The sequence below is a fragment of the Quercus robur genome, chromosome 2 (genome assembly GCF_932294415.1).
Source record: "Quercus robur chromosome 2, dhQueRobu3.1, whole genome shotgun sequence".
In the NCBI taxonomy this organism is placed as follows: domain Eukaryota; kingdom Viridiplantae; phylum Streptophyta; class Magnoliopsida; order Fagales; family Fagaceae; genus Quercus; species Quercus robur.
This window is the reverse complement of record NC_065535.1, coordinates 40343400-40487578: the sequence shown is the minus strand read 5'-3', so window position 1 is coordinate 40487578 and position 144179 is coordinate 40343400. Positions and strand designations below refer to the sequence as shown.

At 38.1% G+C, this 144179-nt stretch overlaps 7 protein-coding genes across 12 annotated transcripts; 2 read left to right on the top strand and 5 right to left on the bottom strand.

The window, feature by feature from the left end:
- Positions 1-35859: 35859 nt before the first annotated feature.
- LOC126698923 (uncharacterized) lies at positions 35860-36612 on the bottom strand. The gene has a single exon (XM_050396442.1). The coding sequence runs from the start codon at positions 36610-36612 to the stop codon at positions 35860-35862; it is 753 nt and encodes a 250-aa protein (XP_050252399.1).
- A 12340-nt stretch (positions 36613-48952) lies between these two features.
- On the bottom strand, positions 48953-52653 carry LOC126713699 (probable pectinesterase 53). Its single transcript, XM_050413537.1, has 5 exons — positions 52109-52653; positions 51515-51704; positions 51239-51445; positions 50655-50890; positions 48953-49240 (listed from the first exon to the last, which is right to left on the bottom strand). The coding sequence occupies exons 1-5, from the start codon at positions 52507-52509 to the stop codon at positions 49093-49095; spliced, it is 1182 nt and encodes a 393-aa protein (XP_050269494.1). The 5' UTR covers positions 52510-52653; the 3' UTR covers positions 48953-49092.
- Positions 52654-71546: 18893 nt separating this feature from the next.
- Positions 71547-73760, bottom strand: LOC126698917 (uncharacterized). The gene is made up of 3 exons (XM_050396433.1): positions 73475-73760; positions 72582-73255; positions 71547-72506 (listed from the first exon to the last, which is right to left on the bottom strand). The coding sequence occupies exons 1-3, from the start codon at positions 73758-73760 to the stop codon at positions 71547-71549; spliced, it is 1920 nt and encodes a 639-aa protein (XP_050252390.1).
- Positions 73761-73864: 104 nt separating this feature from the next.
- Positions 73865-74956, bottom strand: LOC126698911 (uncharacterized). Its single transcript, XM_050396420.1, has one exon. It carries the CDS (start codon positions 74954-74956, stop codon positions 73865-73867), a length of 1092 nt encoding a protein of 363 aa, XP_050252377.1.
- Positions 74957-93733: 18777 nt separating this feature from the next.
- Positions 93734-99444, top strand: LOC126713697 (probable glutamate carboxypeptidase LAMP1). Of its 5 annotated transcripts, none has more exons than XR_007651403.1 (12): positions 93734-94794; positions 94918-94985; positions 95439-95520; positions 95603-95695; positions 95776-95928; positions 96140-96280; positions 96544-96631; positions 97846-97929; positions 98299-98387; positions 98505-98621; positions 98711-98844; positions 99069-99276. XR_007651403.1 is itself a non-coding variant. In XM_050413534.1 (12 exons), exons 1-12 carry the CDS (start codon positions 93844-93846, stop codon positions 99249-99251), a joined length of 2121 nt encoding a protein of 706 aa, XP_050269491.1. In that variant the 5' UTR covers positions 93735-93843; the 3' UTR covers positions 99252-99444. The 5 variants fall into 5 exon arrangements, 4 of the variants coding, with proteins under 4 accessions (XP_050269492.1, XP_050269491.1, XP_050269490.1 ...); XM_050413534.1 differs by having other exon boundaries at positions 93735-94794; positions 96212-96280; positions 98701-98844; positions 99069-99444; XM_050413533.1 differs by having other exon boundaries at positions 93735-94794; positions 98701-98844; positions 99069-99444.
- A 3570-nt stretch (positions 99445-103014) lies between these two features.
- On the bottom strand, positions 103015-113533 carry LOC126713696 (serine/threonine-protein kinase VPS15). The gene is made up of 11 exons (XM_050413532.1): positions 113039-113533; positions 112705-112827; positions 112188-112233; positions 111927-112087; positions 109950-110029; positions 108750-108855; positions 108316-108492; positions 105050-108205; positions 104028-104275; positions 103846-103945; positions 103015-103490 (listed from the first exon to the last, which is right to left on the bottom strand). Exons 1-11 carry the CDS (start codon positions 113309-113311, stop codon positions 103314-103316), a joined length of 4647 nt encoding a protein of 1548 aa, XP_050269489.1. The 5' UTR covers positions 113312-113533; the 3' UTR covers positions 103015-103313.
- A 13240-nt stretch (positions 113534-126773) lies between these two features.
- Positions 126774-138962, top strand: LOC126713695 (arginine--tRNA ligase, chloroplastic/mitochondrial-like). 2 transcript variants are annotated; one of them, XM_050413530.1, is made up of 18 exons: positions 126774-126960; positions 127325-127395; positions 127543-127670; positions 127847-127922; positions 128069-128170; positions 128877-129092; positions 129715-129795; positions 130282-130365; positions 130515-130619; positions 130867-131045; positions 132253-132337; positions 132550-132736; positions 132950-133019; positions 133648-133717; positions 137261-137350; positions 137872-137940; positions 138055-138153; positions 138414-138962. In XM_050413530.1, exons 1-18 carry the CDS (start codon positions 126831-126833, stop codon positions 138522-138524), a joined length of 1953 nt encoding a protein of 650 aa, XP_050269487.1. In that variant the 5' UTR covers positions 126774-126830; the 3' UTR covers positions 138525-138962. The 2 variants fall into 2 exon arrangements, with proteins under 2 accessions (XP_050269487.1, XP_050269488.1); XM_050413531.1 differs by having other exon boundaries at positions 126809-126960; positions 127321-127395.
- The last annotated feature ends 5217 nt before the right edge of the window (positions 138963-144179 follow it).

Genomic DNA, 144179 nt, shown 5'->3' with positions numbered 1-144179 from the left:
CCTCTCTTTTCAAAGCCAGGCTTCTCAATCTCAAAGCCATCCAAGGTCAATGGCTCTTTCTCAAAATCAATACGATTAATGGGTTTAGGCACAGTCAAAGTATCTTTATAGATTCTTACAATAGCCCCTTCATATGGAAACCGAACCTTTTGATATAGGGAAGAAGATACGACTTCTGTGTCATGGATCCATGGTCACCTAAAGAGCATATTGAAGCATGAGGCTATATTAAGGACATGAAAATTCACCTTCTTGACCATCGGTCCTATGGTAAGCTCCAATGTTATGGTTCCTAAGACTTCTCTTCTACTATTGTTGTATGCCCTCACATGTTGATCAGTAGGCACAAAGTCTTCAATGCTCAGTCCAAGGCAGCTTGCAGTCTTCAAAGGACAGACATTCAAGGCACCTCCATCATCCACCAAAACCATCGATATTCTCTTCCCCATGGAATCTACAGTGATATGCAATGATCGTTGTGGTGCTTCCCCTTCTTGGTCAAATCCTTTTAGGAATAGGAAATAGTGAGTTCCCTATTTATGGACCCAATCATAGCATTTAGATCTTGGGAGGTTATGGTTGTTGGGACTTGGATTTGGTTGAGCAAGTCTACTAGGTTTTGTCGGTGTTTGTACGAGGCCATGAGTAAACCCCATAAGGATATGTTGGCTTGTGTCTTCTGTAGTTGCTTAAGGACTTCATCTTCTTCGGCGGGTGTTTGTTGAGTGGATCTGTTCAGAGCTTCCACCAAGTTGTCGGTCTCTAAATGTGGGGGTTTGAAGTGTCTCCCCCCCTTGTGATGTGGGCAATTTTGGTTGAATCATGGGGATCAGTGTCTCGGGGTTTAACGTTTCTCCCCTCATTTACAAGTGTTTGGTTATTCTCTTGGGGTTTGAAGTGTCTCCCACATTTGTGGATGTTTGGCTATTCTCTTGGGGTTTGAAATGTCTCCCCTTATTTATGGATGTTTGGTCGTTTTCCTGTCCTGGTACTTCATTCCATAAGTCAGATCCTGTGGTGGTAGTAGAGGTTCTATCCATTAATTCTTCCCATGTCATCATGAAACACTCGGGTAGGTCATAGATCAAATCGGACGAGTCTTCCTTATTCTCTTCTTCGGTCATCAAGCAACTAACCCTCGATCCTTTCCCAAAATTGTGATTGGGCAAGGGATTATTAGTGATGCTAGGCCTTGTAGGTGGCACAGTCACTTTATTGTCTATTAGGTCTTGAATTGCATGACAAAGGGTGAAACAATAGTCAGTGTCATGACCAGGGATTTGATGGTAAGCACATCTTTTATTCACATCAAACTTTGAGGGCAAGGGGTTTGGAATTGGTCTTGGGTCTTAGGGCTTCAGTAACCCTTTTGCTTTTAGCTTGTCAAAAACTTGACTAATGGGCATGTACAACTCATGAAATTCTCTCTTGGGTCTAGGCCCTTAGGGTACTTGCACAGGTGCAATGGGTGCTATCAATTGATAAGGATCATTTTTATGAATATTGGAAATTTCTGCAGCCTTAGAATTAGACCCTACATTCTTTCTAAATCTTGGAAGGTCATCAGTCTTTATAGTGAGATGTTTATAGCATCCTCAATTTGAGTTCTGGTAGCAATTAAAGCTTTAAAATTGGGAAAATACTGTGCAAACAAATATTTATGGTATACAGGCAATAAGTTCTTTTCAACCATGGCTAACTGTTCTTCATTCAGCCTACTCATCATTTGTGTAGCCTTGGCTCTCCACTTGGTAATGAAAGCAGAAAAGGATTCTTTTGGCGCTTGCTTGTTAGTCTCAAGGTCTCTTCTTGTGATATCCACTTCCATATTGTACTTGTATTGCTTGTGAAACTCTCGGCAGATGTCCTCCCAACTTCTCTCTCTTGCATCATCCAGGTTGAGGAACCACCTTAGAGCGGCTCCAGTCAGTGTGTTTTGGAACATCTGGGCAAGTACCTCTTCAGTCGTGCCTAAGGGCTACATAGCCCTTATATACATCTTCAAATAGGGCTTTGGGCAGTCGGTCCCATCAAACTTGTCTAGATTTGGCATCTTGAACTTGGGTGGCAACCTTGAATTGGGGAATAGGGAAAGAGAATCGTAATCCATAAGTTCCTCTATCTTGCAGGCTCTTCTAATCATCTCCTCCATTTTATTCATCCTCTCATTGATCTTCTTCTCATTTCTAAGGCTGGTGGATCATGATCAATCTTGTCCCCCTCTTGATTACCTTTTGAATTATGAAATTGTTGCATCATACAGTTTATGTCTTCCCTCAACTGAATTTGACTAGCTACCATAGTGTTGAGTAGCTCTTGGGTGTTCATGGGTTACTCTATGTTTGGGTGTTCTCCCTCTTCTGCCATGTTACTAAGAGCTTCAGACTTCTTATGACTTGAACTGTCTTAGAGGTCAAAGATAAGGTTGTGATGTTGCAGCAGTGAAGTCTCTTCTAAGCTTGAAGGCTTCAGTATTGTGATGGGAGTGACAGGCTTGGAGCTGGAGCTACTGGCTTGAGTATCGGGCTTTGGTTCTCTTTGTAGCCTTCCTTTAGATCTTGATTAGATTCTTCCCTAATGACAGGCTTGGTCGGGTTAATCAAAGCCAAGACCCCATCTACATCCATCAGTCAATCAAAACAAACACACACAACATGCAATGCAATTTTAACCGGGACCAACCTAAGGGTAGGTTCTAAGTCATTATGTTGTAGGGTAGGTTTGTTATTTCATTGTTTCCCATAGCTAGGATGTTACACCTCCCAATTGGTAATGTAATGAAATTGTGTTGGTCCAAACAGCATGGTTTGTCCTTTACAGTCAACAGGAAATGATCCAGTGATTTTGGGCTATAAGTTGGTGAGTTCGCCACTGGGTACCCAAATCTAATGAAGATTGGTGATCCATGGGTACAACTACCACAAATTGTTGAAAATGGTGCATACATTGTTGTTTGGATGGCACACACTATGACAATTAAGGAAAGATTTTAACAACCAAAACAAACAACAAAATATCATACACCACAATATTATGCAACATCCCATCAAACATAAATAAACAAACAACAACTATATCATGCAAGGCCATGCAAAAAAAAGGTACATATGTGGTCACTTAAGTCTAATACAAAGCTTAGCCCTCGATATCCCCAGTGGAGTCACCACTCTGAGAGACCTCATCGAAAAGCGTCCCTCAAAAATGAGATTTGGGTACCTTTTAAGGCACCTCTCTTTTTGGGTAAGTGGTATGGAGTCGCCACTTATTTTTCTTTATACAAAAAAAATAAGAAAAAATATATCATTACAAAATACATGATTGAATATTTCCATTCATTGATTGAATAAAAATTACATATCTTGAAAAACTTGAAATTTACATAGCTTTGGGTCCTAGTTACAATCTACCAAATAATTACATGGCCTATTGTCCTAGTTACATTCTACCCAAAATAAATGAAGACAAGGCTAGATCTACTAAACCAAAAACCTAAATTCGGATGCTAGGTTACAGAATGGGAAAGTGTTAGGCACCCATTCCGCCCAGACAGAGTCTGGTCTTCTAGACTCTTGTGACCAATGTACTTTCTTATGCATGTCATGAATGATATGTTGAACATGTGAGACAACACTTAAATCACACAAATTTATTTATGAATGAAGTCTCTTCTTTTGTTTAAAAAAAAAAAATCAGATCTGTTTTTATTGTTAAAAAAAATTGATTTTAGTTTGTCAAAATATAGATATGTTTTGTGGGATATAAAAAAAAAAAAAAAGGTTTTTGATGATAAAAATTCAGATCTGTTTTGTTATATTTAAAAGAATGATTTTTTGTTGACAAAAATTTAGATATGTTTTTCTATATGTTTAAAAAAATATTTTCTAAGAAGAGAATTCCACTCATAATCTAAATTTACGCAATCATGAATTAAAATAATCACAAATATAGTAATACATAATCTCCTTTTTTATTTCAACAATTTGCATGTATTAAGAAAATCATATTTGCATCTTAAGAAAGATGCAAATCAGTTTTGATTTGAGAAAAATTTAGATCTGCATCTCATAAAGATGTAGATCTCTTTCTATTTGAGAAAACTCAGATCTACATCTTATAAAGATGTAGATCTTTTTTTATATTGAGAAAAATTCAGATCTACACCTTATAAAGATACAAATATGCTTTTATATTGAGAAAAATTCAAATCTACATCTTATAAAGATGCAGATCTATTTCAGTATTGAGAAAAATTCAGATCTACATCTTATAAAGATGCAGATTTGTTTTGTTTTAAGAAAAACAATTGTTCACATGCAAATTTATTGACATTCAAGAAAAAGATTATAACAATCACATAAAAAACAATCATGCTTTAACAAAACAACAATTTACAATTCATGTTATGGATATTTGAAAAAGAAAGAGATATAACATGCATCTCACATCACAAGAAAAAGGGTGAAGGAAAAAACCTCTTGCATGAGCACACTTTGTTCTTAAGAGGATGTTTTAGGGTTCAAAGAAATTTGTTCAATTTTCTTTGAAATCTAAAAACCCTAATTTAAGCAGCAACACCCAGAGAGGGCATCAAAAAATATGGGTGGTTTGAGAGTCAAAAAATGTATGCCTCTCAGAGCGTAAAAAAAAAAAAAAAAGGTGTTGAATTATGAGGTTCAATCTCTATTTATAGAGGCCAGAAGATTGAAAAAATAGGTACAAATGATTAGGGTCTGAATTCGGATGCATCCTTTTGTGAAAAGATCGAAAAAGGTATGCATAATCGTCACCCGAAGATCGTTGAGCCAAAGCCCACATCAGGGAAATTCGGCCCTTTTAGAGTGCCATTCGGCACTCCAAAAGTGCCGAATTGGCCCTAAGGCTCCGAATGCACTTTCGTGTTCAAGTGCCATTTGGACTCCTCTTCTAGGGTTTTTTGGCTGGTCCTTTTACCTAGATGTGTTTTCATCCTCCGCCTATGATTTTTCATCTCTTTTTTGGATAATTCAGGATATTTAAGAACAATTATCTTGTAGATAAATACCTTAAAATAAATCTTGATAAAGTTCAGATTATCCATAATTTTATTGTTATCCAATCATTCATTTTATTCCCATGCATGCATCCCTATTTTAACACTAGTTATCAACCAATCACAAAATTATTTAATTAATTTTAATCGTTTAACCAATCAAAATTAATTTAAATTGATCATGTGTGGTCGACTACTTGGACACAATGCATGTTGACCGTGTAAACTTGATCATGCGATATCTTCGATCCAATAGTCGATTTGATAACCAAAAACACCGCTGCAACCGTTAGAATCTCAAGATCATTTTTATGATATACAATGAATGAATTAATGCATGTAATGTAAAGACAAAATTATGCATGTAATGCAAGAACAACTTAATGCATGTAATGCAAGAACAAATTGATGCATGTAATGCAATTATGATTTTTGGGGTACATGGATTGGTCATTCAAGTCAGTCTCCTTAATTAAATCATGGGTGCAAAATTGAGTGTTTACAACCACCAAAAATTACACAACTTTATGCCACAACTTGCTACATGGTGAGTTGTGACTGGTGAAGGAGTGTCTGTGGGCCATGTGAGGACACTCCTTCACCAGTCACAACTTGCCACGTGGCGAGTTGTGGCACAAGATTGTGCCATTTTTGGTGGTCCCAGCATTTTCCAAATTCAATACCAATGCTAATTGAATATATATATATATATATATATATATATATATATATATATATATATTAATAATAATAATAATTTTAGAGCAGAATTCAGATATTAAAATTCTAATGATTTTTTTTTTTTTTGGGAGAAACTAGACAAAGAAACTGTATTGAACTGAATTAAGATGCATCATACCTAAATCCGCAGGGACCTGTTAGGTTGAATTCAATGAGTTGTGCTAGGACTATCAAAAATGGCACAACTCTGTACCACAACTCGCCACGTGGCGAGTTGTGACCGGCGAAGGAGTGTCTGTAGGCCATGTGTGGACACTCTTTCACCGATCACAACTTGCCACATGGGGAGTTGTGGTACAAAATTGTACCAGTTTCTATGGTCCCAACATTTTCCGAATTCAATACCAATGCTAATTATATGCGTCTTATACATGACGTGATGCTAAGGTGACTTGAATTTAAATCACTGATTTCAACCATGGGGGCCCCAGCAATTCGGAAGCCGGAAAAAACAAAATGTAAGACAATGGATGTGGGGGAAAATGTAAATAATTGAGCCGTTCATTCCAAAAAAAATAATTGTAAGAGCAGCCATAGCAGTGGAGCTAAAAATTTAGCTTTTTAGCTCCACCAAAAGTTACTTTATCTATTTTACCTATACATATGCTACAGCAGTGGATCTATTTTAGCTTTCAACACAATAAAATAATATAAACAACACAATAAAATAATATATCCTCTACAATAAAATAATATATCTCACTACCCAAAAAACACCCACAACACCCACCACAACCATCAGCCACAGCCACAACCACAGCCACAACCACCACCACCACCACCACCATCGGCCATAACCACCACTCTATTTTGGCAACCACAACACAACATAGAAAAAAAAAAAAAACAAAACCACAACCACAATCACAACCCCACCACCACCAGTCACCACAAACCACCAGCCATAACAACCATAACCACAACCCACTGCCACTGCCACTGCCACAACCACCACCACCACTACCATAGCCAAAATCAACCACCACCACCACAGCCACCAAACCCATATGAAAATACATAAAAAATAAAATAAAATAAAAAAACTCAATCGCAGCAAAGAGAATAGAGAGATGGGCGGCAGTGGTGGATCGGAGGCTTGGGAGGCGTGGGCCGGTGGATCGGAGATGTGGATCGTGTGTCGGCGGAGGCTTAGGTTGGCTTGGGCTGGTGACGTTGAGGCCGACGGAGGCGTGGGTCGGAGGCTTGGGGCTTGGGTCGGCTTGGGCCGGTGACGAAGTGACTGAGGCCGGTGACGTTGGGCCTGTGACGGAGTGACTGAGGCCGGTGACATTGGGCCGTTGACGAAGTGACTGAGAGAGAGAGAGAGGCGAGAGTGACTGAGAAAAAAGAGAGAGGATTTTTATTATTTTAAGTCCTGGCCGAATAAAATAATAGTTTTTTTTTTAGCTCTCATGAATAGTGCACATCTATCCATAGATGTGCACTGTAGCAGTGGAGCTAAAAAAAATAGATTTAGCTCCACTGCTGGAGCATCATTTAAGGTTTGTGGAGCTAAAATTTAGCATTATAGCTTTATACCTCCTTTGCTGCAAATGCTCTAAATAATTGAAACAAGGCACCATTCATGTTTCCCCATCATCCAATGTATTCTTTTATCTTTATTGGGACTATTTATGTTGGGGTGTGTGCGCGCCAGAATGTCGTGTTGGTGAGTTTCAGTTGTCCTAATAAGGAGGGCTCACCGACGAATGAAGATGTGCAGAATTATAAGAATTTCAACCAATTTTAAATTTGTACAAACGGTTATTTATAACATTTTAAAAAAAAAAAATTATGAAAAACTAGCCTTTGAACACGCGCATACTCAGAGGCTTTTCTATTTTTGTGGATAATTTTTAATAATTTGCATCCATTATAATTTGAGATTACTACATTTTCTAATCACCAAAAAATATAGGGGTGTGATGAGTATTATACGTTAGTAGGTGAAATAATTTTTCATCACACCCTTAGGTTTTTAAGCGATTGGAAAATATAGTAATCTCAAATTATAATGGATGCAAATTATTAAAATTTACCCATAAAATAGAAGAGCCTCTGAGCACACACGTGAATGCGTGCTCAGAGACTAGTCTCTTTTAATTTAGAAAGTAGTTCTAACTTTTTAACAAAATTAATGAAATCAAAACTTAAGATATAGTTCTAAATTTTTAAAAAAAATCTTTAACAAAATTAATGAAATCAAAACTTAGGATATAAGCACCATTCTACGCCAATAGTGAATTTTTTGTTTAATATTATAAGAGTATTTTAAAAAAAAAAAAAAAATACCTTCACCAGTTCGGTATTTCACTTTTACTTTCCACATCCCATGTTTCCTTATTTTTAAAAAGTTCAATTAAATCACATTTGGATATTCTTTAAAAAAAAAGAAAAAAAATCACATTAGGATATAGTTATATTTGAATCCAAATTAATTTAGTCACATACACAGACTCATTTGAATTCAAATTCAATCTTCTCATAATCATTCTGTCTTAAAGATACAATAAATTTGAAGCACATTGAAATATTGAAAATACAATATTAGATCCAAATTTATTTTTAAGAAATATTGCACATTTTTTAAATGGTAGTTATGTAATTATATTTAATCCTAAACGATAAGCACTTAGTACACATCCATTACTAAATTTTAACATGCTTAAAAAAGCTTTAAAAAAAAAAAGTACACATCCATTACTAAATTTTAACATGCTTAAAAAAGCTTTAAAAAAAAAGGGCTATCAACGTTACACAAATTAGTAAATATAGGCATATATAGGTAAGATATTTACAAAAAAAAATTCTTTAACAACTACTTAACCCGAATTTATCCAATATGCCTACTATGCAATCTAACAAAATTGTTGAAATGCCACACTAAAAAAAATACAAAAAAAAAAAAACTAAAATAAAGATTAAGACTTAAATGTAAGAGAGAGCACCACTTAGAACACATACACTAAAATAATGAGTCAAACCTGATAACCACAAAAAACAAATAGACAAATCAATATATCATTCCCACTCTTTAAAAAATACTTATTAATTAGAGAAAATATTAAACACTCATCAAACTAACAGTTAGGACATATGTGTTTCATATGTTAGGAACATATGTTATGATTTTATGTAATTGGTTTATCCTTTGACAAAACACACTTTACTTGTATTTGGGTAGATTTATGATGTCTTTAAATACTTCAAGAAACCTTGTTTCAAGATCAAGTATTGAAGCCTTCAAGTCTATTCAAGAAAACAAGTTCAGAGTGCAAAATCATTAAAGCTCGACAGCTGCATCTATCGAGCTTAAGGAAGCTGTTCTACATTCGGTGTGCTCGACACCTGCTCGACACTTGCTATCTATCGAGATTTAAGATTTTCAGAATTCCAATCTGATTTTCTTGGGATCCGTGAACGTGTCTTTGGGCTTCCTTTTCTCCTAACCCTAGACATATAAAAGGATCAGTTTAAGGGCCATCAAAGTGTTCACAAGTTGCACAAGCTTTGAGAAAACTCTGTTCAAGCAAATTGTGACCAGAGACGAAGTTCTTGCCCTAGTTCATCTCTTTCTCTTGAAGAAGTTGTTGTGTATATGCACCGTAGGGTTTTGTGACCAAGCATCTTCTTGATCTTCATCGTGTGGATGAACTGAAGAACTTTGCAACCAACAACCTTCTTAGTTGGTGATTGAAGTCGCGTACTGGGATCCGTGCAATTGGTTAGTCACGTATTGGGAGTCGTGCATCAAAAGGAGGAACTATCACTATAGAACAAGTTCAGTTGGGTGTTGGGGTAAGGGTTCAACTGTAGGTTGGTAAGGTACTTGGGTTCCTTTACTTGTAACCACTTGTTGCGATAATAGTGGAGATTCGGGAGTGGTGACCTGAAAATCACCCGGTGGGGTTTTTGCCGTTAGGTTTTCCCCATTTGTAAACAAATCACCGTGTTATTTATTTTCCGCTGCTTTATTAGTTTATTGGTGATTTGTTTGTGCTACCACGCGTTTGCATGATAAATTGATTAATTAATAACTTGGCTAATAAATTAATTAATTTCTATCATAAGGAGTCATTCAGTTTGTGGCCTATCAAGTGGTATCAGAGCAGGCACACTCTAATTAGGGTTTAATCTTTGCTGTGTTGATCCATTGACCCCTGTTTGTCATGGATAAAGGACAGTCATTAATCATACCTCCTTTATTTGATAGCACTAACTATGCATACTAGAAAGTACGCATGAGAGCTTTCTTGTAGTCTTTAGATGAGAAAGTGTGGCAAGCTGTGGAGATAGGCTGGACTAAGCCTACAGAAGCGCCAGCCGATTGGGATGATGCCAAGATTAAGGCGGCAAACTTCAACAGCAGAGCATTGAATGCATTGTTTAGTGCAGTCACCAATAAGGAGTTCAAGAAGATATCCTCAATTGAAACTGCCAAGGAGGCTTGGACCATTCTCCAGACAACCTATGAGGGTACTAAGGCTGTTAATGACTCAAAACTTCAGAGGCTCACTACAAGCTTTGAAGAGATAAAGATGGAGGAGGATGAGTCTTTCGATGAGTTCTATGCAAAGTACTCAGATCTCTGCCCGAGAGATTTCATGCCAAGATTACGGCAATAGAGGAATCAAAGGATATTGACAAGATTCCTCTGACTGAGTTGGTTGGAAACTTGCAGACCTACGAGCTAGGGTTGACAAGAATAGGCAAGTCGGGTAAAAGTAAGAGCATGGCACTGAAGGCCAAGAGCAGTGAAACAGATGAATCTTCTGATGATGAAGATTCCAAGATGAAGTCCTACAATACCAGGCAGTTCAAGAAGTTTATGAAGAACGCCAATGGAAAGGGTTTTGACAAGGACCGCAGGCAATCCAGTTCTTCTCAGTTTAAAGGCCAAGACAAAGGGAAGAAGGATGCTAAGGAAGGTGGTCAGTACACTGTTCCTTCAGGACCTAAGTGCTTTGGGTGTCAAGGCTTTGGTCACATGAAGCATGAGTGTCCTACATACCTCAAGAGCATTGGGAAGAGCAAGGCACTTGCTATTACCTTGAGTGACACTGAGCCTAAGGATGATTCCGACAATGAGGATGACAGAATCTTAAATGCCTTCACGGCCACTGTCAATCCTACTGATGGGATTGTTGAAGATGTGGTTGAAGAAGAGGAATTGGTGGAATCCAAATTTGAGAAGATGGATGATCAAAATGACATCCATAGAACCTATGAGAAACTGTACAAGCTTTTTGAGAAGCATGAGAAACTGTATAGGCTAACCACCAAGAAGCTCAGTGATGTGGAACTTGACCGTGAGGAGCTTTCCACAAAGTTTGATGTGGCTAATCCGACTATTGGGGCGCTGAGGTTTGAAAACAATTTCTTGGCTAAGAAGACCAAGAAGCTTGAAACAGAGCTATGTCAAGTCAGAGGTCAACTGGAAAGGACTTTAAGCGCAAAGCTGGATGAGATGCTAAGCATTCAGAAATCTACTTCAGATCGAACAGGCTTAAGGTATGGTCTTTCTTCCTCCAATACCGCTTCTTCTAGTACTACTGTTTTTGTTTCTCCTGCTAATAATGTTAAAACTGAGAACAATGAGATTAAAACTGAATTAGCTAGTGAGAACTTAGACAAGGGTAAATCTATCTTAGGAGCACCCCTAAGCTTGAGAAGAAAGATGTTAAAAACCCTAGGGCTAAGAAGGCTAACTCTTAAAAGCCTAAACAAAAGAAACAGCATCTCTGTCATCATTGTGGAGCTGCTGGTCATACTCAACCAAATTGCTACAAATGGCTTGCCACTCAACAGAGCAATGGCATGATAGCATCTGGGAACCAGAATCACCTTCAATCCTCTCTTGCTCCTCTTGGAGATCTTCTCAAAGCCCTCATGTTCCTTTCGAACTTGAACGGTTTTAATTCTTCCCTTTCACCGCCAGTTCAAGGGTTTGCTAGACGGAAAGGTTCTTCCAAGGTGTGGAAGGAAAAAGGGGTCCAAGTGATTCTGTCACTTTTCTCTCTCTCTTCTTGTTTTTGTGTGTGCATTACTTAGGTGTTTTGATTTCATGTTTTGAGTCAGTCTAGTTTTTATGCTTTGGTTGTTTAACATGTTTTTGTTTGGTTATTTTTCAGTTTTTGCTTGTTTTGTTTTTTTTATAAAAATAAAAAAAAATTGAAAAATCAGAAAAATACAAAAACAGTAAGTGTTTTGTGTACATTGGTACTTATATACCTTGGATGGCCATTGAAACAAAGTCTTCTAAACTTTGTATCATTTGTAGCTTAGATGAGCATCTCTATGCATAACTAAGCAAGTGAGCTTTGTGGCTCGTGTTTGTGATGAGTACGATTAAGTTGTCTCTTAAACTTAACACGCATATCACTCTTTTTGACAGGAAGGACTAAAAAATCCTGAAAGAAAGACATAAATAACCATCTCACCATTATTGCCCGCCAATCATAATAAGACACCTGTATGCTTTGGCATAGCAAAAGTGCAGTGTCAATGACATTTATGTGCTTAGATATAGCAAAATTTGAATGTCAAATATCATTGGGTATTTCTTTTCTCTCTCTAATAAGCCCATGCATGATATGCTTAAAAGAATAATATGCAAAGAAAAATCAAAAGCAAAAAGATAAAAAAAAAATGCTTTAAAAATGATTGCAAGCGTGTATTCTAGGAGATGTGGGAGTTATAGGATGTACCTCAAAGGTAATAGTCCCCATCAAGCAGTTATGATTGTGTGTGAGTTAAAGTGATTTTCTCATATCTCAAATCGTCATAACATGTGTACACTTATGCAATCTTGCGATGTTTTTCACACACAACAAGCAATATTCTTTGCTATTCTTGATACATGTGCAGGTACAATGTGATTTGGCCATCACGAGGTTTTACATGTATTAATGTATGCTCACTAAACTGTCTTGACTTGTTTTTGAAATATAAAATTGGTTAGACCTGTTTAGTGTGTGTGTGTTTTTGAAGATCCATGTGGTTAATTTTTAATTGAGAAATGATTTTGAGAGCTTAATATGTTGATTGGATCGTTGGTTGAGTTGCATGTTGGATTGCATTCATGTCTGTGTTTTTCACATCTAGAAAAACTGCTTTTAAAAGCTGGCTTGACCCCTCCTCGATAGCTAGCTATCTGTCGAGCTTCCTAAAGCTTTTTCTTATCGCAATCTCGCTTGCACCTCGATACCTGGTGGATCGATCGAGATTGGGTTCGTATCCTCGATAGCTTCTCGACACCTGGTGGATCGATCGAGCTTCTGTTATTGATTCTGATGTGTTGTTCCTCGACACCTCCTTGACACCTCAGTTGTCGACGAGCAATTTCTCGACACCTCCTCAACAGATCCCTCGATACCTCTCGATACCTGCATCTATCGAGATTTACTGCTTGTCCTATATAAGCATCCTACGCGATCTGGTTCTCATTTCCTTCGATATCTCTCTCGATACTTCTCTGTTTCTCTCCCAAAAACACTCTCATCTCACTCCAACTTGGTTCTTCAAGGATTCCTCAAGCTTTTTCAAGTTTTTCTTTACTTGGTAAGCTTCTAATCCTTTCTCATTCATGCATTTCATGTTTTGAAACCTAGGTTTTGGGGTTTTTGAAAAATTTTGGGGTTTTTCAAAATTGATGAGCTTTTATTGAAATTTTGGGTTGGGTTTTCACTTAAATGTGTTTAAAACCTCATACATTGCATCACATTAGCATTATAATGGTATTGCCATGCATTTAGATGTGTGCTATATGTTTATGTGCTGATAGGTTTGGATTAGGCTGAGCCTATGATGCAATTTCTTTTGCATGTCACATGTTCATCCATTTCCCAGGCATACGGACTTCTTTTCAATACTTGATATATTTGAAACTGCTTGGGACTTTTCTAATTGTCATTCTTTCTCTCCCTCTCTGTTCGTTTACGTTAGTCGTGTCTATGGCACCTAAGCGTAAATCCACTCCAGCCCGGAATCCTCTTCATTCCGGTGCTTCTTCATCATCTGATCCTACTCTATCTCATATCCGGTTCCATGATGATGATGCCTTTAAGGCATTTTCGGAGAACTTTTCTAGACGAGGCATTCATTCGGAACGCCAAGTCATTTTGACGGACTTTGCCGACACCGACCTTCCCTCTGTCATTCATAATAAGGGATGGGAGTCACTGTGTGACGTCCCGGTCACCTGTCCTCTCGTGCTTATCCAGGAGTTCTACTCCAACATGCATGGGATTGATCGGTCAGTACCTCTTTTCTTCACTCGCATTCGAGGTACGCGCATTCCTATCACACCGCAACTTGTTGCGGATGTGCTTCAGGTCCCTAGGATAGAGTTTCTTGACTATCCTAGCTGTGAGCGTCTGAGGACTGTGTCCAGGGATGAGCTCATGTCTACTTTTTGTGAGCGCTTTACTGCTTGGGGTGAGCGTCTTTTTACACCATATCGACCTTTTGCTAAAGGTCCTAGATTCATGGACATGGTGATGACTTTTGTTTTGCATCCCCTCTCTCACTATAACTCCATCACAAAGCCTCGTGCTCGATTTTTGTTGTCTCTTCTTAAGCATCTTACCATAGACTTTCCTTCTCATTTCATTTTGTCTATTATAGATGTTTATCTAGATTCGGCGTCCCGTGATAAGCTCATCTTTCCTTCCACTATCACGAGGATCTTACGCCATTTTTCCGTTCCTTTTCCCTCTTCCAACCATTTTACCATCATGTGTGCCACAGATTACGCTACCGTTAAACGTAGCGAGGCCCAGCTTCGGTCGCGGCAGTCGGATTCAGAAGCTCCTTCCTCCCGTTCAGCTCCATCCCGTTCTGCTCCATCCACATCGGCTTCTCCTTCTTCTTCAGGCGATGTGTCTTTAGGAGACATTATGGCGCAGCTGCAACGCATGGATGCTCACCTAGATACACTCTTTACGGAGTTGTATCAGGTGAACGTTTGTGTCGGTCGTATTGCACGACGACAAGCGTCCATGGGTGGTTTTGCTCCTGAGGCTACTCCTTCACCACCTTCTCTCGTGGGTTCTGCTTCTGAGGATGAGGATGATGATGATGGTGATGACGATGATGCTTTGGATGATGCTGATGGAGATAGTAGCTCTACCGATGAGATGTCTACTTGACACTCTTACCCTTTGTCATTCGTGACAAAAAGGGGGAGTACTTTTGGTATGAGAGTAGTCTATCTTAGGGGGAGAGTTAGTATAGGACCATTTTGTTAGGGGGAGTGTTGATACTTTTTAAGGGATGTAGTGAGGATAGTATGTATCTTTTCTTTTCTTTCTTTTTAGATACATTACTCTTGTACATAAGGTCTTGTGACCATTTATAGACATACATTGTACTTATCTCTCTCTTTATATTGATGTATGTTTTTCTTTCACCTACCCCTTCATGTGTTGTTTCTTTTCTCCCTTTATACACATGTTTCTTATACTTGTATGCAATCTATTATTTCTGTTTCACACAAAGATACCTTGATGAGTTTTGTTTAAAGTGTTTCAGAAATACAGGTTGTCAAAGTCTACTTGCCATAAACTCTCTTCTTGCAAAGCTTTTCAAGAGTATGTGTTATGATAGATTTTATTGTATTCAACAAGTGAATATGAGTTGAGTGATTTATGACTTCTCTTATGCTCATTTGTTTGTTGTGGTTTTGTCACGGATTGCCAAAAGGGGAGATTATTAGGACATATGTGTTTCATGTGTTAAGAACATATGTCATGATTTTATGTAATTGGCTTATCCTTTGACAAAACGCACTTTACTTGTATTTGGGTAGATTTAGGATGTTTTTAAATACTTCAAGAAACCATGTTTCAAGATCAAGTATTGAAGCCTTCAAGTCTGTTCAAGAAAACAAGTTTAGAGTGCAATATCATTAAAGCTCAACAGCTGCATCTATCGAGCTTAAAGAAGTTGTTCTACATTCGATGTGCTCAACACCTGCTCGACACCTGCTATCTGTCGAGATTTAAGATTTTCAGAATTCCAATCTGATTTTCTTAGGATCCATGAATGTGTCTTTGGGTTTTCTTTGCTCCTAACCCTAGACATATAAAAGGTTCAGTTTAAGGGCCGTCAAAGTATTCACAAGTTGCACAAGCTTTGAGCAAACTCTATTCAAGCAAATTGTGACCGGAGACGAAGTTCTTGCCCTAGTTCATCTCTTTCTCCTGAAAAAGTTGTTGTGTATGTGCACCGTAGGGTTTTGTGACCAAGCAACTTCTTAATCTTCATCGTGTGGATGAACTGAAGAACTTTGCAACCAACAACCTTCTTAGTTGGTGATTGAAGTCGCGTACTGGGATCCGCATAATTGGTTAGTCACGTAATGGGAGTCATGCATCAAAAGGGAGAACTGTCACTACAGAACAAGTCCAATTGGGTATTGGGGTAAGGGTTTGTTAGTTTTTAGACCCCTTAAAACACAATTGGATTAACCTAGGTAATTAGCCAAGTTGTTACTTAGTCCAAATTCCAAATCTAGGTTATCACAATCAAACAATCATATCATGCAAAACAGCGGAAAAATAAATAACACAACAAAATGATAACCCAGGAAAACCAAACCGGTAAAAAACCTGGGGAGGATTTGACCTAACTATCCTCAAGGTAAACTTGAATCCACTATCTTGAAAGAATCGAAGTTCATACAATAAGACTTACAAGCCCCCACGATCGACTTCTTATTGCTACCAATCAGTAGAACTTACTGACACGACCATGTGCAAGCTCCGAATCCATGGACTCCTTCTTTCTTGGATTCACCACCAGCTACAAGCACACCCGCTTGTGTTTTCTTTAAGCTTCAATGGCAGCAACTGAATTGATCATCAAGGTGTAGATAAATCTTCTCCTTGAAAACCCTAAGTTTGTGTAAAGGAAAGCTCCTCTAGATCTCACAAGAGATTTACACAAACCGCAAATATGAGCAACACTAAAACGTGGCTAGGGTTTGCCTTTTATACTTAAGACAAATAAAAAACCCTAAAAACGTTTTAAAACACTTAGGGCTGAGTTGGACGAATCTGCAAAAAAACATTCTGCCCGAGCTTCGATTGATCGAGCCTGTCTTTCGATCGATCGAGCCAGGCCGAAAGGCACAATCCTTTCCTGCTTTAACTCGATTCCAACTTTACAAAGACGCACAACTTTGAGCTAGACTTAAACACTTCTAAACACATTGTTTTGATCATGGTTTGCCAACAATACAAATTATAGTTCTAAATACATAAAATCCTTAACTTTAGAACCTAACAGGGTTCAACTGTAGGTTGGTAAGGTACTTGAATTCCTTTACTTGTAATCGCTTGTTGTGATAATAGTGGAGTTTCGAGAGTGGTGACCTGAAAATCACCCGGTGGGGTTTTTGCCGTTAGGTTTTCCCCATTCGTAAACAAATCACCGTGTTATTTATTTTCCGCTGCTTTATTAGTTTATTGGTGATTTGTTTGTGCTACCACGCGTTTGCATGATAAATTGATTAATTAATAACTTGGCTAATTAATTAATTAATTTCTATCACAAGGGGTCATTCAGTTTGTGGTGTATCACTAACCAAATAAAAGAAAAGAAAAGAAAAGATAATGATATAGAAAGGATAATGATAACAAAGTATGGTCCTATTTTGTAGATAGTATTTTACATGGGAGTTAAAAGATTTTTTTTTTTTCCTTCTAAACTCTAAGTCAGCATTCAACTAATTTTTTAAAAATATATATATATCATTTTGAGTTTTAAAAAATTAATTTGAGTTCAAATAGAACTCATATATGAAAATATGACTATAAGAAAACCACATGCATTAATGATTCACAAAATAGAACTCAAAATTTTAAAGCATTAATGATTCACAGTAAGCAAAATAAGTTCCAAATCCACAAACAATGCTACAAATATCAATTTTAGTTTTAAAAAACTAATTTGAGTTCAAATACAACTCATATATGAAAATGTGAATATAAAAAAACCACATGCATGTGATGAGATCTCATATTTGAAAACGTGGAATATAAATTCACAAAATAGAACTCAAACTTTTAAAGCATTAATGATTCACAACAAGAAAAATAAGTTCCAGATAAGTTCTAGATCCACAAACAATGCTACAAATAAACTTTCAGGTACCAAAGATGGGAAAGTTTTGGTAAAATCCCAAGCGGCATGACTTTTAGTCCACTCGCATTCAGTATGAGGTATCTGAAGTTGACCATCACTTTTATTTTTTGATAAGTAACAAAGCCATCACTTTTAGAGATAAAACAATCCCTTTTTTTATACAAATTAAGCAACAATTATCCTAGAATTTTAGATTGAGAACCTTATTAAAATGATTTTATTCCCGAAATCTAACTCATTAATTTAATTTTCTCATTGGTAAACCAACACATGGAGAAGAAAATTAACACATTATCTAAGAAACGTGAGAATATAATAAACGTAGTTATTAAAAAAAAAAAAGAATATAAGAGAACGGGAAAGAGTTTTTTTTTTTTTTTTTTTTAAGATAAGATAATGATATAAAAAGAACAATGATAACAAAGTAAGGAAACCATATATAAACAAAATACAAAAAAAAAAAAACAAATAATGAATGACAATTTATAAAAGCTAATGTAATGCATAAAACCCAACTCGCATGAGGCATTCTAAATAGAGGTCATGAAAGATACTTACATTTTTGTCATTGACTACACTTCAAGTCCAAAGTCCAAATAGTCCGTTGGAGTTGGAGGACAGAGCATACGAAAATCTTGAAGATCAACGCCCCAGTGCACATTCCTTGAAGTTTAGATATGAAAATCTCGAAGATAGATACCCTAGTGCACGTTGCTTGAAGAAATATGTAAAAGAAATGAAAAGTGAGGTTGAAATATAAGGGCTATTTTACACAAATATTTGATTATTTTTGTAGAATATAAGAAGTTGTTCATGAATTAGAAAATCAAAATAGAAAATATCAAAGTACATTGACATACACATACCATTGAGTAGGAACAAATTTGAGCAAAGTAAATAGAAAAAATGATGATTATGGTGAAAAGAAGATTAACACAGAATTGAGAGAATTGGAGAACTAAAGAAGAAGCAAATTGAGTTTGAAAACCAACGTGAGTGTACTGGGAGTGTGGTCCTATTTTAAATTTTAATACTCAATTTGAAAACCAAAAAAAGAGTGATCCTATTTTACAGGCAATGTTTTAGGGGAAAAAAAAAAAAAAAGTGGATGGCAAGGGAATGAAATGTGGGGTTTTAAATTTTTAAAATGATTTCTTAAAAAAAAAATTAACATGGGTTTAAAAAAAAATGAAATAGATAAAGGAAAAAAAATATTTTTGGCCAATTTAAAAAAGAAAGAAAGAGAAAAGTTAAAAAGTGAAGTTATGGTAGGATTCAAATCTCTTCATACTTTCTTTTTCTTTTTTTTTTAAATTGTTTAACTTGTTTTTCTATTTAAAAAAAAAAAAAAACAATAAACGTATTATGGCATCTAAATAAGTGGGTTAGTGGAAGAGTAATTCTATTTTGTAGGAAATGTTTTAGGTGAGAGTACTGGGAGTGTGATCCTATTTTATAGATAGTATTATACGTGAGAGTTAAAAAATAATTTTTACCAAGTTTTACCCCAACCTAAACGTAGGCTATAGGGGTATTTTAGAACAAATAAAAAATTTAGTCTAAACAAGAAAATCCCCTTACATGGTAGTATAGAAAAGAAAAAACTAACTATTTTTTTTACAACTCTTTGTATTTCTCATGAAAACTTAATCAAAACTTTTTTAAAATAGTCCATTAAAAAATACCATGAAAGTATCCATTAACCAAATCCTATAAATAATACCAGCCTTTGAGCACATGCATGATGCTCTTTTATTTTATTTTTTTTCCTAAAGATTAATAATTTTCAACCTATAAAGTAATCACAAATATACAAAGTAAATGCACAAATAAGCAAATTGCAAAAGTGTGCTTTAAAAAAGATTGAAAAATTCCCAATGAAAGATGAATTTTTATCACATTAATATTGTAAAACAGAAAGAAGAAGAAAACCCAACCAAATAATAAAAAAAAATTTAAAAAGTTATCAACCAAAAAAAAAAAAAAATCAGAAGCCTTGAGAACCACACAGTAAAATAATCATAAAATTTGAGGTTGCCACCTACAAAAATTCTTGGATCCTATTGCTTTTTTTTTTTCTTTTTTTTTGTTTGACATAATCTACTACTTTTTCTAAGTTTGTGGTGGTTAACATTAAAAATTATCATAATTTTTGTTATTAAAGTTTTTATAGCAAATGACTGTGGGAAGGATTTTTTTTTTTTTTTTAATTTACAAACGAGAGTATCCAAACCTCTCTTTAAGTATATGTCTATATAATAATCCCATTTGGGTGGCCCCAAGATGAGGGAAGAGATTTCAAACCCAGGATCTCATGGATATCACTAAGCCAATCTTTTGGGGTTGTGGGAAGTTTTGAGAATAACATATACATGATAACTGATAAGTAATTTTTCTTTTTTAACATTGAAAAGGTAAGTGGGTAAGAAATGTGAGTTAGTGGGATTCTAAAATGGAACACAATTTTACATATCTATTGTAGTAAGTGAATAGTATATAGATAGATAGATAGATAGACAGATAAATAAGCAATTAAAAAAAAATTGTTTTAATTTTTTATATAATATTTTTTTAGAATCTAATTTATATGTGGATAAAGTAATTTGAAAACCAACAAGATATATAGAGTGGTCATGTTTTGTAGACAGTGTTTTAGTGAGAGTTAAAGATGTATTTTTACCAAATTATCATTCAATTTTATCTATACTTAAACGTAGAGTGTGAGGGTATTTTTGAACCACAAAAAAATTCATCTAAAATAAGAGAAGCTTCTTAAATAGTACTATAGACTAGAATTAACAAAAAAGATTCATAAATAAATCAAAACTTTTATTTCAAAGCTTATGAAGTTCTACAAAAGACAAGTCTAGATAGAGTTCTTCCTAAAAATTAAAAAAAAAAAAAAAAAAGATTAAAAAATAAAATGAAAATTTTAGACAGAGTTACAAAGAAACTAAATTTCTAGAAATTGAAAGAATATAAAATGTTTGAAATATATTTAAATATATCTAGAAATAAACTATAGGTTCCAATAAATTCAATTGGAGCTTTGAACTTGATTTCCCATCCATTCAAAATTCTTATTTGTATTTATGGTAAATATTTCAAAAAATTATCAGTTTTCTTTATTACTACTAATATTCCATGTGATAAAAATTAAAAAAGCACATGTAAATAAAAAAAATTAATTATATGGGAATGAAAGAAAATATTTTATAAATATCATCGAAACTATATTATTAATTTGTAAGGCATTCAATGTGTAATTCATATATATATATATTCACTTGGCGCGCGTATAGTGTGTAAATTTTACTATATTAAAATAAAATTATGTATTTTATTGATATATGATCAAATTAATTAAAATAAATATTAAATTTTATTTTATATTATATTATATGTAGCTTTGTTAATAGAATTTTAATTGAATTATACTTTTAAATTTCTTGAAACTTAGATAATAGAGTTTTATCTAGAGTAACTTAAATAAGTTAATTGATATTTTGGTAATAGATTTTCATTTATAGAAACCACTTTAATAATTAACGAGAGTATAGCACTTGTAGTCAAGAGAGGATTGCTACTTGGAGCAAATAAATATAAATATTTTCACAATTTTTTTCATAATGTGCTAAGAAGGCAAGTTATGACTGAAGCAAAATTACTTTTATTATTTTATATGAATACATCACTAAAACTTTTATATACACCAGTCATAACTATGCATGCAAGTAGTTATAATAATAATCTTGTATGATTGTGTCTCTAGATTTATCAATTCTTTATTATATTTAAACCTTAATTTTAAGGGTATATAACATATTAGACACTAGAGTTTCAAAAAATAACGAACTAAACTCTCATCTTATATTAAACTCCAAATACATTGTCACTCCACTTAAAGGGGGGTGAGGTTTAATTCGTTAATTGACTAAATTATATATTAAACCCTTAACGTTTGGGGCGGTTTTTTGCCCCCTTTGATAATTTTTATTTGTTCCTCTAACATTACATAGTGTTTGGGTATACTTCCTTACATCCAAACACCATGCATAGTTATCCATTAAATGTCACCCCAATTGACGAGTAGTGAAAAATGGTTGTCTGTAAAGTGACCATCCGTATAGGATTGTCATTAACAAGGATGATCGTAAGCACACATTAATGCCCAAATATAAATTCCTCACTTAAATGGCACAAGTGTAACGGACGTACAGCCTTTCCAGCCTCTAGCTCACAACTGTTACAGCCACCTTAAGCTCACCATTACACAGCCGTTACAAGACATCAAATGGAGGGGTGGGGGGGGGGGGTTAAATGGCTATTAAATGAGTCATTTAACCCTCTAGCTCAACCATGACGCTTGAGAAGATAAATGCACAAAGCATTTACTCACAGAGAAGCTATATATAAAGCCAGAAGCAACAAGTAAGTAAAACAAGATCAATTACATACAGATTATTCTAATTCTATGAGAAATAAGCTAACTTAAGCATCAAAGGCTCCCCGGTGGATCCCACACCGGTGTCTTTACTACATTGTTTGTTTCTTGTGAATAGGGTCTCCATATCGTCCATCATATTGATGAGGAACATATTGACGAGGCGCTGTCTATGGGGAACAACGGGGTATCAATCAATAAGCCGTTGAATTCTATACTGACTAAGTTCCATAGAATCGATGGACTCAACCACAACCGCGCTGCTAGACCCAGTGGTGATGGCTCAACAAATCCAAGCACTAACAGCCAATGTGTAAGAATTGATGAAACAAAATGAAGACTTGAAGTGGCAAGTGCGTCCAAAAGGCACTAATACATCACAATCACGGCGTAATTGCAATGACAATGACAACGAAGCCCATAGCCTAGGAAAAAGCAGAAGAAAGACTTCTAATCACACTGCATAGTCAACTCATGGAAACGATCAGATGATGAAAAACATGAGGAAGGAGTTAGATGAAGTCAAGAACGCCATGAAGGGAAAGAGGACGATAAATCTTGATGGCATGATCAAGAGGACAAATTCACCCTTCATTACCAGCATTCTGGAGTGCCCTTTCCTCCCAAATTTCGTCTCCTACAGTTGGAGGTTTACGATGGCACTAAGGATCCCCTAAACCAAATAGGGGCATTCGAGACAATATTAAACCTCCAACAGACTCCAGACAAGGTGATATGCAGATCTTTTACAGCAACCTTCAGGGGAGCAACAAGGGTGTGGTTTAGCAAGTTGCCCATGTCGTCTATCACCAACTTTGAGTAGTTGAGCGACCTTTTTGTCTGACATTTCATCAAAGGCCAACACCATAAAAGGCCCACCTCATATCTGCTAACTATAAAGCAATAAGAAGGGGAAACCTTGAGGGAATATGTGAAACGCTTCAACAAAGCAGTGTTGGAAATCGACAAGGTAGACAATTAGGTAATAATGACGACCTTCCAAGCAAGGTTCAACAATCCTGACCTCGTCTTCTCCCTAGGGAAGACCCCATCGACCTTACTAACGAATCTGTTGTTCAAAGTGCAGAAGTATATGAATGGAGAAGACGTACTAACTACAAAGGGATTGATTGGCAAATGGAAGAAAAAAGAGAATGCTGAGTCACAGAGCAAGAAAAGGGATTGCAAAGACAATTCCTCAGACACTAAGGCTAGCAAAAGCAGTCCAGAAGCACCATCAAAGAAAAAGTTGAATTTCACTCCTTTACTGATGCCTGTGGACAAAATCCTCATGCAGATAAAGGATGACCCTACTTTGAAGTGACCCAAACCGTTGAGTTCATCCTCAAAACGGAAAGATCCAAAGAAGTACTATCGCTTTCACAAGGATCATGGCCATTACACTGACAAATGTCAAGATTTGAAAGAGAAAATAGAGGAGTTAATCCAGAGAAGGAAACTCTAGAAATTTGTGAAGAAAGACTACCAGACCTGCCACTGAATAGAAGAGAAGTCTACTAACGACCACAAAGAAGATGAGCGGGACCATCCTAAAAAGGTCATAGGAGAAATAAGGACGATCACTGGAGGACCAGTAGCAAGGGGGGTCATACAAGTCTTTGAAAAAGGTAGTTCAAAGATAAGTCAACAGTCTTCATATAAAGCACACAATAGCCAAGCATCATCACTCAGAAGACAAAGACATTGTCTTTTCTGAACAAGATGCAAGGGGAGTCAGGCAGCCACATGATGACCCCCTCGTTATCATGCTAACCATCGAAGGGTACAATACCAGGAGAGTTTTGGTAGATAACGGAAGCTCAACGAACGTAATGTACATGATGGTGTTCCAATAGATGAAGTTGGACCCAAAACGCCTCAGACCTTTTGGGTCTCCTCTTGTCAATTTCAGTGGGGACCGTGTATTTCCAAAGGGTATCATTTCCCTATCGATTACAATAGGGACTTACCCAGCCAAAGTAACAGGGGAGGTAGACTTTCGAATTGTCAATTGTCCTTCATCTTATAATGTGATTCTAGGACGACCAACCCTTAATCTCCTTAAGGTCGCAACTTCTACATACTGCCTAAAGGTGAAATTTCCAATCCCCCAAAGGATTGGAGAAATCTGTGGAGACCAACTTTTAACCAAGGAATGTTACCAGGAGGTCCTAACGTCTAAGGAAAATCACACCTGGATGGTGGAGGAAGAGCTGCCTAAGCCCATGGAAAAGGTGAAGAATATTGAGTTGGTGGAAGGAGATCCTTCCAAAACTACCAAGGTAGGGAAGGACCTCCAACCATCCTTAAAAGGCGAATTGGTGAAGTTCTTGAAAAAGAATCTAGATGTCTTTGTATAGAGCCACAAAGAAATGCCAGGGATTGATGGAGATGTGATAGAGCGTCGTATCAATGTTGACCCAATGAAGAAACCCATCCAATAGAAGAGACGAGTATTTGCCCCAAAACAAAACAAAACAAAACAATTATGGAAGAAGTAGAAAAGCTTTTGACCCTGGGATTCATTCAAGAGGTCTACTACCCTGAATGGCTCACCAATGTTGTCATGGTAAAAAAAATACAACGGAAAGTGGAGAATGTGTATGGACTTCACAGACTTAAATAATGGTAGATTCAACAGCTGGCCATGAACTGCTAACCTTCATGGATGCTTTTTCAGGTAATAACCAAATCCTCATGAAGAAGGAAGACCAGGAGAAAACTCCATTTGTGACTAGCCAGGGCCTATATTGTTACAAAGTCATGCTGTTTGGATTGAAGAACGCGGTTGCCACATACCAGAGACTAGTAAACCAAATGTTCAACAAGCAGATAGGTAGAAATATGGAGGTCTATGTGGACGACATGCTTGTAAAAAGCAACGAAGCAAAAACTCACCTTGACGACCTCCAAGAGACGTTCGATACTTTGAGATGGTATAGAATAAAGCACAACCTTGCCAGAAGTGTGTTTTTGATGTCTTGTTAGGAAAATTCCTTGGTTTCATGGTATCTCAGCGAGGAATTAAGGCAAATCTAGAGAAGGTCAAAGCCATACTTGACATGACTTCTACCAGGACAATCAAGGAGGTGCAAAGGCTGATAGGACGAATCGCAGTATTGAATAGGTTCATCTCTAAGGCCACTGATAAGTGCCACCCTTTCTTTAAAACTCTTAAGTAGGCCTTCTAGTGGACAGACAAGTGTGAAGCAACTTTCCAGAGCCTCAAGCAGTATCTGGCTAAGCCCCCACTTTTGAGCCTGTTTGTAGAAGGGGAAGATCTGTTCTTATATCTAGTTGTATCACAAATAGCTATTAGCTCAACATTAAGTCGTGAAGAGTCCAGGGTATAGAAACCCGTTTACTACAGAAGCCAAGCTTTTCAAGGTGCCAAAGCGAAGTACCCACGGATAGAGAAGATGGCCTTTTCCTTAATCGTCACTTCGAGAAAGCTTCGTCCGTATTTCCAAGCTCACACCATCATTGTAATGATGGACTAGCCAATCCTGAAAGTCATGAGCAAACCAGATGTAGCAGGGTGCATGGTCTAGTGGGCGGTTGAACTAAGCTAGTTTGATATTGAATATAGGCCAAGAATAGCGATCAAAGCCCAGACATTATCAGATTTTATCGTTGAATTCACACTTCCAGACCCAAATTTAGAAGAAGAGTACAGGATGATGTGTGCAGACTACTCATTCCTGGAGAACTAATGACGAGCATTTCCTCACCATGGCCATTCTCCACCTGGGGGATTGACATTATTAGTCCACTCCCACAAAGGAAGAAACAGGTTAAGTTCTTGCTTGTTGCTATTGATTATTTCACTAAATGGGTTGAAGCAGAGCCATTAGAAATAATCATGGAAAGCAAGATACAGAACTTCGTCTGGAAGAACATTGTTTACAGGTTTGGAATCCTAAGGACGATCATCGTTGACAATAGACGGCAATTTGAAAGCTGAAATTTTAGAGAATTTTGTGTAGAGTTGGGAATAAAAAAAACCACTACTCGTCACTCGGCAATCCACAGGCGAACGAACAAACAAAGGTAACAAATCATACTTTGCTCAAACTCATCAAAGCACGACTTAAGGGGGCAAAAGGTGCAGGGCTAGAAGAGTTACCAGGGGTATTATAGGCTTATCAAACAACTGCGAGAACACCAATAAGAGAAACACCATTCAAGTTGGCCATCGGTATGGAGGCAATTATTCTTGTCGAAGTGGGGTTATCCAGCCTTAGGTGAGCCCATTATGACGAGAGTTCAAACAATGACGAGCTGAGTCTAAGTTTGGATTGCTTGTTCGAAGTCAGAGATGAGACAGCCCAAAGAATGACCCGATATCAATAGAGGATGACAAAGTACCACAATCAGAGGGTGAAGCTCAAGAGGTTCAACCCTGATAATATGGTACTGCGAAAAGTCTCACAAGCCACTAAAGACCCAACCCAAGGAAAGTTAGGCCCTACTTGGGAAGGTCCATATAAGGTCATCCGTTACTCAAGAAGAGGAAGCTACTACCTGCAGGACCTCGACGACAATCCATTACCTCGTCCCTAGAATGTGGAGCACCTCAAGAAGTACTATCAATAGGAAGCACCTAAATCAATAAGCTCCATTCATAGGAGTACCTCGCCTGACGATGCATCAGATAAGCGAGATTTCTTTTGCTTTTACTTCAGCGTTTTTCTTTTCAGCATTAAAGTTTGGTCAAGTTATTTCTAGTTATTTCCCTTACAATCCCCTCACAAATAAGGGTGAATGAAATAATAAGGCTCCATAAGTCATCACTTTTTCAAAAGACTTGATCTTTGATTCAGTCGTCCATAACAACATAATCTCAAAGGTAAAGTTGCAAATGAGGTTAGATCCTGAAAAAAGAGATACCAATATACCCATGGTAAAATCTCCAAACGACAAGTTTAAATCATGAAGGAACTATTAACGGTAAAAACTCCATTGACAAGTTTAAATTGTAAAGGAAAATTCTAAATGGTAAAAACTCCATTGACGAGTTTAAATCATAAAGGAAAATTCTAAACGGTAAAAACTCCATTGACGAGTTTAAATTGTAGAAGAAAATTACAAATGGTAAAAACTTTAATGACGAGTTTAAATCATAAATATCATCAATGGAAAATGATGATGCATAGAAAATCAGTAGGCTGAATGATCCGGGCTTCAATGATCTAACAATTATTTGAATGGCTTGAAAAGAAAAACAAGGATCAAAGGAGACCGGGGCTAACCGGCTAAGAACCCTCTGATGCTTAAGTTAGTTTCTCTCTTAAATTCTGGAGTTCCAAATTTATGGAGTTGTCTCAAAAAACTTACCTTCATTTGATGTGAATGGGTGTTTATATAGTGCATTCTTGAAGCGGTTATTTGTCTTGTAACTCCTCCTATGTTTGAGGAGATTAGAGGATTCAATGTTAACTTCCTCAACTGCTACAACAATTATAATTCTCCTATAACCGTCATTGGAAGTTGAGCACTGAGGGGGAGGTTATAGCGATGAATTAGGATTTTATTCATGCCGTGAAATAATAACATGTGGTTCGTAAAGATAAATCTTTATGGGGTTTTCCCGTATTGAGAATCGTCCTGGTTCAATCCTCATGGACGACCCATAAGCCTATAGACGACTTATAAACCTATGGACGACTGTTTTGTTAAGCATAGCTACTCTTGTCTTCCTGGCCTAGACAACTCTTTTGGACAAGTCTGGAGTTCACCAATTCTTAGTTTACCATCAATTTCCCCCTTGTCCAAGGGTCGTCCATAGTACTGCATAGCCTAACACTTATTCTTTGGACGTGTGTCCTTATGTTAGCGTTAGGTGTGCCACATATCATGATTCTATTAGCAACTAGTTACGTTGATTCATTTTTTTTAGTATGCCGCGTGTCATTTTTTGGTTGGTCACGTCGTTTTAGATGCCAAATTTTACTGCCTATAAATAGTAGAATTCCTCTCCTACCCTTCACATTTCTGAAATTTTCCTACTTGGCATTTGTCGTCTAGCGCCTCATCTAGTAGTGTTTCCTCATCCTAGGTCTCCTCTATCTAGAGCCAAGTACTCTCTTCATCCTCTTTAGGTTTTCCTTAGAATTTCAAAATGTCTGAGATTGTTCTTTCCTTGTCTAGCAATAATGTAGATAAGGCTATAGACAAGTATCATGACTCCTCTAGCTACACTGATTCTAGTAGCCATAGTAGTAACAGTAGTAGTAGTGGGAATACCACCAAGGAATACACGTCTGATGTTCCTGGGGTTCCCTCAGAGGTCTTCTAAGAACACCTTAGGACGAGGGCAGCCTCAAGGTCTCAGGCTGGTACCTCAATGAGTGTTCCTCCGTCCACTCCTGTAGATGAGGTAGAGACTGTATATAGCTGCGCTGTAGGTATTCCTTCCAAGACGGGTGAGAAGAGACTAGCTTCCCTTAGGAGTTGGTATCAAATCCCAAACGACCTTAACCCTAGGTTAGCCATCCTTAAGGAGTGGTGCTGCCAACCCCATTTTGGGATAGGTATCTATGAGGCTTACCTTCTAGGGGGGCTTAGGTTACCCCTAAATGCTTTTGCTAGAGAATTACTTACTAGGTTAGGCTTAGGAGTTTATCAATTTAACCCCAACGCATGGAGACTCGTCGTCTCTATGCAAGTTTTATGAAGGGAAATATTTGAAAGGGACCGTCCTCTCACTGTGGACGAGTTCCTCTACTGTTATAAACCCTCAAAGATTAATCAGTCCCTTGGCTTTTATCAATTTACAGCCAGGGGTAGTGACTGTAGATTGATTAAGTCATTGGTTACATCTAACAGAAATTGGAAGACAGAGTTTTTCTTCGTCTCTGGTTTTTGGTCTGGGCACCCTGTTAAGGTTGGCAAGGATACATTTGCCCCATATACTGGAGAGTTAGGCAACCTTCATCCTGAAGGTATGTTTCTCCCTTTTTCTTTTTTTACATTTATTTAATTATAATCATCTAACCTTTTTCTCCCTTCTTTGTTTCAGCTATTAAATGACCATCTCTAAGTAAATTCCATCGTGATCGCGTCCATAGAGATCGTCTATACGCTGATAGGAGCTTTCACTCTTTGGTGACCCTTCAGTGTCTTGCCACGTGGAGTCTTGGTCCTAAACCCTCTGCTAAAGCTATTGCCCACGAGCTCACTGTTCGCATACGTGAGTTTCTTTTTTACTTAAAAGTTATTTGATTGTTATACATTCCTTAGCTGACACATCAATATCTTTCTTTTAGGGATGGCGACCATGAAGGAAAACAAAGGAGAGGAAGTTGTGGACGAGGCAGCCAAGCCTGAAGCTCAATCTCAGCCTCGTCCTGCTATTAGGAACAAAAGAAAGAATTTTTCAAAAGTTATTGACTTGGAAAATTTTTCAAAAGCTATTGACTTGGAAAACCTTCCAAGTCGTCGTAAAGGGAAGAGGGTGAAACACAAATCGTCTAAGCCTAGGGTGGTCAAGTCTAGGCTTCCTGTTTTTCCTACCTCTCAGCAGCTATTCTTCCAAATCCATGACATGGATACTGAACCTGCAAGAGATCCTTCGTCCAAAACTATACCTGCCTTGTCCCAGCCCTTTCGACGAGCTCCCATGAACCTCTTGGAGAATGAAGACTTAGCTTGGGAGAGGTTTGAGCAGGCAGTAACTGGTGAGGACGTGACAGCATGCTATGACATGTCCCTGAAAGAATTTGAGCACTCTGGTGTTCATGATCTTTTCAAGGTAATCACTTTTACCTCATCTTGTCATAGTAATATGTATATATGTATATATTTTTAACAAAAATTTTTAATCACTTGTGTAGGCCATGTCAAAGTTCATAGCTGCGTCTAGGCAGGCCACTAAGATGGACAAGACAAGGATCCTACTTAAGACGAGGATCCAGGAGGTTAAGGATGATTGCAAGCGTTGGGCTAAGGTGGCAGCTAAGGCCAAAGACGAGGCCAAGGAGTTGCAAAACTTGGTTGAGGAGCTAAAAGCTGATGCTATTGAGAAGGATACTCGTCTTGACCACTTCCAAAAGAGGAATGACGAGTTGAGTACCCTTCTCAGCAAGGCGATAGAAGACACGGTGGTGGAGTTCAAAGCCTCTAAACAGTACACTGATTTGCTGGACACCAACTACGCAGCGGGCTTCGAAGACTTTCGTATGGACGCTATGAAAAACTTCCCTGAAGTGGACTTTAGCTCCATTAAACTCAACCTTGGTGTTGCTACAAGTTCTCTCCTCCAGACGAGCTATAAGGATATTAATATTGAGGATGATGCCACTACCCAACCTACCCAGGACGTTGAAGATGATCCCCCTTAGTGAAAGAATTTTAATCTTAGTTTATCTTATTTCTCTTCTTCTTTTTTTATAAGGTCCACTGCTTAGGACCATTTGTAATTGTTCAAGTACATTCACTCGTCTATATCACTTAAGACGAGCTTTTTATAAGGGTTTTTGGACGATGGTCGTCTACCCTTTTGTAAATGTTATGAATGAATGTTTTACCTTTGTTACTTTTCATTTATTAAACATATTTTTGTATGGATGACCATTTTTTACATCATCCACTTGTTTAAAAAATTCTCATCCATGACGGGAATTTCCTCATGTTTTAACATCCTTTACCATTCTTTAAGTTTTACAAGTATTACTCGTCTTGTGAATGGCGCTGGTTTTTCCAACTTTACTCATCCTCAGACTTGGCTGCTTGTTCTATTTTTTTCCCATAGGGATCATTTTTATGTAAGGCATTCAGCTTTTTACTCGTCCAAAGGTTGGATTGTCTTAGCTGGCTACCTATCCATGGACTAAATATTCTTGTGCACGTATTTCCTCGTGCATGGGATGGAATAATATGCTTCAAGCTTTACTTTGTCTATTAACAAATATGCCTTTGAGATTTTTTTTTTTTGTGCTTTATCCTTATTCCAAGGAAAGCTTATAGATGTTACATCCCTGCGTCTAGAGATTTTTACTCGTCTTAGGCCTTAGCCTTCTTGTGGGTGAAATTATGGAGATTAGATTTATACATCACATATATTGAAAATCCAAACTACGTATTCACAATATAAATATTGTCCACAATTATGGCACATGCTTAGAAGCTAGTGCCTTTTAGGGAATTATAAATACAAACAAATATGACCCAAGTGCATGACTTCGTCCATAGTTCATAGCACAAAGTTTAAAAACTAATACACCCTTAAGGAGTTTAAACATAACATATAATACTAACACACATGCAAATAACAGAAAGCAACACAAATTTTGCTCGTCCAAAGTGACAACATCTTGGGTGATCTCATCCAGGACGATGCTCGTCTAGGCTGATATCTTAAGGGTAATACCTTCTTAGGTGCTCAACATTCCAAAGGTGTTCCAACTTTCTCCCGTCCGAGGCTTCCAAGTAATATGACCCTTGTCTTTTGCAATTGATAACCCTATAAGGTCCTTCCCAATTAGGTCCCAATTTCCCATGAGCTAGGTTTCTGGTTGCCAAAGAGACCCTTTTTAGGACGAGGTCCCTTATGTTGAAACGCCTAGGTTTTACCATTGCATCATATTGTCTGGCCATAAGGTTTTTATACCTTGCTGTCCTTTGCTCCGCGTCCATCCTTACCTCGTCTATTAGATCAAGGTTAAGGCGGAGTTGCTCTTTGTTATCCTCCTTATCATACTTTATCACTCTGTGATTGGCCATGTGCACTTCTGCAGGTATCACTACTTCACTCCCATAGGCTAGCTTGAAAGGAGTTTCCCCTGTAGGGGTTTTCACTATCATCCTATAGGCCCATAAAACTCATGGTAACTCATCTAGCCACACTCCCTTTGCCCCGTCAAGCCAAGTCTTGATGATTTTCAACAATGATCGGTTTGCTACTTTTGCTTGACCATTTGCTTGTGGGTGGACAAGTGAGGAATAATGATTCTGAATTCCAAAGTGTTCACAGAAGTCCTTGAAAAGTGCATTATCAAATTGTCGTCCATTGTTTGATATCAATACTCGAGGCACCCTAAACCTGCATACAATGTTCTTCCAAACTAAGTTCTTGACATTCTGCTGTGTGATCTTTGCTAGGGGTTCTACTTCCACCCATTTAGTGAAGTAGTTAATCCTTACTACTAAAAATTTCATCTGTCCGATTCCAAGCAGAAAGGGACCCAAGATATCTAATCCCCGTTGTGCAAAAGGCCACAGGGCCATCTTTGGGGTAAGATACTTTGGTGGCTGTCTATGGATATTGCTAAAGTATTGACATTGGTCACACACCTTGACGTAAGCTTTTGCATCTGCCTAAATAGTTGGCCAGTAATATACTGCACAGACTACTTTATGGACCAATGCCCTTGCTCCTGAGTGATTTCCATATGCTCCTTCATGAACTTCCCTCAGCACATAGTTTGCCTCATATGGAGCTAAACACCTTAGATAAGGCTAAGAAAAGCCTCTTTTGTATAGCACCTCGTCCATGAGGACGTACTTGGCTGATCTGATTCTTAGCTTTCTGGCCTCGTCTTTTCCTTCCGAAAGCCTTCCATCCTTGAGGTAAGCTACTATTAGGGTCATCCAATTTTCTTCACCTTCTATCTATTGAACCTCTGGAAGATCTATGCTTGGCATATATTGAATTTCATCAAACTCGTCCATTGATTCACTCGCTGAGGCTTCCTTCGCTAAGGCGTCTGCTTCCATGTTTTCTTCTTTTAGGATTTGAATGAAACTAGCTTCCTTAAATCTTTTCACAAGGCGTCTTACCTTATTAAGATATTTCTTCATCTAGTCTTCCTTAGCTTCATACATTCCGTTCACTTGACCCATAATCAGCTGAGAGTCTCCTAGGATGAGTAATAATTCTGCCCCCAAGGATTTTGCCAATTCTAGCCCTTTCAGAAGGGCTTTATACTCCACTTCATTGTTGGTTGCTAGATACTGCAGATGAACCTTGTACTTCAACTTATCTTCTTCTGGGGATTGCAAAACATCCTATCCCTCCTATTTGTAGTGTAGATGATCCATCCACATGGACGACCCATTTCTGAGCTTTGTCCACCTCGTCTAGCTCTCCTTGTCTCGGAGTGAACTCGATAATAAAATATGCCAATACTTGTGCTTTTATCGCGCTTCTTGGTTGGTACTTGACATCGAACTCACTAAGTTCTATGGCCCATTGGATTAGTTGTCCTGCGGCTTCCAACTTATTCATTGCCTTCTTTAATGGATGATCTGTCAAGACATTGATGACATGAGCCTGAAAATAATGCCTTAATTTCCTAGAGGCTATAACCAAAGCAAAGGCTAGCTTTCCATCATGGGGTATCGTCCTTCAGCCCCTCTCAATGCTCGGCTTGTATAATAGACTAGCTTCTATATCTTTCCTTCTTCTCTAATCAACATTAAGCTTACTGCATATGGGGACACTGCTAGATACAAATATAATTCTTCACCAAGTACGGACGGGCTTAGTAGAGGAGCTGCTGTGAGGTAGGCCTTGAGGTCTTAAAAGGCCTTTTGACACTCGTCCGTCCATTCAAATGTCTTCTTAAGAACTTTAAAAAATGGCAAGCACTTGTCAGTAGCTTTAGAGACAAACCTGTTAAAAGCAGCAACTCATCCGGTGAGGGACTAGACTTCCTTGATGTTCCTTCGTGGCTCCATATTCAGTATTGCCTGGATTTTATCGGGGTTCACCTCAATTCCCCTATGAGAAACCATGAACCCAAGAAACTTACCAGATGAGACTCAGAAAGCACACTTGCTCGGATTTAGCTTCATGTTGTACTGTCTAAGCATGTCAAAGGTTTCTTGGAGGTCGTCTAGATGCTTATCCTCATCCAAGCTCTTTACCAACATGTCATCTACGTAAACTTCCACATTGCGCCCAATCTGTGGACGAAACATATGGTTCACCAACCTTTGATAAGTTGCCCCCGCGTTCTTCAACCTGAAAGGCATCACCTTGTAACAAAACAGGCCTTAACCGGTGATGAAGGATGTCTTCTCTTGATCTGCCTCGTCCATCCTTATTTGGTTATAACCTAAGAAGGCATCCATGAAACTTAGCAGCTTATGACTCGCTGTCAAGTCCATTAACTTATCAATATGCAGCAATGGGTATCTATCTTTGGGGCAAGCCTTGTTCAGATCGGTGAAGTCCACTCACATCCTCCATTTGCCATTAGCCTTCTTAACCATCACCACATTAGCCAACCAGTCCGGGTAATAAACTTCCCAGATAAATTTTGCAGTTGTTAGCTTTTGAACTTCTTTAATAGCATTGTCTGTTTTAGGGGCAAACACTCTTTTCTTTTGACGTACAGGCTTCAAGAAAGATGTACGTTTAGACAATGGGTAATGACACTAGGGTCAATACCTGGCATGTCTTTGTGACTCCATGCAAATACATCAATGCTCTTCTTTAAGAACTGGACAAGGTCTTGCTTCATCTTGCCTTCCATACTTGCTCCAACCCTTGTATACTTCTCAAGGTTATTCTCGTCCAAAGGAATGTCTTCCAGCACTTCGGTGGGCTCTGCAACAACTCTCCTCTCCTCAATGCTCATTGTCTGAACTTGTTTGTCCATAGCCAACATGGCTAAATAACATTCTCTCGCTGCTAACTGGTCTTCTTGCGGTTGCCCTACCCCATATTCTGTAGAGAACTTACTGACAGGTGGTAGGTAGACGTTACTGCCTTCCAACTGTTCAAAGTTGGTCTTCCAATGATGGCATTTTATGATGATGAACAATCCACCACAAGAAAGTTTACTTCTTTGGTTATTTGTTGCGGATATGCTCCTACCACCACAGGCAACGTAACAGTACCCACGGGCTGTACTTTCATCCCTCCAAATCCTACCAAGGGTGAGTTCACTGGACGAATTTGGTCTCGTCCAAGTCTCATTTGCTGGAAAGCAGGGTAGTACAAGATGTTTGCCAAACTACCATTTTCCACTAACACCCTTTTGGTCGTATAATTAGCAATAAGAAAAGTAATGACAATCGCGTCGTCATGTGGGTGGTGAACCCTTTCAGCATCCTCGTCAGTGAATGTAATGGCATGTTCTTCAGTTTCCCTCATCTTTGGGGATCGTCCTGAGAGTTGGACGTTTTGGACTACCATTAGGTATGTGTTCCTTGACTTGGAAGATTGCCCTGCTGAGATCCCTCCTATGATAACTTTTATTTCTCCAAGTGGGGGTTGTGACGGCTCTTCTAACTTTGCCTTCAACTTCTCGTCTTTATGATCTCGTCCAAGGAAATTTCTCAACTTCCATTACCTGATGAGATTTTCTATCTGCTGCTTCAAATCAAAACACTTGTCCGTATCATGCCCATGGTCTCTATGGAAGCGGCAATACTTGTTCCTATTGCGCTTATTGGGATCTCCCTTCATTTTTTCTGGCCACTTTAAGGAAGGATCATCCTTGATTTGCATAAGTACATGTTCAAGCGGCATATTCAAGGGTGTGTATTGCTAACTCCGTGTTGAAGAGCCTGCCTTCTTGTTGTCTCGATCTTTCTTCTCTCCCGTCCGTGCCTTCTTCGGACGAGGACCATGCTTAGGATGGCATGGGAGATCTGCTTCCATACACTCAGCTCTCTTCCTTTTCTTAGCTATAATTGCGTCTTCTGCATTCATGAAGTTTTGGGCAGAATGGACGAGTTCAACCATGGTTTGAGGCTCTTGCTCATAGAGCTTATGGATGAATAAATCAAAGTTAACTCCATTATGGAAGGCTGCCAATAACAACTTGTCGTCCATTTCGTCCACTGTTAGGGATTCCTTATTGAAACGAGTAATAAAGGACCATAAGCTTTCATTTTCCTCTTGCTCTCTGGTTAGTAGGCTAGATGAGGAATGTTTATGCCTTTGTCCTCTGATGAAATTGTTGACAAACAGCTTACTCAATTCTTTGAAAGAACTAACGGTATTCGGAGCTATCTTGCTGAACCATACTCGTGCTGGTCCTTTGAGGGTAGTAGGGAAGGCCCTGCACATAATCTCATCCGGAACCCCTTGAAGATGCATCTTAGTCTTGAAAGTAGCAATATAATCGAAAAGGTCACGTGTTCCATCATACGAGTCCAAGGAAGGTATCTTGAACTTCAAAGGCAAGGGGTGACCGTTGGTGGAAGCTATGAAAGGAGAGTCTGTTCCATGAACTAAATCCTCTACGGGATTCACCCTTCTCATGTTCTCCCTCATCTCATCCATGACCTTCCTCATCTAGTCCATCTCCCTTTCCAAGTGTGGCACCCTTCGTGAAGCAGTACCCCTTGTTTAGCTTTCGGGCTCAGCATTTCCTCTATCTTCTTGACTCTGGGCTTGTCCTTCCTCATACCTTTCATGGTCCTACCTCCGTAGATTAATCTCCCTGGTCAACTCTTGATTCTAACTGCTTAATTCCGCCATAGCGACTACCATGAACTATACATGTTGGATGGAAGTCGGTTGCATGATAGGTACTAACTGTCGATCACAATGGGGATTGCTAGAGGCATCCCTACTCTCCTGGTGGCCTAGACTCGCAACCCTTGATCTTTTCTGAACCATGCAGCCTTTTGTCAAAGAAAGACAAACTACAAAACACGAAATTAATCTTCCCCACAGACAGCGCCAATTGATGATGCACAAAAAATCGGTAGGCTAAATGCTCCGGGCTTCAATGATCTAACAATTGTTTGAATGGCTTGAAAAGAAAAACAAGGGTCAAAGGAGACTGGGGCCAACCAAGCAAGAACCCTCTGAGGCTTAAGTTAGTTTCTCTCTTAAATTATGGAGTTCCAACTTTATGGGAGTTGTCTCAAAAAACTTACCTTCATTTGGTGTGAATGGGTGTTTATATAATGCGTTCTTGAAGTGGTTATTTGTCTTGTAACTCCTCCTATGTTTAAGGAGGTTGGAGGATTCAATGTTAACTTCCTCAACCACTACAACAGTTATAATTCTCCTATAACCATCATTGGAAGTTGAGCACTGAAGAGGAGGTTATAGCGATGAATCAGGATTTTATTCATGCCATGAAATAATAACACGTGGTCCATAAAGATAAATCTTTATGGGGTTTTCCCATATTGAGAATCATCCCGGTTCAATCCTCATGGACAACGCATAAGCCCATGGACGACTTATAAGCCCATGGACGACTTATAAACCTATGGACGACTGTTTTGTTAAGCATAGCTATTCTTGTCTTCCTGGGCTGGACAACTCTTTTGGACGAGTTTGGAGTTCACCAATTCTTAGTTTACCATCAATAAAAACTCTAATGACGAGTTTAAATCATAAGTTCCTAAGGGGACGCTATCAATGGTAAAAACTCCAATGGCGAGTTTAAATCATCATCAATTGTAAAAACTCCTAGGACGAGTTTAAATCATGAAAGAATATCATTAATGGAAAAAGCTCTAATGATGAGTTTAAACCATAAAACCACAAGAGTATGTCACTAATGACAAAAACTCCAACGATGAGTTTAGATCATACATTCCTAAAGGAAATACTATGTGTGACAAGAAGAACCCCAAACAATGAAGTTTAAAGTTATGATAAAAAACTTCAAGTTTAAATCATAGCAACATTTCTCAAGGGAACTGCACTGACAAACTTTCTATAAGAAAAGGTTATGCAATCAAGACTAAAGGCATGAATAAAGCTTAAAGTCTAAAAAAGTCATTGTTTCCAAGACAAAAGCCTCAAAATAGGAGGAATTCCAAAATATCTATTGTTCTTAAAGACGAGATATAAAAGCCTCAAAATAGGAGACGCCCAAGATGTCCATTGTTTTTAAGCTAAAGCCTCAAAACAAGAGGCAACCAAAGTTTTCAAGATAATAAGATACTAACTCTATTTCAAGGTGCGGCGACAACCTCGTCCATGTGACCCTCGTCCACATGAGCCTCGTCCGCTAGTCCACCTTCAGTAGCACCATCTCCTTCAACAACCGCTACAGTAATAGCTTCTCTTTCCTTTCCTTTGGTCTCATCAGCGAAGACCTCAGTATCAATGGTCTCAAAGTCAAAGTTCAAAAAATCCACTACCTGGTTATGATGCTTCATCGTCCACCTACGAAGTAGCTTAAAACCCTTAAAGTATTGGATGAACTAGACATTAGAAAAGCGATCAGACTCCAAAAACTTGGTGATCACTTTCTCACGCTCCTTGTCGGTCTTCAGAAGGGCAGCCTGAATTTGCTCATCCTTTTAAATGACGAGCATCTTCTCCACCTTCAATGCATCCTTGAGCTCCTTCACTTTCTCCTTGGCCTTTGTAGCTTGATCCATAGCCTTGATCAAGTCCTTCCTCAATTTCGAACTCTCAGCTTTAATAGAGTCAACCTTAGAGTTGGCAACCACCAACTTCTCCTCACTACTCAAGTAATTTGTTGTCAAACGCAAGGATTCTCTAAGAACCTTAAGACGAAAACAAAATCAAACTTTTTAACAGGTGTGAAAATCTTAGTGGCAATAAAAGTAATTGAGCAAAATACCTACACCAGCTTGTGAACGTGATGGCTAAGTAGTTCATGAGATAGGATAAAAGAAAGGCCCCTAAGCTCGTCATCAGTAATGACGTTGTGGGCTCGTCCAAGTGCTATAGTAGGGTCTTCCCAAATGCTTTTCCCAGCTTTACACTTTCCCTTGGAATGAGTAGTTGGAAGAGAGAAGGTTATCATCTCGAGGGAACATGTTGGAGAAGACAGAGTACCGAAAATGGATGAGGGGGCAGTTGTTTCACCTTTCCCTTCACTTAACTTGCATTTCTTCGAATCAGAGGTAAGTTGGGATAAGGGCTCATTTTTCAGTCCCTTCACAAGGGCATACTTATCCTTGCTGTACCTGGTAGCCATTTTTGCAAACAGAAGATCAGGGAGAAGGATGAGCTTCTTAAAAATAAAAAATAAAAAATAAAAAGAAGGGAAGACAAGCCATGCATATTTTTCTCTTTCCAAAGGATCTTCTTTAACACGTGTGCAGAGGGTTCAGGGCCAAGGCAGCAGTCGTATAAGTGACGAGGATCCACAAGGTCATCAAAATCCTCAATCATGAAAGAAAATTCTGGAGCAGCCTGAACCCAACCTTGATAACGGTCCTTCAACTCAAGACGCTCGGAGACTACAAAACAAACAGAGGAAGGAGAATCAAAAAAAGAGAAACAGAAACAATTAGCCTAACAAAAAGGTAAAAGAACTCACCAAGAGATGGAATTTCCCGTTTCCATAGAAACCACAAGACCTCAACCCACAGGTCATTAGTCATGATTTCCTATCCATATCTAGAAACAAAAAAGTATAGTGATTTCCAATCACAAAAGGATGTAGGAAAACCACGGAAGATCCTAGATCCCTACTCCAATGCAAAAGCTCAAAATACCCATAGTGGGTAGAAGGTTTCAAATGATACAAATGCAAAAACTCATTCAAAGTTATCATGTCCCTATCATGGATGGAAACCCAAATTGACATGCAACTTATGATCTTCCTCCAAGCATTAGGGACGAGCTGCCCAGGGGCGACATTAAAAGCAGAAATAAGGTTCATGATAAAAGGATGGACAAATGTTAGGACATACGTGATTCATGTTAGGAACATATGTCAACATTTTATGTAATTGGCTAATCCTTTGACAAAAGGCACTTTACTTGGGTAGATCTAGGATGTGTTTAATGCTTCAAGAAACAAGGTTTCAAGTTCAAGTGTTAAAGCCATGCAAGTATATCCAAGAATCAAGTGAAGAAGTGTTGTTCATTAAATCTCGATAGCTAGTATCTATCGAGGTTTAAAAGAGCTATTTTAGCCCAAAACTCAACAGCTACTTGACAGATAGGGTATTTGTCAAGATTTATGAAGTTCAGTTTTTCAGAGCTAATTTTCATCCAATCTATGAATGTATGTTTGAGCTTTCTTTTCTCACAACCCTAAACATATATAAGGATTATTTTAAGGGCCGTAAAAGATAATGCAAGTTGAACAAGAGCACAATTCCACAAGTGTGAAGAAAAGTGTGACCGGAAACCTAGTTTGCCCTGGTTCTTCTTTCTCTTGAAGAAGCTGCTGTGTTTGTACACCATAGGGTTTTGTGACCAAGAAACTTCATGATCTTCATCGTGTGGTGAACAGAAGAACTTTGCAGCCAACATCCTTCTTAAGTTGGTGATCAAGTCGCATACTGAGATCCGCACATCTATTGGTTAGTCACGTACTAGGAGCAGTGCATTGAAAATGAGAGATTGTCACTACAGAACAAGTCCAATTGGGTATTGGGGTAAGAGTTCAACTATAGGTTGGTATAAGGTACTGCGATTCCTTTACTTGTAATTGCTTGTTTTGATAATAGTGGATTCTCGGGAATGGTGACCCTAAAATCACCCGGTGGGGTTTTTGCCATGTAGGTTTTCCCCATTCGTAAACAAATCACCGTGTCAATTTATTTTCAGCTGCATACTTTAGTTAATTGGTGATTTGTTTGTGCTATCACGTGCTTTGCATGTTAATTTGATTAATTAATAAACTTGGCTAATTAATCAATTAATATATCACAAGTGGTCAATACATTCTTGGCCTATCAACAGAGAAGCGAATACCACACTAAAAAGCGGCCTTATAGAAACTAACCTCGTCGTGGGCAAAGGTGCAAGCTTTCTCGTTGGAACGGGGTAATCTAATGAAAATCCCACACAAGGAACTGAAATCTCTTCCTTATAGATTTCAGATGTTTCTCTTCCAAGGAGCAAGACTTGAAGAGAGCCTGAAAAGGAATAGAAGACAAGGACGAGGGGGCATCTCGAGGGAACATGTTGGAGAAGACAGAGTACCGAAAATGGATGAGGGGGCAGTTGTTTCACCTTTCCCTTCACTTAACTTGCATTTCTTCGAATCAGAGGTAAGTTGGGATAAGGGCTCATTTTTCAGTCCCTTCACAAGGGCATACTTATCCTTGCTGTACCTGGTAGCCATTTTTGCAAACAGAAGATCAGGGAGAAGGATGAGCTTCTTAAAAATAAAAAATAAAAAATAAAAAGAAGGGAAGACAAGCCATGCATATTTTTCTCTTTCCAAAGGATCTTCTTTAACACGTGTGCAGAGGGTTCAGGGCCAAGGCAGCAGTCGTATAAGTGACGAGGATCCACAAGGTCATCAAAATCCTCAATCATGAAAGAAAATTCTGGAGCAGCCTGAACCCAACCTTGATAACGGTCCTTCAACTCAAGACGCTCGGAGACTACAAAACAAACAGAGGAAGGAGAATCAAAAAAAGAGAAACAGAAACAATTAGCCTAACAAAAAGGTAAAAGAACTCACCAAGAGATGGAATTTCCCGTTTCCATAGAAACCACAAGACCTCAACCCACAGGTCATTAGTCATGATTTCCTATCCATATCTAGAAACAAAAAAGTATAGTGATTTCCAATCACAAAAGGATGTAGGAAAACCACGGAAGATCCTAGATCCCTACTCCAATGCAAAAGCTCAAAATACCCATAGTGGGTAGAAGGTTTCAAATGATACAAATGCAAAAACTCATTCAAAGTTATCATGTCCCTATCATGGATGGAAACCCAAATTGACATGCAACTTATGATCTTCCTCCAAGCATTAGGGACGAGCTGCCCAGGGGCGACATTAAAAGCAGAAATAAGGTTCATGATAAAAGGATGGACAAATGTTAGGACATACGTGATTCATGTTAGGAACATATGTCAACATTTTATGTAATTGGCTAATCCTTTGACAAAAGGCACTTTACTTGGGTAGATCTAGGATGTGTTTAATGCTTCAAGAAACAAGGTTTCAAGTTCAAGTGTTAAAGCCATGCAAGTATATCCAAGAATCAAGTGAAGAAGTGTTGTTCATTAAATCTCGATAGCTAGTATCTATCGAGGTTTAAAAGAGCTATTTTAGCCCAAAACTCAACAGCTACTTGACAGATAGGGTATTTGTCAAGATTTATGAAGTTCAGTTTTTCAGAGCTAATTTTCATCCAATCTATGAATGTATGTTTGAGCTTTCTTTTCTCACAACCCTAAACATATATAAGGATTATTTTAAGGGCCGTAAAAGATAATGCAAGTTGAACAAGAGCACAATTCCACAAGTGTGAAGAAAAGTGTGACCGGAAACCTAGTTTGCCCTGGTTCTTCTTTCTCTTGAAGAAGCTGCTGTGTTTGTACACCATAGGGTTTTGTGACCAAGAAACTTCATGATCTTCATCGTGTGGTGAACAGAAGAACTTTGCAGCCAACATCCTTCTTAAGTTGGTGATCAAGTCGCATACTGAGATCCGCACATCTATTGGTTAGTCACGTACTAGGAGCAGTGCATTGAAAATGAGAGATTGTCACTACAGAACAAGTCCAATTGGGTATTGGGGTAAGAGTTCAACTATAGGTTGGTATAAGGTACTGCGATTCCTTTACTTGTAATTGCTTGTTTTGATAATAGTGGATTCTCGGGAATGGTGACCCTAAAATCACCCGGTGGGGTTTTTGCCATGTAGGTTTTCCCCATTCGTAAACAAATCACCGTGTCAATTTATTTTCAGCTGCATACTTTAGTTAATTGGTGATTTGTTTGTGCTATCACGTGCTTTGCATGTTAATTTGATTAATTAATAAACTTGGCTAATTAATCAATTAATATATCACAAGTGGTCAATACATTCTTGGCCTATCAACAGAGAAGCGAATACCACACTAAAAAGCGGCCTTATAGAAACTAACCTCGTCGTGGGCAAAGGTGCAAGCTTTCTCGTTGGAACGGGGTAATCTAATGAAAATCCCACACAAGGAACTGAAATCTCTTCCTTATAGATTTCAGATGTTTCTCTTCCAAGGAGCAAGACTTGAAGAGAGCCTGAAAAGGAATAGAAGACAAGGACGAGGAGGGTTTTGAAGATGGTAAAGGCCTTGACACTACAATCTCAAAATCTTTATCTACAGACTCATTACTTGAAGACAGACCTATTCCAAGGTCACTAGACCTAACTTTGATGTCCCTATCTTCTATCATGGTCATCTCCAAGTGGTATGAAATCAAAGAATGGTGAATTAAAGGGTAAAGGGTGAGCAAAACAGGCCTAAATTCCATGATTAGCACGTGTCAATCACCTGACAAGAAAGTCGCCTCGCATTAAATGTGATGGGACAAGAATCTCGGGACATGAAGCGGAGATTGAACCGCCAAAAACCTTTCATATTCCTATGCTTGTCCAAACAAAGGACGACGAAGGAATAAAGGGGGCAACTAAGGAGTAGTGTAAAATGGTTGTCCGTAAAGTGACCGTCAATATAGGATCGTCATTAACAAGAACGATCGTAAGCACACATTAATGCCCAATATAAATTCCTCACTTAAATGGCACAAGTGTAACGGACGTACAGCCTTTCCAGCCACCAACTCACAACTGTTACAGCCACCTCAAACTGACCGTTACACAACCGTTATAGGACATTGAATGGGGGGGTGGTTAAATGGCTATTAAATGAGTCATTTAACCCTCCAGCTCAACCATGATGCCTGAGAAGATAAATGCACAGAGCATTTACTCACAAAGAGGCTATAACTAAACTAGGCTAAACCTAAGAGTCTTTGAAATTCTTAAGGGTGTGTTGTGTACTTGTGTATGTATGTATGTATGTGGAGCTATCACTTATTCTATTAAGGAAAAAAAAAACATTCATGAATATACACCTTTATTGATAATTGAATGAATTACATTGGTAAATCAAAAAATAAAATTACATTACTTTGATCCTGGTTACATTCTATGGAAGGAAAAAAAAAGTATAAGGCTTTTTTATTTTTTAATCCTAGTTACATTATATAAAACACAAATTTACATCGCTTTGTTTCCTAATTATAATCTAGAAAATGAAAACAAAAAATGATAAGGGCTTGGTCTTCAAACTAGAGATTCAAAACCAAAGGTTGGGTTACAAAGTTGGGAATGTGTTAGTGATGCAGGGAAATATGATGGGGTATAATATGAACTAGAACTAGATGGAATGCGAGTTTCTTAGAAGAAATTGATAGGTGGTTAGGCAACTCTACAAAAATACTAAAAAGTTCTCAAGTAAACACTCTCAAGTCTTATTTTCATTCACATATACAAACTAATTTACAAAGAGCTTACATTCTACTACTTATACTAGTTGTTTGGCATTGGCAGCTTTTAGATGGTTGACAAGAGTCTAAATCGTATTGGCTAATGCTTAAGAAATCATCTAACTAACTAACTAATTAGTTACAAGAGAATTAGGATATAGCTACTTGAAATGCAAGAGAATTAGGATATAGCTACTTGAAATGCCCTACATCAAGACTCTCCCACTTAAGAAGCACTTGACCTCAAGTTGTCTTGGTTGCCACAAGATTTATATGATGTTCTAGGATGATACAGCTACCTGCTGTCATGACTTTGTTGTTATTGCAGCTTTTGCTACTACACAATCAGTTTAACACAAATGAAACACCAATGAAGATGCATTTGCATTGTGAGGACTCCCTTTCTTAAAAAAAAAAAAAAAAAAAAAAAAAACCTTGTCCTCATGTTTGGTTGACCTTCCAATTTTAAAGCCTACTTCATCTTGACCATTGGTTTGGGACTTACTTCCCCCTTCTTTGGTTAAAATGAGTAGTGAAGCACTATCTTGTACAAACTATATGTAGTGCCCTTGAATCTATCCAACAATTATGCAAGTTGCTATAGTGGGTTTGGATGTGGTTGTAAGGAAAAAATTGCTTCCTAGGTTTCTATTTCAGCTTCTCCCAAGTTTGAATCTTGGTTTTTCCTTCCCTCAATCTTTGAATCTTCAACTGCTCCCACCAAGATCTTGCCTTACTTCTCAAACTAGTTGCTGCCAATTTAACTTTCATGGATTTTGGCATATCATAGCAAACAAAGATCTCCTCAACTTGGTTAAGCCAATCCACAAACTCCTCATGATCCAAGCTACCATCTGTAGATACCTCATTTTGTACCCCTTATGACCCTAGCCCACGTTCCCCAATGACAACATCACTCAAAGGCCCAGGATTAATTTAAGGTCCAATCTTGTAAACTTTAACTTGAAGGATGATTTTGGTAAAGAAAATGTGTAGGGAAAACCCTATGCATGCGCACGCATTCCTTTAAGTATGCATACACATACACGGAGCATGCGCACTTATGCCCCGAGTATGCACACGCATGTAGTGTTTCAGAATACCTGTAAGGAAAGTTTCTGGACATAAAATCGTGTAGAGTAAATCCCACATTGTCTAGGTACACCCCTTTATGGTCACTATAAAAAGGCCCCAAAGGCTCTTTTACCAAAAACACGCCAAATTTACTAAAAAAATAGTGCATCCCACATCCTCAAGTTAAAGTTTACTTGGTTAGGACTTATTTTGGTCTTGGCTTTTGAGTTTTAAGCTTACTAACCTTCGTAGTTTTTTTCTTGATTAGGTTGATTGAGGGGAACAGTCAAATCAATGCTCCAAAGAATTCTAGTGTTTAAGGTAAAGGTTCAAACTTTGTCTCTCTCAATTTTGTTTGTTTATTTGTTTTCTTTTGTGTTTTAGTGCTTTAATGTATTTGTCTTTAGTTTAGGTTGTTTAGTCTTTGTATTATAAGCATGATAGGTTGTTAGATTTCCATTTTGTTTGTCTGCACTTGTAGTTTCCGGGTTTGTGTTTCTAGGCATGTGTGCGAGCGCATACTTCATGCATGTGTAGGCATGCACATAGGATGCGCACGCATACCCCGTGCATGTGCACATGCCCAGAATCCCAGATTTAGGCTCCTTCAAGTTTTATTTGTTTTATATAGCTTTCTTTCACATATTTTGTTTCTATGTGGTTTAGTTTTGCATGCTTAGGTCTTTAAATCAATAGGATAACTTGTTTTACCATGTTTTTTAGATTAAAGATTAGGGTTTCACATGCTTGGATAATAACATGAACATGCATAGAACATTATCACGCATTGTTGTATAGGTGCTATGATGCAGTGAGGTAAGTCATCCATAATCATATCAACACGAATTTGATTTGGATAATGAACATGCTTGCTTGATGGACATGATGAGTATGCTTGCTTGATGAACATGATGAGTGTTCTTGATACTATTGCCTCCTTGATATACTGCCTTGTGATATACTTGTTGCCAGTGGATATACATGTGCTAGATGAATGGTAGGATTCTATGCTATGTAATGCAATGGGATGATATGCCATGTTGATTGATTTAGATGCATGTTAGAGTGTGTGAGAGTCTAGAATAACATGTTAGAGGACCCTTTTAATGGGACTAAGATTTGGAACACAATGAGTGGAGGCCGACCTACGAGTCGGGTAGGGTTGGGTGACAAACACCTTTCATCCTTATACCTAAACTCTGGATACGTGCTCTGATAAAGATTAGTCATTCTACAAGGATGCTATATATATGGTTCCTATACCTAATCTAGGTGGCGACTTCATTTACACCCTCCACCCAGTCCACCATAGGCTGAGGTGTACTTCCCACAAGAAAACCATTTGTTAGGGCGCTTGCACCCATACCATCAAATTCAAGGAATTCAATCTTAAATCTTGATTCCCAATTCTGGTTTGGCATCTTTGGTTGAACTATCATAGGATTCTAGTTATGCCACTCTTGTTTTTGCTTAGGAAAATGAACAAAGAATTGCACATAATCCTCCCCATTTGAAGTTGCACTTCCAATAACATCATGCTAATTGTGTTGTTGTTTCCTATCTCTTCTCAATTGTTCAGTCAATGCTTGTAATTGTCTCCTCAATAATTCCATTTCAAATTCTAAGCCATTTTGAACCCTTCAACCCCTTGGTCAATTAGCTGCAATATATTCTTATTCTGTTGCTGAAACAATATGCTTGTAGCCCTTATCCTTCCTTATCTTCTCAAACACCGTGGCTTCTTACTACTACAAACTAATTGCTAGCACAAAAGAAGGTTGTGGTTTTGGTAAGAAAGGTTTTCTAGGACCAAAATTAACAATGAAGATTGAATCTTGATAGGTTCTTGGTACTGGAATGAAGGAAAAATTACAAAGGAACTTGAATACTGAGGATCTCAAGCTCTAATACCAAACTAATGCAAGGATATATGATGGGTTGTAATATGAATAAGAACTAGATGGAATGAGAGTTGCTTAGAAGAAATTGATAGGTGGTTAGGCACCTCTACAAGAACACTAAGTTCTCAACTAAAAGCTCTCAAGTCTTATTTTCATTCACATGTACAAATTGATTTACAAAGGGCTTATATTAAACTACTTATTCTAGTTGTTTGACATTGGCAATCTCTAGATGATTGACAAGTGTCTAAATCCTATTAGCTAATGCTTAAAAAATCATATAACTAACTGATTAGTTACAAGAGGATTAGGGTATTGCTACTTGAAATGCCCTATTTCAGTTAGGCACCTATTCCACCCAATTCGCAGATCAATCTTTGAAAAATTAATGGCATTACGCACTTGATTCACCCAACATATGATAATGCATTATATACTTAAATGCTAATCATGGAATTTAAAGAAATTAAAATTATCCTAATCTAATATACACACACATACATATATATATATGTATGTATATGTATGTATGTATGTATGTATCACACATACATATATATATATATATATATATATATATATGTATATGTATGTATGTATGTATATCACCCCATATCATTATCAATCAACATGCTTTAGTATATATATTACTACTATATATATTTAATAATTGTGAATAATTTGCATGATTTGAGATTCAACGAAGAAATCGATGCATTTGAGTGCATATAGTTGAATGTGTTTAAGCAGGATCTTCCCCTCCCCTTTTAGTATCTCCCAAGTCCCAACAATCTCCTACTCACTCAATGACGCTTTTCAGAGTGGAAGTTGGACGGCAATTGGAGGGGAAAAGATCTTGAAGGCTTAGGCCCAAAAAGGCCATCAAAGGCTACAAGGTCTTGCTAGTCCAGCCCGACACCACATTCATGTGTTGACCCCGACGCTTGGGAGACTGGAAGTTTGGGGAGGCAATTGGAAGGAGAAAGAAAAGATCCTAAAAGCTAAGGAACTTAAGGTAAAGACCATGTTTATGTGGTGACCCCATTTCATCCTACCCATTGATGATGATGATGGTACTCTCACGAGTCTCACCCCTACAATTTTTTTTTTTTTTTTTTTTGGTACAATTCTAATTTCTAAGTCAAGTGTTCGATTAATTAATGACCCACTGATAGATACTCTCACAAGTCTCACCCCTACAATTTTTTTTTCTTTTTTTTGGGTACAATTCTAGCTTCTAAGTCAAGTGTTCAATTAATTAATGAATTTCTTTATCTTTTTTTATACAAAATAGAAATTCTATTCTAGTCTAATCTAAATATATATGTATATGAAGCTCATTTCTAGAGACTTGAACCTCATTCCTTTACTCCCACACCCCACAATCACTTATACTTGTGGAGTGACCATTGCATCAAAGGTATACGGTGGTTGAAGTTCTTAAATTTGCATATTTAGCTAAAAGCAAATTGAAGCTTAAAACATAAATATCATAATTTCTTTTTTTTTAATTTTTTTTGCTGAATACATAAATATCATAATTTGTTAGATTCTCTTGCGACCTCATAAATAAAAGAAGGCCAAGATGAGTTTTACAAAAATGATAAATATAAATATATAGAATTTTATTATAATGTGATCCATTCGGAACCATCAATGAAGGTAAGTGAAAGAAAAGGCTTGGCTTCCTCATCAGTAAGTTCCCTTGACCATGATACCCTCCCTGCAAACCTTGCTCCTGGTCCTGTACACTTGTATTGCCCATAAAACACAGTCCTGCATTCACATATAAATTCAAAGCCTCCTCAATCAGAGTCAGTCAGGCGCATGCTATTAATATTATGGCCAAATTGAAAACTACCAACAAAAATCAACCAAGCTAGAATTAAGGTGGCTTTTGTAGAAACCATGCCTATGCTAGCGTGGCATGAATTAAAAATATGATGGCTAAAGTAAAACGGCGAGACTCAATTTTTTTAGTGGTTTATAATATGCTCTTTTTTTCTTTTCTTTTTTTAATGCACAGTGGTACACGTAGATTTTGCAGTAGAAAAAGGGCAAAAGGACACACAGTTAATGACGGATATGCCCTCCTTGTGTAATAAAATAAATGGCTCATTCGAGTAGTTTTGGATTGGGCTTTTACGCCATTTTATTACATAGCTGTTTAAAGAAGAAAATATGTTGGCATGTTGCTTTAAGTTAAGGCTTCTCTGGAAGAGAACAGACAAATACCTAAACCTATATAAATAAGGATATGGAGAGGAGACCACAGGATATCAATGCAATGTCCCTACTCCCTACGGCAACAAATTGGGGCCGAAGAAATTATGGTATTTGTCTTTTTCTTTTTCTTTATTTTTTTCTTTTTTCTTTTTTAAATCCACTAGAGAAAAATGGGTAGGTAAATGACATAAAATTCCATATTATTTTTATAGGGATTTACTAATGTATACTCTTAAAGCATATATTAGTGTAATCCATTTGAAGAAACTTTTTATTGAAAAATGAAAAAATAATTAACTGTTTTGACAGATTTTTCAATTCATCTTAAAAAAAATTTTCAAAATAAATAGTTAATGTATACCCTAAGGATACACATTAACCGGACCCATTTTCACAAATCACGTGCTTTCAAGGTTACTAATGTGCATCAAAAACTTCAAAAAGTGGGAAAATTTTAAGAAATTTAATTGGGAAAAAAGTGTAAGTTAACAATTGCAACGTACAACATCAACATGAAAGGGACTTTGCAACCTCTGTTTTTTAAGTAAAATGGGAAAGGCATCATTATTGAGTGCATGTCTATGCTAAAATTAAGTCATCTTCCTTTGATATATTTTATGATTAAAATTATATATAATAAACTTTAAAAATATTTATATTACAATTATTTTAAATTTTGAATGATATGATACTATAAAATATATAAGAAATAAAATATTAACAGGGGAAATAGATTTTCTCCTTGTACCCTAGTGCACTGCCAATTAATGCACTGTACTTCAATCAGACCTTAGTTATTCATTGGTATTTTCAAAGAGTTACTACTCCTTTGTGATATGGCTAAAAAGGAAGGGGGGAAAAAAAGAGAGGAAATGTGATAAAAACAATACTATTTTTTGCAAGTGATAAAAGTGAGGTGCAATTAGCTAGTGAAGTTATGAGAGAGAGAGAGAGAGAGATGTACATTTCACGATTAGGGTCACCCCAATTATACCAGCCTTTGGGAATGATAATGTTGTCCATATATGTGTAAGCAAAGACGACCCGAGAGAAAGGACCCCATGCCCTCCCAAGGTAGAGTGCTCCCGAGCCCGTGACCTTACAGTTCACAAAAGAGAACCCCGTGTCATCTAAAAGACTGCTCCTCCCTTGTGCTGTTAGGGCCCCCATATTCTGTGCTACTGCATGCACGTGACATCCCTGCAATTATCATAAATTAACCATCATATTTATTTAGTTTTAAATCAATAATTAAACACACCCCCCACCAATCAATTTTTTTCCCTTCATTTAACATAGGAATTTAATATATAGTAACTTTTACTTAGTGAAAACCACAAAAAGCAAAATACATTTGTGTCTACTTTCTAAAAGATAATCTTTGAATCCACAAGTAGTGTTCCTAGAATCCACTAAAATATAGATAAACAAAAGTCTGACATTTTATTAATCTGAAATAACAATTTAATATTAACTTTTATTTAGGTGACCATCTATACATGAATATGATCTTTCATCAAAAAAATAAATACATGAATGTGATCTAACCTCAAAAAGAGAGAGAGCATTGCCAAAGATGAAGTCCACAGAACCTTCAATGTAACAATTCTTGTAATAGTGCCTACCCAAGTGGTCATAAAGTGTGTCCTGTGCTCCCAAAAATCTACACCCCAAGAATGTTGCTGTATCCGCTGATATTCTAAATGCCACTGCCTGTTTTCCAATTGCCCCTGGTTTTGGTACTGGGGTAGTGTTCTGCATCAAATTCTCTAGCAGTCAGACAGGCAGAGAGAGAGAAGGAGAGAGATGGCTTTACTTTAGTACCTTAAATGTGATGTTCTTGGCAATGAAATAAGGGGAATTCACAGCAAAAGTTGCAGAAGCGTAGGTCCCCATGGGCTTCCCTCTTGGCCCAGGTGTTTGGGCTGTGTCTCCCCATTGAACTATTGTTTTATCCGCCCCTGCTCCTTCAATGGTTATGAATGATTTCAAAGGAGGAATATTAACTTTCTCCCTGAAAATTCAAGATTTTCCAATGTGACCCATTTCACCCTTTCACATTTATCACAATCCTAAAAGAAACTTTGCTCCAACAATAATAGTGATGAAACAAAAGACAATTCATAAACTGCAAGGCCTAGCTTGGTTAGAACACCTACTCCTAAAGCATTTGGGTAACAAGAAAAAGACAACAAAAAAACAAAAATGAGAATCACTTCTATATATACCAAATTGAAGACAAACTAACTTAAAACTGAGTATAGAAAATCTTTATATATATAATTCATGGTTCAGAAGAGTCAAAGCAATTTGGCAGAGCCCAAAGCAAAAATAATGACAAATGGCTAATTAAATAAAGGATAGATGATAAAAAGAGAATCCAACTAGAATCACAGAACATAAAGCCCAAGTACTCACGTGTAAACTCCTGCATGGACTTTAATGATCACTCTCACAAGGTTGATGAATGGTAAAGAATCAATGGCATCCTGAATTGAAGTGAAATCTCCGGCACCCGGCTTTTTAGTCACAGTAAGAGTGTAAGAAGGGAATAGCTTATTCTTTGCAGTCTTGAAAACCGAGTGCTTGAGGCGGCCAACAAACTTCACCCACTTCATAAATTGCTGTTCTGAGAATTGGGTTTGTGTCACATTCTTCGATAATCGCTTCCCTGCAGAATTCCTTGGTCGAATTCCTTTGGTGTGACATAATGTTTGGCTTAAATTTAACAAAAGAAGAAGAAGTATAAAATAAAAAATGTGTCTTATTTTTGACATATTGAAAGAGAATGAAAATAGGAGTGACGAGGGAATTAGCATATATAGAGGGAATGTAATTTGTAACTTAAAAAGTTCTATAGAAAGCGGCTTGTGGCATTTGTTGTTTATATATGTGTAAGTTTAGTGCTGAACTAAGGGAATCAATCACAGAAAGTGCAATAGAGGTCACGGGTGCTTCTACTGACATCCATGTAGAAAGAGAAAGAAGCAAACAATCCAAGCCACAAGACAGGCTGCACTTTATCGATTACAAAAATATTGTTTCTAAAAATTTTGCACCTTTTTTTGTTGTTTTTATTTGGTGGTGCCCGTGAGTGTTTCTCCCACTGTTTCTGTGTGTAGGTTAATATATTCGTGAGGGGATAGTGTCATGTTGCTGCCGTGCTACCGTTGATATGAATAATATTTTGTCACCAACTTTCTGCCTTGTGGACTGCTTACCTACCCTTAAATCACGACCGTCAAAGCACCCAAAAAATAATCATGGCCGTCAAATCATTGGACCTGAAATTAGGTTCGATTACATTATTTTCCAAATTCACTGTAGAGTGGCTTAGAATAGCTGGGTTAGTCTTGACTCACTTGCAGGCCTATTCAAATGCAAAATACTGTCAGAAACTCAGAATGGGTTTACAAACATTTTACTTGTGTGGCAAATTTAGTGACGGAAGATCATTCAGAGCTAAAAATTTTAGTTTTTAACCACTCAAAAATTTACTTTATCTATTTTAACACATTAGTTTACAATAAACCTTACATCAAACATCAAAAGGTTCCATTTTTTTTACCAATTCATTTAAATATTCTTTCTATATTCTTTTTTGATAAATTGCAAATTACACCATTAAAATTTAGGAGTGTTTAAATTTTACACCTTAAAGTTTCAAAATTTAGATTTTACCATCTAAAGTTTGGAAATATTTAGATTTTACACCCTAACATTTCAGAATTTGGATTTTACCCCCTAAATTTTAGGGGTTTTTGGATTTTACTCTCTAAAATTTGGAAGTATTTAGATTTTACAATTTATACCCTAAAGTTTTAGGATTTGCAGGGGTAAAATCTAATAATTCCAAACTTTAGGAAGTAAATTTCAAATAAATCCAACAATTCCAAGCTTTAAGGAATAAAATCCAAATTCTAAAACGTTAGGGTGTAAAATCCAAACACCCCAAATTTCAAGAGATAAAATCCAAATTCTAAAATTTTAGGGTGTAAAATCCAAACAACCCCAACCTTTAAGGGTGTAATTTGCAATTTACCTTCTTTTCTTTTCTTTTCTTTTCTTTTTTCTTAGTCTCTCCTCTTTCTCTATCTTTTATTCTTCTTCTCCATCTCTTTCTCTTCTCTGCTGCCCATACCCACCAACACCACCCCCGGACAAAAAAAAAAAAAAAAAAAAAAAAACCCCACAAAACTTCAACCACCATGAACCCACCATAACCCATTCCAAAATCAACCCAACCACAAACCCATGAACCCACAGTCGCCCACAACTACGATTGAACCACCAATACCCACAACCAAGTTTGAACCACCGAGACCCACGGCCACAACCAGAACCACCATAACCCACAACACAACTATGAGAGTGAGAGAAGAGAGAAAAAGAGAGATGAGAGGAAATCTAGAGATGTTGGGGTCTAAGAAGGAGGAGAATAAAGAGAGAAATGGGGTCTGAGAGGAAGGAGAATATAGAGAAAAAAACATTAGGGAGAGTGAGAAAGAAATGATTTTTTAATTATTGGGTAGAATAAAAAATTGAGTTTTATGTTTAACTTGATGCTATAATGAGCTGTTATGGATAAAAGCTTACTGTAGCTGAAAGCTAAAAATTTTAGATGTAACAACTTTGATGTAAATGATTTTTATGACTTGAGTTGTTATAATAGCTTTTTAGCTATTTTCACATCTTTGCTATGAATCCTCTAAGAGGAAGAAGACTATTTGCAAAGTTTTTCAATTGTTTTTGGAATCATCCAACTTCTCACTCTCTTTTCTATGTTACCCTGTGGAGGTACAAATTTTTTTTTTTTTACCTCACTACACTTGATAAAATTGGGCTTAGACCCGTTAATTTCGAGGGTAAGGACAAATATAACTAAGAATTTTTGGACCTAAAGAATGGATCAACCCAAACTCGACTAGTTGAATGATGGGTGAGTCAAGTCGACTTGTGGGTGAAGCAAGTTACCTTTTTTGTGGAAAAAAAAAATCTTATCTCTGGGACAAGTATTGTCCATATATCGCAATTTTAGACTCAAATCTTTCCTTCGTTGATTTTTACTTTCTCAGTTTTTTCTCCTCACTCTTCTCAATCTTTCTTTCTCTAAGACCAATGAAGGTCAATCTCCCTTTATGACCACCAACACCACAACTCTTCTTCACCAAGCCAATCTCTCACTCTCATTTAGCATATAATATGTCGATCTTTGATCACCCTCTACCATTATCGCCACTGCACCACATTCTAGTCTCAATCTATCATTATATTTAATCATCGGCCCTGACAGTGAATTTTTCATTCAAAACACACCTAATTTGTTTGTTTTTGCTCAATCTAATGTTTTAAGTATATATACACACACAAAATGAAAGAAAATTTATGTATATAAGTAAAAGAGATAGTAGTAGGAAGTTTCAATTACTAATTTATCTTATTTATTTTACTCTAGATGATTTGTTTATATAAAATTTTTGTAATTATTTCCTATGAGATATTTGAAAGATTTATGAGAGTTTATGGTTTAAAGCCAAAAAGATAGAATAGAAATGTAGGGGACGTGTTTCCTACAATGGTCAAAATGCTAGAACGAGCCCAAAATTCCCCTTGGACTTATTAAATTCTGATTAAATGGAGAGATTCAAGCCCAAAATTCCAATATTCATTTAATAGAGGTTAGTTGTGCATCACAAGAACGAAATCAAAGTGCAAAATAACAAAGAGATGGAAAATATGCATATTTTATTAAATTTGGAACTGTTTGTGTAAACCAGGCTTCCAGAAAATGTGTCACAAAAATGGATATCAGCAAAAATTAAGAGAATTAATAGAGAAAAGAGAGACTTGAATCTTATTAAACTTGAATAAAATGATACAATCTATAATTATGGTTTTAGACTTCGGTTGTTGGATTACTTAGTGAATTAGACAAGTTGTTAATGTAGTCCACTTATGCAATTTACCAATCCACAAGTAAATATGTTAGGTATTGTGGGCGCAAGCGCTCACAATGATTTCTCATCAGAAGTACACCTCGGCCAAGTGGACCAGGCGAAGAGGTGGATAATGGATTTGTCGTCGCCTGGCCTCAATAGGAGTGGAAAACCGTCTTCATGGACCTTCGTTCGACCACCCGCCATGGCGACGCTCCCCTACGCACAAGGCTCGTTGGAGGCCCCTCTCTTGATTGATTGGTGTGTGGTGTTCACGCAGAGTTTCGGGTGCTCTCTCTCTCTCTCTCGATGGAGGAAGGTAGGTCTACCTTTGGAGGTGTGGCAAGAATCTTGGCCAAATTTTAAGGGAATTACCAAAGATAAGTGAAGTCGCCACCAATTATTGGGTTTTTCTAAGGTGTGATTGATCACCTATTTCTAGCTAATTTTATTACCAATCCTAAGCTAAGAAAAAATGCATTTTTCCTAATCTAATGTAGATGGCAAAAAAATATTGATTCTTGAGTCTGGAAGTTTGGTTACGTGTGGGGAAGGTGTTAGGCACCCCATAACGCCTATCCAAGGACAGTCCTTTGTTTTGATAAAACCTTAATTTTCGAAGATTGGCAGTAAAAAACATGATTTTGGTGTTGGCTTTCAGGGCTTTGCATGCATGGGGCTATGAGATTAGGCTTTTGAACGGGTGTGGTCCCAATCTATATTGTCCTAAGGCATTCAGGCAAAGTACCAAATTTCCCCGGTGAAAATCCGACGACATGTCACCTTACTTTCGCAGCGAAAATTAGGCATCGCTTTGTCTTAGGTGACATAGACTATGACAATCACACCAAAATGGACGAGCAAGTATATATATACATACATCATGCACAATACAAGCACACAAAACAGGAAAGTAAACGCCTACATCCCTAGAGCATGGCCCAAAATATAGATGCAGGAAAGTAAACAAAAGTCGCCATACTGTAGAGATGAGGACAAATGGTACATGGCATGATATACCTAATACAAACCATCTAAGAGAGAAGGGAAGGAGGAAGGAAGGGGTTTTAAAAGTGTACATAACCAAATGAGAGAGGCTAAACCCCTAAAACTACTGAACATTGCTGCTTGGCTTATATCTACATGCTTGCGTCTTCGTCCTTTTTGCTTGCGCCTAGGAGACCGTGCCCTATGTCCATGCGTTCTCGCTCCATGTGTGTACATGCAAAGGCAAAGACAAGAAACCAGTAGACAAGCAATGGAAGGAAAATATGCAAAGAGCATATGAAAGAGGCATAAAGTAGATAAGCATGATAGACATAGCAAGCAAAGAAACAAGAAAGCAGGCAAACAAGCAAGAAAGCAACAAAAGATGGTGTCCGCAAGGGACAAATCTAGGTTTGGATCGAATGTCCATAACTTCATTGTGTTAAAGCATGGATGACAGACTAGCAAGCACAACTCATGCATGAACATGTAAGTAAGCATGTAAAGATGCGTAGAAAGTCAATGGGTGGCACAAACAAGCATGGCAAGCATAACATCGCGCGGATCAGAAAAGGGAAGGGTACGCACAGAGCAACCTAGCATCCAGAGATGCCTCCCAAACGGTTACACCCGAACAAGGCCTCATGAGCGTCGAATGTAACCACACAAGGTCGAGCCTGCGGAAGGCGCCAAACATGGCAAAGCCTAGAATTAGAGAGGCTAGCACAAGCATAAAGCATCGAAGCAAGCAAGCATAGATATGTAAATAGGGTGATCCAAACCCTTTGATATGGGCCTTGGTGTATGGACAATGACAAAGACCATAGGGTCTAGATCAGGTCCTAACCATTAGGCCAAAACACAACAAAATACGACAAAAGGAACAAAAGGGTTGTAATAGCACATGGCATGACAAACAAGGCGTGAAGCATGCAAGCACCTAGATGATGGCATAAAGCATGTAAAGAACACAGATCCAAGCACTTAAGAAAAATTCAGATCTACATCTAAAAAAGATGCAGATCTGTCTTTGTTTTAAGAAAAATTCAAATCTGCATCTAAGAAAGATGTAGATCTATTTTTGTCTTAAGAAAAATTCAGATTTGCATCTAAGAAAGATGCAGATCTGTTTTTGTCTTAAGAAAAATTCAGATCTACATCTAAGAAAGATGTAAATCTGTTTTTAATTTCAAGAAAAAGCATTGATCATATGCAAATTATTGGAATTAAGAAAGAGATCATAACAATTACATAAACAAAATCAAGATCATACTTTAACCAAACAATGATTAACAATTCATGTTATGGATAAAGGAAAACATGCATCATCATAAACAAAAATCATAAAAGAGGAAAAAAAAAATAGGGTAATTGAAAACAACCTCTTGCATGGGGCATTTCTTATTATTGAGATAATGTTTTAGGGTTCAAAGAAACTTATTCAATTATCTTTGAAACCTAAAAACCCTAATTTTAGTAGCAAATATCATAGAGGATCAGCAAATATCAGCAATTTAAGAGCCTCAAAATGTATGCCTCTCAGAGCGTAAAAAAAATGTGTTGAATTATGGGATTCAATCTCTATTTATAGAGGCCAGAAGACTCTAAAAAATAGCTCCAATGTGTAGAACGCAAATTGGGACTCGTCCTTCTGTGAAAAGATCGAAAAGGGTGTGCCTTACCGTCACCCAAAAAGAGTTGGGCCAAAGCCCAAAAGGAGCCAATTCGGCACTCCAAAAGTGCCGAATGGTGCTCTTGGATGCCGAATGTTCTTTCTTGTTCAGGTGCCTTTTGGACTCTCTTTCTAGGGTTTTTTTATCCAGTCCTTCCACCTAAACGTGTTTTCATCCTTAGTCTATGATTTTTTTCTCTTTTCCGAATAATTCATACTTTTTAGGAACAATTACCTTGTGGATAAATTCCTTAAAATAAATCTTGATAAAGTTTAGATTATCCACAATTTTATTGTTATCCAATCATTCCATTTATTCCTATACATGCATCCCTATTTTAAACACTAATTATCAACCAATCACAAAATTATTTAATTAATTTTTATTGTTTAACCAATCAGAATTAATTTAAATTAATTGTGTGTGGTCGACTCTACCTAGACACAATGCATGTTAACTGTGCAAACTTGATCGTGCAATATCTTTCAATCCGATCGTCCGATTTAGAAACCGGGCACACCGTTGTGACCATTAGAACTTCAAGATCATTTTTATGATATACAATGAATAAATTGATGCATGTAATGCAATCATGATTTTTGGGATACATGGATGGTCATTCCAGTCATCTTCCTTGATTAAATCATAGGTGCAAAATTGAGTGTCTACAATAGTGATCATATAAGGGTGTATACTTAGGGTGCAAAATGGATGGTCATTCCAATTATCTCTACATAAATTTTACATCAAAAACTTTCCATACAAGTATTCTGAAACCCTACATGCGCACGTATTCTTAGGGTTCCTGTAGGTTTTTTTTCACAAAAACACTCTTTAAGCTAAAGACTTACAAGATTGGGCCTTAAACCAACCCTAGGCCTTTGAGTAATGTCGTCATTGGGAACAAGGGCTCGAGTCGTAAAGGGTACAAAATGTGGTATCTACAGGTATGTAACAAGAAGCTAAACATAATATGTTACCAATAGCACAAAACCAAACACAATGGAGATGGCCATATGGTGATGTAGGGAAACTAATGGAAAAAAAAATGCTCTAAAGGAAAAACCACTATAGGAGAAACCTTCCCAATGAAGCCCACTATATAGCAAGAGAAGTTGTTACAATTTTGGGAAAAACCCTTTCCTAAACTCTACTACTCATAGACAACTTACAAAGAATAACTTTCACTATACCAGAATGTCTAAAGTCTTCAATTATATGGATTTGCTCCACGGATGATACACTCATAATGAACCTTTGACTAACTCCAAGAACCTCCTGAAAATTTCCTTCACAGCAACAATGTATGTGTATTTGCCAAAGTAGCTTCAACTTGATCATCAAGAACACACCATGTAAATCCTCAGTTGATTCTCATCTACGGGTCAATGATTTGAGAGTACAATTACAAAAACCCTAAAGGAGACACATACACTCTTTCTCTCTTGATTTCACTCTTTTTCCAATGTCTTGAGTCGTTCCATAAGTTGTATATTTATACTCTTTTGATTAGGTCATCATATGAGTCATTTGCCAATAGAAAAAGCCTTTCTATGAAATTTGATTTCACGACATTCAATCGATTGATCAGGAATCAATGATAACAATAGAAGCAAGAATCAAGGTGGAATTGAAGTAGACATAAGCTTCATTCCTAACTTGGTTGCTTTGTCAGGAATTAAAAGACTTAATCTATAACAAGACTTACGTTGTTCACAATATATAGATGATGTACATTGATCTAACTACATAACTAATCTAGGAATAAGAATAATCACATTGATCAACCTAATATAGGGTAATAGGCCAATTTAGGGAGAAAAACACAAAAACACTCCACATTTGCTTCCTTTCTCATATCCTTAAATAAGTTTTTTCTTTTATTGTAGAGTGATTTTGTTTATTTGTATTAAAAGGAAGACAAAAGGAATGTACTCAAGATTTTTTTTCATTTATTTTATAAATAAAAAAAATTCTTGTGTATGAAAAAATAGAAGTCATGTTAAGTTGAACCAACCTATGAAAGATCGGGTGAGATCATTAGTCTTACAACCTGTCTCTAATCTGCGCCTTATTGGATCATACCCAAACCTACCCAACCCAATTTGTTTACCCTATCTACCTACCACTACCACCTATGTGTGAATTCTCAACCTGCAAAAATATCTTATTTTCTGTTTATTTCACTATAAAATATTTTCAATAAAACATTTTCATTTTATAGTGTTTGGTTGTATACATGAAAATGCTATGGAAATCATTTTTCAATGTTTGTTTAGTGGTAAAATGAAAAATAATAATAATAATAATAATAAAATAATAAAAATTCCTAGTTCATAAAACCCACCAAATGCAAGCACGGTTACACAAACCACCACCAATCCATCACCAAATACCCAAATTTCTTAAGCCCATTCCATAGAGGCCTTTAAGACCCCAAAGAATCCCAAAATTCCACACTTAAATCCAAAAAAACAAAGGGGTTGTAAGTCTATAATGATGTAGTCGTCTTCTTAATCTAAAATTCCAAAGTCTTATGCTCAATTTGAAAATTCTGAGACGATATCATTGTCTTCTCCCAAACCCCAACAAGAACAAGTAGAAGAGAAAACAAAAAAAAAAACAAAAACAAAAAAAAGTCTTCACCACTATTTTGCTTGAAACATTTCGCATAATTGAATTTGATAATACTCGAAAATCAGTAGGCTGAGTGCTCCGGGCTTCAACGGAGGTTGGATGAACTGAAAAGGAAGAAATAAACTATCGAAGGTGACTAGGGTGAACCGACCAAGGACCATCCGACGATTAAGTCAGTTTTCTCTCTATATCTCAGGTATTCTAAGTGGAATCAATAGTCAATAACGTACCTTGGGTTGATGGGGCTAGGTTCCTTTTATAGAGAGTTTTTAGTGGGTCTATTTGTTCGAATCCACTACCATCGTGGGAGATGTGTGGGGTTAGTGGAGAAAATGGGGTGGATTCCAGGGAGTCCTCCCCACGTATCTGAATGGTAGAATGTGGTCTGATTATTTAGTGTTTGTAGAAAATCCTCTGAAATTTACTGTCATTTGGTCTTCCATGTCCTCTTGTGGTATGAACAACAAAATTACTTTGGACGATCATAAAGTTTCTAGACGAAGTCTATTCATTACCTATGATATCTTTTATTTGACCCCCTTTCTCATGAATTGATTTGTATAGGATTTGGTTATGGATGATCACCATGGACGAATGGAGTTTGATTCAGCTCATCATCAAAATTGAAATCTAAAGATTGATCTCTCAGATCTGAAAGAAATCGAAGAACGGAGTTCTATCTCTCTCTTGACCCATCATAACCCGCTGGAATAGCTGCTTCATCTCAATCTCTCTAACCGATTCCTCTTATGCTCCATTTTGTAGGTTGCCTTTTTGCCTGTTGGCTTGGGTTTTTGGATTGCCGGCAATGTGAGTTTCAGGTAAGGGTACGAGTACTGGTGGTTTTGGGTCTTTGACGGTGTTACAACAATGATGGTGGAGCCAATGATGGGTGGATGTGGCGTTGTTGGTGGTTGGTCTCAAGATACCCTATAAAAATATTATTCTAGGTTTGAATCTTACATAGTGCATCAAGCATAGTCTTCATCACATCCAAACAACTTAGCCAAAAAGATGGTTTAAAAAAATTAAAAAGTTAGCACCAATATATATCTTAGCGTTACATCTTTTCCTTTTGTTGTAGCATTTTAGTATTATCTAATTAAAATGAATAAATATGACAATATAAATATAAAGATATGAGAGTTAATATAGAAGATAAGGAGTTAATGAAATGTTTAATCCCACATTGAAAATGAGAGAGACCTTTTTATTATTTTTAAGTGTGGTGATTAATGGGCGAAATTTATTAGATCAAATATTGGGCTAGATATTAGCGCAAGAGGTAGGTAAAAGGAGGAGGTGTCAAAATTGGAAATGAATCAATCTCTTAGATCCTCATACTTGACAACCCATTAAGAATAATTATCATATCCATTGGTGAGTTAATGGACCGAATTTATACTCAATTTTTATTATGGAAAAAGAAAAGCCATTCACCAACTTAAAGGACTTGTCATTGGGCCTATTTATTCTTCAGAAACTCCTTATCTGGTCCATTAATTGTGTAACTCTAGTCTATCATATTTAATCTAGCAATTAATCTTATAACACCCACTATATCAGAATTATGGACCTAATTAATCAGATTGATTTAGGTGATTAATTTTGGTAATTAATTTCGTAAGGCTAATTTGGGTAATTAACTTAGTAAAGCCCATTGAGCCTATAAATAGACTCACTCAAACCAAATCCAAGTGATAACAAAAAATACAACACACACAAGCATTCTTATAAACTAACAAATAAAGAGATTCCTGGTAAGGAATGGTGCTCTTTCTGGTGGAGTTTTGGGCGTGAACATTTTGTGCAGAGGTTGTTCTAGTCATGCGACATTTGTTAAGTTGTTATATCCTGAGGGAGACAAGTTATAGAAGGTTTACATAGGTTACAAAGATTAGTCAACGAAAGGTTTAAATCTCCTTAAAAAGAGCAAGTGTTACGCCTCAATCCAAATAGTGTTATGTATTTTTTATCTCAAAGAAATAATATGAGAAATATTTATTCAGTTTCTTTTTGTGTAATTTCTATTATTATTATTATGTTTGCACCAACACCTTTAAAAGATGACATGTTCCATGCTTAGTGATTGATTAAGACCTTCTAGATTTAATACAAAACTATATTTGCATATAAATATAATCTTATTATATCCTTCTTATGAAATAGACCCCCCATGAATAAGAGCATTCACAGTTGGGCTTGTAAATGCTAAATGTAAGCATATTTTAGCATTAAGGCCCAATTTGTCTCACCAGCTAGAAGGCTAAACTTGAAAAATTATAAATTTTTTTGGCATAGTGTTATAGTACCATCGTAAATGTATGTTGGTATTGTAACACTATGCCAAAAGATTATATTAATATTTTATTCATATCAGGCTTTTCTCTCTTATTCACGGTCTCTCATCTCTCTCTGTCTTTCTCTATCTCTCACTCACTTTCCTCTCTTTCTCCCTTTTCTCTATCAGCTCTCTGTTTCTCCCTCATACCACTGCCATAGTCCATACTCCAGATTCACTCTACAATCAATGAAGCTCCACCGTGATCATCAACCTAGTCTCAAACCCATATCAAAACTCCAGATCGGCGAGATCGGTGTGGTGGCGCGGTTGAGTTGGAGATTGGCATGGTGGGTTTCTAGATCGGTGAGATCGGCGGTGGTGGGTTTCTGGGTTCGGCACTATGATTGTTGTCGACCAAGTCAGTGGTGGTGGCTAATCTCTTGGTGGGTTTCTCTGTTGTCGACAAGATCGGCATTGTGGGTTTTTTTTTTTTTTTCTCTCTCTCTTGGTGGTTCTTGTAGTGGTTGTTTCTTGTGGTTATTGGTTGTGATTTTTGGCGATTTTTTGTGTTTTTTTTTTTTTTCTCTTGGTGGTTTTTGTGGTGACTGTTTCTTGCGGTGGTTGTTGGTGGTGGGTTTGGTGGTTTTTTTAATGGGTTTTGGTGGTTGGCATGGTGGTGGCTATTGTGGTGGTGGTTGCTAGCTAGTGGCGTGGTGGATTTGCTGGGATGTGAGTGACAATGGTTGTTAGTTTTTTTTTTTTTCTTGGTGGTGGCTGGATTTTTAAGTCAAGAATTTACGGTGGTGGTGATCTTTTAGACCCGGAAAAATGAAGAGGAAGAGAGACTGAGGGAAAAGACAAAAAGAGAGGAGAGGAATAGAGAGAAAGAGGTTGTGAAATTAATATTTTAATGAATAGATTATGTAAATAAGAAATGGGATGTTGAGTATATTGTAAAATGATATAATATAAATGATAAAGTAATTTTTTGAGATGGTAAAATAGGATAGGATGGCATTTCTAGATTGGAATGCTCTACCAACACAAATGTGACAGCCCCTATACTTTGTCAACCTGACAAGACGGACCCAAAAAAAAATTAGTCACGAGCAGCCGGTCACGAGTCTCACGACCTACAGCGAAATACTTCGAAGTTTGATTGCTTCTTGCCTATCCTAAAGTCTTCATGATATGGATGGATTTTTTTTTTTTTTTTTTTTTATGAAACATGATATTGATTGACTTGATCTTTTATATGTGCCTCAATCGCCTATCCTAAACAATTTATATTTTTTTTTTATCTTTAAAGTTTCAAACCCTTCTTTAGAAATCATTACAAAATCGAGCATTTTTTTGCATTTAACATACGTTCACTGTTATATATCATATCAATCAGCTAGTTTCGTTGCATGATTTAAGGGAATAACACTTTCTAGATATATAACTCTTCTGGGTTTAACCATCAAGCATTAGATCCTACTTTCATGAGAAATGTTCTATTTTCTAATTTTCTTGTGTTTATTTTTTTTCCCTGGTATTAGCTTCTTCTTTTTTTCCCTATCCGTTTTATTAATTCTTGGTATTTACCATCACTATCAATCTCCCTTTCTCTCTCTCTCTCTCTTGCTGTAACTTATAGATTTATCTAATCTCATTTAACTCAAACCTCATCTTCCCTTAAAGAAAGAACACCACCAGTGCGAGAGGACCAGAGGTGGGCCTCCTTTAGGTGCAGCTAGAGCAGACTGGTGGTCACCGGGGTCTGGGGCGGCGAGGATGCGAGAGAGTCTGTTTCAGATTTTTTTTTTAAAGACTTTGATATGGAATTTATTTTCTTTTAAACTGACGTGTATTTTAGGTTTATTAAATCTGACATGAACCATTTCACATCTGCACATCGAAAAAATATTTGTAAAATAATCTATATATGTAGCATTACTCTATAATATAACTAGCCTCCCAACATTAAACGTTTTCCTTCTCTCCAAACAATGAATTTTTTAGAAAGTTGGAAGAAATTACACTTTACCACTTACCTCGAATTACACTTTGCACCCTAAACTATGACATTTGTTACACTTTGCATCCTAAAGTTAAATTTTCTGTTATATTGGATGGAAAACTCAATCACGTGACTAGCACATGACTATTGCTTAAATAACACCAAGTCAAAAGACATAAATGCCCTCTTCCAAGTCAAAACTCAAAAGACCCTCCTCACATCTTTTACACGACTGTCTTAAGCAGTCCCTCTCACCCATGACTTGGTGTTTTGGGCCTCTTGCATGCACAAATTGACAGAGATGGAAGGTGGTACAGTGGCTGGGCCGCGGATGGTAGTGGGTGATGGTGGTTGGGTCCAATTTAGGTTTTGTTTTGGTCGCAATTCAAATCTGATTTGGGTTTTGCTTAGGTACTGATTCAGATCCTATTTAGGTTTTGGCTGTGTATGATTTTGCTTCTCTCTCTCTCTCTCTCTCTCTCTCTCTCTCTCTCTCTCTCTCTCTCTCTCTCTCTCTCTCTCTCTCTCTCTCTTAGCAAATCTTAATGATGGATTGGTTGAGATTTGTGTTTATGGATCTTGTATGGGTCAGTCTAAATTTGTGTTTGTGATCTGGTTTTCGGTTGTGAGACGGCTGATAGTTTGTGGTTTGATTGCGAATCTCATGCCTGAAAATTGGTGGCTGTGCGATGATGTGTGTGGCCAAAGACAGTGGAAGAGTTTGGAGGGAGAAAGTGGCTTGCTGTTGGGTTGGAAGAGGGGCATTTAGGTCTTTGGACTATGTTCCACTTAAGCAAAAGTCACATGCAACTTGTGCACGCCGAAAATGAAATTAATGGGTCTAACTTCACTTGGGCTCACAACTTATTTATGAGGTGGGTTTTTGGATTTCCTACTTTGGGTCCCTCTCAGCACAGAGACTCAAAGTAATTTTCCTCCTCTCTCTCTCTCTCTCCCTTGTTTTTTTCTTTTTCTCCCTTTGATCTTTCAACCCCCTTTTCTTCCCCAACTTCTACTATTTATAGATCTAAGTTAGTGGGAAGGTCATGATTACTGCCATTATTAGTGCAATCAAAGGTCCAATATTATCTGTTGTAAGTGTGTGTTTAGGTGAGAGTGGAATGCTGAGATTATGGATTTGGAACTTGGTTCCAACTCAGGTTAATATGCTCAATAGTGATGTTTCCTGAACTGCCGAGCACCCTATGGTATGTCTGGACAAGACTTCCTTACTTGTTCAGGAAATTTATGCCGAGCATCAATTAGGGGTCGAGGCTCAAAACTCGTAGTTTGTGAAGGTAGTTTCAAGCAGAATTTAAAGTAATAGGGCCGTGCCATTGGGCCTGAACCCAGGGCCCAATTGGGTCTGGGAACCTCGGTGCCGTACATTAGCCCTCCTTGATTCATACCCGGCTGCCGGGAAGAATCAAGGAACCGACCAAGCCTTTTGGTTTCAAAAGCCCTACGGCCAGGGACTCATGCGATTATGGCTTCCCATTAATGCTCTTCTCAGAAGACGCGCTATTCCGGGGCACCAGGTTCAGTTGTCATTATTGCCTGACGATTCGTGAACCAAAGCGACGCGCATGTCGGTTATCTTTGGCATTTGTAGGGTCTTTTGTGAATCGTGCCCATTTATTGCTGATTAAATGTTCCCATGCCCTCTTCTGCTCCTATAAATAGTTCTCTTTAGAACATTCTTTCACTTTTTCACCTCTGATTTCTTGAGCATACTCTCTGCCGATCACTCCTTTGAGCGCTTACTCACCAGCCCAGAGTTCCTTTCTCCCTTAGAACCCAAAGTAAGTTCTCTTCCCTTTCCTATTCCTTCAACTTCTTTCCACGAGTTCCCTCTCACAGTATTAAATTTCAAAAATGGGTTACTCTTATCTCCTGGAGGCCCCGGCGGCTTTGGCCACCTTTAAGCAGAAGTTTGATATCCCCGATGACGTGGAAATGGCTTACTACCGCGAGAGCGAAATCACTCTCCACCGAGGGCATGGTACAGCTTTTTTCCCTTTAATGGCAATTCTAGAAGGTAGGGTCAGGTTCCCCGTGGATCCTCTTTTGATTAACACACTTAGGTACTACGGGTTGTGTCCCGACCAGCTTCCTCCCAACTTTTACCGGGTAGTTAACTGCGTTAGTAGGTTGAATCACACCTTTGATTTACAATTAGATCACCATGACATTAACCACATGTATAGTCTCTGTGGGAACAAAACTTCCAACTATTACTTAAAAACCAGGGATAATCGGGTACGGCTGATATCATGCCTACCTGATTCGAATAGGAACTCGGCCGAGGAGTTTGTCCGGGTGCGCGGCAACTGGTTTGCCGAGAAGGTCCCCTGCCCTCTTTCATGGCATGAAGTGGGTTCGTACCAATCTCTGACTTAACTGTTTCTCTCCCCCCCCCCCCTCTTTTATTTTCTTTTTATTGAAGTAGCTTTTCATTACTGGCTGTTGATATAGCGTTTCGTTCTTTTGCAGACGGCAAAGTGTTCGTTCCGGACATTAGAACAGTCCACGTCAGAGACTTAAATTTTATCCTCCGTTCCAAGATATTCGTGCACTGGGACGGACAGTTCCAAGCCTCGCACCTGATCCTCGGAGTAGAACCCGTTTATTCCACCTGGCAATCCTTTAAACAGGCGCTGTTAGTTGACAGTCCACTTTTGTCATACATAGACATTCGGTACGCAAATTTTCTACCACCGAAGCTTATGACCGGCGAGGCGAGGGAGTTCGGAAAGCGTTACACCTGCTCGAACGAGCTAGCGCCTTTGCGGGACAAGTCTGCGGAGCGCGTGTCTCGGCGTCTTCGAGAGTTAGCTCACGAGACTATCCAAGAAGAAGCTCTTGTTCAAGAACCTGCTCACCCCGAGAACCTCGTTGAACCCGAGGTCCCTGTTGCGAAAGCCGAGCATCTTGCGCTTGAAGCAACCAACTTGTCGACCACCAATCCCCTTCTCGGCGAAGACATGGTGACCAGGAAGATCATGACTATTAATCGTTTCGTGCCCGGTGCATAGCAGGCCATTCAGCCCCCACCCTCTCAGAGTCAAACCCAGGCGCCTCCCCCTCCATCCTCCTCAAGCTGGACGAGTCCGGAAAAGGCAGAGGGCTACTAATCAACCGCCCACGGGTCCGGGAGATGTAGCCACTCAGACTCCTCCCCGACCAACAGGAGGTATCGTTATTCATAAGCCGCAAACCCAGGTCAGGCCGAGTGTTGCGTCCTCCTCCCAAGCCATGCCAACGTGGAAGCCTAAGTTTTTGCTGGACGGCAAGCCTCTGCCCTCAACTGCCTGTGTGTGGATGTGGGAGAAAGGTGAGGGGGGTCGCATTGCTCAGACCCTGGCCACAGGTCTTCTTCTTCCCAATGATGTACATGCCTTTGAGGACGGATCGGAGGAGTCCGTGGGGCGCCAGTTAAAGTGGCATACTATCGCGGTAACTCTCTATTTGTCAATTACTTACCATTCCTCTCTTTTCATTTCCGTACTAATTTTTGTGTCTGTCAAGCTGCTCAATTGGCTCATATCCTGGTTGGCCGTGCAAAGGATCTTGCCGAGGAGGTTGATCGTGAGAGGGGGGCACGAGAGTCAGTTGCCAAAACGGCGAAGGAAAAACTGAAGGCAGCTGATTCTACTGAGAAGAAGGTTGCTGCTGTGAAGAAGAATAGAGCGTTGGCGGAGAAGAGGTGCGCGGAGCTCCTGGCTTAGCAGAACGAAACAGACATCAAGCTCGCTGAAGCAATTAGCCTAAACACATCCCAAACCGAGGAACTCACCGACCTGAGGGCGGCTTTGGAGGCTTACGAGGAAAAATGGTATAATGAAGGGTTTGCCGATGCCGAGAATTCTGCGAAATCGGTGGTGGACCAAGCTTGAAGGTTGGGTTTTGAGGCTGGGTGGTTTGTCGCCCTGCAAGCTTTGGGTGTTCCCGAGGATTCCCCCCTGAGAGACCCCGGCCAGATTCCGTTTCCGAGCCCCGTTACTACCGTGCAGGATCCCCCATTGCCCGTTGAGGAGGAAGTAACAGCAAGCATAAGGGAGCTGGTGGAACAGATCGATGCTCGTGCAGAGCCAGATGAAATGGAAGCCACCAGCATCCTGAATGCACAAGACCTGCTCAGTGAGGACCTGCATTTTCCCGTGGCCGACCAGCAACAGCTTGAAGCAGCAGATCCGACTAGACCCTCCACCTGACTAAGTTACATGTCGTTTGGCTCTTTTTATGCTTTTACTTCTTTTTACTGCATTTTTTCTCTCTTTTTTTTTTTTTTATAAATTGGTAAATTTGCCTATGTCACCGGGTTGTGGTGACTAAACAATTTCCTTATTTCGCGGGGATGACCCGTAAACGGTTGCTGAGTTTTGGCGATGAGACATTAATTCTGTTTTCAATTCTGCTTTTCACTTTTTTGAATGACCTTCTATTCATTGTGTGTTTGTTTGGATTATGTCTGCGAGCGCTTCACTTTAACCTTGGGTGCTATCTTTCTTTATCTATTTTTGTCGTTGCTATTTATTCTGTCACATGTTTGGCCGGGAGCTGCCTTCACGGTGGGTTAAATCATGCCCCAATATATCGCGTTTATACAATATGTGTTAGTTTTCCTGACTGTAAATGGCATGATGCCTCAAAAGCTGGTGCACAGTTCTCCCCTACTCGGCGATTTTGGACAATCCGAGAATGAAATTGCAAACGTTAGTATTTGTAAGGGTGTTAAGGTTTCCACCTGCTCGGCGATTTTAATCGAACAGAGAATGAGGCTTCTGTCCTTAGATTAGATTTTTTTTTTTTTTTTGGTAACGATAAGGTTTCCACCTGCTTGGCGATTTTGATCGAACCGAGAATGAGGCTTCTGTCCTTAGAGTTTTTTTTTTGTAACAATAAGATTTCCACCTGCTCGGTGATTTTGATCGAACCGAGAATGAGGCTTCTATCCTTAGATTTTTTTTTTGTAACGATAAGGTTTCCATCTGCTCGGCGATTTTGATCGAACCGAGAATGAGGCTTCTGTCCTTAGAGTTTTTTTTTGTAACGATAAGGTTTCCACCTGCTCGGCGATTTTGATCGAACCGAGAATGAGGTTTCTGTCCTTAGATTTTTTTTTTGTAACGATAAGGTTTCTACCTATTCGGCGATTTTGATCGAACCGAGAATAAGGCTTCTGTCCTTAGAGTTTTTTTTTTTGTAATGATAAGGTTTCCACCTGCTCGGCGATTTTGATCGAACTGAGAATGAAGCTTCTGTCCTTAGAGTTTTTTTTTTTTTTATTCGTACAAAATATGCAATTTACTTAAAGTGCAATGACGGAATCGAAAACAGCTTAGACAAGTAACTTCATCATTAACTTGATTTTAGCGAAGTACAAGATTCGACTTACATTCCCGTGTATGGATGGTCACAAATAAAACTTCTTTAGGTTGTGGACATTCCATGGCCGGGGGAGTGGCCTCTCGTCAAGGTCTTCCTGGTAGTAAGCCCCCGCGCCTGCAATGGCGGTAACTTTGTACGATCCTTCCCACATTTGAGCTAGCTTCCCTACAGCTACGTCCCACATGTTTCCCATGACCTTTCTCAGCACCAAGTCCCCGGCATTGAATTCCCTACCCTTTATATCTCGGTTGTATCTTTGGGCTAGTCTCTATTGATACTCCACGAGACGTATGGTTGCTGCCTCCCGACATTCTTCTAACCAGTCCAAGCGCTCCATCATTAAATCGGCGTTTTGGACGGGGTCAAATCCTGCGACCCGTGCACTGTACAGACTCACTTCGGTCGATATCATGGCCTCTGCCCCATATGTCAAGGAAAAAGGGGTCTCACCCATGAATCTTCTGGGAGTTGTATGGTAAGCCCACAAAACGTAAGGTAGCTCTTCAACCCACCTCCCCTTTGCCCCGTCCAACCTTCTCTTCAACCCGTTCAAAATCATCTTGTTCACTACCTCAGCTTGGCCATTGCTTTGAGGGTATGCCGGAGTAGAATATTTGTTCTTAATGTCGAGATCGCTACAAAAGGTCCGGAAACCTTTGCTATGTAGCCCATTGTCTGATATCAGTGAGTCTGGCACCCCAAACCTTGTGACTATGTTTTTCATACGAACTTTTTCACGTCAATATCCCAGATATTGGCCAAGGCCTCGGCTTCCGCCCATTTTGTGAAATAATCAACTGCCACCAATACGAACCGGCGGTTACCTGTTACTCGAGGAAAAGGGCCGAGGATGTCCAGCCCCCATTGTGCAAACGGCCATGGACTGATAATGGGGTTTATATGACCTACCGGCTGGTGAATTAGAGGGGTGTGTTTTTGGCATTGTTCACACCTCCGGACATATTCCGCGGCATCCTTCTACATCTGTGGCCACCAAAACCCCTAGGTCATCACCCTGTGTGCTAAAGACCGCCCCCCCAACATGGCCACTACACACTCCGTCATGCAGCTCGGTCAGAAGTTCATTTACTTTCTCAAGATGTAGGCATAAAAGGTACGGGCCTGCAAAAGACCTCCGATACAATTTGTAATCTACCAACAGCCAATACCGGGGAGCCGATAGATGAATTTTTTTAGCCTCTTTTTCATCGTCCGGAACTTTATCCTCGGCTAGGAAATCTATGATTGGGTTCATCCAGCACGGATTGGCTACTGATACCACGGCCACCTTAACCCCAGCCAGGTTACAGTTATCTTTCGTATCGATACTTGGCTCCCTTATAAGTTCGATTTTGACGAGCCGAGGAATCTCCTCGGTAGTAGACGAGGCGAACGTGGCCAGTGAGTCGGCGTGTCTGTTTTGTGCCCGACCTACCTGGGCCACCTTCACTGTCCCAAACTTGCTAATGATTTGCTTAGCTGTGCTCAGATAAGCTTTCATCCAAGAGTCCTGAGCTTCAAAACTTCCTAGGATCTGATAGACAACCAGCTGAGAATCTGAATAAATCTCCACGTCCTTCGCGCCCAGATGCAATTCGGCTTCGTTGTTTGAGGCTTTGAATCCTAATCTGAAGGAATGTTCTAGTCGTATGCCCTCCGGGGTGGTTATGACAATACCGGCTCCGGCCCCTATAGCATTCGAAGTGCCATCTACAAATACCTTCCACGGGCGACTTTCTGCATTACAAATTATCTTCCCGTCATTCTTAGGGGTAAATTCTACAATGAAATCAGCAAGAACCTGTCCCTTCACCGAGCTTCGCGGCCGATACCTTATGTCGAACGAACCCAAACAAGTTCCCCACTTGGCTATTCGGCCCGTGAAGTCTGATCTTTTTAACAATGACTACAGGGGATACTCGGTGAGGACGAACACAGTATGAGCCTGAAAGTAATGCGGCAACTTCCTCGTGGCGTGCACCAGAGCCAACACTAACTTCTCCAAAGGCAGATATCTCGTCTCAGCACCTACTAAGGTTTTGCTTATGTAATACACCGGCTGCTGTACTCCTCGGTCTCTTAGCAACACAGCACTCACGGCGTGGTTGGACACCGAGAGGTACATAAACAAATCCTCTCCGGACTCCGGGGCCATTAACATGGGCGCTTGTGCCAAGTATTCCTTCAGATCTCGAAAGGCCTTGTCACATTCCTCGTCCCACTGAAACCCCTTCCACTTCTTCAGAAGTTGATAAAATGGTCTATAGCAATCAGCAAATTTGGAGATGAATCGATTCAGGGCGGCTAACATCCCGGTTAGCACTTGTACTTCCTTGGGATTGCTCGACGGTTTGAGACGATTCACGTCCTCTATCTGGTCAGGATTGGCCTCTATCCCCCAGGTAGAAATCAGATACCCCAAGAACTTACCAGCCCCTACACCGAAAGTACACTTCTCGATGTTTAGGCGCAACTTATGCTGCCGAAGTATCTCAAATACTCCCCAAAGATCTTCCATATGTTGTGATTCCTGTCTACTCTTTACCACCATATCGTCAATGTATACTTCTACCGTGCACCCAATTTTCTCTCGGAACATCCTAGTCATCATCCGCTGGTAAGTGGCTCCGGCGTTCTTCAACCCAAATGGCATGACTTCATAGTGATAGTTTGCACCCGGGGAGATAAATGCTGTCTTTTCTCGGTCCTCGAGTGCCAAGGCAATCTGGTGATACCCCTGGAAAGCATCCAAGAAACTCATCCTCGGGTGCCCATATGTGGCATCTACTAATTGATCAATCTTGGGCATTGGGAATGGATCTTTAGGACATGCCCGATTTAAGTATGTGAAAATCACACAAACCCTCCATTTACCATTCTTTTCCTTTACTACCACTATATTTGCTAACCATTCCAGGAAGAATACTTCTCTTATCACTCTTGCTTCCTTTAGCCTCTGGACTTCCAAGTTTACCGCGTCAACATGCTCTTTCAATGCTTTTCTCGATTTCTGCTTTTTCGGGGGGAATGATGGGTCCACATTAAGCTTATGGACAATGAACTCGGGATCTAAGCCGGGCACTTCGTAAGGACTCCAAGCAAAAACATCCACATTCTGCAAAAGGAATAACAACATCTCTACCTTCTCTCGGTCATTCATGCTCGTGCCTATCTGGAAATACCTGTCAGTGTCTGGAAAGATTCTAACCTTCAAAACCTCCTCGGCACCATCCACCCCTGTTTCTCCTCGGGCTTCTGTAATTGCTATAAAGTTTCTCTTTCGGTAGTTTCTGCTTGTCCAACCTGTTCGCCCTTCCACCTAACCGCAACGACAAGACATTGCCTAGCCACTCGTTGGTTTCCCCGTACCACAGCGACTCCATACTCGGTGGGAAATTTAACTTTCACGTGCAGGGTGGACGGAGCAGCCTTCATTGCGTGAATCCACGGCCTTCCCAGGATTGCAGTGTACGACGAGAACGATCTGACTACTATGAAGGTCACCATTACTTCCTTGCCTTCCATGTCCACCGAGAGAGAAATTTGACCTTCGGGGATCACGACTCTTCCGTTAAATGAGACCAGCGGCGTATCATATTTCACCAAGTCCTGGCTTTTCAATCCAAGCCCCTCGAACAAATCTGGGTACATTACGTCAACTCCGCTTCCCTGGTCTATCATCACTCTTTTCACCAAGAACCTGCTTATCCATGCTGTTACTACCAACGCATCATCATGAGGTTGGATCATCCCCTCTAAGTCTTCCTCGTCAAAAGAGATTGTTAACCGACCAACTTTTATCCTTTTCTCGGGTGATTCTCTCTCCACACAGGCCACTGTTAATACTCCATTAACTGTGGCCGCACCTTTCGGGGCAGCATGGATGACTTCGATCGCTCCCAGTGGTGGTGGGAGGGGATTCCTTTTCTGCTGAACACCCTGGCCGGCTTCTCGGTCTACGGAATCCACTACGAACTCTTTCAAATACCCTGCCTTTACTAGTTGGCCCAGATGATCTTTTAATACCCGACACTGCTCGGTGGTGTGCCCTTTATCCCTGTGGTATATGCAGTACAAGTTTTGATTCCTCCGAGATAGGTTACCCATAATCTTGTTCAGCCACCTGAAGAACGATTCATTCTTAATCCGATCTAGAATTTTGTGCACTGGCTCTTTGAACGCCACATTAACTCCTTCAATTTGCACTTCTGATTCCTGCATCCTGAAATCTTTTTTTGGTCTTGCCAGAATAATGCCCTGCCGAGATCTGCCGAGTAATGGGGCCTTCCCCTTATTCTGCAGCCGATCATCTTCCAGACGCTTATACTTCTCAATGTGCCTCATAAGTTGCCTCATATCCTCGGGAGGTCTTTTCGTTAGTGACTCTCATAGTTCAGAATCCTTGGGGAGCCCCATCCTGAAGGTGCTTGCCGCTATCTTCTCATTTTCCCCACCAATCTCGTTGTATAGTTCCCAATATCGACTGGCGTAACTCCGAAAGGTTTCACCGACCCTCATCTTTATGGAAAGTAGCGCATCCACCAGTTGCGGCACTCGGCTGTATGTCACGAATCTGCTGTCGAACTCTTGGATCAGCTCGACAAAGCTGCGAATGGAATCTTTTCGTAACCCATTGAACCATCTCAGGGCCGTGGAGCCAAGACTAGAGGGGAATACCTTACACATCAGCGCATCATTGTGTGCATGCAAGGACATCATGTGGATATAATGACTGACATGCTCCACAAGGTCCGTTTTTCCATCGTAGGAATTGAATGGTGGTCGTGTAAATCAACTCGGCATAGGGGCCTGTTCAATTTCATTGGAGAATGGTGACCGAGCAGCCCTTCGTAAGGCCCGGCTCATGGCGTCCATGGCAGCATTGTGGGTTCGCAGTTCCTCTGGTGAATCCGAGCCTCGGTCGTCGTATCCCCGTGAACGTGAACAGTTCCGGTGATGACGTGTCTCTCGGGAGTGTGAATGGTTCCTGTGTCGGCGTGATTCTCGGGAAAGTGACCGGTCCTGGAATCGTTGGGGACCGGATTGGCTAGAGCTCTCTTCGCCTCGATTTCCCATCCTTTATCGGTGGTTTTGGTTCCTTCCCTGGCCCCGACCCCTTGCTTCCAACTCTAGATCCATTACCAGTCTACACAACCACTCCAACTCTCAGTCCCTATCATCATGCTGCCCGTGTCCCGAGGCACTCAACATCATTCGATGAGTCTGGTCTAATCCCTCTCCCAGGCCAGATTCTTCTTCTCCTTGCAGACGCTCCCTATCCTCACGCCTTTTCTGTCTTCTTTCCCGCCATGTGAAACCCCGAGAAGATCCTATCGAACCGCTCTCGGCGTGCCCCCCCGAACGCCCCTGGGACATTTCCCTCGTTTGAGTCTCAGTCGAACCACAGCTTCGTAGGATGGCCCCACGGTGGGCGCTAATTGTGCGCACCGAAAATGAAATTAATGGGTCTAACTTCACTTGGGCTCACAACTTATTTATGAGGTAGGTTTTTGGATTTCCTACTTTGGGTCGCTCTCGACACAGAGACTGAAAGTAATTTTCCTCCTCTCTCTCTCTCTCTCCCTTGTTTTTTTCTTTTTCTCCCTCTGATCTTTCAACCCCCTTTTCTTCTCCAACTTCTACTATTTATAGATCTAAGTTAATGGGAAGGTCATGATTACTGTCATTGTTAGTGCAATCAAAGATCCAATATTATCCGTTGTAAGTGTGTGTTTAGGTGAGAATGGAATGCTGAGATTATGGCTTTGGAACTTGGTTCCAACTCAGGTTAATATGCTCGGTAGTGATGTTTCCTAAACTGCCGAGCACCCTATGGTACGTCTGGACAAGACTTCCTTACTTGTTCGGGAAATTTATGCCGAGCATCAGTTTGGAGTCGAGGCTCAAAACCCGTAGTTTGTGAAGGTAGTTTCAAGCAGAATTTAAAGTAATGGGGTCGTGCCATTGGGCCTGAACCCAGGGCCCAATTGGGTCTGGGAACCTCGGTGCCGTACACAACTCATGTGATTGAGCTTTCTATCTAATATAATAGAAAATTTAAATTGGGGTGTAAAGTATAACAAAAGTCATAGTCTATGGTACAAAATGTGCATTCAAAAAGTTTATGGTGTAAAGTGTAATTTAGGGTGTAATTTAAGGTGGTAAAGTGTAATTTCCCCATAAAGGTGACAGTCGTTTGTATTCCTTTTTGGTTTTTAATATTCAATTTAGCCAAAAAGTTAAAAAAAAAATAACAAAAAAAAAAAAAACAAAAACAAAAAATAAAAGCTACAACTATAAGAATTAAAATGACTAGCGTCTCAAAATAGCACAAGCATATCTCCAAGACATAAAATAATGACCTCAATATTATGGTCCCATGACCGGTCGGTTGAGAGTTGAGACACGAAACATTACCTAATGCCAAATTGTCAATTCAACAAAACTAGACCAGTGATTCACAAGAATTGTTGAGTATTGGCAATTGTTTACCTCGCACCCATTTTTATTTTAAATACATTTTATTTGAGCAATATTATGGATATAAAAAAATTATCTTTTTTTTTTTTCAATTATTAACATAACAAGAAATGATTGGATGTGTCTGGTTATACCTTTATTTCAATTGGGTTTTACTAACCTATGACTTTAGGGTATATATTAGTAAATCATTTTAAGAAATTTTATATAGAAAAATGAAAAGTGGTTAAATTTTTTGACAACATTTTCAATTTTTAATAAAAAAATTCCTTAAAATGAATGATTAATATATGTCATTAACTAAACCTTTTTTAATTTTGTATCTCGCGAATATACAATATCTCACTCATATATGTGAGTGGAGTGTTGTATACTTCTAATAAGAACAAAGTTTTAGTCCCAAAATTTTAGATTTGGCTATTTCATCTAAAGTCATACTTTCTGTTACATTTTTAATTGACATGTCCTTATTTTATTACTTCTACTAATGTGATTTTTGGTCTTACTCTACATTCTTTTTTCGTTTTCTTAAATTAGATAAACTCACTCTTTCTTACCAGTGCATAAGTCGCTCTCTTCTGAACATAACCAAACTATATGAAGCAACTCTCCCTCAACAATAAGTATTACACCAATTTTTAAATCAGTTGTCTCATTTTGAATATTATCTTTGTATTTATTTCCACTTATTATCATATTAACATTCTCTTTTCAACTACACTCATTTTATAAATGTGATACTTCTTAACAACCCAACGGTCTTATAAAATTTTCTATTTTAACTTAATAGGCATTCAATGAATGCACAATATTCTTAATGCAGTTATCAACTTTATCCACCCTACTTTTATCCTATAATTCACATTCTAGGGTGTTATATACTTTCATGATACAAAATTCCACCTCCGTATAGACACTCCAAAAATATAAATGATAACTATTATTGAATGGAAATAATAAGGATGATACGTTGTGAAAGAAACATTTTGAAAATAATATTGGTGTAGAGAGAATATATAATCTATAGATCTATTACAATGTTTTTTTTTTTTCCAAAATGCAAAACACACCCTCTAAGTTTCACAATTTTTCATTTCAATCCTATAAGTTTGAGTTTTGTCATTTCAGTCCTCTAAATTTTATTCCATTCCAATAATGTCTTTCGTTAACGTACTGCCGTTAACTTTATTTTTTTATTTAATTTTTACTTTTCTTAATTTTAGAAAAGATGATAATTTTTTATTAAAAAAAAAAAAGAAAAAAGAAGAAGAAGAAGAAGATAGAAAGGCAATTTTTTTTTTTAGCAAAATAGAAAAGCAATTAGAGTAATGTTCCCTCCCACACCTAAGGGTGTGTTTGTTTTGGGTGAAAATCACTTCCGGAAATGCTTTTCTGGAAATGAGGCTGTTTGGTTGGTCTGGAAAATTCTATTTTCCGGAAATTGAAATCCGTTGACCGAAAAAAAATGCCTTTGACCACAGAAATCATTTTACACTTCCATTTTCACTTCAAAGTATTTCCGAAAAAAGAGAGAGAGAGAGAGAGAGCGCGCGCGCGCGAGAGGAGAAGAAACATTCCAGTCAGTCTAACGATCGCTGGCGAACTCCGAGCTCCAGTCCGCGCCGATCTCGCGAGCTCCAGTCCGACGACCGTGATCCGAGATCGCGATCTCGTGAAGCGTCGATCGCGATCTCGCCTTCGCGAGATTGCGCCGTCGCGAGATAGCGCCGTTGATCGCGAGATCGCGATCGTTGATGATTTTTTTCCTGGGTTTGTTTTTTCCTTCTTCTTTTCCAAACACCAGAAAATATTTTCCAAAAAAATTTTTGAAATGTTAACCAAACATATGAAAACATTTTCCTTTCTGGAAAATAGCATTTCCGGAAAATAGCATTTCCGGAAAATGGAATATTTTCCGGAAATGCTTTTACACGAACCAAACACTGCCTAAATAACAAAAATGAAACCCCACCCTGATCTGAGAAACTAAGAATGAGAACAGGAGGAAGAGAGAGAGTGAGAGAGTAGAGGGGGAAAGAAAAGAAAAACAAAGGTGACAAAGGTGAAATCGTTCTCATGGATGCTCCCGGAAAGTGCCTTCTCACTGTTCACCGAAAGGTGTGGACTTGCTCTAGCTTTTCATAGTTATTTTCTTCTTCTTTTTTTCTTATGAGGACAAGTTGACTCACTAAGTCTAGTTTGGGCTTTAGTTTTTAACAAATATTTATGGAATTTGAGGGAGAAATTAAATTTCCCGAAAAGGGGATTTGTTAAGTTTCTCATTTGCATTAATGGGTACAGATCTGAATCTCGTTTTCCTTATGCAGCTGTGCAACTAGGTGAGTCATTGATCCAATCCACTACTTCGCTGAATTTTGTTTAGAAATGTATAAACATGAAATGAACCTAAATGGGTTGTCTCTATTTTATTTTCATATCTTTTAACGGGTACCGATTTGATCTGAATTTACTCAAAGTATTTATTGCTCATGTTGGGGAAACGTTTAGGTGTGGGAGGGAACATTCCTCTAAATGGCTTTCTGGTTTTTTTTTTTTTTTTAATTAACGTTTTTTCTAAAATTAAAAAATAAATAAATATATAATAAAAAAAAGTTAACGGTAAAAACTAATAGCACATTAACGGAGGACTTCGTTGGGAAAGAATGAAACTTAGAGGACTGAAATGACAAAACCTAAACTTATAGGACTGAAATGAAAAATGGTGAAATTTAGAAGGTGAGTTTTGGATTTTGGCCTTTATTTTTTTAAGAGAAAAAATGAAGCCTGACACATTGAAAAAACTTGGGTGTAGTTTTCTTGTGGAATATAAAAGAGTTGTAATTTGGAGGGCATAAAAGGAAATTTTGTTAACCTCCTTTGGTCTCCATGAATAGCCTAGCAAATGTTTGGAATACTTGCAACTTGCAAGCCTATGAGAGCACATGATAGGTACACAATGCAATAAATTGACTTACACGAAAGATCTCATTGAGTTATTGAATAAAAGCTCACACCATCTACAATTCCTTTTTTTTTTTTTGGAAAATTTGATAGTTATGATGGAGGGATTTAAACTCTGAACATCTTTGTTGGAAACACCTGGTACCAATTAATCTACCAGCTCTTTCTTTATCACAATTGATACTTTTTTTTGTTTTGAACTATCTAATTAGCATACCCAAAAGCTATCTTTCCTCTCTTATAATAGTATCAAACTAAACTAAGCTAGCTTAATCATACCTTATTCAGTGTAAGATCATATCTATTCAATCTCCCATGAAACCCACTTCTCCATGCTATAAGCTTCAAAAAAGCCATTGGCCAAGAATCAATTACGTTGTGACAAGCTAACAAAAGGTGGGTTATTGTGAAACCCACTCTTCAAGCATTCACATCCGGGGATGTAAAAAAACATTTATTTTACACCCTCAAAACCTACTTTATCTATTTTACCATCCCATTTTATAACTCACCCATCATCCTAGTTTCTATTTTTACATACAACTCATTAAAATAATATAAATTACACCATCAAATAATATAAACCAAAAAAAAAAAACTCACATTTCTCTCTTCCCTCTCATCCTCTCTTCCTCCATCAAACCCATACAACCAGCAATCACCACCAAATCCAACAATCCCCCCACTGCCAGCAACCACTTGCCACCAAAAACTCAACCCAACCACCAAAAGCCATCCATCACCTCTACCATTGAAACACCACCCGACCGGGAAAACAAAAACCACCACCGAACAACCCAACTAAACCAACCACCGAACCACAATCAACCATCACCATCACCACCGCCACCAAACCCACCACCCATAGCCACTACACGACACACAAAACCACACCCACCACAACCCACACATCCCACACCCACCACGACCCACGCCACCACCCCATGACCCAGCAGCAACCCATAACCCATAAAACCTAAAATATGATCTCAAAACCTAAAACCCACAAAACCCATTAACGCCTCCACCACTTAAAATGCCGATCTAAAGCCACCCACCTAAAGTCGATCTACAGCTAACCAAAGTCTTGAGCAAGAGAAAGAAGCAAGAGTCAATGTAAGAGGAAGAGAGGAGAGAGAGTGAAAGAAAGAGAGAAGAGAAAAGGAAGAAGAGAGAGAGTCTGATTGGTTTTTATGAGAAGAGAGAGAATGGTTACAATAATTATTTTTATATTTATAACCCATGAACAGTAGGTTGTATATACACAAACTTACTATTCATGATTGCTAAAAATATTTAGCAACACACACCTGGGTAAAGCTCAATTTTTTGAGCGGGTGGGTTGCTAAAATAGCAATTTGGGGGGTTTACACCCCCCCCCCCCCCCAAAGCTAATGCTCTTACAAGCCAACCTTTGATTACTTTAATGTCAAAATTATTTGCCAAAAAAGGAGTCACAACGTACAAAAGATTTATAAAAAAAAATAAAAAAAGGAAAATGAGAAGAGGAGAAGGGGGAGCAATAGAAAAATTTTAAGGTTCCCCCACAACAAAAAACATCCTATGTTCATTTTACTTCTGAAATCCCAATACCTATTTTCCTAATTCAACTATTCCTAAAGTGGTTTTCCTATATTTAGCAAAACAATACAAGTGTCCTTTCTCTCTCTCCCTCTCCCACCAACCTCTACCATCTTCTTTATCTTACTTAATATCTCACATGAAGCAATTTCACTTTATTTATTTCGGTCTTAAAGAAATTTCACAAGCAATTTCACATTTATTATCATTCTTGTATTATTTGGTTTTTGCATCACAAATCTAGCATAATGAAAAAGCAAATACAATCACTCATCGTCAAGAGTCTTTTAGTTCAACTGGTTGGTACTTCTTAGTATGCCCATGATATTCATGATTAAAACCTTTTCTCTTTGTTGTAATTATCAAATTATAAAATAAATATAAATATATAAATAAATATTTAAAATAAATAAATAAATAAATAAATAAAGCTTGCCAACTTGAATTTCAACTCTAAAAATCATTACAAATTTACAATTATGTTCAATATTTACTTGGGCGTTGCCGAATATATCTATTTGATCTCACTAAATATATTTATATGTTTCATAGCCTAAATTACATACACATGAGAATTTCTCACTATTTATTTTATTCCTAAGAGGAAACACAATGGGAGCAACTAACATACGATTAATCAGCATGAGGATTAGACTCGATTACTCCAAAGAACCCAAATCTAACCACTAACTTATAAAATTCAATGCATATTACCTCTTTAGATGGAGATTTCACCAATAATAGCTGTAAGGACACAAAAATCTGGCGGCCCAAACTCACTTAGAATAGTGAAATTTGTGCTATCCAGCTAGACCCAAACCAATAGATATTTGTAAAGAGAGTGGGGTAAAACAAGTTGGGCTTAGCCCGAGGATTCAAACAGAGAGGAAATGAACAAAAGTCAAAGATTAAGTATGTAAATGGTTCTTTACAATCTCGCCCAAGGATAATGTTCTTATGCAAGGATGTACACTCTTCTCTCTCTCTCTCCTTTTATCACTGTTCTTGTTCTAATCTCTTTTCCCTGATTTTTTATGGCCCCTTCTCATCTAGGAGCTCTCTTTCTTTATATACTCCTAAGCTTATTGCATCCTAGCCCTCCATCTAAAATTTTCCAGATTCTCCTTATGACACTTGTCCTTTTAAACTTCTGTTGAAGGTGGTAAAAGAAGTTGTTTAGCTGTGAATTCTACTGTTCAGGTTACTTCTATTGTTCAAGTCACTTCCTCATCAATGCAGCTGATAAAGCTATTGCCAATCATTTAATGCGGAGGCAATATGTAAACTTTCACTAGAAACTTCCTTCACCTACTTTGACTTTCTCTCTGAAAACCGTCCTCTCCATTTGGACTTCCAGGAGGTATTTTGTCTCTTCTCCTCCTATCCTCGGGTGAATCCCCTATTCGGGCTTAGAATGCTTGTATTGTGATAGTCATAGCTTGTTGTGTCCTTCCTCAGTCCTCGAGTCCCCACAACAGCTATTGATGATGCTGAAATCGTCAATAGTTGGGTTCGTCCAGAGGAACCAATACAAGCTTGTCCAAGTTCCTACAGAGTTAATAAAGAAAAAGGGAAATCCTCTTAGGTGGTCACCAGTGTGGTGCCGGCCATAGAGTTTTCAATGGTAAAGTCAGCTAATGGAACTCAAGAAATAGAGAGAATTTTGTAATGAAAGTGAAAGTGATTAGTGTGTATGTACCTTGTCTTGGATTTGGTAGGCCCTATAAATAGGATCTTCTTATTAGCCGTTGTCCTTATTAAATAGTGGTTTTAAGGCTAATCTGGTAACGTCCTAGGCCTACTCAATGCAGCCTTAATGGGGGTTCCAACAATCTTCTTACTGATATGTAACCGTCGGGGCATTGAATAGCTGCTTTCATGGCACTCTATACTCATCCAGGCTAGCTCTTCTGAACGGGGGTAATTACCTGGTCTATTAGTTACCCCCCTATTCTGAGATCGTCCTTGCGTGCCATGACGATCTTAAGAATATGAAGTTCATTTGTTCAGATGTAGCCCTTGAGATTTTTTTTTTTTTCCACATTTAATGCAAAGTGGCAGCGCCGTACGTGTCGTGGCCACATGGCGTAATCTGATTGGTGGATAGTAGTGTTTTGTTCGAGGGACTTTTGGGTTTCCCACCAATTTTCGGTTTTCCCAATCTAGGTGGGTTCCATGGTTGAAAGTTTCGAGGTTAGGCAACTTTGTCCCTCTATTTTGTTTCTCTTTGCCATTTAGCACTTATTGCCCCCCAGTTGAGGGTTTCGTGTCTGGAGGTAGCAGTTTAGGTTTTGTGTTGGTTAATCTGCACCCTCTGCTACATCAGTCTCTAAATTGGTTTAAGGAAATGGTGGGTGAGAGGGAGGTAGTGCCTGAAGTAAGGTCCAACGAGCTCGAAACGGGGTTGTCGTCTAGCGATGACCCTGTCGAGGCAAAGGTAGATACAGCTGCCTTCAGCCCTTTGTTGCCTGGACGAAAGGAGATTAGTCTTTTCATGCCCTTAGGGAGGAGTGCACTTTAGATGTTGACACCCTCTTTAGGTTTAGGGACATGTTCTAGTTCCCTAAGGAAGTTAGGATTCGTCTATGTCATTTCTCGCCTGGAGAAGTGTGCTTCTACGAGGTTGCTTTCCAGTGTGGCCTTAGTTTCCCCATCCACCCATTCATCATGGAACTCCTGAACCACTTCAATATTGCTCCTGGGCAACTTATGCCAAACTTGTGGAGGATAGTGATTAGCTGTATGGAGATATGGATGGTCATCACTAAGGGAGACACAATTAGGTTGGATGAGTTCGTTTACCTGTACCATTTGAAGGAGTCCAAGGAGTATGCGTACTACGAGCTTGACCGATCTTCCTTCATCCTTCCGATATTGGAAATCCAAGTATTTTTTTGTGTCTGGGGATGGATGGGAGACTCTCTCTGATTACTTCTAGGGTGAAGTTCCTAGGTTGCCTCGTCATTGGAAGGCCTCAAGTCTAGGTGCGCTGTCCTTATGATTATTTCTCGTCAGTTTCTTCTTTTTTCTTCTTTTTTGGCTCGTCACTAACCTTTTATTTGTTGTCTTTGTAGTCAAGAAGCATCCCAAGCTTAAGAGCAGGTATAAGACTCGCGTCCAAGTAGCCGTTGAATACATGAAAACGATTGACGACTTTGACGATCTCATCGACCCTAAAACCTTAGCTCGTCACTGTCTTGGTCCAAAGCCCTCTCCCTTTGACCTGCATGGTATCAATATTGAAGAGAAAAGTGAATTTAGTTTTGAGTTCTCTCTCTCTCTCTCTCTCTCTCTCTCTCTCTTATATATGTATCCTTTTTGGCCATGCAGAGATGATGAATAAGTTTAATCAAAAGATGTATGCAAGGATGAAGGCTAAGACGAACGAGCCTCTCTCAACTCTGGGAAAGAAGGTGGTGCGGGTCGTTGAGAAAGGGACCCCGATCACCCCAACCACCTCCATTCCTGAGGCCACGAGGATGGCTTCTCCTACTAATTCACTAGAAGAGCTTACTCCTCGTCCAAAGAGGCAGAGGACGTTGGCAAAAGGGAAGGAAAAGGTGGTTTCCCAAACATCCAGTGTCTGGGATGATGCTGGCCTTGCCTTGGGGAGGGCCCATTCTGCCGTTACTGCCAAGGACCTCAAGGTGCTTTCTAGCATCCCTTCTTACATGGTTGTAAGCCACCATATTCACAAGCTCGTCCAGGTGAGACCTTTTTTATTTGGTTGCGTAACTCATAAAGCAGGATAGTCCTTGATGTTCATAACTCTTCCCTTCTCATGAATTTTAGGTGCTAGGAGAGGTGACCCACATATCTTCTAAGTATCTTAGCCAAGAGGAGAAGGCCGTGGTGGCAAGGCCCAAGGTGGAGGCTCTGGAGGCTGATATCACAAACCTAAAAAGGGATCTCATTGCTACCATGGACGAAGCCAACTCAACTAAGGAGAAGGCCAAGGCTTTGGCCAACGAGCACAAGGTTGAGAAGTAGCTGACGGTGCAAAAGGACAAACAGCTTCAGGCTACGAACCAAAAGGTTAAATTCGTGGCTGTCAAGGCCGTTCAAGCTTTTCAGCTGACTGAAAAGTACAATACTGTACTCTTTGGTTGGTATTACAAAAGTTTCAAGCTCCTTAGACGATACATGGTAAAGCATCCCTCTGGAGTCAACTTGGGGGAATTAGACTTCAAGTGGACAAAGAGATGGAGGCCCACGAAGCTGCCCAAGCTGCTACTGCTTCCGAAGAAAATGCTCCAGAGGGTGACAACCTTGATCCTAGGGTGCTCCTGTTGATGCAGTTGGAGGGGATGAAGCTACAACTTGAAGCGCTTTTCTCTTTTGTTTTTGTCATTTATTTTTCTTTTTCTTTTTCTTTTTTTTGGTGGTGCCCAGTATGTTTTTGGGCTTTAGATGGTAACTCTGAAACAATTGCACTTTACATATTAATATATATATATATATATATCATGTGCTTGCTTTCTTTACCTTTGATGGTTGTCCTTACTTGTTGCATGAACTTGCTTCCATTAAGCTCATCTATATGATCCAGGTCTTTGTTAGGGGTTGCATCCTTTGCTTTTCTTCTCTGATAGTTTACATCTATCACTTACCTTCATCAATGGTTTGTGTCCAGTTATGGAATCTTATGATTTAGCCATTTTTTAGGTGATTTGCATCCAATTAAGGAATTTTATCACTTGGCTTAGTCAGTGATTTACATCCACTTCGTCAATGATTTACATTTGTTTAAGGAATCTTATCACTTAGCCATTTTAGATGATTTACATCCATTAAAGGAATTTTATCACTTGGTTTCGTCAGTGATCTACATCCGTTTAAGGAATCTTATCACTTAGCTATTTTAGGTGATTTATATCCATTGAAGGAATTTTATCACTTGGCTAATCTTATCACTTAGCCATTTTAAGTGATTTACATCCATTGAAGGAATTTTATCACTTGGCTTCGTCAGCAGTTTATTTGTGCACAATTTTCGAGAATATTTGCTGAATAATACTTTCATTGCTTTATTTTCATCAACAAAGAATTTCTTTCACGATTACAATGGTGATTTGTCTCTAGTGATGATACCTCTTCAAATGCTCAATGTTCCATGGATGTGGCAATCTTTTCCCATCTATCGATTCTAGGTGATAGCTCCCTTGTCTTAAGTAATGAATGATCTTGTAAGGCCCTTCCCATGTTGGTCCAAGCTTTGCTTGTGATGAGTCGTTTGTTGCTCGTGTGATTCTGCGTAAAACAAGATCTCCTATGTTCAGTCTTCTAAGTTTTACTCTTTTGTTGTAGTATTCAGTCATCTTTTGTTGGTACTTGGTCATTTTCTTGGATGCTTCCTCCCTTGTTTAGTCCAAGTAATCCAGGTTGACCTTTAGTTGATCGTCATTGATGCCTTCTTGAAAGAATTCTCTTCTCATGGTAATGATTTCTACCTCGACAGGTATTACTGCTTCAGTACCATAGGTTAGCCTAAATGGTGTCTCTCCAGTTGGGGTTCTAGCAGTGGTTCTGTAAGCCCACAAGACATTTGATAACTCTTCTGGCCATACACCCTTTATCCCCTCCAGTCAAACTTTGATGATCTTCAACAACATTCGATTCATCACTTCTATTTGTTCATTGGCTTGTGGGTGTCCCAGTGAAGAGAACTGGTTCTTAATTCCAAGCTCTAAACAAAAGCTCCTGAATTCTTGGCTATCAAACTAACAACCATTGCTTGATATGATTGTCCTTGGTATGACGAACCTGCAGACTATATTTTTCCACACAAAACTACGGATTTTTACTCCCGTGATTGTTGATAGAGCTTCTGCTTCCCATTTAGAAAAATAGGCAATTGCAACTAACAGAAATTTTACTTGCTTTTTACCTTGTGGTAGGGGGCTCATGATGTCAGTCCCCTATTAAGCAAAGGGCCATGGGGAGGTTATGGTATCCTGGGACACGTTGAACATTCCCGAACCTCTGGCATTTATCACATTTTTTCACGTACTCCTTCGCGTCCTTCTACATGGTTGGCCAATAATAACCTATTCTGATAATTTTGCTAACCAAGGACCTCGGCCCTGTATGGTCTCCACAGATTCCTTCGTGAACCTCCTCCAGGATGTATCTAGCTTCCTCTTCTTCAATGCACCTCAAGTAGGGCATTAAAAAGCCCATTTTATATAGAGTGTCGTTCAAGATTGTGAACTTGGCTGCTCACTTCCTGACCTTCCTCGCCTCATCCGTGTCTGCTAGGAGGTGTCCATCTCAAAGGAAAGAGATGATTGTACTCGTCCATCCATTTCGGTTTTAGATCGTGAAAGTGTGGAGTTCGTCAATGCTTGGATGTCTTTGTACTTCCACTTTCAGATCGGGTGAACCCATTCCTTCCTCTGACAATGCTTGCCTTGCTACCTCGTCTGCTTTTGAGTTCTAACTTCGGGGAACTTGTATGATATCTACCCGGTCGAACTCCTGGACTAATTGGTGTGTCAACTTGAGGTGCTTTTGCATCCTTCCCTCTTTCACTTCGTATTCTCCTCTTATCTACCCTACCACTAGATTAGAATCGCTTTTAAGGAGTATGTTTTTGGCTCCCAAGGCTCTCACGATCCTAAGTCCTATCAGTATGGCCTTGTACTCTACTTCGTTGTTGGTGGCGGGGAATTGAAGCCATACCCTATACCTGAGGGTTTCTATTTCAGGCGTTTTGATGACGACCCCAACTCCTCCTCTTTTTTTGAATTGACGAACCATATATTTGCATCATCTAGCTCTCTAAACTGTCCTACATTTTTTCATTGTCCGAGATTGTGAACTCGACAATGAAATCAGCCAATGCCTGAGCTCTGATGGCTGTTCTCGGATGGTATTCAATGTTGAATTAACTCAACTCGATCGCCCATTGTACTAACCTCCCAGCCACTTTGGGCTTTTTCATTGCTTTCTTTATAGGTTGGTCCATCATTACCAGAATGGGGTTTGCCTGGAAGTAGGGGTGAAGCTTACGTGAAGCAACGATTAAGGCAAAGACAATCTTTTCCATGCGTGGATATTTCACCTTGGCTCCCTAGAATGCTTGACTTACGTAGTAAACAAGGAGTTGTACTCTATTCTCTTCTCGAATCAATGTTGTACTCACGGCTGTGGTTGATACCGCCAAGTATGAAAACAAATCTTCACCTTCTTGTGATGGGCTCAGGAGGGAGGATTGCTTAAGTAGTGCTTCAGCTCTTGGAAGGCTTCTTCGCACTCGCTCATCCAGGCAAAAGCCTGCTTTAGAGTTTTGAAGAAGGGAAAACATCTGTCTGTAGCCTTCGAGATGAACCTATTGAGACCAATGATCCTCCCTGTCAATGTCTATACCTCTTTCACTCTCTTTGGAGAGGTCATGTCTAGTATGGCCTGTATCTTTTCAGGATTGGCTTCTATTCCTTGCTAAGATACCATAAACCCAAGGAATTTTTCTGACGATACCCTAAAGGCGCATTTGCAAGGATTTAACCTCATTTGATATTGCCTGAGGGTTACGAAGGTCTCTTTAAGGTCGTCTAAGTGTGTGTCCTCTTCTTTGCTCTTGACGAGCATATCGTCAACATACACCTCCATGTTCCTCCCGATCTATCTACTGAACATCTTGTTGACCAACCTTTGGTAAATGGCCCCTGCATTCTTCAACCTAAAGGGCATCACTTTGTAGCAGTAAAGTCCTTAATTGGTGATGAAGGCAGTTTTCTACTGGTCTTCTTCTGACATTTTGATTTGGTTATAGCCTAAAAAGGCGTCCATAAAAGTGAGGAGCTTATGCCCGGTAGTGGAATCCACAAGGTGGTCAATTCTTGGCAACGAGAAGCTGTCTTTAGGGTAGGCACTGTTCAGTTTGGTAAAGTCCACACATATCCTCCACTTCCATTTGCTTTCTTATTAAGACGACATTGGCCAGCCAGTCAGGATATTAGACCTCTCGGATGAAACCGGCTGCAAGTAGCTTATCCACTTCGACCATGATGGCCTTATTACGTTCAGGGGCAAAGACACGTCATCTTTGTTAGACAAGTTTCCTTTCAGGATTGACATTCAAACGGTGCTGAATGACTTCTGCCGCTACGCCGGGCATATCCTCGTGGCTCCATGCGAAAATGTCCAAGTTCTCCTTAAGATATTGTACTAGCTCCTTCTTCATTTGATTATTCAAGTTTGTCCCTTTTCTCGTTGTCTTTGCTGGTTCTCCATCTACTAATTCTACCATTTCTAGGGCTTCCACCTTCTCCTTCTCTTCTTCCTCAATCATCCAAGTATGGTTCTCCTTGGTGGCTAGAACGGCTTAATAGCATTTTCTAGCTAACACCTGGTCTCCCTTGACTTCGCCTATGCCGCGTTCTGTTGGGAATTTTACCTTCAGGCAGTATGTAGACATTGCTGCTTTCCAACAATTGGGGGTGGGTCTCATGATGATCATGTTATACAATGACGGGCAATCCACCACTAGGAAGTCAAGTTGTTTGGTAAGTTGCAAGGGATAAGAACCTGCTATGAATGTCAATGTCACTATTCCTTTAGGGTATACCCAATCTCCACTGAAGTTGGCGAGGGGAGATTCGAATGGTCGCATCATATTGCGATCCACTTTCAACTGCTGGAAAGCCAAGAGGTAAATAATGTCAGCAGAGCTGCCATTGTCAATGAGAATCCATCTGATGTTAAATTCCTCTATCATAAGCATGATGACCAAGGGATCGCCATATGGCTGCTTCATGCCTTCCAAGAACTGGATGTCCATACTTGTTCGTCTTCTCTGTTTCAAATGAGGTATCCCATGAATACTGTTCACAAATCTATGTTGGGATTTCCTAAGGGACTTGAAAGATCCACTAGTGGATGGTCCTCCAGCAATCGTCTTTATTTCCCCGATCGCGCTCTGCGGATGGTTGTATGAGTTATCTTTGTCTATAGGATGTTTTTCAGATTTCTATCTATGATTGTCCCTAGACCGGCTGGACTCACCCTTTTTTACAAATTTTTGTAAATTTCCTTTCCGGATTAATTCTTCTATCTGCTCCTTCAAGTCTCAGCAATCCTCAATATAATGGCCGTGGTCTTTGTGAAAATGGCAATATTTCTTCTTATCTTGTACATTGGGCGAAGAATGGAGCGATTTTGGCCACTTGAGATGATAGTCGTCCTTAATCTGCGCTAAGATTTTGTCAACGACATTACTAGAGGAGTGAATTTTACCGTCCACAGAATTTTGTCATCTCTCTGTTTATTTCCGTCAGAACTAGTCTGACAATCTTTCATTTCCCTCGTGTCCCTTCCAGTCTTCCGTGGCACTTTCTCTTTCCTTAGGCATGCTTTCTTCCCTTATTGCAACTAGAGAATCCTCTGCATTCATGTACTTCTAGGCTTTTAGTAGCATCTCGGCCATTGTCTTTGGCGGATTTTTCACGAAGGTGACTACGAACTCCATGGATTTAACCCTGCTTTGAAATTGGTACCTTATCATTCGTTTCATCAACTTCTAGGACTTCTCTGATGAAACGTTTCACGTATGTCCTCAGGGGCTCTCAAATAGATGGTCCGCTGGTCTTTTCTGACGTTGTCCATCAACAAAATGGCACACGAAGGAATTACCTAGCTACTCAAAATTGTCAATGGATGACATTGTTAGCTTACTGAACCACACCCACACTGCTCCCCTAAGGGTGGTAGGAAAAGAGCGACACGAGATTTCGTCTGGGAGCTGTTGTAGACTCGGAGTCGTCTTAAAGGTGGTGATATGGTCCAACGGGTCTTTCAAGCTGTCAAATGATTCGAGCTGTGGAAGACGAAACTTTGGGGGCAAAGGACTCTAGGACTTTCGTAGTGAAAGGTGAGTCCGTCCTTCGGACCATCTCATCCAGATTCCGATCAGTCTTTTCCCTCATTGCGATTCTTAGCCTATCCATCTCTTTCCTTATATCTCTGAAGAGATCTAAATTTGCTTCGTCCGAAGAGTTTGGTCGTCAGTAGTCATCTCTCCTATGGCTATCTTCATCGTTATTCCTATTAGTCTCAATCCTCATAGGTGAACAATTTTCTTCCTATTACAGTTGCAGCCTCATCTCTTGGTTTTGCCTGGTGAGTTCTTCCACGCTAGCTATAAGTGCCTGAATTTGCAAAGCTAATGCCGCAGAATCTTGTGGTGTATTGGACTCCATCTAGAAGTCAGAACCAAATGGGACTATGATTTCAAACAAAGGCCTAAATCCCTCGTTCCCACAGACGGCGCCAAACTGATGATGCTGAAATCGTTAGTAGTTGGGTTCGTCTAGAGGAACCAATATGAGCTCGTCCAAGTTCTTGCAGAGTTAATAAAGAAAAAGGGAAATCCTCTCAGGTGGTCACTGATGTGGTGCCGGCTACAAAGTCTCCGATGGTAAAATCAGCTAATGGAACTCAGGAAATAAAAAGAATTTTGTAATGAAAGTGAAAGCGATTAGTGTGTATGTACCTTGTCTTGGATTTGGTAGGCCCTATAAATAGGCTCTTCTTATTAGTTGTTGTCCTTCTTAAATGGTGGCTTTAAGGCTAATCTGGTAACGTCCCAGGCCTACTCAATTCAACCTTAATGAGGGTTCCAACGGTCTTCTTACTGATATGTAACCATCGGAAAATTGAATAACTGCTTTCATGGCGCTCTATGCTCGTCCAGGCTGGCTCTTCTAGATGAGGGTAATTACCTGGTCTATTAGCTATAATTTACAATATTATTCAGTCATGCGACTCAAACAACCAAATCTAACAGTTCAAATTGGATCTGAACAAACGAATTTAATGCACATGAATCGCCAACACACAGCAATTTATGGTAACAACTAATACAAGATTACACATAATTATAATCCTAACAAAAAAAAATAAAATAAAAAAAGACATCCTTAATGAAGGAAAACACTCAACAAATTTATAATTGATGGTTGCAGTGATAAAACATATAATTGAGGAATAAAAACAGAGGGCATGCTTAGAAAGGACTTGTATTGTTTGTATCCTCTACTTGCTCCAATGAGATATATAAAGGATCGTAAAACTAAAGATTGTAAGAAGCAGGGACAAAGTCACTAACTTCATGGGGAAAATGGATTTTTGTCCTTATTTTAAAAAAAAAAAATCTAGCACAATCTCCCTGTTTTAAAACTATTAAGCACCGTGTCTCTGTTTTTAAAACTCGATTTTAACAAAATCGAATTTTGTATAAAACTCAATATCTTCAAAATTGAGTTATATGTAAATTTTTAATTGAAACTCAACTTTAATAAAGTAGAGTTTCACTTAAATTTTTTTAAAAAAAATAATTGGCAAAATATGCATAGAACTCGATATTACTAATGTCAAGTTCCACCTATAACTCAATTTTTAAAAAATCGAATTTCAAAATAAAGACTCAATGTTTAATAGTTTCAAAACAAAAATATTATGCTAGATTTTTTACAAAATAAGGGTAAAAGCCCGTTGTCCCCTTAACTTCATAACTACTCTGTTTCTTTCGGTACCCACATCCCTTCGCTGATTATCTGTGCGCAGTTTCATGTCTAAATTGTCTTTTACTATCAATTTTAAATTTAACTGGGGCACGCAATACTATGCATACTTACTAAAATTAAAGATTCTCAATTGAACGTAAGATATAGATAAAGCTGTTTCTCAAAAAAAAATAATAAAAAAATAAAGCTAGAGAATAATTATAACATCATTTATAATCTTTCTTTATATTTTACAGAGGGTAGGATAAATAAATAATAATAATAAGTCTAACTTAGCCAAATGACATAATGTGGTTAGTGCATAATAAAAATGGTAGCAATGATTAAATCATATGAAAGTGATGTTTTACTAATCATTTCAACTAATTATTAAAAAAATTATTGTTTAACATTGCTCAAAATGATAAAAAATTAAAGGTTGGAATTCGTCTCAATCAGAAATCAATTATGAGGAAGACAAAAACAGAGGACATCATATACTATCTTTAATGATAATGATAATGGAAACATCAGTTATAATTCATTTTAAGATTAGGTGTTTGATCGTAACGTGATAATAATTAAAAATATATATATCCAAGTAAATTATTCCACACACATTCGAAATCCCACCTCAAGAAAAGCTGCACAACAACAAAATTTGCACTCACCAAAAGACTTTTCTCTCTCTCAAAATACAGGGGAAAACTAAGCCCCATGTTGAAAACAGCCACCACCATCTTCCTAGGCTTAGCCACCTCTTTCACCTTCCTCCTCATTTCTCCTCCTCCTCCAAAATCTTTCTACCACTCCCTCTACATATCCACTTCTCTATCCGACAACACTTCAATATCACATCATTTACACACCCTCACTCGCCGGCCCCACGCTGCTGGTTCTGAGGCAAACGCAGAGGCTGCAGCCTATGTTTTATCCATCTTCACCTCCAGCAATATCAAATCTCACATAGCATCCTATGAGGTTTCTCTAACCTACCCTTCTTCCCGTTCCTTAACACTAATACCACCACCTCCAGAGACACCCACAACCTTCAATCTTCGTCAAGAAATTTATGATGGTGATCCATATGCAGATGTAGCAGATGAAGTTCAGCCTACTTTCCATGCATATGCAAAGTCAGGCACTGTCTCCGGACTTGTGGTTTATGTGAACTATGGACGCATAGTAGACTACTCGACACTGAAAGAAATGGGTGTGAATGTATCAGGTACAATTGTTTTGGCAAGGTATGGAGAAATATACAGAGGAAACATAGTCAAGAATGCGTACGAAGAAGGTGCTATTGGGGCATTGTTGTATACAGATAGGAAAGACTATGGTGGTGGAGGAGGGGATACAAGGTGGTTCCCAGATGAGAAGTGGATGCCACCAAGTGGGGTTCAGGTGGGAACAGTTTATAATGGGATCGGCGACCCTACTACACCTGGATGGGCAAGCACTGGAAACTGTGAAAGGTTATCTGAAGAGGAAGTAGAGAAAGGAGGGGATGTTCCACTTATACCTTCCTTGCCAATATCTGGGGCAGATGGTGAAACAATCTTGAGATCGGTTGGTGGAGATGTTGCCCATGAGGATTGGCAAGGAAGCATAGATGCACCTACTTACAGGGTTGGACCAGGGCCAGGGATTATCAATCTCAGTTACACTGTAAGTTCAAACTAAGATTTGGGTTTTTTAAGTACCATTCTGTATTCTTGTGCCCATTCTACTAACGTCCAATCCAGCCCTATAACTAAAATCAGACCGGTTACTGAGGGGTGTTTTTTCCAGGGAAATCAAATCATAGGGACTATTCAGAATGTCATTGGTATAATTGAAGGAGCGGAAGAGCCTGATCGGTATGTACAAAAACTTTCATAAACAGCAGATATTAGCTCATTCTTGCACTTCAATTTCAATATGCATCACTCTAAAGAAAACGTGCACAGTGCTCATGATTTAGTAACTCATCAAAACAGAAAGGACAAATTGACAACTACCTTCTTATTAGGTATACTTTTCTTTTGTGGTACAGTTTCCACCCCTTGCCTGTTTTTGGTCCAAAAGAAGAAAATCTTCATGAATCGGTTGTGTTCACCAATTTTTGCAATATAGCTTGCTCCACAAAGGATTAACTGCATTTCAAACGTTTCAGATCTATTTACTATTTCACTTGACTTTGAATGACATTTAAAAGTTAATTGCAAAATTAGAGCGGTAAAACATATTAACTTGTTTTAATCAATATCCCAATGGGGGTAATGAAGCCTAACTGGCAATGTTTAAGTCACAAATGTTACGATTATCTGTAGATTTGTCATTCTGGGTAATCATCGGGATGCATGGACATTTGGAGCTGTTGATCCCAATAGTGGCACCGCAGCATTGCTAGAGGTACAAAATGTCCTTATCCAGTATCTACTAATGAGGAATAATCACCGAAACAGCACCACCTGATTTTGATACTTAACCGTAGGTTGCAGAAAGACTGGGGAAGCTGCAAAAAAAAGGATGGAAACCTCGAAGAACAATTGTCTTATGCAATTGGGACGCTGAAGAATATGGCCTGGTCATTCTCTCTCTCTCTCTCTCTCTCAGAGACACACACACACACACACAATAGAAATTTAACCTAAGCACCATATCCAGGTAGGATCCACTGAATGGGTAGAAGAGAACAGAGAAATGCTAGCTTCAAGGGCTGTTGCTTATTTGAATGTTGACTGTGGAGTAGCTGGACCAGTATTCCATGCCTCTGCAACGCCCCAGCTTGATGAACTGCTCAAACGAGCAACTCAACAGGTATCTCAAAAGTAGTAATAATAGGAAAACCAGCAACAGTAAGCATAAGCCAATTTCGAAAGCAGCAATTACAGAATCCATACCAAGAGTTGATACTTCTGATATCACAACTCCTGGCAATACAGATGGGCATTAGCAGCTGCAGAAACACATAAGATGCCAGTCAAAACTATAGAGTTAATCTAGATTTAAATCTTTTCTCCTGCTTCAGGTCAAAAGAAATCTTCTCTCTGTTGCTGCTATTATCTCACTCATCTCTATTGAACTCGTAATTGATTTGAAGGTTCAAGACCCAGAGAACTCATCACAAACTATTTATGATTCATGGGTTGATTCCAGCAATTCTCCCCCGGTAAGCAAAATACAAATGCCTTACACCACCACCTTGACTTCAAGATTTCATATTAATTTTTTATGAAACAAACTGAACTGCATTGCAGTGACCCTTAAAAACTGCAACTTTGTTTCAAGCCATCCAATTTTGATAAATAATTCCCAAGTCTAGCATCATATTACCGCACAGATAGATCATGCATAGGAGACCACTTTCATCAAACCTTGAAACGTATCTAGTTAAATAATTGGTGCTCATTAACCTGTACTTTCTATACAAAGATTGGAAGGTTAGGAGATGGAGGATCAGATTTCGCAGCTTTTGTGCAACATGTAGGAATTCCAGCAGCTGCAATGTTTTTTGGAGGAGGTAACAAGCACGATTTTTTTTTTTTTTTATAAATAAGTAAAGAAAAATGTTAATGAAAAAAGACTACTTCATGTACAATGAACACAAAGAAGTCTAAAGAATTACAATGAAAAAGTATTATGTACAAGCACAATATTTTTAATATTTGGACATCATCCTTTAGTTTGTAAGGTGACGCATGCACACATGCACATATGCACATATAGGCCATTTTTATTCTAAAGGAAGCAACTATGAATATACTTCTTAGAAAACACAATGACATAACGAAATCGATAATTGAAAAGGTTCAAATGTAAAAGTTCTTTCACCAAGTAAAGCAAAAACAAACAAAACAAAGCATTAATTTCAAAATCAAGTATGATATGATGAAAATCCAGCAACGGTATCCAACCGATTCGTAACAACCACCAGCTAAAACAAGCAAAGAGATGCTAAATACAGTGTGAAGGCAAATATAACACTTTGTAACATTCATCACAATGTAACCAAAACCTCCCACAAATACTGTTAGCAGAACGACTTAACCTAACCAAAGATATGACAGAAGTACTCCATCAAATGTTTTTAATCTCTCGTAGTCAATAAAAATATTACTTTCGCTATAGTCATTTTTATAGTCATTTTTCTTTTTTGGATGGTTACAATGGGGGAGGGGGAATTTGAACCCTAGATATCTCAATTGACAGTTTTTTTTTTTTTTAAATATAATTTATGGTTCATCCCTTAACTACCACCATCCCATTAAATTTGTCACACATTTTAGTCTAAGAATGGAATTTTGGTTACTAATCCAATTAGCTCATACTACTCGAAGTTCTTGTTTGCTTTGAATAGAGGGAAATGAAAGCATGCTTGGCAGCGTGTGGGTGGAAGGAATGGAAAACTATCTTATGACATGAACGAACTAATGATTCTCCTTCTAAAAGGAAACAACTTATAAATCACAAGTCAAAACTAACATTGAACAAACGCGCAACCATAATCTTATCACATTAACTTACCAATGTTCACTACTGTAGTAAGAGACTAAAACAGTTATTTAGCAACCAAAAAAAAAAAAAAAAAGGACTAAAGACTGTTACTTTGGTAAGCTTCAAAATGGCAGAACATTTTATCCTTAAGAAATATGTAAGTTAATATAACATGGCAGCGTGCCTTTTCGAACTTTCATGGCTTAGCAATGAATTGTTGTTACTTGTTCCCAAATGCAGGATACCCTGTATACCACTCGATGTACGATGACTTTGTCTGGATGGAAAAATTTGGGGATCCAATGTTTCATAGACATGTAGCAGGTGAGCCATAAAGTTGTTATTTACCAGCACCCAAACCAATTTGGATTTCCTTCACAAGCCAAAAAATTGCATTTGAAGCACTCTTTAATGATTGCCTATTGAGTCTGGAAAATTCCATTATACACCAAGAGGAGTGAAAACAAACAAAAAGGCACTCAAGAGTGTGAAAATACGATAATAGTCAGTTTTTCCAATTCATATTTTAGTTTTTACTACTTCAGTTCTCACTAAAGCCATTTCATGTTCAAGAATTGAAAAGAAACATTTTTTTGAATGAGAATTTGCATTGAATTCTGGATCAACTAACAACATCTATATCTTAATCCAAGGGCCTAAAGCTTTATTTTCTATCAAATTTATGAAAAACAGTGGGAAGTGTTTGGGGTTTAGTAGCTCTTTGGTTAGCAGATGAGGAGTTTTTGCCTTTCAACTATCTCTCCTATGCAAAGGAGCTCCAGGTATCACAATGTTAAATGCGAAGAAAATCATTACATGCAGTGTTATGGAATACAATTGCTTATCATAGAGATTTAGGGGCAGACATAAACACAATGAATTTAATCCTGAACTAACAGAAAAGCACAAAGGACTTGAAAGATGAGATCTCAGAAACTGATATAAGCCTAAATCCTCTGTTCAAGTCCATAGAGGAGCTCCATAAAGCTGCCACCACGATGAACAACCAGAGAAAGGTATAAACTTGCATTTCTATATATTGCATTTAATAATAACATTCCACATTTATCAGAAACATGAACTATGATTCTCTAGGAAATAATAGAAAGAAAAGGCTGGACATCAATGTGGAATAAAGATCATTTGAAGGTGAGAGAGTTGAATGATAGACTAATGATGGCAGAGCGCGCATTTACAGACAAAGATGGACTCTTTGGAAGGTCCTGGTATAAGCATTTGGTATGTTTCTCTTAATCAACATATGAATCCTTAGCCAAACTTACTTCCGTAGTTCTTTAGTTGGCTTTATTACTACTTCTTTCACGATAACTATATTTTTCAAAAACTCAACATAAAAGCAATTTCCCCAGATATTAAATTGAAAAGATTCAACCCGAGTGAATATCTTGCATTAATGTTATAATTACAGAACGTAACCAAATTTATTATTTTGCATTTTACAGATTTATGGGCCCTCAAAGCACGATGACTATGGATCTAAAACCTTCCCTGGGATAGATGATGCAATAGAGAAGGCAAAGAACCTGAATACTGCAGATTCATGGCGTGCAGTACAACATGAAGTTTGGCGAGTCTCTCGAGCTGTTAAACATGCTTCACTAGTCCTCAATGGTAAACTAACATGAATATGTACTGATATATTCAGTCCTCAGAGTCGTGCACGTCATGTATTCAAAGGAGGCAAATATCCTTGTCATTTATTAATTTGATTGTTAAAATAATGGTTAAATGATTAAATTCATCATTTCTGAACAATTTTGTGACAAGTGACAACTGGTAATTTATCATGGTATCAGAATGGGTGATCTTGAGTTCAAACCCTATTCTCCACTCTACTTCCCATTATATAAATTTAAAAATAAAAGGGTTAAAAATCCCACATTTTGGGTCCCATTTATTAAGGAGAAATATGGGCCCTACACAAGGGAGAGTGTCAAAATAATAGTTAAATGATTAAATTCACCATTTGCTAATGCTTTTAGGACAACTAGTGATTTATCACTGATCATATTATTGTTTCTCCAAATCTTGCTACAGTTAATCCATCACTACTGCAAGTCCTAATTCAAATAATATTTTGTTAGAATCAAAAAAATGAAGTTTCATGCAAATTCTCTAGCATGGCCTAGTTTTATTTCAAGACTTGATCAGTCCCAATCCCAAGTTTCATCAAAATTTATCTAGGACTACACACTTGGTCATATGCTATCAGGTATCATCTTACTGCCTCAACCCCAATTCTTTTTGGCCTTCATCTTGTCCTTGTAGCTTCTTCCATGCATATAATATCAGTATTTGGCACTAGGGCCCAAAAAATTCCCCTTATCACCTAAGTATTATGTTGCGCACAAGCAAATCATCTTAAATGAATCTCACATCGTGTTCTCATTTAGTGGTACCTTAATGCACTTAATTGAATTGAAGCCTACTTATAAATCTCCGCTGACTATTGTAGTTTTCTGAAGCTCCTGATGAACAATGAAACCGACATTGAAATTCAGCCTTATATCCCAAGCTCCTAATGAATTCTCTCAACTGCATGAATCAAAACATGATACATAACCATATAGAGATAATTTTATTTTTAAATCAGCCTTCCTCTTGTCCGTGTAGCTCCTTGCACTTTCATGATATAATTTTCTGGTACAACAGGGGAAAATCAAAATAATTCCTTTTATCAGATGCATTCCTCAGTCTTATGTTGCACATGACCAGAGCATCTAAGATGATTGCACCATACTCTCACTTAGTGGTACCTCCAGTTTCTTATTATTGCATTATTTCTAACTCATCTTCAGTACCAATCACAATCTCAACACCCTCATCTTAGCCACAACAGTCTTAGATCAGGGTGGATGTGGGGCCATGTGGGGAATAACCCAAAGAAAACAACACAGCCAGAAGAACTTCACACGGCTCACTTGAACTCAACCTTAAATCCCAAGTTCCTAATGTATTGCCTCAACTGCACGAATCAAAATGTGCCACTCCATGTAGGGCTAATTTATTTTTATCATAGATTACCATGGTTTTTCTTACCACCCTTGACTGAGATTCTCATCAGCCTTCCTCTTTTCCATGTAGTTCCTTCCACTTGCATGATATACTTTTCTTCTACAACTGGGGGAAATCAAAATTATTCCTTTTAGATGCATCCCTTGTTGTCTTTGCTTTCCTCAGTCTTATTCTTATGTTGCACATGACCAGAGCATCTAAGATGATTCCATCATACTCTCAGTTAGTGGTTCCTCTGGGGGGAGATGGAGAGAAGAAACGAAAAATCCAAAGAACACAACACAGCCAGAAGAACTTAACATGGCTCACTTAGCATCTAGGTTAATTCCACATCAAGGGGTTAGCACAATCAACTGGGGATCAAATCTTCCCTTTCCCCTCCCCTTGGGGCCAAAATTACTTATAGTTAAAAGAAATAGATTTTAGGCTACTTTCACTTGAAACCCTAAGAAAACTTAACCAGCTTTATGGAGATTATTTGACCATTCACATATTATTAATCCCACAGATGACACAACCAAAGCAAAAGGCCAACAGGAGTGGCTCAAAATTCTCAAGGTCCCCATTCTTACAACAGGCACACACTTCCAAAAAGATGCATCTCCTACATTGGGAACAAAACACCTTACTCAACTTTGGGCACAATATATACTCACATTCTAATGTCTTCTTTTGAAAGAGTTGCATAAAAAAACCACCTATTAAATAAGAGACAGACAGAAAATTGCAAGAAATAGCAAAACAAAAACCATAATAGGAGTTTCTTAAGTTCTAAAAATGAAAATATATAGATATAGGAGCTCAAAATTTCAAACATTCTCTTAATAGTTTCTAAAACCACAAAGCTTTTCTTCTTTTTTTTAGGGGTTAGGAAACTGACCACCTTCAATAAAGCCTTACAAGGAAAATGGCTTTGGCGTTTCAGGGTCAAGGAGACTCGGCTTTGGAGGAGGGTTGTAGCTGCCAAATTTGGGGAAGAATTGGTTTTTGTGGGGGGGGGGGGGGGGGGGGGGTGGTTGTTTTGTGGACTTCCAAGTTGGAGAGAGGCGTTGACGGGTGTGGCTTATGGAGAAGTATCCACGTGGGTTGGGATGCTTTTAGCAAAAACATCCAATTTAGAGTTGGGGTGGGAAATAGAGTGAAATTTTGGGCAGATTGGTGATGTGGGGATCTTCCTTTCCGTTTGGCTTTTCCGATCTTATACAATTTTGCTTCTAACAGAGCAGCCTTTGTTGACTCTTCTTTGATAAGGCAAGGAGCGGGGGATAGGAGAAGTTAGGATGTTCATTTCATTCAGGGCCCTAATGATTGGGAAGTGGTATTGGTGGATGATTTCTTTCGTTTCTTTGCAGCAAATTTACCTTCAACGGATGATGGTGATCGTATGAGATAGAAGTTGACAAAGAATGGGAATTTCAATATCCGTTCATTTTATCATAAGTTGCGTGGTTCTTCTTCCATTGTTTTTCCCTGGAAAGGCATTTGGAAGGTTAAGGCACTCTGGTGTGTCTCTTTCTTTGTTTGGACAATAGCTTGGGATAGGATTCTCACAAGTGATAATTTGTAGAGAAGGGGTTTTGATTTCATTAAATGGTGCACCATGTGTCGTCGTTGTAGGGAAATAGTGGATCATTTGTTGCTACATTGTGAGAAGGCTCATTGTTTGTGGAGTTCTGTCTTTAGAATTTTTGGGATTTCGTGGGTTCTCTCAAGATCAGTTGCAAATTTAATTTTTGGTTGGTGGAATTGGTTGAGGAAGCATTCATTTAACATTTGGAATTTAGTTTCGTTGAGTTTGATGTGGTGTATTTGGAGGGAATGCAACCGGCAGACTTTGAGGACTTAGATCCGATGACCAGTTGCTTGCCCTTTTTACTGGTTCCCTTTTTGATTGGTCTAGGGCTTGGGGACTCACATCTAGTGCATCTCTCCCTTTATTTCTTAGTTCTCTTTTTCTTTGTAATTAGTTTCTTTTCTTTGTTTTTGCTTTTCTCTCTTTTCTGTAATCTTTATGCTTTGTGCTTTTGTGCTTCTTTGCACAAAGTAGTTTTTTTAATATACATCTTTCTTACTTATCAAAAAAAAAAAAAGTAATTGTCTTAGGCAGACAAGTAACTACGCCAAACCTTAAGGTTAAAGCACATCTCCAAATGGCTTCAATGTATAATTTTTTCCAGGTCAAAACTGTGATCTTGCATACTTATATGCCAATAAAGAATATCATGCAAACCCCATCTTTCCAAATGCTATAATTTTTTTTTTTTTTAAATGAAGGAAGCACAGCATTGTAATTTAGACAATCCATAATTTCTCAGATTACTAAGATAAACAAAGCCCAAGTCAACAGACCAGGAGATATCATGGCAATGGAACTTTCCATATAAAAGCAAAAGGTACAATTGAATCAGGATAAATATCTTACAGAAGCTGATAATACACCATTTTAACTTGAAGCATTTAAATTAAAATATCATAACAACAAAAGAAAGCTGTTGTCAAACAACAAAAACTGCTAACTAATCCTACATGCTTACATGCTATACAAATCAGACAGGTATAATTTGAATTATATGCAAGAGAATCCATGCTTTTAGTCTTAGAATACAATGTACAATTTCAACTAGCATTGGCACTAAATATGTACAAAAACTCACTATGTATGCTTAAGTCATTTACTTCCAAACCTTGACAGCCCCATCCCTACAGCTCGATATTAAAAATCTCTGATTCAACTTGACAGAAGCTAGAGAGAGAACGGAGTCACGATGGCAACCAGCAGAGTCGGTGGCAGCAGCTGCAAGAACTGCTTTTGCTGTCAACTTACTAGTTAGCGGTCGTCTCCTTGTCTCCTATATACCCAAAGAAAAACACTAAGTTTAGCATCACAAGCTATAATTGCATGAGTTGCATAAAATTAAGAAAACTTTCAATTGCCTGATAAACAAGTTAAGGAATTGAAAGCAACAAACACTTCACAAGAAATGAGCACAGTTTGATTCACAATTGTCATAAAACAAGCACCTAGAAAGGTAGGACGATAAGAGAATCATTGGGTGGAGATGCAAATAAAAAAGTTTGACTAGATTCTGACCCCAAAAAAAAAAAGGCAAAGCACAAGCTATTTCCTAAATCCCAAAAAGAAAACATACCATATTAGTCAAATATTATTTTCAGTACACAATTGAACAGAAACATAAAACTTACCTGCACAACTTGCACACCAAAACTCGATCTTGCTTCATAGAAATCATCGTTCCCAACTCCACTCAAGTTCGGCCCACAGATACAGTAACTTCGGTCAGGACTGTAACATCAACAATTAAAGTCAATTCAATCACAGAAATCTCATGAAAACAAGCAAACAAGATCAGAAGTTATTTACAAACCTGTGATGATCCCATCGACGTATCTTCAAGTCAGTACCCCCAGTTAACAAATCACCCCCAGGTAAGGGAAGCAATGAACGGATACCAGGAAGACGAGGGGGAGGTTCATTCAGCTCATCAACTCGGTACCTCGGATTAACATTTCGTCTGAGATCTGGTCTAGAATTTGACTTACTAGATGGTCTAGCCAAGGCCCAAGGCCCATCATACATTTCCGCATCACTATCATAGTTTGCCACCCGCAGTACCTAAAACAAAAGTTGAATATTGTGAAAACCAAATTTAACTAGGTAAAGATTGATCAAATCAATATGTCAATAATACAAGAGATAGTAATCCAGAGTGTTTTATGCCACTATAAGCAATGAAAACCAAGAGCCCCTATAATGAAACATGAATATGCACCTTCATCATTCTTAAAGCAAGAGGTACTTCATAGTTCCATCAATATATAGTCAACTTTGTCATTCGTACATTATTTCTAAGTAAAACTTCACACAATTATTAAGTCAAGGAGGTGGCACATGCTATGCTCATCTTCTTTATCTTGCCAAAATTACTGCCTTTTAGTATATCCATTTGTAACTTAACAAGGTCACTGAAGTAAATTCAATGAGTACAGGGCTCTAGTCCCAGACTTGTGAAGAGTTGGCAAATTTTAGTTTATATGGAATTACCAACTACTTAAAATAGTTGAAGAAAAGATGGACTATGTATTGATGATTCACTTTTTGGGGGCAATCCATGCTCCATCCTAGAGAAAGCATACAGGATATTATCGATCAATTTCTGTTGAACTTTAGATCTCCAACAATTCAACTTAGCTTTTCCACCAAAACTACACTATTGCTTTTATCTTTACTTGAATCTTTCATTCTCCTTTTCTTTTTGGTTGGGGGAGAAAAAGATTTGTTCTATAGTTACTATGTGAGCCCCTATAGGAGATTATGGGAACTCCTGACTCATGCAATGCAATCACACTCTTTTTTAATAAACAATTATTAGAAATAAACCGCATGTACCTGGTGGCAGCTCCCATTTTCTGCATTCCAAAGAGAAACTTCATTGCAACCAGCAGCAACATAAATAAGGGGTCTTGCAGTAATAGATGCAGAGGAATTTGGAGGAGGTACAAAAAGACACATCTTCTCAATGGGGCATGGAAGAGAATACTGCCATGAATTCACAGGTATAAGGAACCTCAGATCCCAAAGTGTAAGCACACCTCTTGAAGATCCTGAAACAAACCAATTCCCACAAGGATCTGTTACCAAAGAAGACACATAGCCCTCCTCTGGAGTTGCTTTTAATGTCCATGAGCTGGAGTTTTTTCTTGTATCCCACAGATGGATCCCACAATTTTGGGTGCTAAACATAACCATCTGACTGAAACTACTATCAGCAGAGTAGTTAAGAAGGCTGAGTATAGCACCTTCCTTGATATCCTTCTTTTTTATGTCAGCAATACCTGAGTACTTCTCAACAACATTACCAAGGCCTCTAGAAATGTAATCAACAGAAAACATATGTATCGTGCCATCACATGATCCAACAACAACCTGAGCAGAGCCCCGAAGCATTGCACTGCACAGTGCTCGGCTTCCCTCCAAGTGATAAGTTAGCCTCGACCTAAATGAGATGTCCTTTTCCAATTTTCTTGAATCCCAAACCTTGACAGTGGAATCATCAGATGCACTCACAAAAAAACTATGATCAGTTGATATGGCTATATCATTAACCGCAGAACGATGCTCCTGGAGGTGCGCAACTAGCACCCCTCTTGGCCTCCAACCTGAATCTGGAATTGATGATGTTCGTGCAAAAGTTGGCAATCCTGTTAGATCAGTTGAAGTGGAGGCATCTTCCACAGTAATAGAACTGCCTTTTATTATGCTAGATGATCCAATCTCTTGAAATTTGCTATTGACATAAGCCACTTGATCATTTTCTCTGCCTTCTGGTTCATGTACCACTCTATGGAACTGTTTTGAGCCGCTGCTGATGCTGTATGAGCCTGAAACAAGCTTAGGTGCTGGAACTGAACTAGCCAAGCTAAATGATTTATTTACAGGATCCATCCAAGGCATTGATGATGAACCAATTCCTGGGGAATTTACTTGTAATGGAGAATCAGACCCAGCAGGAGGAATTCCAACTGCCCGCCTGTCCAAGCTAAAGGAGTACAGCGGTATGCCTTCTGATGATTTATCGCATATAAAACTACTCACACCACTAACCTGTGGCGACATAAAGCCTGAAAATTTCAACTTTTCTGAGGATAGGGGATCTCGAACATCAACTGTGCTACAAGCATTACTCATTAAATTTCCCATGCCTCTAGAATTAGCCTCACCATCATCAGATTCAGTCAGTTCTGGCTGTTGCAATGCATTGCCAACAGGTTTTTGACCATCAGGACTTTGTTGGTTATTGGGCCAGCTCTTCCCTGACCCTCTCCTGAGTATATCCATGCTTTCCCATTGTTTAGAATGAGGTGGTGAGTTGTACCAAATTTTTCTCTGTCTCTCCAACATATCTGAACTCCTGGCATTTTCTAAAACTTGATAACACACTTGTCTTGCAACTGGAGGGTTTAAACATAGAAGGAGAGCCTTGTCAGAAGCCAAAGATGCTGGTTGTCTACGGAGGAAAGGCCGAATAAGTGGAGCAAGGAAAACATAGGAATCTACTGCACCTAAGGTCTCACTGCTAGCAGCAATGAAAGTGACGGCTGACCTTCGTACCCATTGACTGGGATAACATAACAATGGAAAGGCACGCTCTATCATCTCAAGTAGTATCCTCTTCCGCAAGAAACCACTTCTACATAGAATGGCCAAGCAATCCAAAGCATTAACAATTACAGCTTCTGTTGCATCACTTAAAGCCTGCTCAATGTAAGGTAAAAGATATTCCTCCACACTTCTTTGGCCTACAAAGAAGCATACGTACACAATTTGCCCATAGAAAACTGCCCGTAGCTGCTCATCTCGATCATTTAGAAAAGCAGGTAGGATGGGCAACAAAAAGTCATTACTTTGCCTCTGGCCAAAGAAGCAGCATAGATTGCCAATGTCCCGAAGGAGCGCTCTCCTGATATTTGGTGTCTGCTTTGGACCCATAACTAGTTCTTGAACGACCTCTGCAATGGACTTCCTCAGCTGTGCCAATTGTGCATCGCTATTTATCCTTTGTAGTCGTCCAGATGCCTCATTAGACGATGCCAATGGCTTCTCTGTTAAGGTCAATTCATCAAGAACCCCTGCCTCACTCATGCTTATTGAGTGAATCAAGAAACCATAAGCAGTTAGTGCCAGCTTAGCAATATTGCTGGCATAACATGTCCTCACACTTTCCTCTGGATCATCAGGAAGCATGGAAAGCATTGGAAGAATGTACTCTGGAAAAATTTTTGCATCACTTGGGGGGAAATCTCGAACTAAAGGCAGAATATCGCACAAAGTCTCCAAGGAAGCACAACGAACAATTGCTGCTGTATCCGAAAGCATTGCAATAACATATGGAAGCACTCGCTGCAACCGATCTTCATCATCAATATATAGTGCAGAAGACTTGAGTAAGAGTACAGCTGCCCTCCTCAAATGAGGTAACTTGACGTTTCGTATGCAGGAGCAAAGAAGAGAGGCAATCAGAACCATACCCTCACATCTCATACTATCTTCAGGCAATGGTAAAAAGGGCATTCCAAAGGTATCTGATTGGCTGTCATACTCAGACATCAACGTATTCAAATCGCTCATTGTAATCTTTTTCAGAAAGGGATGATCATTTCTCCTAAATGCATTGGAGATAGTCTGAAGCAGGTCACTGGAAGATTGCATCCCACAAGTTTTAAGATTTTGGGAAAACAAAGAATTGGGCGCATCCTCAAGCATCAGCTTGGCACCAGGGTAATGGTTATTCTGTTTAACATCCCTGAGCAGTGTATTGAGATCACCAAGTTCAAATTGATCACGTGTTAAACCTTTCTCTGTCTCCTCTCTCTTTCTACATGAGTCCTTTGTCAAATTGACATTTTGTTTTGCAACCATCTCTTGCGACAGCTTACCACTAGTACTGTTAGAAGGCGTACAGAGTCCACTACCAGTCTCCTCAGATGACCTAGTGTCCATCATTTGCTTAAGTATCTCTGGGAAAACTCTCTGGCACAATGCAACCTACATATAATAATTACATGAAAGCAAGGCACCATATGTGAGTTGCAATAAGTAGCAAAAGGTTGAGATCTTAAAATTCATTTTACATGTTATATATAACAGTTGTTTACCCTCATATCAGAATGAAGAGGATTCCAGTAGCAGTAGAAATTATGCAGGAATGGCGAGAAGTAGCTTGGAAACACAACATCTGCATATTCCTGCAGGTAGCTTTCAGCAGAAAGTCGTGACTCTGGTTCCAGCTGAATCATATGTAGTATCATCTTGCGGATTCCATAATCAGGGATCTGCACAGACAACAAATGGCTAATCATTGAGCATGAAGGCCAGACAACATAAAGAAGGTAAGAGAAACATGACCATAGATATACAGACACCAGTAAGAAGTGATATTGATCAACTCTAATGCAATATTAGAAGGAAGGCAAGGCTAAAAAATTAAGGTTGAGGCTAGAGGTACAACATGATAATATAAAATAAAAAATTATGGCTCCAAAATAAAGTATAAATTAGATGGGGGGTGGGGGGGAGAGAGAGAGACTACCTTCTCAAGATGTTGGCTAGGATCATATTGACCTCTGCGATAAGCAAGAAGTTGGGAGAGTTCAAATGGTGGTTGACCCTCAAGGAAAAGCTCTGCAATGACACACCTGAAACAGTAATTCGATAAGTACAGCTCAGAAAAGAGAGAGAGAAGAGTGGGAGATCTCATGTTATTCACACCAAGAAAAAGATCTGAAAAAACAGGATATATCATTTTCGCATTCAAGTGGCCAAAACAAAAATAAACTTCATTCATTAGTGTGTAAATTGTAAAAACAGCCATCTAAATCTCCTATTTTGTAATGTTGAAGAAATAGAGACGCAAAGGAAAACTCCCATCCCCCCAATAAAGAAGAAGTGAATGAAACTTGTGGAACCAAAAAAATGGTTGTGTTTTAGTTTATCCTAACTAGTGGCAAGAAAATTTTCAAACAAGAAATCTAGTGCAACTCGCTAACAGTCATTATAGGCTTTCATTATCAAATACATATAAATGCTTGCTCATCAAGCTCAACCTCTGAATGCGAAAAGGTAAGAAAGTGATTACTATACCATTATTATTAAGCTGCAAGTTCATCATTGTAGGCTTTCACACGCACTTCGCGTGAGTTCAAAGGCTCTTCTTTTTCAATTCTAAGTCGTAACTGCAAGCAGTTATTGTTTAAGTGTAAAACGTGTGCCCTAATTTATGAAATTCAAATTTGTTTTTACTATTACTTTTACCTTTTTCTCAACCAAAAAAAAAAACATTTTCTATTCAATATTTTATTTTGAGCATGTTGCTTATTTATGTAGGCATCTGTGGGGGGTTGTTAGTGCAAGGAGAAGTTGGTGAATAATTTTAAATTTCTCAATTTGACTTTGTTTCCTTAATCTAACTTATTGTTAAATCACTTTCAATTCGGTAATAGCGTTATTTTTGGAAGTATAAAATTGCGGACATTATAAAAATGTTCTGTTCCAATTATATATACAGATATTATTATAACTGCTTGTAATCACTTTAGACATTTAATTCACATACTATAAATAAATAACCTTATGCTACAAGCAAATTCATAGATATGTATAACTTTCTCAATAAATTTGACATTGATATATCTAATAATAAAAGTTTACATTTGTGATCTCAGCATTTCTTCTGCTGTCAAAATTGAAATTTTAAAACATTGTAGAGATGCTCAAGACAGAGAATTCTCACCCTACAGCAAAAATATCCATAGATGGCCTTAAAGGTGCATCTTGTGCAACCTGCATCTCACCTCCATGCTCATAAAATCTCTGAAAATTGAGCAAGATTGGAAACCATCAATTATCCGATCATCTTATTCAGAATTGAAGACTGGATAAAACTTCATTGGCAAACTTCTATTACAGGAAATTAGCAAAATGACTGCCAGCAAACAGCAATTAATTGCACTAATGTAAACAAGTTTCTATAAAATGCCAACATCAGAAATACAGCCTGATCTTGCAATTGGATCCAACCTAACAGTCTAACACACAATCAAATGGGACCTACAGAAGTAAATTGAGTTATAATATGGTCTTTTTTTTCTTTTCTTTTATGGTTATTATTTTTGAAAGTTTTCATCATATGGCTGTAGTGTCTTATTCAAGTTTCTATAACTTTCCCCTTTTTAGAATTTCTAGGCATTTCAACAAATAATATAATGATCCAAATAACCTTTTTTTACTAAAAAAACTATCCTATTAACTTGATATATCAGTTGGCATTCTACGTGGCTTATTTATGTATAACACTTTATTGAGACAAAAAAAAAAAAGGATAAATGGATGACAATTGATAGAAATTTGAAAAAGAGTTTTTTTTTTCTCTTTTTCTCAACCTTGTCTTATACATTTAGACCCCCCAGCCCTAAATTGTTTTATTGTATAATGCTCCATTTGTTTTGGCAGAAAATGTTTTATTGAAAAACAACTAGTTTTCTTGAAACATAAGTTTGAAAACCTAACTTGTTTTCCTATTTGGTTGCAACCTTAAAAATGAGTTAGAAAACATTTTTCAATATTTGGAACACATAGCAAATCAATAATATTTTCTTGCAATTCTAAATACTAATAACACAATCAAATTGGTTCTTTAGTAAATTTACACTCACCCAACCAACACAAAAAACCAGTCCTGCATAAAATTTACAGTCAAAGAAAAGCCCCACAATTATATTCAACAACTCAACACCCAGATCCAAAAACCAACATACCCAAAACAAACTATACAAATTATTAGGAACATGCAGAGTGATATTACCTTTGGCAAAAAACTAAACAAATTGCTTTTCAAATTCCACAGATCAGCATGGGGCCTCTGTAATGAGAGATATTAGAGAGAGAGTCGGGATAGAATGGGGGTTTAGGAGTTTGAGAGCAGATTTTGATGGCAGGGTAAGAGGCAGATGAAGAGGAGAGACGACAAGGGTAGAGAGAGATGACGGATGTAGAGAAAATGAGGGCATTAAAGATCAAAGGGGGAAGATAGAGGCAGCGATATGACAAGGGTGGTGATGTGACAGATCTGGTAGCAGGGGGAAGGGACCAGCAATGATGAAAGACAAAGGAGGATCAAGGGAGATGGGGGAGACAGAGAGACAAAGGACTTCAAATTAAGGGGGGGAGGGGGAAGAGAGATAGAGAGAGAGAAGGGTTATTTTAACCGTTGTGATTCTTAAAATATTTTCTGCTCTTATTTTGATACAAAAAGGCATAGTTTTTCGTTGACCATGTTTTCCTAAACTGTAAACATTGGAAAACTTTTTCCAGAAAATGTTTTTTCAAAACAAACAGGGCCTATATTTCTCTTCTCTCTTTATCTCATTCTTCCTTCTCTCATTCATGTTCTTTTCTTTTTTATTTTAATAGGTATATTTGTCTCCTTTATCTCTTTAACCCTCTTTCTTCAAAGAAAACCATAAACTCAAAAGTAATATCACCTTAGTTTTATCAAGCAGCAAAATATCAAAATAAAAAGAGACATAACAACAAAGCCATACAAAGTTGCTAAACCACAGCATATGACAATCATAGATGATGGCTCATTAGTCATTACAAGTGACTGAACATGAATCATAGTTTCTAAGTCAAAAATCAATCAGCATATAGCATTTTGAGGAGCAAAACAACATAGAATGAGTATAAACATAAATGAATAAGAACCAACCTCAGGTGCAAGATAACAGAGTCTTCTTCCTCCAGTGTCAAAGAAAAAGGAGAAATCCGAAGGGTCATCATAGGGAATGTAAGTTGGTTTGAAGGATGCAAAGTCAGCAAGGTAAAGCCAATTCCAAGAAGTGACCAGCACATTCTCACACTTAATGTCACCTATGACGATAAACAAAATTAACAGAAATAAAACCAACCTGTGATAACGAAAACAACATAACATTGAACTCCATGTGGATTCCTTCAACAAACAACTCACCATGGCAAACTCCTTTCTCATGGCTCTGTTTAACAGCAAGAAGTAACTGCACACCCAAGAAAATAAAATTGCTGAGAGGAATTGCATCCATTAAAAACTTATATATACATATATACACAGAACTCAAGATGTTTCGAAGGGAAGGAACGGTCTATTTCAGAATTTAAATCTCTTCTTCTTCACACCTTGCTGGAGAGGAGTTCTTCCTTTAATCTTCTTCCTTGTTCTAATTTTTTAGAAATGCTTGATCTTTGTAATTTATGTGTTTGATGTACTGTTATCCATGTACACCCCCGGTGTACCTGGACTTTTGATTAATACAATTCCGTTATTTATCAAAAATATATTTATATATACACACACAAACCAATCAGTTCTTTTTTGGCGTAGGCGGCATTCAATCCCAGGTCCCTTATTCAATGACATTGAGCTAACCGAACCCACATAAACACTTAGAATGCAATGTTTGAGTGTGAGAAAAAAAAAAAAAAAAAAAAAAAAAAAAAAAAAAAAAAACCTGAAAAGCCAACCACTTCTTCTCGACGAGATTGAGGAAAGGCCGAGTACTTAATCGATCGTGCAAATTATTGAAGAAGTACTGCCTCAATAGATAAGCTGCTTTATCTGTTTCTTGCCAAAACTGCAATAGAACACTACCATTTTGAGTTTCAAACAATAATGCTGCTAATAATATTTCAAAATTCTTCACAGCTCAACCTCCAAAACCTTTAAAATAAAAATCCTACAATTACAATTATCTAATCCAAACTGAAGTAAGCACCAGAACTCTGTTTTCAATAATTAGGTGTATTGAAAACCGAATTGAAATTTTAAGAGAGAGAATTTAGGACCTGGAAAGGCCAAACGTGAGGGTGGTCAAGGGCACGGAAAATCTCTTTGATCTGAGAGAGACGGCGTTCGTAGTCTGTGAGATCGATGAAATCGCCGCGCTTGAAATAGACCTTGACGAGGACTAGGCCTTCGTCGTGCTTGCAGAGAATGGACTTAAAGAACCGGCCTCGGCCCAACACCTCCTTCAGAACTAGATTGTACGACGACGGCAGGTCGTGTAGGTAGTATTCCGACGCCGATACTTGTGTCGTCCGCGCGATCTTGTTGCCCATAACGTTACCGTTACTCTCGTTTTACTTGCTTTTCATGCTTTTTCTGGTTCTGTTGTCGTTCCGTTCCGGGGACGGAGCGGAGCGTCAGCTTTTGGCTTTTTATTGATTTTGATTCCGCGAAACGTATTTGTGTAAAAAGTATTCACGTTTCGAATTCGGATATTTTAATTTTGAGTTGGCTTGCTCGTGATCATGTGGCGTGTGAGGATGGGTTTTCCAATCATCCGGATTTTTTTTTTTAAATAACATTAAAAGCCAAACTAATTTGATATGTAACAAAATTTTTGAGTTATAAATCGAGTAAATTATACTCTAGTTTCCCATTGTGACAACAGCTGAGGTGGACATTTGATCCACGTAGGCGGCGAACTCGAGTTCGTTGGACTCAATTTAAGAACTCGAGTTCTTTGGACTCAGTTTAAGAACTCGAGGTGTTGTTTGGTTTAAGTGTTTTCACCATCCAATACTCAGTTTTCATCACCCAATTTCTGAATTTTGCGGGCCCCACAGAGACTTGCTTTGTTTGGATGAGTTTCCTAACTCAATTTCCGTGACTCAATTCTCAAAAAATTGAGTTTGAGTCACGGAAATTGAAAACAACTTTCATTTGTTTTCAATTTCTGAAAAATGAGTGACGGTGGCAATAATGTAAATACATGCATTTTTGTGGGACCCGTGTCAGAGACAAGTCCTAAGCACCAACGACTTTTTCTCTTTCTCTCTTTCCCCTTTCTCTTTCTTCTTTCCCCTTTCTCCTTCTCCCAGCAACAAACCAACATTTCTTCATAAATTTTTTACTCTTTTCTCTCTTGTCTATCTGTACTTTTCCCTTTGCATCTCACGTTAAATGAAGAATTAAATGAAGATCGCTCAGAATACGATCTGGTCGAAGTCTTGGGGACCTAGACCGTCCCACCCGGAAAAGACTCTACGGGTCGCCCGGAACGCTCTAAAGAGAGCTCCGCATTTGATTCCTATCTTCAACCATTGCTACATTCCTTGTAACCCATCTTTAGCCGGGAACCCGATTTTCTTCATGGACGAGAATCAGATCTTTTGTTGCGGTTTGGATTTATTCGATTTCTTTGAGCGCGAGTCTCTGTTCCGGAGCTCCGAGTTGTCTGATCCTCAAATTCTTAAAAGGCAAAGATCCGTGAGCGAGAAATCGGCCGATTCGTTGTCCAATTTCTCACGGAGAAGTCTGGACCAAGGTGGATCTGCCGGAGCAAGGACACCGAGATGGGTGGAGTTCTGGAGCGACGCAGCTGTAGACCGGTGCCGGAGAAACTCATCATCGTTGTTGTCTTCATCTCTGGAGAGATTCTTTGAGATGCCTAGGTCCGAAATGCCAAAATGGGTTGAGGATTTGTGGTGTGGGTTTGGATTTGATTTGGGCATAAGGTCTGTATTTGTGATTTTTGATTTGGGTATTTGTGGGTTTTGATTTTAATATCTGTGGGTACCTATGAGTTTATGTTTGTATTCATTTGTGTTTGTATGTTTATGATGGTTTGGCCGTAGGTTTGGGATAGGATTGTTCTTGTTGATGTGTGTGTACATGAGAAATGAAAGAGAAAGAGGACAGCTTCACTGAGAGTAACAAGGCAATGGTGACTGAAGGGGAAGAAAATGAAATGAAAAGAGTGAGGGTGAGGCGGGTAGGCTAACAGAACTTATGACATGTTGCTCAGGCATGGGTCCCACAAAAAGTAAAAAAAATTAAGTGATGAGAAACTGAAAAAATATGCCAAACAGGTGGGGTAGGAAATTTGGGTATTTTAAGTGATGAGTGATGAGTGATGAGTGATGAGTAATAAGTGATGGATGATGAAAACTGAATGATGAGTGATGAGTGACCATTTTTTTTAAACCAAACAAGCCCTGAGTCTCCTGGACTCAATTTAGCTTAAATGGAAACCAAGCCTTTTGAACTCAATTTTCCTTCAGCCCTGCACGTGATCACTCAAAACACTCACATCACTCAAACACTCTCAGAGATGAGGGCTTGTTTGGTAGGCCATTTCAAGCAACTTTTAGAGCATTTTAAACACACTAACACACATTTTCATACACTTTTTCACCCACACGTATATCAAAAACACTCAAACTCCTCTACCAAACACCTCCCAAACACTCAAACTGCACTGTCTCACTCAAAACACTTACATCACTCAAACACTCTCATAGATTTGATAACGTCTTAAAATGTATACATGTTATATATTTATGTGGGCGTTATCTCCTTATTACTATGCTTAATTTGTATAATTAAGCCATAATTTGCATTAGTCCCTATTATTTATCTTTACTTAATTTCTTGAATAAGATGATGTCATTCATTATGTGTAATTTTCTACTTTCAGGAAATCATGTGAGAAAGATGAGTTTACAGGAATTTGTGAGATAATGGAAGCCAAACTAGAATTAAAGTGGAGTTAAAGGACTATACTTAAATGTCTAAGGAGGTGCAACTGGAGTGCTTGGATCATCTACCATGATTGGAAGCTTCAAATAAGGAAAAAAATCAAAGAGGCAAAATCTGAAAAGCAAAAATCTAATTTGAGTATTGATCAGTATTTTGGGCATATCTCTCTCCTCAAAAATCCAATTGACACAAGGCCAGATGGGTTAGAACCATGACTTAAATATCTACAACTTTCCATTTTTGAATTTTCCAAAATTCTCAATTTTTAAAGGCCAAAATTAACTCACAAGTTACTACTGTAAACTTGGGCGGAAATTAAAATAGTAAAAGTTTTATTTTCTTTGGACACTGAAACATTAGGATTTTGAAGGGAGGCTGGGTAGAACGAATTTTGGAGAGAAAACCTTGTATTTTTCTTTCTCTAATGGCAGCCTAAACTCTTTGCTAGGGCTAAGGGTTATGTTTCTTCTATACGGTATGAATATTCAATGTGATTCTTTCTAGAATTTTATCAACAACATATTTGATTGTTCAATTAGATTTCTTTTGATGTATTAGTTCAATCATGTTTTTCTTATTGTTTAGATGAATTTCTAATAGTTTCAAATAGAAATCAGTTTTTAAAGTGAATGGATTTTTCTGAAAACTTTGCTAACTGCATTATTAATCGAGGTTATCATGCGTTCTTGAATTGTCTCAGTTCAACCAAATCATAAATTTTTAATTGTATAAGAACAATCAATTATGAAATAGATATTTTTTTAGATTACAAAGAATTTCATATCAATATAAGGAAACACCCTAATACCCTAGTGTAGGGACACAATTATTCACGACCCAAAAATGACATTGGGCTCGTATGTAGAGGGTCCGAACAATATAATTTGTAGAGTGTGGACTTGAAAGGCTGGACCTTGGTCACTGGACAGCGGTCTAGTCGTGGTTTTTATGGAAGCTCATATGAAGGTTGGCCTGGCGCAAATGACAAAACCTTTCTTCAATGTCACCTATAGGGTTTTTGTCCTCGGACCCTGTCCGAGGAGCTTAGTGTTCTTCTCCTCCGTTTTTTAGGGTCTCTCCCTCTGGGGGGATCCCTTTCCCCATTGGTTCTTCTTCCATTTTATACTAGTGGTTACTTCCCTTTCAACGTCCACGTGTAAGTTTTACTTTCTGGAATGGAGACTTATTCTATCAGCCCATACCTAAAGTGGTTGGGAGTAGACGTAAAAGTTGAAGAGCATGGGCCTGTCAAACGCAGAGTTCTTTATTACAGCATTGGCAGCTTTTTCACTTGTCTTGTCCCTGCATTAAACTCGTCCTTCTTCTTTAGGTGTCTTGTGGGATATTGAGCGTGAGATCGTCCTCAGCCACATCCTTGGGCCTTTTTAGGGCTTTCATTACGCGTTCTTGGCAATAGGTCTCCTCGGCCTGGGCCTTGGGCCCTATTGTAAAGTGGACCGGGACCACAAATTCCCCGGCCCCACAATAGCCCCTCAAAATCCTACTGCCCGACCTCATGGTTGGGGGAGGAGGGTTTTGGTGATGTTAGGCCCAAACAATGGCTTGCCCAGCTCTGCACTTCATTAATATTGGGGTTTATCCATTTGCATGGGAGGTGCACTGAATTATGAGACATCCCTCCAGATTTACTCCCACGGCGTCCTCGACGTTTCAGTGCTCGAGGCGCGCCTTCACGAGGATATTCAAATCTTATGGTTGTGGTCGGTGTTGGAAATTGAGCCAAAACCATCTTGTCTGTAGCATTTCTTGGAAACCTGCATAAATTAAATACCACCAATTTGCCCTTTATATAGGCAGGATAGGAGGTTACTCCCTTTACATATAAACCCCTCGGCTCCTTCAAATTCATAATCCTTCATCCATACTCACAGTCTTCAGCTCCAGTGCAATCCTCCCTTAGAGCAATATGTTCGAGGCACGAGTGGGGGTGAAAGAACCACACCCGCTCTAGAGGCACCAGATCCTTCCGAGATTCACGATGGTGCGGTCTGGACGGGGGAGACACAAGCTCAAGACAATCCTCCGTTTTTACAAGGTGGGGGTGATATCTCCACCTCTTTCAGTCAAAATCCAAAGCAGGTACTGGTCGCATCAGATTCTTGGTGCGACAACAGTAGGGTTTCCCGTCGTCAGTGCCATCCGCTCTATCGCGAGCGTGGCTAACATGGAGGCTCATCAACTTCCTGTGTGGCCACTTGCGAATACCCCGCTCCCTGCACTTTTTCTTCAAAGGTGCTAGACCCACGTTAGGTTCTTTTGCTGCCTGAGTTATGGGCATGTAAAAGTACTGAGGAATGGTTTCCTTAAATAACATTTTGGAACTGCTGCATCTCTCTTCTCTGCACCTCTTGTTCTGCTTTTTCTTCATTCCCTTGTATATTTTCTTTTTGCTTATGTAGTTAGTTTTTAGTATAAGCTTATTCAAGCTCTTTCATTGTACGTTGTACTATTTCTTTATTTTAATAAAAGATGAATATGTTTCCTTCTAAATACTTTTCTTTTCTGCAGCAATTACTTTGTGAATGGGTGTACTACATGTGTATTTTCCTTTAATGATACTTAGGGCAGGAAACCTTGTAACAAAAAGTTATTAATTTGAACTTATCGACATTATCAAATATAATAATGCTAACCCACAGTAGATTAAACTTATGAGACTAACCGAGATAACAGCTGAGTGCTCCGTAATGCTCGTGAGGCAGCCGTCCGAGAATGAGAAACTCAAAATAAACCATCCGAGAGGGTTGTCGAGTAGTGAGGGACTTTGGCCGTGTTTTTGATAACACCTGGCCCCATCACAATCGCATTAGTTCCCTTGGTATTGAGGATCCGAGGATAAAATGGGGATTCCATTCGGTCTAGGGATTAACCCAACTATTAATGGGTAACTCCTCCATGGGGTAGAGTCTGAGGGTCATACAATGTCCAGAACCTTTATTTTTTCTTTCAGGTAGTTGGTTTCCCCATAGGCTTGAGTCCGAGGACCATACAAGGCCTTGGTTCTGTCCAAAACTTTTTGTTTTTTTTTTCTTTCAAGTAGTTGGTTTCCCTATAGGCTTGAGTCCGAGGACCATACAAGGCCTTGGTTCTGTCCAAAACTTTTGTTTTTTCTTTCAAGTAGTTGGTTTCCCCATAGGCTTGAGTCCGAGGACCATACAAGGCCTTGGTTCTGTCCAAAACTTTTGTTTTTTCTTTCAAATAGTTGGTTTCCCCATAGGCTTAAGTCCGAGGACCATACAAGGCCTTAGTTCTGTCCAAAACTTTTATTTTTTTTTTCTTTCAAGTAGTTGGTTTCCCCATAGGCTTAAGTCCAAGGACCATACAAGGCCTTGGTTCTGTCCAAAACTTCTGTTTTTTTTTTTTTTCTTTCAAGTAGTTGGTTTCCCCATAGGCTTGAGTTCGAGGACCATACAAAGCCTTGGTTCTGTCCAAAACTTTTGTTTTTTCTTTCAAGTAGTTGGTTTCCCCATAAGCTTGAGTCCGAGGACCATACAAGGCCTTGGTTCTGTCCAAAACTTTTGTTTTTTCTTTCTTTCAAGTAGTTGGTTTCCCCATAGGCTTGAGTCCGAGGACCATACAAGGCCTTGGTTCTGTCCAAAACTTTTGTTTTTTTTTTTTTGTTTCAAGTAGTTGGTTTCCCCATAGGCTTAAGTCCAAGAACCATACAAGGCCTTGGTTTTGTCCAAAACTCTTTTTTTTTCTTTCAAGTAGTTGGTTTCCCCATAGGCTTGAGTCCGAGGACCATACAAGGTCTTGGTTCTGTCCAAAACTTTTGTTTTTTTTTTTTCTTTCAAGTAGTTGGTTTCCTCATAGGCTTGAGTCCGAGGACCATATAAGGCCTTGGTTCTGTCCAAAACTTTTGTTTTTTGTTTTTGTTTTTTATTTTTATTTTTTAAGTAGTTGGTTTCCCCATAGGCTTGAGTCTGAGGACCATACAAGGTCTTGGTTCTGTCCAAAACTTGTATTTTTTCTTTTAAGTAGTTTTTTTTTTTTCAAAGACTAGCGCCTCGACCAAGGTGGGGGGCGTTAGCTTGACGTTGGAAGCCCCTAGAGCTGCCCGTGCCATTGACACTACGAGGCGTAGCCCCTAACGGAAATTTATGTCGGGACAACAACAGCGTGTTGCTGGAAATGGAGGAGTTTTCGCAGACCCTTATTTGACAGAGGCTTGACTCCGCCACCACTTGTGCCAACGCGCAAGCCTTCCCACAGACGACGCCAATTGTAGGGACACGATTATTCACGACTCAAAAATGACATTGGGCTCGTATGTAAAGGGCCCGAACAATATAATTTGTAGAGTGTGGACTTGAAAGGCTGGACCTTGGTCACTGGACAGCGGTTTAGTCGTGGTTTTTATGGACGCTCATACGAAGGTTGGCCTGGCGCAAATGATAAAACCTTTCTTCAGTGTCACCTATAGGGTTTTTGTCCTCGGACCCCATCCGAGGAGCTTAGTGTTCTTCTCCTCCGTTTTTTAGGGCCTCTCCCTCTGGGGGGATCCCCTTCCCCATTGGTTCTTCTTCCCTTTTATACTAGTGGTTATTTCCCTTTCAACGTCCACGTGTAAGTTTTACTTTCTGGGATGGAGACTTGTCCTATCAGCCCATACCTAAAGTGGTTGGGAGTAGATGTAAAAGTTAAAGAGTATGGTGAAGAGCATGGGCCTGTCAGATGCAGAGTTCTTTATTACAGCATTAGCAGCTTTTTCACTTGTCTTGTCCCTGCATTAAACTCGTCCTTCTTCTTTAGGTGTCTTGTGGGATATTGAGCATGAGATCGTCCTTGGCCACATCCTTGGGCCTTTTTAGGGCTTTCATTACGCGTTCTCGGCAATAGGTCTCCTCGGCCTAGGCCTTGGGCCCTAATGTAAAGTGGGCCGGGACCACAAATTCCCCGGCCCCACACCTAGTATTTACATTATTAGTTTAAATCAGTTTTTATTATTATTGTTGTTAACAATCACCAAGCAAAAGTATTTTTTTTCTTCACCCAAATTGTTATTTAATTATATCGTCCTTCTTCTTTAGGTGTCTTGTGGGATATTGAGCGTGAGATCGTCCTTGGCCACATCCTTGGGCCTTTTTAGGGCTTTCATTACGCGTTCTCGGCAATAGGTCTCCTCGGCCTAGGCCTTGGGCCCTAATGTAAAGTGGGCCGGGACCACAAATTCCCCGGCCCCACACCTAGTATTTACATTATTAGTTTAAATCAGTTTTTATTATTATTGTTGTTAACAATCACCAAGCAAAAGTATTTTTTTTCTTCACCCAAATTGTTATTTAATTATATTGTCTTTGAATTTACCCTGCTCCTTGTGGTTCGACCTCAATACTTCGAGAATTATATTGCTATGATCTCCTAACTTTGGAGTGAGCAAGCAAGATTCAAACACTCAAACCCCCTCACTCTCACTCTTCACTTCACGGTCTCTCTCACTCTCACGATCTCTCTTAGTCTCATTCACTCACCCACACTTCAAACTTCCATCTCATCTCACTCTTCAAACTTCAAAGACCCATCGCTCCACCTCTATTCGTCACTCCGCTGCTTCGCCTTTGTTTGTCGCTCCGTCACTCTCCATCTCTGTATTTTGGGTGGCTTCGCTGATAGGAACTCCACGTCTATCACAAGTAAGGACTCTCTCTCTCTCTCTCTCTCTTTCCATAGTGTTTGCTTGGTGTTTGGGTTCTGAGAAAATATGGCAAAACCGACAAATTTTGATTTCTTTGTATTTCATTTATATTATACAATGTCCCATATTGATTATTTGTGATAATGTTTATTAATAGCACTTTAAAGGTTGCCCCTTTTTTCTGTTTCTCTACTTATTTGCGATACTTGAGCTAATATGGTTTTTGAGGTTTCTTACTTTTATTATTATTTTTTCATTGTCATTTGAAACAAGGAGAAAATTGGCATGTAATACCAATTTTCAAACATATTTGTTAGTTAGCAAGTTTCCAAACTTATTAGCAAACTAACATCTTGAGTCTCTTAAACTCAAGTTCACTATAGCAACTCGAGTCTTGGAAATTTGATTTCCACGTGGAGATCAAGTATTAAAAACTCAAGTTCCTCAAAACAAAACTAAAAGAACAAAATTCACGAACAACTTTAGCTCCTCATGCGTGAGCTTCAAGTCTCACTTTCACTTCAATTTCTCACAGGACCATATAGCATCTCACCTTCAAATCCTTCACATCTTCACCAGCAAGACCAAACCCAAACCTAACAAACGCACCGATTGGAACCTACAAAACCAAACCCAACAAACATGCCGATCGGAACCTGGAAAACCAAACCCAACAAACGCACCACCACCTCATCCCGATCCCGTCGCCTAGGTTTACCGCTTGGGTTCAATCCGAGCCGCCACCTGGAGCCTGGGTTTGTTGCTTCGCGTTATTGTTTTGATCTCACTGGGTTTGTTGCTTCGTGATTCTATTTTAATCTCTTTGGGTGTTGTGGTTTTTGTTTTGATCTTAATGTTTCTATTTTTGTTTTAGGGAAATTGAGTGTTAAAGAGTCGAGTTCACATGGAACTCAAGTTTGTGAGAGTCGAGTTGCTATAGTGAAATCGAGTCTAAGAAACTCAAGATGTTAGTTTGCTAATTAGTTTGAAAACGATGCTAACTAACGAATATGTTTGAAAATGAGTGTTATATGCCAATTTTCTCCTTTGAAACAATGAAGCATGTATTTGTGCTACCAAAACTAATTAATAAATCATTGGGTGTTTTTTCATGACAGACAAAAAAAAAAAAAAAAAAAAAAAAAAACATTGAGCACATTTAATCACGAACCCCTCATCAATCAGAAGATTCAATAGCTTGTGATCAAAACCAAGTCATAAATTTGAAAGGTGCTCATGTGAGCTATAAACACAAAAATTAGTTTTTTTTTTTAATCGATTTTGTTGTTTTTCATTGTTAGCCTCAATCTAAATACTGTTTTGTGTTCTGTGTGATAATATAGCAATTAGAGGTACCTTGTTATCGCTATTGCTGGACCCATCCTACTTTCATTGCATGTGATGATTAGTCCCATGTCTGTGAAAGCAAGCTTCTTGATAGTCCTCCTATAGCTTGCCTTTGAATTCTCCTTCTATAGACTAGCTACTGAAAACTTGGAGCATGTGATAGTTTCTCCATATATCTAATGGAAACTAGAACAGGGATTTTAAATCATCACCATATATATGTAGCTTCTGTCAGTTTTATCGAGGGTTTAGATGTTTACTTTTGGATAGGATAAAATGGCAGAAAAGAAAATATGTGGCTGACCCTAAGTAGTTTGCTGAGTATCCATAGTTGATCTCAAGATTTTGGGACTAAGGTTTGATCGTTATTCTTGTTTGATGTTTACTTTTGGGATGGGTCTTGGTCATGTGTATCATAGTTTTATGTCTTTGGATTTCAGAAACTATCAATCTTAATTGTTCTCAGCAGAAGTGAAGTTCTAAAAATTGTTTCTGGGAAAATACGCGTTGTAAAAATGGGAATTCCAAACATCTTGGTGGTTATTGGCCGCTTTTGACAAAGGTTCGAGGAAGAGACAAATTGGAATATAATGAGTTATGAGGATAAGGAGACTAGAAATTTATATATTTTTCTTGCTTTTTAAGAAGAAAAGAGGAAATATATATTAAGGGGAGAGAGAGAGAGAGAGAGAGAGGTCAGTGTTCTAGTTTTGACTATTTTTGGTTTTGATAATTAATCACCGAATATATTGAGTGGTTAAAAATTTAACAGGAGGTCCCCCAACTTCTCTCCTAATTAAAGAAAGAAGGGTGAGGGGTTGGGATGTCAGAATTGGGTTTCATAATGAGCATAATAAACATAAAAGAGTTCGGTGTTAGAATTGTGTTGCAAATTAAGTTTTCTTTCTTTAATCTTAACATAAAGTTTTGCTTTTACAATTGTTGGCAGCATACTGAGTTTTTTTATATGTATATTTATTCCCTATGATTGATTGTCATACTTATCGTTTGTGCAAGAAATTAGGCTATACATTGAGATCCTTGCTAATTTATCTTGAACATGTGCTTATATTACTCTTAACTCCCTAAACTTTGTGCAGCATTGTTGTCATTGCTGCTGAGGAGGTTAATGAGTTTGGTCCTGGTCCCATGAATCATTCGGTGTTAAGGTTTATAAAAGAACATCAATTGTCCGCTGTTTGAGAAGGCGAGGTAAAATTAAAATCGACCGCCTACTGAATTTCTATATTCTCTTCTTATCCTTTTACATTATGTTGATTTTTTTTATCATTTCTAAAATTCTAAGTTTGTCAATGGTATTACTAGCTTTGAATGTATAGTCATGCCCATTAGTTGGGTTAAGTTAGATTGGTTGACTGTTGCACACCCTTACATAAAGGTTACACAGATTCATGCACATCACTAATTGGGCCTTTATAGCCCATCAAAACTAGTGGTAAATTAGATAGGGTTATATTGGGTGCAAAGCCCACATATCATGTATTCTTCAATGACAGTGGCTCAGTGCAACAAAAAAATTTATTAAAAAACATGTCGAATTCAATTCATTTTCTATTTCTAGTAAAGGATAAAAAAACCATGGACATGAAGAAAAAAAATAAATAAATAAATGGGCAAATTACATATACTTTATACTCTTCCCATTACTTGTCAAAGTCTCTAAGATGGGATTGAAAAAAGGAATAGTTGACATGTTAGAAATTTTCACAAAGGTCTAGTTGAAATTAAGCTCTATGGGTCCCCATTTGGTCATTCCCCACTTCAAAAATTTATAAAAGTAAAATGGGAGCAACTTGCGTCAGTTTTGGAAAAGATTATGGTCACTCCAAATTCCACACAAGATTAGACACTTTGCATGGAGAGCAACCCATGATATTTTGTTGACAAAATCGAATCTGGTATGTAGGAATGTTTTGGGTGCAGTACATGTGAAGAATGTGGGCGAGCTTCAGAATCTTTGTTTCATCTCTTCTGGGAGTGTACTAAAGTTAAGGAAACTTGGAGTTTTTCTTCACTCTTCCCTCTGCTGTCAATGACTCACTTTAGAAGTTTTTTGAATTTCTATGGCATGTTCTAATGGATGCTCAATGGGGAATGGAGGATTCAGGGCTGGCAATGACAATTGTTTGGGCATTATGGACAAACAGGAATGAAGTGCGTCATGGAAAACAAAGAAAGGCTGGTATGAGTTTCCTTAGTTGGTGCAAAAATTATTTGGATGAGTACTGGAATGTGTCTTGTTTTTCATCGAAAATTTTTGCAATGCAAGCATCTCACTACTTGGAAGCAAAGTGATCTCCACCTAAATACCCTCTTTATAAGATTAATGTTGATGGTGCAGTCTTCTCATCTCAAAAAGCTGCTGATATTGCTGTGGTAGTCAGGGACCATGAGGGGAATTTCATTGTTGGTTTAAGTAAGATCCATGCTCCTTTGGGTGCTGTTGAAGTTGAAGCTAAGGCATTTGAAGTTGACACCTTTTTTGCGAAGGAAGTGGGCATTAGAGAATTCATATTGGAAGGGGATTCTGTCGTAACAGTCCAAGCTTTAAAAGAAGTGTCACGTGCTCCATCTTCTATTGCTTTTGTGATTTATGGATCTCTAACTAAATGTCATGAATTTCGAAAGGTTGGTTTCACTCATGTTCGACGACAAGGCAATAGGCCTGCTCATTTGTTAGCTAAACATGCATTAGGTGTGGTTGATTTCTTTGCTTGGATTGAAGAGTTTCCTTATTTCTTAGAACAAACTCTTATTCATGATGTTTCTGTACCTTTAAGCTTCGTTTGTTTTGATGTAAAATATGTTCAAATGTAAAATATTTTTCATGTAAATATTTTACTGTAAAATATTTGCAAGTTTTTGGCAAGTGTTGTAACCTAAATATTGCAAATATAAATCGGCCACCACTAGCTACCACATACCTAGCCACCACCAACAATTGAAAAATATACCCACTGTAATCCCATTCCATCAGCCACCATCATCTACCCCATCAAAATCACCACTAACCACCAAATCACCACCAACCATTCAAAACACAGCCATCAAAAACACCACTAGCCCCCACCAAAGCTTCAAAAAACCGCCACCAACTACCAAAAAAAACAACCATCAACCACCAAATCATCACCAACCAACCAAAAAACATCCATCAACAACCCAAAAATCCATATCAGAAAAGCTAAAACACCCATAAAACTAGATCAAAAACCTGAAAAGAAAATCCACAAACAGAGAATCTAATATGAAAATCCAACAACCCAGCAAATCTAGCGGCAGCAAGATCAAAACAGCCACCAGCAAGATCAAAGCAACCGTTAAAAACCCAAGCCGTTGCTAGCAAGATCAAAGCAAGATCAGAACAGCCACCAACAACTCAATGGACTTCGTGAGAGAGACGAGAGGAGGGAGGAGTGGGAGTCGGTCGGTGGTGGCGCCAAAGGTGGGTGGCACCACTGGTGGGTAGCTCCGGTTGGTGAGTGGCTCCGGTCGGTGGGTGGTGCAGCTGTTGGGTTGCATCAGTCAATGAGTGGCGCCACTAGGCTTTGGGAGAGAAGGTTTAGGTTGAGAAGGAGAGAAAATTGAGAGGGAGAGAAGAGATAGCGTGAAAGGGAGAGAATAGATGGCCTGAGAGTTGTTGGGTGAGAGTTTGAGAGAAATGGTAAAATATTTTACCAAAATTTTAAGCGTAAAATATTTTACACAAATTTGCTTAAGATTGATTTAATTGATTGAAAATATTTTACTACAAAACAAATACTGTAAAATGAGAAAATTTTTCCCTACAAATATTTTACGTCAAAACAAATAGATAGTTAATTTCATGAATAAAATTTTAGTCTTAAAAAAAAAAAAAAAAAAAAAAAAAAAAAAAAGAAGAAGGAGAGAACAAGTCCATGTGTTCAGTGGGCCCCGAGCCATCCTTATCGCTGACATGTATTAATTTCATTGGTAAAGGAAGAAGAAAAAGAAAAAGCCAAAAACCCTAATAAAGTATAGCAAGCAGACTGAGTTAACACAGATTAGCGTTGGGCTGGGCGGGTAGAGAATCTAGAGAAAAGAGTAATATGTTAGGGTGCTTAACCCTATTTGTAGCGCCATCTTCCTATTCTTCCCCATTTCTCTCCTTCAACTTCAACTTCAACTTCAATCGCCTCTCTCACTTTCGCCCCTCTATATCTCTCCCTTCCACTACTGGTACGCTCATTTCTCTTCTCTCTCTCTCTCTCTCTCTCTCTTAAGAATTTACATACTTGTGTATTTGTTTTGCCTTTACTTTTCTACCCTCAAATTTATGCCTTCCTGTTAAGTTTCCTAGTATTCACATGAATATACATACAATTTTCGATTTATGTTTTTATTTATTATGTTCGTCTCCGTGTGTGTGAGCTCTCTTTAATGCAAAGTTTCATTTTCATGCAAAAATTGAAAGATTTTTGGATTCTATTTACTCCAATTTCATCAGTGCTTTCTTCAAGTTTTTTTTTTTTTTTTTGAGATTTTAAAAATTGGTAATGGAATTTGTATTAATTTTAATGTTGTTTGATGCGAAACTAGACAGACTTGTTGAGAACAACATCTAGGAGGCTCATTTTGGCAACAAAGAAACGCTGTGTCTCAACAATGGCAAATGTAAGTTAATTCAAATGGTTATTTATTTATTTCTAATTTTCTCCCATTTGGGTGTGAAAATAATGTATTATTTTAGTGCCTGCCAAGTGCTTTGCTCATTTTAAGAACGCAGTTGTTTCCTAAAAGTAAAATGGACTCTTGCCACAGGAAGAAGAAAATGTGAAGCGAAAGTTAGCAAAACTCTTTGAGGTGGCACTTAAGGTGACGGTGCCCAGTGTTGCGGATGTAGAGCCTTTGGTTGCTGCTTGCACTGGAAAATTTGGAGATTACCAATGGTATCTCACTTGCTTGTGAAATGACATATATGTGAATTGTGATTATGGGATTTGGTTGGAAGTGTTGTATTATCTATTTTTAGTACCAGCACTAGAAAATATAATAGCAATGCTGGCTTTGGATTCCATAGGAGTTCTTTTTGGATGCTAAACTTGGATTTTGTTCTTTGATGCAGTAACAATGCCATGGGCCTATGGTCTAAAATAAAAGGAAAGGAAACTGAGTTTAAGGGCCCCCCAGCTGTTGGACAGGTGTTGACATTGACATTCTTTCTATTTTTTGTCTATGTTCTACCTTTGTAGTAGAACTTATTTGGAAATGGAAGGTTGTGAATTCTGTAGTAAACTTTAAATTGATAGTGTTGGATACTTATCCCCATCTTTTTTGGTATTTGTAGGCCATCATGCGAAACCTCCCACAATCTGACATAATAGAATCCTGTTCCGTAGCTGGGCCAGGATTTGTGAATGTCAAATTATCGAGGAATTGGATGGCTCAGGTGCATGCTTGTTTCTACCTTTTGTTTTTTGAGTGAAGAGACATCTCTATTACTTGTTATAATATATATATATATATCTTATTTATAAGGGAAAACAATAAGAAGAGGGAAGGAAGAGAAGGCTTTACGTTATTGCTAAGATGCACGGGTACGGATATGGGTATGGGTATGGGGAAACAATGTTTCTTGAAAAACTTGGGGTACGATATGTCGGGGATATGTGTATTAATTACTTATTAAATATATTTTTTATATATTGTTAAGCATTTATTTTTTTATATATTGTTAAGCATTTATCAATTTAAAAACAATAATGAATAATAAAATGAATGTATGACGATTAAATGCTGTGTAGAATACAAACCAAGATCCAAAAGAGTAAATAAAACATAATTAGACAAGTATTCAACATTGAAACCAATATATAAAGCATATAGATAAAAATTCTTACAAGTTTGGGCTATCTCTTACTATTGGGGTTGGGTTACAACAGTATCTGATTCGTATCACAGATGCATCCTAGATGTATTGCACTTTTAAATTTTTTTTTGTTGGCCATGTATCTTAGAGGTATCCAGTATGATACCGGTACGATACGTATTGGATATGAGTATGTGAGGAAAAATGGTGCATCCATGCATCCTAGTTTATTTTAATTGATATAGCATATTTGTATGTTTGTTTGACTTCAAATATGCTGATGCAGAGTATTCAAAGAATGCTAATTGATGGTATCGATACATGGGCACCACGACTTCCAGTCAGAAGGGCTGTGGTTGATTTTTCTTCACCTAATATAGCAAAAGAAATGCATGTAGGCCATTTAAGATCTACCATTATTGGGGACACAATAGCCCGTATGCTTGAGTTTTCATGTGTTGAAGTTCTTCGGCGAAATCATGTTGGTGACTGGGGAACACAGGTATATGCAGTTTATGAAAACATATGTTTATTGCATAGAAGCTGTTTGAGCTTGATAAGGGCCTTTTGTGTCTTTGCCTGTCTTTGCTACGACCAACGTTTCTTGCTTTATGTATGAACTTGTAATTATGTTCTTTTTTTCCTCTGTTGAAATCAAATCCATTAGCTTGTAGCTATATACTTCAAAACGCTAATTGATTTCTTAATAGAGAATGGTGGATTTTTTTTCTCTCTGTCAAGCATTTCCATCATCTAACACGTTTTAAAAATAGATCTTCCTAATTGGAGAAAGGCAGCATTTGTGTGCTTTTTTCTTGCTACGTTCATATTGCCACTGTAATCTTATAGCGACATATACCTTTGGAGATTAGTTAATAAAATGAGATTCAATGCTCTGATGTTGTATACTTCAGAAACTAGACCACTCATGTTCATTGTGATAGCCTGATGTCATGTTGTTTATAGTTGAAATGATTTGATCATGCACGGGTAAATAGCTGCTTTTGTTCAAAATTTCCATACAGGTATTAATTATCACGTATTCTATCTTGTAGAGAAATTCTTTTCCTTTTTTCATCAGTACCATTACCATAAGGCTGAAAATTTTCCCATGTGTGTTGCAGTTTGGTATGCTGATTGAATTCCTCTTTGAAAAGTTTTCAAATTGGGAAGATGTTAATGAAGCAGCTATTGGAGATCTACAGGTATATGAAACTATTAAAGCTGTGGATTGTTGTTGGATCTTTCCTTATTATATCACTAACCTCATGTTGCACTTTGGCCAATGTGTTCTAGCACATATGGCATCTCCCCTCCTTATAAGAACAAGGTGGAGTGTGAGGTTGTGGGTTCAAGACCCATTGGATGTGTGTATAATTACCAATATTAGAATTATGTATTCTATTAGAAGGTGATATTAGGGAGATGGTGAGGTCAGACGGAATTGATTTGTTAGGGAATTTACCTAATCACCTTCAGTTGCAGTTCCTGCAAAGTGAAACTTGGAGTAAGATGTCGTCAAGAAAGAATTACCTTCATTTTAATATGACTGTATTTTTCAATGTGTGATTCTTATACTTTTGAATTCTTTTGTTCGTTAGGGCATTTTATAGTGAATGATTTTGTGACTCATTTCAAAAATGAAAAATTAAATGATGAAATGTGATTCTAACTTGAATGGTACTTTTTAGGAATTCTATAAAGAATCAAAAAAGAGATTTGACAGTGATCCTGATTTTAAGGAGAGGGCACAGAAGGCAGTGGTTCGCCTCCAGGTTATTTGTTTACTTTTGTAGCTTATGGACTGAGGTTGATCTTTCAGATAATGCAATATGGTCACTATTAAAATTTTGAATATCTAGGCTTCACATTATATTTGTTGAGTTTCTCTTTTACAAATTTGTCGTGGCTCAACTTTCTACAGGGTGGGGAACAGAAGTATCGTAAGGCATGGACCCAGATTTGTGAAATCAGTCGAAATGAATTTAACAGGGTTTATCAACGCCTTGGAGTTCAGTTAGAGGAAAAGGTATGTGAATGTTCAATATCTTATTTTGTTTTTTTTTTTTTTTTTGGGATTAAATTTCTACTTATAGTGTTGCAATTCAATAAATTGAAAATGAGGACATAGTAGATTTCGTTAAAAGTCACATGAAATGCAGATGGTCCTTGCTGCATATAGACAGCAAAGATCTTTGTTTATAGTGAGGTTTCCTGAAAATTAGGCCACTAACTGATAGTAATACTTACATGTATATATATTTTCTCGCTGACAGGGGGAAAGCTTCTACAATCCATATATTCCTGCGGTTTTGAAGGAATTGACTAGTAAAAATTTAGTTGAGGACAGTCAGGGGGCTCGTGTGATCTTTCTTGAAGGGTTTAATATACCCCTTATTGTTGTGAAGAGTGATGGTGGTTACAATTATGCTTCAACTGATCTAGCAGCTATTTGGTTAGTAGTTTTAATAAACTTTGAAGTTGATTCCTTAGTTGGTAGTTTTATGATCATTTAGCCGTTCTCATATTTGCATTTCTTCTGCCTGTTTCCCTGTAGACTTTAATTTGCATAATTTACCGAGGCATCTTAAATATTAGTACTGCCAAAAGAATAAAACCGACATTATAGTTTCCATTATCATCTAGTAAAAATTATTACTTTAATGCATGAGTTTTTTTTTTTTTTTTTTTTTTTAATAAAATTTATTTATTTATTATTTGTATGCATGTATGTGTTCCAATGTAGTTAATACCGTACAAGAGGCTTTTTCAGTTTTGTCAGGGAAACAAAATATTTCGATATCAGTTACTGGTATACTGTTTTGGGATCACAACAAATTGTATAGATAGATAAATAAATAAATAAAGATATTTATTTATTTACATGTTAATTAGTCAAAAGTGATAGGTCGCAAGTTTGAGTCTGGGAATTAGTCTCTCTAAAATAAATTGGGGCAAAAAGTGGGAGTTTTGTGCACTGGGTATAACCTTTTTATTTATATGTTTATTAGTCAAAACCCATGAAATTTGTCAAAAATATTCTAAATTTATGAGTCCATATATAATATGCTAATTTATAGCTTAAATGTCAGCTCCTTAATAAAAATAGACAATTGTTGTACTTAGATGATGATGATGATGATGATACTAATAATAATAATAAAAGCACACCAAGTTGTTTCCATGTTTGGCAGGTGGCAGTGGTACAAAAATTGAATTAAGTTGAATTGTGCAATCAATTCACATTGGTTTCAGGCAGGGGCAGGCCCACTCAAAAAAGACACTAAACAAAATTAAAAAAAAAAAAAAATAGAGAGGTGGGGGGGGGGTGGTTGGGGATGATCAGCCATAAAATTGGTATCGACGGCAGTAATGTTTGCTATTTTTTTCCCCTCTGGCTGTTATATGATATTTTCTCTGGTATTGCCAGAATGAGTTGGTATATGGAATGGCACAAGGCATGTGTGTTTTTGTACTGGCCTAGGTATCTGTACAGCATACAACCTGCTGTTACAGTACGAAATTGACTCCTTTGATGCGTACACTCTTTTCCATAATCATCTAATAATTGCTTAATGCTTTAAGGCTTATGTTTTGGATTTTTTTAATAGATTTTTGTCTATGCATTTATGATTGTTGAAAGTTCTGATTACAATGTATAGGTATCGTCTTAATGAAGAGAAAGCTGAGTGGATGATATATGTTACTGATGTTGGTCAGCAGCAGCACTTTGATATGGTGTTTAAGGTATGGATTCAAAGTCAGATCTTGTATCCCATTTTATGCTGATTCATGCATGTTGTTTGTCATTGAAAATTTTTGTTTACATCAATGTTCATAACTGGTTATTGAAAACAATTTGAATTAATATACTTATCTGTATAAGTCATGGGATAGTACTACTGCAAATTTGCCGTCAGAAGCATAAAACCAGAGATACTTTTGCTTTTGTATTTCAGGCTGCCAAACGTGCAGGTTGGCTTTCTACTGATGATAATGCATACCCTAAAGCTAGCCATGTGGGTTTTGGTCTTGTTCTTGGAGATGATAAGAAGCGCTTTCGAACTCGCAGCAGTGAAGTGGTTCGGTTAGCTGATTTACTGGATGAAGCCAAGAGTCGCTGTAAAACAACACTTATTGAACGTGGTATGATACTGAATGGCCTGTCTTTTGTTTTATTTGTCTTAAATGTTCTCTCTCTCTGTTTCTTATTTTTGTAATTATGTCTATGAGGCAGCTTCTATTTTTCTGCTGTAATACCTAAAACTCTTAATATGTTTTATTTGTTCTTTTTATAAGACCATAACTAGGAAGCTTTTAAACTTATGGAATGCTTATTATTTCTCCAATGTTGGTTAGGTAAGGGGGATGAATGGACTGAAGAGGAGCTTGAGCAAACTGCTGAGGCAATAGGTTATGGTGCTGTCAAGTAAGTTATACTGTTATCTACATCAGTAATATACACAATAATTCTATAAATACTTGCAGAATCAGTGCCATTTAGTATTTTTTATATTGTTAATTACTCATTCACCTACCCCAACCTTGTTCTTACAAGGAGAGATGTCATTTGATCTAAAACTCACTGGTTGTCTGACCTGTAAGTATCCCCACCATAAGACAACAAATCTCTACATGTATTATGAAGTTAGTGTATCTTGCCAGCTCATGGTTTTATTTTTGTAGATCATTTCATTACTGAAGTAAAGATTATATCGAGTTTTAATTTCTCTCTGAAATTTCATGATTATCATGATATCCTGCTGATAATTCCATAAAGTTTGTAATTCTCATTCAGTAATTTATCAAATGTTTTTTACATTGGGATAGTTTATGTGATGCTTATTCTTATATTTTGTAGCTAGCAGATGGTATTTGTCAGGTAGAAAATACGTTACTGAAGATAGTTTCTTAGTTAGAGTATCACTTTTTGCTCTTCCTGGAATATTGCCCAACTTATACAACAATTTTCTGTAACACATTGTGATTACGAATTCATGCCTGGCCTGAGCATGCATTTTTATTTTAGTACTCATTTTTCACAATGGTTTTGGCAGGTATGCTGACTTGAAGAACAACAGATTGACCAATTACACGTTTAGTTTTGATCAAATGCTGAATGATAAGGTGCTTTTACCACTCACTGGTATTGTTAGTTTTTTGTCATCTGTTTGCTCTCTCTATGCTTGCTTTAGTGACTGTTGTAGCCAATGGCAGAGCCAGGATTTGAATTTAGGGGGAGACAAATTTATAACCAATAGTCTAATATACATGTCTCCATACACCCATGGCATACATAGATTTATACATATTATGAACAGAAGCATTGCCCATACACACACTACTATTTAAGGAGCTTCCCCTATTTGGGATGGACATTTCAGTTATCCCAAAATGCCCTTAAATGCAACTTTTGAAAAGTTTTCAACAATAGGGTCAACAAAGTAAACTAATAGTTTTCAAAATCCTAAATTTTAGCCTCTTTTATATAAGAAAAAAAAAAGAAAAACCCATGTTCAACGCTTTCAAATTTCAAACCCACGTTCACCTATGTCATTTCCTTATTTGAGTTTAAATGTCAGTTCTTATCCATAAGGAGTTCTTGGAAAAAACTACCACTCTTCCTTATCTCCTGTAATCCAGTTTTTTAAAAAACTTTCCCACTATCAATTTTGAAGATATTCACAAATTTCCAGACACCACCATTCAACACTCCAATGAAATTAAAGTCAGCAGTTATTCTACAAATCTCAAAGAGAAATGCCCAAGGCAGTGTGTGCCAAAGCCAGCATCTTCCTTTCAAGACAACTAAAGGTATTAATTTTTGTTGTCAACCGTTATGCCTCTCGAATCTTATAGTGTTTCCGCGTTCTCTCTCTCAAAACCAAAACAGTTCAACACAAATGACCTGAAAAAGACACAGGATCCTGGAGTCCACAGTAACTGCGCACTCAAGACTCAACTAACAAGCTCCTAATATTTCTTGGACGGTGTTGAAAATTACACGGGCAAGGCCAATAATATTTCTTGGTTGGTTGACTCTTGACAGTTATTCATCATGTATGTTTTGAAGATATTCACGAATATCCACCCCCTTTTTTTAGAAGATGTGATTTTGTTTTGCACTTCTTATCTCTAATGTGTTTGGATTTTGATGGAATGTCACATTGTCATAAGTATTATCTTTTGAGAAGTTGTAGTTCGCAAAGCGTGTACACCTCAAATGGAAAATTATGACATTGAACTAAAAAAAAAAAAAAAAGATTGGATAAACACCCAAAAGCTTCTAATTAAAATAGAAATTCTATTCTCTTAAGAAAAAAGAGAGAGAGAAAGGAATCCCATTACAATCAAATAATCTCCCCACTCCACATGTCACAAACTTCCCACTACAAACAAAAACTCTTCCCTGCATCTCACAAATTTCCCACTACAAACAAAAACTCTTCCCTAATAGGCGAACGTCTCACAAATCGAGGTTGTTATATTTTCCAATCAGAAAAATACCTAGGAGTGTAATGAGTGTTATGCGTTTGTGGGGGAAATAATTTATTTATATATAAATCTCATCACACCCCTAGGAATTTTTGTGATTGGAAAATGGTAACAACCCCAATTTATGATGAAAAAAAATCACTAACCTTTACAAAAAAATAGAAGAGCCTTTGAGCATGCTTGTGAATGTGTGCTCGACGGCTAGTGTGTCTATATATATATATATATATACATATGACAAATCTATAGAATGAAATGTCACTCATGTGATTATTAAGTTTTATTTTTTTGATTAGTGATTATTAAGTGTTATTTTAATGTTAGAAAACCCATAAAAGATGGCAGGTGCATTATATTCTATTTATTTTGCTGTGTATTTTTTTATTTTATATCTGAATTAGTTGTTTAGTAACTTTTTATTTTTATTTTTTTTTATATAGTGAAATTTTTAATTATAATTCTCACATAGATAAACCTCAAGCACTACTTATATTGAGTTTTGTTAAACTCATAAAATGATTACTATTTTTTTTTTTTGATAGGTAAGAAAAAGTTTATTAAAGACACTACAATATGCAGGAAAAGCACATAGTAGTTCAAAAAGTACAAAAATAGGAAAGAAAAAAACAGAAAACTAATTACAAAATAGAAGAGAGCTAATGAACAAAGGCATGGAGTCACAAGATGTGAGGCCCCAAGCCTGAGAACAATCAAACCAATAACCACAAAAAGAAGCAAGCAACTGATCATCAAAACTATTCACATCCTCAAGACAATTACGTTCCCTCCATATGCACCACAATAAGCACAACGGCACTAAATTCCAAATGTTTGACGAGAGTTTCCCTAGCCAATTTCTCCAACCAAAAAAAAAAATCAAACACCATTTCTGGTAAGACCCAAGAAACCCCAAAAGATACGAAACACCATAACTGTCGAGCCTTCTTACAATGAATCAACAAATGATCCATGGTCTCCCCACAACATCGACACATGCAAACACTAATCAATAAAATCAAACCCCTTATTCTTCATATTATCGCTAGTGGGTATCTTATTCCAAGCCACAATCCAGACAAAAAAAGAAACTTGCCTAGGGGCCTTCACTCCGCAAATACCTTTCCAAGGGAAAGTGATAGAAGAAGAGCCTCGTAAAGTCTTATAATGTGAAAGTGTCAAAGTTCCCATTCTTCTTCAAAGTCCATCTCAATCAGTCCCCACCTCCCAAAAAATGAAGAAAATCCAGCCTGACCCACCTCCCAATCATTTCTCAATCATTTGAATCCCGGGTGAACCTCACATCCCAGGGTGAACCTCACATCCCAAGTCCTCCTTTCCCCTTCTCTCTGCCTGGGTAAGGATAAAGCAACAGAAGCCTCTTTATCAATGGTTAGCTCATACAAAACTGGAAATGTCGTTTGAAGAGGTTGATCCCCACACCAACAATCATGCCAGAATTTTACTCTATTCCCCACCCCAATCTCAAACTGAGTATGTTTACTAAAATCCTCCCAACCCATACGAATGTCTCTCCACAAACTACAACCATGAACACCCATTCCCAACTTAGAAGTTCATCCCCCCCTCTTCCCCAAACTTCATAGCTATCCCCCTCCTCCAAAGTTGATTCTCCTCTACCCCAAAGCGCCATAGCCATTTTCCTAATAAAGCTTTATTGAAGTTAGTCAACTTCCTTAAACCATATAGTAAATATTTGTGCATCTAAAACTTAGAGTTTAACTTGAAAACAATACCAATTTATGAAGTTTATTATATATTTATTTCCAATTTTTATTACTTGCATACATTTTTATGAAAAACAATAAGTTATCATATATAGAATTTAAGCTCAAAACACTTTTGAAAGGTAACAATATTTTTTGTACTTGTTTTTCTCTTGAATTAAAACTTTTGGTTATTATTATTTGTAACTTTTGAACCCTTAAAACATTGATATAATAGAAATTTTTTTATTTATTTATCAAACTTGAGATAAAGAAAGAGATATGTCTATATATAAACACAAAGAATCTGGCATTGGTGGGGCCAGTGGGGCAATTCCCCTTCCCACACCAACCCCCCCCCCCCCCCCCCCCTCCCCCCGGTTGCAGCTACTGCTTTACTACCACTACTACTAATATTTGTTTCTAACTTTCCTAAAATTGATGTGAGCAGGGGAATACTGCTGTATACTTGCTGTATGCTCATGCTCGGATCTGTTCAATCATCAGGAAATCTGGTAAAGACATAGAGGAATTGAAGAGTGTAAGTTCCTACTTCAAACAGTAGTTATAGCTGAATGATTAATGTTGCACTTGCGTTTTTGTATGCAACTAAGTTTCAGTAGCCCCTAGTTTGACCTGAATTGGTGTCATGAGGACTGAATTTTGACTAGATTGGTAAAGCTACTTTTTTTTAGGATAGATAATTAAACTTGAATTAAAGATCACAAAAGAGGGTTACCTTTCTAGTATACAGGCAATAAACAAGAGAACTCAAACATCATAAATACATCTTGTCTTTTTTTCCAAATGCAATCATTTACTGTAGCTTCATGTTGATAATAAGTTAATGACCGTAATTAAACTTACATTATTTGTTTGGCTCTTAAAAGGCCTTAGCTTTAGGACATGTAAAGGCTTCTGTCTCATCCCTGTAAGTTGTTTGTGGTTTTATATGGACTTTTTGTTTTGGAGATTATCCTGGCAGCTTGATAATTCAGGGTGATGAGGCTCAACTAGTCAACTTGTTGAAGTCTAATGTTGTTTTTTGTTTGTTTGAGATAGATGGGGGCAATAGTTTTGGATCATGCGGATGAACGTGCATTGGGGCTTCATCTGCTACAATTTTCTGAGGTAAGATCTTTTTAGAATTTGTTGCTCTCATGTTTCTTGACCTTGGGATGAATGCAACTTAACTAGCCAGCTTGATGCGTGGATCTGATTGCTGTCTGCCAATTCACTTTTTAGGTTGTTGAGGAGGCCTGCACCAATCTATTGCCGAATGTGTTGTGTGAATACCTCTATAATTTGTCGGAATTCTTTACAACGTTCTATTCCAATTGTCAGGTATGGTTCACGTGTGTTCAGTCTTATGCTTTATGAGTATGTTTTATTTTGTAGGACAATGAAACAATGATGGATTAGCCATCTTTGCCTCTATTCCACTTTGAGATGAAAGATATATTGGTGGGTTACCCAATTTATGAGATGTCATAAACAAATTCCTATTTCTAGTGTGTTATCCAATTTCTGAGATGCAAGTGAATGTATGGGTTAATCAAGTTCCTAATTCTGAATTAATTTTGTTATATTGAAACCTTGATTAGGTCGTTGGATCAGCTGAGGAAACGAGCAGACTCTTGCTATGCGAAGCAACTGCAACTGTGATGAGGAAATGCTTTTATCTCCTTGGGATCGCACCCGTTTACAAGATATGATATTATACAATAACGCGTATAACCCATTTAAAGGGTTCAAAATGTTTCCAATGTGTGCCGACTCTCTGAGTACGCTGTACAGATAGCGTTTGGGATGCAAGTTTTGGTGAATTTTGGCCATGCAATGTGATAGTTTCAATATCTAGTTGTTAATTACTTTTTTCTTTATTGTTGACTTTTATTATTTTCTTTTGGCTAAACGTACTTAAGATTGGACTCCTCACGAAAGAAGCAATCATATGAGAATTTAAGGAGCCCTGGCTGATCTAGTGGTTCCTAGAAATCAAGTTCACAAATTCTTACATCTGTGTAGTCGAAAGTGCAAAAGCCTTTGCCATTGAACTATTTTAATATCGGATCATATCATATTGGTGAAACTACATTATTGTTCCCTGAAAATTTAACTTGTGAGTATAATTGGTCTTTCAAGTTTTAGAATGAATGCTGTTAGTTATTTTGTTAATTTTCATTAGTGATATTGCTTACATTGCTAACTGAATATTGCTTACATTGCTAACTGAATAGGGACTTGGTAATTTTGTAATGAAAAAAATTACAAAAATTATTATACACATAAGAAGCAAACTAAACATCCCAAAATCAAATCTTAATCCTAACTGGTTTCAAATCAAAAAACTGTTAGCTGTTTCCCATCAGTAAATACGTTGTCAGTATCATGCAATATGTCTCTCTTAATTAGATGGTGTTAATTAGCCAAGATGATGAAAAAAAATTATTATTTTGACTCATATATCATGTATTATTACAGTTCAATCAATTTGAATGCTTTTTATTTTTATATATTATGGAGAGAGAGTTTCAAGGGGATATTTGCCCTCTAGCATTATATATAGAAATCATATCGTTAGTAAGCAAGGCTTTGAAACTATTAAGCAAGTTAACATCTCGAGTCTGTCAGGCTCGAGTTATGATTGTTGATATGGAGATTTTTGCCATGGGGAATTCGAGTCTCTAAGACTCGAGTTCCATGGAAGAATTTGAAGAAGAAGAAGAAGAAGAAGATCCGAAGAATTTGAAGAAAAAAGAACCCATGGTTTGAAGAATTTGAAGAAGACAGAAGAACCCACGTGAGCTTTGAAGAAGAACCCACGGTTTGAAGAATTCAAAAAGAAAGAAGAACCACGGGAAGAGAAGAAGCCACGGGAAGAAGAAGCCACTGGAAGAGAAGAACCCACGGATGGAGGATGAAGAAGAACAGAGGAAGAATTAAAACTCACGGAGGAAGAAGATGGATAAAGGATAGATCAGGTGAACCCAGGGACTTAAAGTTTTAAATACTTGAGTTCCACATGGATTTATTTTCACAATAGATTGCCACCACATGCAACTCAAGACTTAAAGACTCAAGTTTTATTTTTGAACTTGAGTTTTAGAGTATCGAGATGCTAGTTTGCTACATAGTTTTGCAAAGATGACAACTAATTAAAATGTTTAAAAAATAAAGGTAAAATGCAAAAAAAAAAAAAAAAAAAATCTTGTTTCAACCTAGGTGGGATCGAACCTCAGATCTCTTATTTGACGATAAGATGTTTTTTCAACTGAGCTAACTGGAGCCCACTAATACATTTGAATATGTATATTATTCATATATGTTAATTTGATTTATTTAGTTAGTTTTGTTAAATATTAGGGTAAATTGCAAAGTATATTCCGGAAATTTGGGTTGCTTAGATTTTATACCTTGAAGTTTGGTTCCCCACTATTGGAAGAAATTATTAGGTCCACCAGGAGGACTGCTAAAATGGTCCTCCCAACCAATAAAATAATACTATCTATGCAAATGTGTGAGTCAACTTTCTAATCAGCACAAGAAATAAAAAATAAAAAATAAAAAAAATCATCAAGTGTGTACTTTGCAATTTACCCTAAATATTATTACATAAGTGATGATTAAATTTTTCATTAGTTGAATATGTTCCGAATTTAGAATGAATATACCCTACAGCCTAGGTTTAAGTAAGGGAAAAACTTGAAGACAACTTGGTAAAAATATATCTAAAACTCTACTTAAAATACCTACAAAATAAGCCAATAACGTTCAGTTACAAATTTCAAAAGATCCATTTTTATCTCTTACTCCCGCCTAGGCCGAAAAACAAGTACCTACTCTCCACAAAGTTCTCGCTAAAGCCACCCATATTCAAAATTGCCCTGTCAGATCATCAGTTTTCTTCTAAAAGAAAGAAGTTAGAAAAAAGAAAAAAGATAGATCTTCACTTTTGACAGAAATTTGACCATCCTTATTTCCTTCTTGTTAGATTAATGGCCACTAGCCTACAATGGTGGTGAGTGTTTTGGTACAATTATTTTAATTTTTTTTGCTATAGTTCTTTTAGAAATCTATTTGTTTTACACTATTATCTATTGTGTCATTACTATTTGGGGATTTTCGCATAACAAGAGATCGACTTGACGAGGGTATGTTATATTTTGTCAAATTTTCTCAACAGCAATGGGTCTCTTATCCTATTAACATACATATCTTTTACTAAACTCCTTTGCATGTCCATTCCATTGGTGAGGTGTTGGCTGTGTAACCATGATTCTATTGTTTGGAATTATTTAATAGTTATCCCAATTGCTGTTGTTGCTATGTTTTTTGATTCGGCCACATAGAACATGCTTGATGATCCATCGAGCAAGGAATGAGACTAGACGATGGAAGGAGTTGCTTCCTTCAACATTATTCCTAGTAGCACTAAGATTGTATTTGTATGAATTGGCCATATTTATAATGTTGTTTGATGTTGAATGTTGTGCCCGAGGCCTGTCTGATGGTTAAATATTATTATTTTGTGAATTTTGAATCTATTTTGATTTGTATAGAATTTTTGGGCAGTGATAAAGGGGGAGATGGTGACTCTCATATTCTAACACATTCACATACACTTTCTCTTAGGGAGATGGAGTGAGAGAAAAGGGAAATTTTTTGCTTGCTATTGTTTTTGAAGTGTTCATTTTAATAAGTCAATGGCTTTTTGGTGCACTATTGATTTGAGCGTTTTGGGTGAGATCAGACTTTTTTTTTTTTAATTGCTATGTGAGATTTGAGAACTCTGATTTTTTGCAAGGGCTTCTATGTGATAGTGGATTTGAGGTGTAAAATACCATTTTGGGTATATTATAAATATATGTTAATTTGATTTATTTAGTTAGTTTTGTTAAATATTAGGGTAAATTGCAAAGTATATTCCTAAAATTTGGGGTTGCTTGGATTTTATACCCTGAAATTTGGTTTCCCACTATTGGGAGAAATTATTAGATCCACCAGAAGGACTGCTAAAATGGTTATCCCAACCAATAAAATGATGCCATCTATGTAGATGTGTGAGTCAATTTTCTAATTGTGGTGGGCCTTTTTGTGATTTTGGGGCTGGACTGCCTCCTGCTGCACTGAGGCCCAAGTGTTATGGATAAGGGAGTTAAGACCGGTCCAACTACAACTCACTTTGGTTCGGCTTGTGCACAAACTATGCCTCGTTTGCCAAAAGCTTTGTTCACATGCCTATGGCAGGTAGAGCTACTTTGGACGAGTCATGGCAAGCAAACATGATAATAATAATAAAAGAAAGTATTTTTGCCATTAGACAAAGTAAATAAATAATTCCCAATTAAAATGATAATTACAACAATAAGAAACACTTTGTAAAGAAAATGGTGGAAATAAATAGGGAAGACATGAGTTATCAAAAGAAAGAAAAAGATCAATCCGTCATGCCAAGTTATGTCGCAGGACCAAGACTAAGAAGGGAACCATTTTCCTCAATGTGAATAATCTCCCAGGAAAATCTTTCCGTAGAAATTAATCACTTTGAGGGAAGTGGATTTGAATGGCTTGTGCCCAAAAGAATCCTTTGCCTCTGGCAGAGAGCATGCCTTTAAAGGGAGAGAAGGGATTAACCTATTGGTGCATGCCTGTTGTTCTACACTCTCCGTTTCCTCTTACTGATTCTATCTTTTCTCACTATTTTTTGTGATTTCTAATTCTTTTCTTTTCTTCTTTCAGCGCTTACCCATTTAACAAGTTGTGATTCTTTCTTAGTGGTTACTCTTACTGTTCTACCGACCTTCTTCTGTGCACAACAAGGGTCCTTTATATACTGCCTGTCGTGACTGGGTTTTTACCATTTTAGCCTTTAACTACCTTTGTCTGGTTTGGGTGTCCTTACCGACCATTATTGATTTATCAGTTGACCAGCCACCACCACTTACTTGTGCTGGTTGCGCCACTCCCCATTGCCAGACAAAGAAGATTGTTTTGTTTGCTTACTCACCATGGAATTCCTACCTGCTACGGTGTGGTTGCTTTCTCTCTTTCTATCCCTCATGGCATGCACCTAGTGGTTCCAACTCATCCTTATTTCTTTTGAGTAATGTGTCATCCCAGCAGGACATTTCCCCTAAAAGAACCTAAGCGGGAACCCCAGAATAGGTTTTCCCCTCTACCCACCGCTAGACCATACTCTTTTATCTCTGACCCATGACCCACCATTTCTTGTATTGACTGGGTACAGGCTGGTGATGTCTGGGCCCTGCTCGTGCTCTATTTCTGTGTATGTCCAAAACTTGCCCGCTGCTCATGCGTTTGCCGTGGTCTGGAGGCACGTTTGCACATTCTGCGGCACATCCATGACTTCTTATGGTGTGAGCTATTTTCTGATTCCCCATTCTTTATGGCCTACTCCCTTTAAGGGCTGGGCTTTGCTTGATTGTAGGCTCTTCTTCCTTCAACCTACTCTTTTACTCCTTCCGCAGTCTTGCCACCATTTCCTACCGTACCACTCTGCCATTCCTGCTGTGATGTTATTTGACTCTAGCCTATTGGGCCTACTGCTTATTCTTCTTTCAATGACTCAATATGGTCATTTGGGCTTTGTATTACATTTCTTGTGGGCCCTTTTGTCCCATTTATTTCCTCTTGGGCATCCTCGGCCCTTTTTCTAACTCTGCGTTCCCATGAGTTTTTACTAATTCCTTTGGGCTTTTATGACCCAATTACTTTATCCTTCATCCTTGGGTCTCATGGGCTTGCCATCAACCCCTTACTTTTTTTGCTTGCATTACTTCGGGCTTGTTGTAGCCCATTCTCGCTTTTTTACATCACATACTGCCCATGAGTTTGCTATTTCTCTCTCCGGGCTCCTTTAGGCCCGTTTTCTTCCTCAAGGCTCATTTGTTTATTTTATGGGCCTATGATCCATTATTCCTGCCATTTGAACTTAATGGTTTTTCTATCCATTCCCTAACTCTTCTCTGCCCATATTGTTGGGCTTCTTCCTTTTATCAGGCTTCCTAAAATGAGCATCAACACTAATTAGCACAAGAAATTAAAAAAAAAAAAAAAAAATCATCAAGTGTGTACTTTGCAATTTACCCTAAATATTATTACGTAAGTAATGATTAAATTTTTCAATGGTTGAATATGTTCTGAATTAGAATGAATATACCCTTATATATATATATATATATATATATATATATATATATATATATAGGGGTCAAAAACACAAAACAAGCTCAATGGAGTAAAGGTTTCTAATCAACATTTTGATGCTCACTTTAGCAAAGAGGCCCAATAATAGGAAGAAGCCCAACAATATGGGAGGCAGTAAAGAAGAATAATTAGCAAGTTGA

What these genes read in the sequence shown, in the direction of transcription:
- LOC126698923 (XM_050396442.1), bottom strand. Translation starts at nt 36,612, where the DNA reads ATGAGGAAGGTCATGGATGAGATGAGGGAGAACATGAGAAGGGTGAAT.
- LOC126713699 (XM_050413537.1), bottom strand. Translation starts at nt 52,509, where the DNA reads ATGCTAATTCCCTCGTCACTCCTATTTTCATTCTCTTTCAATATGTCA. An exon ending in CCAAGAACATCACATTTAAG is followed by an intron (nt 51,446 to 51,514) that starts GTACTAAAGTAA and finishes AATTTGATGCAG; the next exon opens with AACACTACCCCAGTACCAAA. An exon ending in ATGCTCTCTCTCTTTTTGAG is followed by an intron (nt 50,891 to 51,238) that starts GTTAGATCACAT and finishes TGATAATTGCAG; the next exon opens with GGATGTCACGTGCATGCAGT.
- LOC126698917 (XM_050396433.1), bottom strand. Translation starts at nt 73,760, where the DNA reads ATGAATGACCGAGAGAAGGTAGAGATGTTGTTATTCCTTTTGCAGAAT. An exon ending in GGTAGTAAAGGAAAAGAATG is followed by an intron (nt 73,256 to 73,474) that starts GTAAATGGAGGG and finishes ATCACTATGAAG; the next exon opens with TCATGCCATTTGGGTTGAAG. An exon ending in AGAAGTTAGTGTTGGCTCTG is followed by an intron (nt 72,507 to 72,581) that starts GTGCACGCCACG and finishes TATCCCCTGTAG; the next exon opens with TCATTGTTAAAAAGATCAGA.
- LOC126698911 (XM_050396420.1), bottom strand. Translation starts at nt 74,956, where the DNA reads ATGAGGCAACTTATGAGGCACATTGAGAAGTATAAGCGTCTGGAAGAT.
- LOC126713697 (XM_050413533.1), top strand. Translation starts at nt 93,844, where the DNA reads ATGTTGAAAACAGCCACCACCATCTTCCTAGGCTTAGCCACCTCTTTC. An exon ending in GGAGCGGAAGAGCCTGATCG is followed by an intron (nt 94,986 to 95,438) that starts GTATGTACAAAA and finishes GATTATCTGTAG; the next exon opens with ATTTGTCATTCTGGGTAATC. An exon ending in TCAAACGAGCAACTCAACAG is followed by an intron (nt 95,929 to 96,139) that starts GTATCTCAAAAG and finishes CTCCTGCTTCAG; the next exon opens with GTCAAAAGAAATCTTCTCTC.
- LOC126713696 (XM_050413532.1), bottom strand. Translation starts at nt 113,311, where the DNA reads ATGGGCAACAAGATCGCGCGGACGACACAAGTATCGGCGTCGGAATAC. An exon ending in CTCTTCATTCTGATATGAGG is followed by an intron (nt 108,206 to 108,315) that starts GTAAACAACTGT and finishes TATTATATGTAG; the next exon opens with GTTGCATTGTGCCAGAGAGT. An exon ending in CGTCGATGGGATCATCACAG is followed by an intron (nt 103,946 to 104,027) that starts GTTTGTAAATAA and finishes TTGATGTTACAG; the next exon opens with TCCTGACCGAAGTTACTGTA.
- LOC126713695 (XM_050413530.1), top strand. Translation starts at nt 126,831, where the DNA reads ATGTTAGGGTGCTTAACCCTATTTGTAGCGCCATCTTCCTATTCTTCC. An exon ending in ATCTCTCCCTTCCACTACTG is followed by an intron (nt 126,961 to 127,324) that starts GTACGCTCATTT and finishes GAAACTAGACAG; the next exon opens with ACTTGTTGAGAACAACATCT. An exon ending in AAATTTGGAGATTACCAATG is followed by an intron (nt 127,671 to 127,846) that starts GTATCTCACTTG and finishes TCTTTGATGCAG; the next exon opens with TAACAATGCCATGGGCCTAT.